The sequence below is a fragment of the Aphelocoma coerulescens genome, chromosome 2 (assembly GCF_041296385.1).
Source record: "Aphelocoma coerulescens isolate FSJ_1873_10779 chromosome 2, UR_Acoe_1.0, whole genome shotgun sequence".
In the NCBI taxonomy this organism is placed as follows: Eukaryota; Metazoa; Chordata; class Aves; order Passeriformes; family Corvidae; genus Aphelocoma; species Aphelocoma coerulescens.
In genome coordinates this window covers 133833843-133953492 of record NC_091015.1, presented here as the reverse complement: position 1 = coordinate 133953492, position 119650 = coordinate 133833843, and the positions used below count along the sequence as shown (strand labels likewise).

General features: G+C 39.4%; 1 protein-coding gene across 1 annotated transcript; it reads right to left on the bottom strand.

Annotated features, from left to right (window-relative positions):
• Window positions 1-6683: 6683 nt before the first annotated feature.
• SULF1 (sulfatase 1) lies at window positions 6684-70412 on the bottom strand. The gene is made up of 18 exons (XM_069004914.1): window positions 70223-70412; window positions 64552-64791; window positions 52057-52208; window positions 49914-50083; window positions 40248-40398; window positions 39069-39244; window positions 38378-38506; window positions 38074-38130; window positions 36986-37115; window positions 23168-23384; window positions 19726-19972; window positions 17952-18048; window positions 17772-17866; window positions 17317-17382; window positions 16649-16821; window positions 15489-15631; window positions 15261-15384; window positions 6684-9050 (listed from the first exon to the last, which is right to left on the bottom strand). The coding sequence occupies exons 1-18, from the start codon at window positions 70392-70394 to the stop codon at window positions 8227-8229; spliced, it is 3363 nt and encodes a 1120-aa protein (XP_068861015.1). The 5' UTR covers window positions 70395-70412; the 3' UTR covers window positions 6684-8226.
• Window positions 70413-119650: the final 49238 nt, after the last annotated feature.

Sequence of the window (119650 nt, the reverse complement as noted above, 5' to 3'; positions counted from 1 at the left end):
TCTTTACTTTTCAAACAAATTTGTTCCTGTTTTTGAATATAGATAATTTTGGCAATGCGAATAAATTTCTATAAAATCAATTAAGTCAGTGTCCTCTGAAAGAAAGAAAATCCAAACTCTGGCCAGTTTTTGATTGATTCCTGAAGGAGGGTTTCTTGTGAGTAAGATGTAATAGTCTAAACTAAGCCAATAAAGGTATGCAGGGGAAACACATCACCTTCCTAGAAATGTCAGTTCCAGCATTGTCATTGACTGGTGGTGTGACCTGCTGAGCAAACACTGTGTTCTGAGGCTGTCACTGCTGGGGGAAACAGAATCTCTAGACATGGAGTGCATCCCTGGCAGTAGTCACACTCAACACTTGGTGCTAAACTGACTTCACAAGAACTAAAAAAGAACTTTGCCTGTCATCCAGTGGAGGGGCCCATGCTGTCTTCCTCCTGTGAAATCCTCTCACCACAGAACATAAAATTCTATTAGGCTGAAATTTTTGCCACCTTCCCTCTCTTTTTAAATATCGCTTCTTAATTTGTACTATTAGCTATGCATTCATTATGGCTCTGATCCAGCAGAACACTTAAATATGTGGGTAAATTTATATGCTTAAGTCATGCACTTAAAAATAATGCACATATGTAAGTATGGGACTGAATCCTGTCTGCATTGAAAAAGGAATTCCTTTATCCAAAGAGTATTTCTATTATGAGCTTTTCCTCGCATGGATTCAGTGATAATTGTAACCAGAATAGCACAAAGTAGCACTTGAGTACTTTCCTGTGGCATTCAGGTGTGTCTGCTTACATATCCAGCAATGGAGGAAGGCTGTCATTTTCAAGTAGAATTCAAATTCAAAATATTTTGTGGGAATTTGTCTAGATTAATTCTAGCTCTTCCTGCCATTCACTTATTTTATGAATTTCTGGCTGAACACCTGTGTGTTACATGGGGAGATAGTTTAAATAAAGGCATCTTTCTGACCTTAGAGCCAATGAAATTGCTCAAGTAATGCTGTAGACTCAAGTTGTGCCCTTTCACAGGATTTGGATCTAGAGGTTCAGATGACAAACTGTCAGTATTCCACACAAACAGAGCAGAGCACTGCTTCAGAGAGCATGTCTGGGATAGGGGTCAGCACCTTCTGCACTGTTCTTGTGGGTTTTCCCCCAAAATGCCTGAATAATTGCTGCCTTACTACATTTTTCTGTGCATGTGATACCACTTCATGGTGTTATATTGATATAAAACTGATGATAAATAGGTCCAAAGTGTCTTACTGCTATTTTGTAGCCAGATTCTTTGCCTCCTCAATCAATGTTGAGGCTGAAGAACTAGGCCACACCTTGGGCTGGAAGTTAACAAGCTGGTGCTTTAGCAAGTGTGTGTGAACTAGAGATTATCAAGTGCTTGTTTAGCTTTTATACTCTATTCACTGGTTATTGCTACTATTTTCAGAGATCAAAGACAAAAAACTTCCTAAACAAGTTTATCTTTTTCTGTTTTCTCAGTAATGTGTCTTCTACAATGGCTTAGGAGATGCCATGCTGCATGCTTCAGAATCTGGGTTCCACCAGCTGAAGCTATCCGGCTGTGGTTGCTTTCCAGGGCTTGAAACACCCAGTAGCAGAGATTTACCTGGACTGTGACTGTAATCATCATTGCTTTGGACAGTGTTTGCTACTTGGAGATTAAACCTGTAATCAACACATTTCAGGTTCTTCACATACTGGACTTGAATTTTTGGACACTTTCATCTCTTTAGAATGCTTAGAAAATGAGCAGTCAACGTCACAGTGGTAGATTTATTCTTTGGCAGGGAATTAGGGCTTTCTTCTTTTTTCTTTTAACATCTTGTTTGACAAATAACAGTTCAAAAAGATTGCACGTAAACACTGTCACAGAGTAGAGATGTGGAACCTTCAGTTGTGAGGACAGGGCATGGGCAGGGTTCACATGATTTGTCTTCTTTACCCTGAGTATCACTAATACATGTTACTGTGTGCCCAAAGGTTTGAAAGCCTACCTGATCCTCAGGAAGGAAATTTTTCCTGTATCTTCCTCATAATTTATTGTGTACATCAAGGAGGAAAGTTAACACTACCCATGTCCTGTGGCCATATTCATTACATTAAACTGCAGTTAATAACTAAAGTTAGTAACTTTAGCAGTCACCCTTCCAGTCCTTCAGTTAAGGTATTTTTTTATTAATACAGCCTGTTAAACACAGACATAACTGCAATTTCAAAGTAGCTCCAAAGTTTTCTTGACTTCAAGTGTTACAGAACAGATGCTTATTTATCCAGGTACCATTCTACTCTTTTAATTATTGCATTATCCGTTGTGTGTATTGTATTTTTTTTTATTTTTTCAACCTCAAAGCAGTTGTCACAATGTTATTCTGTAACAATGTTATGTTCATTGTATAGAATAGATGAAAAGCTGTGGAATTAATGAAGGGCTACAAAAACATCCAGAACATTGTTCACCTTGAGGAAGGGTGAGACAGCTTCATAATCTCTGGACAAATGACTAAACAACACTGTGGTGCTAATAGGTACTGAAGTATTTTATGATGTATCCACTATGACTTAAATGACATATTCAAGGCATGTCAATGATGCAAGTGCATGTGTTTCTGTTCCTGAAGTCTGGACTGCTCTGACAAAGACAGTGTTTGTAATTCCTGGTGGGCCAATTCCTGCCTAGCTCTTCTGTGGGAAAGTATTTTCAGGAGTCTGTGTAGGATCTGGCCCAGCACTAACAGGTAAAGTAAAAGCTACACAGACCACAGAAGTCTTGTGTAGAATGTATTCAGCCTGCTGTAGCATGCTACTTTATTTAGTTGCTTTGCTTAAGCAGGGGCTAAAAATAAATTCTATAGTAATGATAAGAAACACTGGGCTAAATTCTGGAACCACTTAACAAAGCAATGTTAGCAAGCGTTTGAATTAAAATGAGGATTGAGATCTGAAATATGAATGTTCATGGAATATTGGAAAGAGAGGGGTAGAATAAGAGCAAATTCTGTCTCTAGGAATGGAAAAAGGCCAAACCTGGTTGACTTTGAAGTGAGCTATGATTTACAACAGAGGGGTTTGGTTTTACAATCTTGAAGACAAAATTTTTTCCCTTCCATTTTGAATTCTGAATCATAATTTTTTTGTGTTACTGTACCTGGGCTGCTCATGCAGGACAGGTGTCTGTATTCTCAGTAGCACTGAAAGCACTAATAGCACTAATCACACTTCCAACCAACAAGCCAGAAATTTTACCTCTGTAGCAAACTCCATGTTTGAAAACTTGGAGGGAAATTTCAAAACAAAACAAAAAAATATGTACAAAATGATCCAAAGCTCAGTTTCAGAACAAAAAAGAAAATTTTGCATCAGTGAGATTGACGGTTGAGTGGAGGCTTTCCTGAAGGAAGGTTCCTGCTCTTTTCACCAGCTGAGCACATGGGAGTTTGGCCCCTGGCTGCAGTGCATACCTCTACCAAATGATTTGTACAGAATAGCAACAGTCTGGGTAGTATAGTAGGAGCATGGAGTGGGCACACTGCCTGTAACTGTTTAGTTTTTTAAAAACTCATTATTAAGCAAATGTGTAGAGTATTAAGGAAATTTGTAGAGTATGTCTGACTGTATGAATGTGTGGCTGCTGTGCTGTGGTAAAAAGAGAGTAATTGGTTTATGCTGGGTATTTTTGCATACTTTAGGCTCCTGTATGTTTTTTTTAATTGATATTTATTTCTCAGCAGAGCTTAGAATAACTTTAAAGTTGTATAACCCAGGATTTAATGACATCTACTGTCAGCATCTGTTGTAAACATGTGTTTACAAAACAAACTCTTGAATACTTGATACTTGGAAATAAAAAATAGCATATCATGTGTTGATTGGGTCCACATCCTCTTTCCCAGTTCAAAATAAGACTTAAGGTGTTTTCATTTCCAATACATAGAACCAGACAAAAAAAGCATCTTTCAGATCCCTCTGCACGTCACCAGTGTCCCAGACCAGAGCTGTTAAAGCAGGGAAGGTGGATGGCATTAGGGTTGTAGCACACCACGGTGCGGGTGCTGTTGCTGGCTGAGGCCGGCCGGACGCAGCGCTCGGCTCGCAGCCCGGGAGGATGCGGCTCCGGGAGAGGCGGCGGTGGCGCGGCTCTGCGCTGACCCTGCGGGGCAGGACGCGCTCCAGGCGGCCCCGGCGCTTCAGGCTGTGACTGCGTCCCCTCGGGTGTCATGCAGCGTTTCTGAAATGACTCTCTGGCTTGTACCCCGTTTACTGCACATCAGTTCTCACTGAAAAATTATATTAGAGCACGCAAACAGGATTGGGTTTTGCTGAAACTAAAGGAAGAAGTTTTGTTACAACATCACACGTACCAGGCACCCATGGCTGCTCCGGGCTCAAGTCTGGGCAGATCTTCTTTGGACAGGGCTGTTGCACCTCTTGGCTTCTTAGCCCTGACTGTTTTACACAGATCCTCACTGACTGTGCTTGTGTGACTTCCAATGTAGACAGCTGCAGGCATCTCAAGGGATTTTGGTTGGGAGAGTGGGGGTGGTCTGTGCTCAGACCTGCACTCTAAAATACCTTCTCTCAACTGTCACAAAAAACAACAGATGGCTGAACTTCAGAACAGTGCTCTGATTCAAATGTTTGTGTGTTTGTTTGTTTTTTTGCAAAGCTGCTAGTGTGCATTTACCTCAGGAATAACAAGATTCACCTGTTGATAACAGCTCTAAGTCACGTCCCTGCCCATGGTGGGGGTTGGAACTAGATGATTTTTAAGGCTGCTTCTGACCCAAGCCATTCTGTGATTCTATGTCTAGCTCTGGAAATGAAGCACTACACATCTTTGCTCTTCTGCAGTGCTTTCAGTCTAGGAGGTCTCAGAAAGTGTCTCACACTTTCCAAGGATGTGAGGGCAACACTGGCTGCCTTATTTTAAACTCCAGATGAAACTTTTCACATAACATTGCTACCTCCCAAAGATATGCAAGTTTTAAAGTTCTTCCTGTCCAGCTCCAGGGGCCCTTCAGAAAGTAATGAACTATGTACTGCCTTTCAGAATAGAACATCTGCCACTGCTCTGCACATCACAAAAAGCCATGAAGGTCATCCTCTTGGCCTTCCCCTGGTGTGAGGAGCACTTGCCAATGAAGTCAGATTTAGGCACTTGTTTTGTTCCTGAGCCTGCAACTGCCTGTAGAAGCTTCCTGACAGTCACACCATGGGCTGCTCATGGACTCAACTGCTTCAGCTATGGGACAAGAAGTACTGTGCAGGAAGAAGTGCAAAACATACTGGGACAGCAACAGACTGCTTAGGCTGCATACTTAGAGATATGACAGATTTTGGCCTTTTCAGCTGGGTTTGGTTTTATATTTCATGCATGTTTCCAAGAAAGCAAGGATCAGAGCTCACTGCTCCCTTTACCTCTTGCCTACATAATGAGTGTCCTTTATACTTTCTTTCCTCCACACTCCTATAAGAGACCTGTAAAAAAGGCTGCCACCTAGTTTAGAAGATAGGGCACTGTTCAGCTGATAGTTTAGATGAACGAGTACTGTCCTAGAAGGAAGGTAGACAACATTCAAGATGCTCTCTCTTCCATTTCCTGAATGAGTACTTCAAGCTCTCAGGTAAGGAGGAAGGACAAGTGGGGTGAATGGATGGACCACACTGTTGCACCATTCTCTTCTCTGCTCTACCCAAGCATTAAGAGAGAAACTTTCAAAGAATGGAGGGCACACTGTTGGTGCTGGATAATTCCCTGCACAAAGACACAAGACAGTTGTGTGGGACCTTGCTTCAATTTGCCTTTGCCCTTCAACTCCTCCCAAACTTGCTGGCTCAGCCTGCTCTGCACCCTGCTTTGAAATACATCCTGTGCTTGCTACTGTGCTTTCAGGGTAGATTTCTCTCAAGGCTCTATCTGACATTGCAACGACTGCTTTTTGAACACTTAGATTCACCCCCTTTCCTGATCCCCACAAACATCACCTGAAACTTCATGTCTGCAGGAGCATCAGAGTCCAAGGACTATGTAAAAGAAAGAAGAGTTCAAGAAGCACAGATTTAGAGGCTGAGTTTAGGTATGAAGGTAATCTTATTCACAGGCCATCGAACAAACATAGAGTTCATGTAACACAGAGTTTACCTTGAAGGCTTAATTCTTTTTCATGCTGACTCTTGTACAAGGAGACACAACTCCTGGCTAGAGATCTGTGGTTCACTCGTGGTGAGCCCTGCATGTCTGGTCTGTAGTGCTCTGCTGTCCCAGGGACGGCTGTGCAGTGAGGAGAGAAAGCAGCAAAGCAAGGCATGGCTCCATGAAACACTGCGTTACTTCTGGGAACTGCTGGTTGTGCAGCTTGGTGCATGGAGTTCAAGCAAGAAAGGATTTGATGAATTTGGAATTAAAAAAACTAAAATCACAGCATGCCTTAAACAACAACAACAAAAATATACATTACTCACATCTCCAGGAATAATTTATAACTAACAGAATGTTGTGTGTTATTTTGTTACCTGTTTTTAATGTGGATGGATTCTTAAAGCTGAAACTGTTAACATATTTTTGAAATAAAACTTACTCAGGAAGGAAACTGGATTATCTGGACTTCTCTGAAGCAGGTAAAGTAAAACACTTTTTATTTCAAGAAATATTGCTTCTAGACTTTCCCGAAGCCAGAATTGTACTATAAAAGTATCACAGAAATATTATACAAGATTTAAAAACACAGTTTGTATCCTAGTAACTTAAAACCTATGTACAAATAGCATCATTCAGGACCATAAATACGTTTTTCTATCAATCCGCCCATGACAAATACATCAGATAAGGAACTAGTAATTTTAACATATTTACAGAGTCCATCAAAAAGACTGTTTCTTAAAATTATTAAAATCCTACTAAAAGAATCTGCTTTTAAAAAAGTTTCCACTTAAAATACAATGTAATGAATGTAAGTTTAACCTGCAGTGCTTGCAATAGCCAAAAAATATTCACTACACAAAATAACATGTAACAGGTAGGAAACACACCCATGAGTCGGACACTGTGGAATTACATCTGTTTGAGGTAATTCTCTTTAGTTGCTGTTGTCATAATTATTTAAAAATTTATAAAAAAAAAACAAGGGACAATGTTAAGTTTTGAGTAATACAGATTTTCTGAGTCATTTTCATATAATACTTCATACAATTTAATGTTTGGTAAAGTTCAAGAAAAAATTTAGAATACAACAACAAAAATTATTACTAAACTACTATTGTTTACTCTCATGTGCCTTTTCTGTCTAAAATAATGGAAATCTAACATGATTTTATCATTCCCTTTAATGCCTGTTCAAAACAAAAAAGGAATTTAAGACTCAAAATTATAATAATGCTTTCAAGATACTGTTGAGAATAATAAAAATCAGGCGGGGTGACAAAAACACTTATGTGTTGATGTAAACCTTTCTACCAGTATCAGAAAAAAAAAAAAAAGGTCAAAAAAATTAATGGAATTTTAATTCTGCAATATCAACATATAGGGAAACAATCCAATTTAAACAAATCCTTCTACAGTTAATCATTAGCCATACCTTTCTGAGAGTAAATTTAATAAAGCAACAAAAACATGCAATATTTTTCCTAAAATAATATTTGAAGAATCTTTTTCCACAATCCATGGTGTTTACCTCTTTCAGGTCAGTCTGTTTATTGGTTTCACAATTTCACAAGACAACGAGCAAACTAAGAAACTGTAAGGTATTAGATGCATGAATGGTATGGCATACAGATTTTAAAAGTGCATTTTACTTGAAAGCGTGGCATTAAGAATTGCCAGTGGTTAAAATAATTGATGAAAAAGACATTATACAGGCATATTGGGTGAACTGAAACACTCACTCGTGGTGGGATCATTTGGAAATAGCGAAAGTAACTTGAGTGTCCTCTTCAAAGAAATAGCTTTTAGCTTTCAGATAGGGTGCTACTGCATTTGAAAGTTAACACTGTTTCTTTTAATGGAAAACTGGAAATCTTGCTTCCCAGTGTGGAGAATTACAGTGAGAGCAGTGCATGTGAATAAAAAAATGCACAAATACTGAACTGGGCTCAATTTAGCTGCAAAACATATCTACAATAAATGTGGAATGTCAGTTGTCATGATTACCTTTGTTAGTTTGCTAATAAGAAAAGGAAGAACTTACTTAATGGTTTACAACTTGATCTAATCCAAGGACAGTGGAGCTGAGGCACTGCCCTCTGCATTTAGGATTTGTGAACTTTCTCCTGCGAGACTCTGTTTGGTTTTTTTTAAGAAAGTTCCCGCTCCCTGGGTACTGACAGGTGAATCCCTAATGGATATGTTCACAGTCTGATGAACAAAGGGTTCATCAGACCTCATGGGAAGATACATTTGATCTTCAAATATATCTTCCACAGTGTCACTGTCCTGATGAGTGTCTTTTTGAGGAATGCTGATGGACTGTAGCATGAAGCTATGCCGGGACTCCAACTCTACCAAGCCATTTCCACTGAAATCCATATCCAAACGGTCCGATTCTTTATCCTCCATCCATTTTTCAGCTGGATGACTATTTCTCCAGTGTGCATCATTCAAACTACTTTTCTCAGGAATATCATTGTTTAATTCAAGTTTCCTCTCCTGACTTAAATTCACTGTGCTCAAAGCAAGGGCTGCAAAGTCTGTTGGCACAATAAGCTGCAACTCTTCTGCAGTCAGGCCGCTGGACTCCTCAGCAGAAGTCATTTCCACCAGGGTGAACGGCGTGGATGATTCGTCCCCGTCCCCGTTGCTTCGAGCACTGTTATTCTTGTCTGTTTTATTTTGCTGGTAGTAACTGTTCAGCAGTGCAAACATTCTATCTACATCCTTCAAGTAATTAGTCCAGTCAGCCAGACTAAGTCTAAAGTTGTGTCTGTATTCATATACACTTTCATTCACACTGTACAAGTCTTCCAGTCCTTGCCAGTCAATGTCGCCAGTGAAATTGGGCAGCTTAGCCTTCCCATCCATCCCATAACTGTCCTCTGTTGAAAGAAAGAATAAAGCCTACTGGTGAACACTATTAAAGGTGCAGGCAAATCTCCCACGTGTCTCTACTTCAATTGGCTTGAAAGCACCACTGCTCACAAAGTAGGTAGCTCAAAGTGTAAGATGCTCCACCTCTTCTGTCATCAGATGAATGGTTCTGGCCTAGGATACGCTCACAGCTCCAAAAACCCCCCCTGTCTCCTGCTACAGCCTTGGGCTGAGTAAAAAAAGAACAGAATCTGGTCTAATGGGGCTTTGTGATGGCATTCAGAGATAAGTCCTTCCTCTGATATTTCCAGGTAGGAAAAATGTTTCAATACACAAATAATCCATGTGCCTCTTGAGCACTCGAGCAAAGTATGCAATAACCAAGCAATGGTTAAATATAAAAGATGGGACCAATCTGAAAGCCACTGGTGACCTGAACTTCAATACTCACATGAATTTTGTTTCTGGGTAGCTTAAAAAATACGATCTACAAACTAACCAGACACATTTGATTTAGTAAATGATAGCCAAAGGGGGTTTTAATCTGTTTTGTTAACATTCATTTTTGTTTACATGGAGAAATTAAGGGAAATAAAAACTGTCAAAAATTGGTATGAATTAATTTATAGGACCGCACCATTTTGTGAAATAGTGTTAAAATATACACAGAGAACCTTCTTAAGGTTTTGTTTTTTAAAAAAAGCTCTCAAAAGTATCTAACAGCCTTTTCAAATAGTAAGTAAATAAAGGGCATATATATGAGTCTATAAGTAACAATGGAGCTGCACTTTTTATTGATCACAGCCAGAAAATGAGAAGACACAAAAGAATTCCATTTCTAAAATACTTAGAAGTTTTGCTACAGTAACTATAATGACTCAGATGATCAACTGTGGTGTGAAGCCATTTTATACTGAAAAGTCACACTGAATGGCATTATATTATTTAATTCACTGGGCAGACTGGATTCACTGATAAGATTTCATCAACAAGGTGGTCTACAAGGAAAGACAAATCAGGCAATGAAAATGTCTGTCAGGGAAAGTGACAATTTTGTCCTTATAAATGATATTGCATGCAATCTTTAGTAATTAATTCATTGATAATGATTTATTCTCTTCCTGAAAATTGTATAGGCATGTAGGCTAGTAGCAATTACTTTAGAAGTTCAAATGGCTATAGTCCAACTGTGTGAACTGAGCTCAAATCTTCATCTATATTGAGCCCTGCATCCCTACAGACGCTTCTTGGCATCTCCATTAATTTGTGTTTCAAGTTGCCCTTTCTCGCTACTTAAGTGGAACAGAAGATACAACTTGTCTCTATCACAGATTACATTCTTTGCTTCTTACTAGCTTGGGTTTTCACAGTAAAAGAATTTCTCCAATATTTAGTCCATCACATGGAAAGTCAGAAAAATACCATTATGGTCAGGAAAAACCCTTGAGATTTTTTTACAATGTGGGGCCTTACTCTGTTCTCACCAAAAGGAGACCACTTTCCTTATTTGAAAACACCTGAATCTTTGCTCTTAATTGGAAATATTTCACAACATAAAATCTAAGTATTTTATTTTTTAATATGAAATTCTAGAAATATTTTTTTTTGCAAACATTAGACAATCTTCCTGTTCCACGAAGAAACACAAGCTTTTTGGATTTGGTTGAACAACTATGACAGAGCATCTTCTTTCTTTCCTGAAGTAGACAAGAGAAATTAAATCATAGCATGGCCACATGAGAGCCATCTTCATAAGTCAAATTATGGATAATTTGTTTCCTGAAACAAAAGATAATTAAATACCACAGAGGTTTCAAGAAAGAAGATTTACTATTCCGGTGCTTAGAGGCATAAGGGGCCCTAGAAAACATCATGGCAGGGGGCTGCTTTTTCAAGGAATTTAGTCATTAAACCCTCTAAGATATTAACCACAATGCAAGTGCAAAAATATATACATTTTTCTGGTTTATTTCTGTTGGTAGGGGTTTTTTTCTTTTTTCTTTTTCTTTGCCACGTCAGAGCCTGTATAGGAAAACAAACTGTTGTAGGGACAGTCAAGTGGGTTGGTATACTATGGCAGGGAACTGAAAAAGAAGTGATGCTGTTTGACTGGTAACAGGTTTGGGGATACACCAGGGGAGTGGGGGGAAAAGCAGCAGCCAGAAAGGTGCTTTTGGGCTCAGAAGAGCCTCTGCTGCCCATCCCCAGCAGTGGGACAGAGGCTTGAGCTGCGGTGGCAGGTTGAGAAGTGGGAAAGTCTGGGGACCAGTGAAGAGGAACAGGGTTTCTGAGGAGCCTCAGCAGCAGGGCAATGGGGCTGTACTGCACAGGAGTAAGATCAGCAAGGAGTTTGCTGTATTTCTACAAAACAGCTGAAAGTCTGAGTCAGAGCTACATGGTCCTTCACTCTGGATCTATTTTTCCCCTCTAAACGTGGCACTGCTTCTGCAATGTCAGAGAAGTTTCACAGCTGGGAAGGCACTGGGAATTGTTCCATGATCTTTGCGTAAAGCAGAGAAAAATAGCTTGTTTGAAGACAGAGATAACTTGTATTCATACATGTTAAACAAATAGGGAAGCAAAGTCTTAAGGTCCTAGAGCTATTTTGGTTGACTGAGCAAGTTACCTCACAGTTTAATTCCACAACTTGCAGTAAGCATGGAAAGTTTCCCACTGAAATCAAAGCATACAGAGGGAAGGAGAAAGGAGAGATTTTTTTCCCTGTAAGAAATTTCGTTACAAATAGGTATGAAACGGGAAAGTGCAGATGAGTTACATTTGAGAAACAGCATGGCCGTGGTTTCCTTGATCAACATTTTGGAATTTCTCAGCTATGATATAGATCCAAAAGAGAAAAAAATTGTTGCTATCTGTTCAAAACAAAACTTACTAATTCTTTTTGCTGTTTGATTTTTCATTTTTAGATCAAGCTTTAGTTAAGCTTTACTCTCCATTTATCCTACCCTGGCATCCTCTATGATGCACTCTGTGCCTGTGTTGTCTCAAAACTACGAAGAGATTTGAATATGTCTCCTTTGAGACTAAAGAGAGGTGGGTACAATCATATCCTTGGTGGCTTTGAAAAATTTCAGACAAGTAGGAGAGGAGAGAGGAATGTGAAGTTGACACATCCTGTTATCAACCACGTCTGCAGAGCCAGTTTGTCCATCAAAGGACAGAGGTGACACCAGCTCTTCCCTGCTGAAGCTCTCTCTCCCTCTGTGTAAAGCAAACTGCATTATACTGGCTATTTCCACATGGGCCTGTTGTCCCAGTGTTTTACTGCAACACAGGCTGTGCTTTACTAACTCAGGGCATTTTGAACTGGAAACAGGTCAGAGTGGAGAATCTACATGATCTGAAGGAAGCCTAAGGGGCAGTTCAGATGACTTTCCATTGTTATTCCATTTGTTTCTCCGCAGAGAGCAAGAAAAGGATCCTCTAGTAGATTGTTTTAATGATTCCTGATAAATGCGGTTTGTTAATTTAATTTTTTGGTTTGTTTCTGTTTTGTTGGGGGGTTTTTTTGTTTGTTTGGTTGGTTTGGTTTGTTTGGTCGGTTGTTTTTTTTTTGTTTAAGAAAAGAAAAACACACTCCACCAAGATGGGGCTTGAACCAAAATGTTGAACCCAGGCATCCACGTAAATTAAATAACTGGATGTCTGGAATGTCATAGCACAGACAGAGCAATATTGCTTGTGTTGTATTACACCTGCTATTTATCACAGTAGCAAAATGTTTATCGTATGTTCTTTAGTACCAGAAGTTAAAATGTTTTTGTTACTAAACAGTGTAGGAAGATATAATTTAAAGATTAATCCTGTGTCCTCTACTATTTCATGCAATCCTACAATTCAAAAATGGCATTTCTGTTAGATCTGTAGTTAAAATGAGAAATGCTTACTTACAAGGATGCCTTCCAATGAAAGACTTAAAATTACAGGGATCACTTTTTATCATTGTAGTAACCAGTTCCCACTAGGCCGTAATGAGCAATGCAAACAGTGGGATATAAACCAAACGTAAGTTTATCATTTTCCTAGATCCCAAAACAACTCAGTTGAAAAAATACAAAATTGGCTGCAAAACAAAATTTTGTTGCTTAAACTGGAGATCTGTACATTGAATACATTAGTTTAATTGTTCTCTGACTGCTGGAAGCTAATGACAAGATTCCTTTCAGAAGACCCTGTGAAAAACATTTTATGTAGACTTGTACACCCCTTGGACTCCCTTGTTTACTTTTCAAGTAAGCAATGTGTATCAGGAGCTACTCCTCCACAGTGCATAGAGATGTAAATGTATAAAAATGATAAACTGTGAAAAGGAGCCCAATCTAAATATGACACTCACAGATGTTAATCTGTTTTTCACCCTGAGGACAAGTACGGCTCAATGAGCAGCAAGCGCAGTACTGTTAAGACCTGCAGTTTTTTTCAGTATCTTCAGGGTTTTATGTTATGTTTGACTGGTTTCTCCACCAGGAGACACAGGGTTCTGCATGATAAACATGTAGGTACAATAAGTATATTTTAAAAAAGAAAAATATACTTTTGAAGAGCTGTCTGTCATGTACTCCTCAGGTTCAGGCCTTTCACATATACTTTTTTAGGTATAAAAAACCTCACCTGTTGCCTTTCCTCAGTTCAAATAATACAACCTTTTTAGGAAATTTCATTTCATGCTTGTCTGATCTGGTCTCAGCCCAAAGGAGCCTCATTTTTCTGCCACACTTATATTGAACAGTCTCCTGCTGGCTTCTGAGCACAGGCTGCTCATATTGCGCACTGCTTTTGCTTAAAGCGGTATCTGCCAACATCTCCTAAAGCCAGTGAGAAGATTTTGCTTTGCTTCCATAGATTTGATTAGGTTCTTTGTACCCCAGAAAGCCTTGCATATTTGGTTTACATGTGAAAAACAGCTGTGAAGACTTACTAAATAAAACCAGAAAAACACCTCCAACCCATCCAAAATCAACAGGATAACATAAGAGCAACCCAAAAGAGGTGGTTCTTTCAGGGTAATTTTCCTTGGGCAAACATCTAAGAAGTACAGGCATGAAATATGAGCTGTATGAAGTCTTGCTATGACAATGAGCTACGTTAAATGCAGAATGGTAGATCTAAAAAACAATGGCCAAGTTCAGTGTAGAGTAGTTAGAAAGTGCATGCATCAAAAGCTATGCTGTGTGCAACATGGCAGGATACAGACATTAGTTGAAATGGACTGGAGTCATGCAATTATTTGGAAAGAAGCTGCTGAGGAGAATAAAAAAGTGTGGATACCTGTGTGGATCATAGCTTCCTCCATCTTTATTTCCTGATATAGGAAAATAGAAGAGTAACTTTTGTTAGTGTTTAGAACTTGTAAAACCATTCAAAATGTAGTTTTCCATGCACAGCATCTAATTCCTAAAAAGAAATGTACTGTGTTAAATAAAGACAGAGCTGCAGTCCAACAAAGATTTCCTGGAAGTTTTACATAAAAGAACTGAAAACCCACAGGTTTTCAAAAATAATAAAACCCCCAAACAATTAGATATTGTAAAAAGGAGAAACATTTGTAGATGTAGAAAGAGATACAAAGATGCAACACCACAAATTATGCAGAATGGAGTATTCCTGTGAAAAAAAAATAAATCACAATGTTCAATCAACCAAAGTTATGTGCAACGAATTCCAGAGACAAGAAGTAAAAAAACCAGCTTTTCTTTTACCCAGAGACTCTTGTAAAGAAATATTGCTTTCTTCAAAAATGAAGGAGACTACTGCTGATTAGAAGTTTGCAACGTTAAGTCTCAGTTTTGGTAGAGAACCTGTAGTTGTTCATATAGGCAGACAGCATTTGAAATAAACACTGGATTTAACACCTCACCCGATACTGGGAGGGAAAAGCTAATGAAATAAAGCCTGCAATGGAGAAAAGAGTTATGGCTGTGAAGATTTGCATGTGGCTGTTATAGCTCCAATAACGATTTCCCTTCTGCAGCATTTCTGTCAAATGATGGTTTTTGCCATCAGTATCTGTCAAGAGTAACCTGTGCAAACTTACAAAGAAGCTTCCTGGTCATGTGGATGTGCAGGATGGTGTATATGGATAATTCTAAATTTTTCAGAGCAACACTTAGGAGAGTGACACTTCATGGATACAATTAGAGCTTAAGTAGATTAAAAAAAAATTAATAAAATGGAAATAAACATTATTATTTCTCTTGTACCTGTTTCAAGTCCCTTTGGCCTCGGATTGCACTGCTTGTAACCTTGACAACTTCGCAGTTCCATCAGCTGGATGTGTAGTTGATTCAAAATGCCTCTTTCCACTGTGTGAACTGTATTGGTCAGCTGAGAAAGAGGGGAATGAAGGGAAATGATACTTGTTAACAAAAATTAAAAAAACCCTAGAGGAGCCTGGTGAATGACATTTTGTAACAGGAAAAGGGGTTTACCTGATAGGGATCAGTGTTCATATCAAAATATTCCAAGAAGCCAGTTGCAAACTCACAAAAGAGAAAATTGTGGGTGTCATTAACAGTTCGCAAACACCAGTAAGTGTTGTTATTGGAGCTTGTGCAAGCACAGAAAGAGCCCACTGTAATTAAAGAAACAAGTTATTAGTTTTCAGTGAAAAATAATATGCTTGTTTCTTCTACTAGTACCTTTAATCGCAATAATAAAATACCAGCCTTGCCTTAGATTTTTATTTAGATTTATTTAGATTTGGTTACTGTGACAAGCTGTGAACAGTATCAATGTTTTGAACAGACTTCATAAAAACAGTAACTGTAGTATAATACATTAGCTCTTCTTTAAGTTTTGGACTGTGTCAAAAGGATGTTTTTTACCCCATGACTCTTGCTGGAGCATTACCAGAATGCACAGCAATATGAGAATTTTTTTCATAAGTTTTTGTTACTCCACAGTTAACAAGTAATTAGCCAATATAATTGTTGTCTTTAAAACAAAAACCATGCATATGACTACTTTAGAAATATTTTAAAATGTAGAATACATATTAGCAGAAATCCCAGTGCAATCAGAACAGATTACCACTAGGAGACAATTTCATTCTCCAAATGAAAAGTTGTTCTTAGCAAATTTTCAGCTTCAGGTCAAATATATTGTAACTTAATTTTCACCTGATCTTGAAGTTTTTGAAAATAAAGTTTTCAATCACTTTTCTTTCTCCACCATCAAAAATGAGAAAAGTATTGTTTGTTAATGCCAAATACTGAGAAATGTTGAAGTATGTCTCAACAGAATAGTAATCTGTGTACCATGAAGTTTAAAGAGATTTAAAATATGCTTTACCTCTAATATTTTGTTCATATACACAAGTGCTATGCAGTTGTGATTTTGAAACTATTTTAGCATAAAAAAATGGAGTAATGGGAAGAATTCATAAGGGACAGTATCTGCATTTTGTTCACGATAAGTTGTTTATTATATACTTTGAAATAAAAATGTTAAAATTAAAGTAGACCTTTTATGTGCTGAAGTTTTTGACAGCATTAAAGGTCAGAATAATTCTTTGATTGCATGAAGTGGAAAACCAGTAATACAGCAGAGGATAGCCTGGATCACATCTGCATTTTGCCATAAGACTTACAGTTCCAGAATGGTGCTGTTTGCCAGTGGTTGTTGTCATGGGTAAAGCACGTCAGCCCAGGCAGGCTGCACTCATCTCCCTTCTTCTGGCGCCTTTTCCCCTTCCGCTCCTTCTTCCGTCTCCGGTTCTCTTTGAACAGCTGCAGTTTGCCATCCACCTCCTGTGCTGCTTCTCTGTTCAGAGAGAAAGTTGGGTATGTCTGACTAAGAACTTTGTTCTACCTGCTAAGAGCTAGCAGTTTTTACATCTTTCTGGATTCTATAAAGGTGGAAGGATGAGAAAGTGACCGTCTAGCTCAGCTTCCCCAGCTGTTAAGATAAGGTGTTCTCTTCAGCGAGCATGAGAAAAGATGCACTGCTGCATTTAGGTTTTACTGTATCTTTAAAAAATAATATTGATCTGGTTTTGATAATACTATTTTTATCCTTTTTCTATCAACAGGTTGAAGAAATATTGTCCGTAAACTTTCACAAATTGGTCAAAACTACTGAAGGTTTCTTGTGATAGCTTACCAAGTGTGACCTCTTCTTCCCCTCAGCTCGTCCCTTCTTCTCTCCACAAATAACCCAACAAAACCCAAACCAAAAAACTCCCCAAATCCCCAAAACTATATTTCTCTAGTCACCAAAAAACCAACTGTGAGAATGAGAGGTTAATAACAATCTTACTTGAAGGGATGAAGATGGCTCTTGAGTTTCTCTTGGGCCCTTACCCCTTTCTCTTTGTTGTAATAGCTACAGGAAAAAATTTAGGAATTATTAAGTCATGAAACTATTTTCAACACAAAACCAAAACAGAAATATACGATCATTGGCATTTTCTTAAGGAACTATACAGACTGACTCACAATTTTCCCTAACCAAAGTTACATCTGTGTGTTCCTATGCTAGGTTATAGCAGAACTACAACTGGACTCAAACATGTTAGTAGAATGCAAACATTTTTAATCTTAAAATGTTAAAATTTATCTTCTTGTGGTTCACAGTAGCTTTTACTCATATAGTACATTGGTTATAAATATCAATAAAGCTTTGGTTTTTTATTTTCCATCTCAAAACTCCTGGAAAATGCATAAGCCTTAGAAATCAGTGCAGCATTCAGTATTTAGTGTCATCTCTCATACCTCTGTTTACTACAATCACATTCATCTGGTTTTCTTCTTTTTAGGTGTCCTCTAACTTCCCTCAAATTCTTAATTTTATCTTGGAGAGCTTCGATCTGCAGAGAATATTTCTGACTTAGAATTATTCTTTGAAAAGGTAGCAGTGTAAAGACTTCACTGAGATTTTAAAATACCTCTTACCTCCTTATCAATGTAAGCCTTGTGGTCCTTCCAGGCTCTGGCAGATTGGTACAGCTCCCTCTCACAGTGAATAGTGTCATTTGGAAGAATGAAACATCTGTAGATGTGAGTTTAAGAAATAGGAAAAAGAAGGTCAGTCATTTCCCAGTTGCCCACCCATTTTTTCTTTCTTCCAACATTCTTAATCAATTATTTTTTATATTCTGCTAGTAAATAAAAAAAATCTACAAGTTCTTCCTGTGTTGACTTAATAATAACAATTGCTTTGATCTGGCTTCTCTGGAAAAAAACTTCATCATCCATGACAGATAGTCTGTGCCTGCTAAGCAAAAAATGAAATACATTCTTAATCAATCAGAAATGAAATTGAAACTGAAGTAAAAATCTGTTCAGAATTTAAAGCGTCCTGTTAATCAAATGTGTCATTGTTTATTTAACCACCAGCTGCTGAGAAATCTATTCTTCTTGCCACATGAGTGTAGCCCATCTTCCCAGCAGGCAAAACACTCAAGAAGAGAACATACAGCCAGAGAGCTGAAGATCAATATAATCAGTAAAGACCAACAAGAACCAAAGTTAGAGGAAGGAGTTCAAACAGGTGGTTAAACAAAAAGTCTACAGAGAACTTGAGTTAAAAGACATTGTAAGGACAAAACCATTCACAACAGTGTTTGAAAAAACAGCTCTACCAAAAGGAAAAAAAAGCACAAGAAAGACCCAGGCAGCGGACTGAGATAGAAAATCCAGCAGAGTGCAGGCTGGGCTTTCAAAGTCACCATGTTGACAAGCAGAAATGCCTTAGTTAGAAATATCTATTTATAGATAGAACTATTTTAGGGTCCTGCTTCATCAGAACCCTTCTTTTAATTTTTGAGAAGAATAACAGAAAAAAATATGTAGATATTTATGTCTCCCCATGTAATCCTATGCTGCTTTTTTGTTCACTCAAAGAATTCTGAAAGCAATAATGTTCTGTAAAGGTCAAAACAGTTTATGGAGAAATAATAACCTTTATTCTGGAAAATTATTTACAGCTTTATTAATTCCATGGTTGGAAATTATCAATGTAAGAAAGGATAATTTTTACTTTCTAAACTAACTTTTGTGTTTCCCTAAAAAAATGCAAAAAGAAGAAAAGAGAGAAAATATTTTTATGTTTTTAATATAATAAAAGAGATTAAACAAAGATTTTTGTTGCCTGCATCTTCCTGGCTTTTCAAACCAATCATATTAACATTTTTAAACTAAAAATTAATTTGAGATGTTTGCACCTTTTCATTCAGTTTTAGTGTATCTTGAATAAATAGGTCTAATGTGTCTTAGCTAATGTTAATGGCTGCAAACAACTAAGCATTAAGAAACATGATATAACTGACCTAATCTTCCTCGTGTAGAGTGGGACTTCAGTCATCTCAGATTTAGGCCTCTATGCTAAACTGGTAGTCTAGACTTTATAATGAACAGCAGGAGCATCAGTTTAACAGGGTGATTAATCCATCATAACATGCATATTTTGCTATGAAGAATGAATTTCCCTCTGCAGATGCCTACTCCTCCTCAGAAATAAAACCTGAACTAGAGACCTCCATTTAAAATACACATACTAAGTATAAATTATTTCACTTCCTAAAAATACAGCTCAGGTTTATCTGAAATCTGCGCTGACAGTTTCAAGTTCCTAAATATGACATGGAGGGAGAAGGAGAAAAATGAGAAAATGAAGATTTTGTTCAAAGAAACAACAAAAAAAGCCATATAGAGAAAGCAATCATACTTGTGTGTCACTCTGACAGAGCTGGGTTGACCTATAGCATCAGTGCCATCAGCTACCATTGTGTCATGAGCAGCACGAGCAGTTTCCTCTGCTTCTTCCTCATTTTCAGCATTGTGACGCTTGGTGATACTTCTGGTCTTTAACACCTGTAGCTCTTCTTCTTCTAGATTTATGTCATATATTTCACCTTCAAATTCCACAGACAAGGACCGGGTTTGGCGAGTGTGAACAAATCGAGGTTTGTATTCTGAAGCAGAAGAAACATTCACAGTTAAATATAATATATATACAGGTACATACATAACCTGTGCCATGAACACAAAACATATTCCAAAGAGAAGAATGCTGTTCAGTAAAACCAGTTTAATTTTTCTGTGACTTTAGAGAAACTTATTTAATGATGTTTTGATACATTGTGGCCCACACTTCCATGAGTAGCATGAAATTTCGATTGCTTCAAGGTTTACATTTCATGTTAGTCTGACCTTATGCCACAGCTGGCATCTGTATCTTCACATAGAAAACATTATCTCAGAAATCAGGTATCTAGAAAGAGACACTAAAAAAAAAATCAGAGACCACAGGATTAGAAACCACTTTAGAAAATTAAATCATTCAGTACTGTGAAACAAGGTCACCACCTGTAAATTGGCATGTGACATATTTAATGTATGCTTTAGAATAAAAAGTAATTTTAAAAGATTAACACCTTTTCCTTTTAAGGGTAAGAATTTAAAGGGTAAGAGTCCATCAGATATCAGTATCTGTATGTATCTATATGTATATATGTATATACTTTGACACACATGTCACCTGTATTTATGTGTACGAGTCACAGACCATCAAAACGTTGCTGCATTGCAGAGCTACAGTAAGATTTATTATACCATTTTTACCCCTGACCTTAGTAGGATTACAGCTCTTTTGGTTACTGTGTATGTGAGTAAGACTAACTAAGAAAATTAACTCTTTCGAGGGGTCTTTAATTTTATGTACAAGAAAACCTGTGTTTGGGCTCAGTCTGAAAGATCTCGCTCACACTTTTTACTTCTTTTGCTAAATGCACTTGACCCAAACCAAGCTGATAAAACCAACAGTCAATACCACACCAAAATACGTCCTGTCCAGCAAAACCACACAGAGAGAGCTCTAGACATACAAAATTAACCTTGCAAATGTCAGTTGTAGGGCATTTCCATCAGTTGCATCTATGCTGAGCACACTCATGTCACCTAACACTAATTTATGCAATAGAAAACAGTAGCTGTAGGAAAGTACTGCCTTTGGCAGGCAATGTCAGTTCTAGTGAAGTTTTTATGTGTCTTTGAGAGACTCACATGGAACCTTTCCTGCAAGAATCTTTTAAAATATCATAAAGGTATCATTGAACTTTTCATTCAAACCACTGTGTTCTAAACCATTTCAGCAATTGCCTGCTGTCAGGTGGAAAAAGTCTCAATCAAAGCAATGAGAACATTCATTTTTATGAACAGAAAAACTAGTTTCAAAGCACCTTCCTGATCTGTAACCATATTACTCTTTAATAAAATTATGTAGAAAGATTCATAAGCTCAGATGGGACAATTTCTTGCATTTAACAGCCTCTGATTATACTACTTAATAAACAAGTGACTGAAAGGGTGGAATGTATAAGCATCTCATGAACGTGTCATCTGAAGACAGGCCTGAGCTAGTAATTCCCTTAAAAATATGTCATCATTATGAATCTTTCCCTGCTCCACTCAGAGGAGTGTTAAGGCTGGTTTGGAGGAGGCAGAGAAGGGAAGAGATATAAAAGTGTTGTAAAGATTTAAAGCATAAAAAACCAACTTTTCTGATGCCTCCTTCAGATGTTTTCCATCCTTTCCCTATTTCCTCTCCCCAAGTAACTTGCTCCAGTTGGAATCCCCTTTAAGCCCTTGCTGGTGACTGACCTCTTTCCAAGGTACACAGAAGTTATTGCCCTATGAAAATATCACTTGAGGGAACTATTCCCCAGTTTGAGAATCACCCTGGCAGTCCGTGGCATGTACACTTTCCAGCAGAGGTCTGCCTGTACACACTGTGAGGCTCCTTAGACCACACTAAACAAATGGAAGAAATTAGATCAAGATAGTATTTAGGCTGAACAATGAGACAACTTAAGACAGACAATATTGTGGTTGAATGCACAAAGAATACCAGGGATTCTTGTTCACATCCAGAGTGGGGAGGCTTTAAATCAGGAAATATTTTGAATGATACTGACATTATTTTCTTATTTGCCAGACATGTGTGTAGCACCTTCTAACTTTTCTGTTTCTCATATGACTTCACTATCATCTTGTTTTAAAGACCCATTTTATTTTATTCCCCAGTCTAGTACTCTAGTTAAAGAGCAGGAAAATACAGCCTGCTCTTCAACAAATTCTAAAATCCAGCTCTGCTTCTATCGCTACAGCTACAGAAATTCACTTGCATTGCTGGGCAGAGAAAAGAAAAATCGTGCTCCATTTAAAATAATAGCTTCTTCAAACAGGCTTCTTTTGTAGAAATCATTAGCAGAAACAAACCCAAGTGCTACAGTTCCCAAACCCTCTTGTACTACGCCTTCAGCACACGCTCCGCTAGAGGACACTGTGATCTCACGCGTGTCCCTGCGGGGATCCCGCTCCGGAGGCGCGGGGAAGGGAGAAGGGAAGCGAGGGCCGAGCAGTATTTCAGCCCGAGAGCAGCCCCGCAGTGCCTCGGGGGGCAAATGTGCGCAGGGCATTACCAAACAGCGAGAATTCAGCCTTAACCACGCAACAAAACACTTGCACTGGCCGCCTGGGCAAGCAGCGGCCCGGCTGGCGGCGGAGGCCCCCGGGCTGCCATGTCTGAGCTGCGCGGGAGGTGGCACCAGAGCATCACCGCCACCCGCAGCCCAAAGGCTGGTCCCCAGTGGGATCCAAAGGACAAATATTGCTATTACTGATGCGATTGGAATCACAGAACGGTTTGCGTTGGAAAGGACCTAAAAGAAAAACCCAGTTCCAACTCCCTGCCGTGAGAGGGACACCAGCCACTACACCAGGTTGCTCAAAGCTCCACCTGCCTAACCTGGCCTTGAACACGTCCAGGGATGGGGCATCCACAATTCCTCTGGACAACGTGTTCCAGGGCCTCAACATCCACACAGTACTGAATTTCTTCCTAATATCTAACCCAAACCTGCTCTGTCCCAGTTTAAAGCAATTTCCCCTTGTCCTGCCTCTACGTGCCCTTGTAAAAAGTCCCTCTCCATCTTTAGGCCCACTTTAGGTACTCATTACAGAGGCAATTACGTAGAACCTGACTACCAATTATGGACATCTTCATTAGACACGAAGGTGAAAGCAAGAGCACTCCGGTAGGAAAATGCTCTGCTAGCCATTTTCCCCTGCTCTCTGCCTCAGAGTCCAAGAGATCAAATAACACTCACTTTGCACATTAGGGTTTCTCAAGAACTGTCTTTGATTTTTCCTTTGGGCCCTGCTGTTCCGGTAATCAGTGTCTCCACAGTTGCAGTCTTTGTCTTTACCACTGTATCCCCGGGAGTGGATGCTGCGGGTTCTCTTCCTGATGGCCAGGATGTCGCTGGACACCTTGCACTTGTGAATTCGGAGTTTGCCAGAAGCATCCTCTGTACACTGCCATTTCTGTGAGAGAGAGAGAGATGAAGATGATTTCCCAGCAGCCTTCCAAACCCCTGTTGCTTTCAGGTGGATAGTAAAAGCAGAAAGGTAAATTTCTTTTAAAATTTAAGCTGTCCCCGAAAGAGCAAACTGAGAAGGGAAATGTTTTAGGGCACAAATTCAGTCACATTCTTCCCAATGTCTTTCTCATGCTAGGTAAACATAAGCTTGAATGAAATCACTTCAAATCTGCATTAAAAAAAATACAACCTAGATTAAAAAAACCAAACAAACATATATATATATATATATAAATTGAGAGTATCTAGACTACACACATCTCTGAAAAGAGCAAGTAAAAAGCCTTAATTTACTGAGTCAAGGAGTACTGGCAGGGCAGTTTTCACCAACTTTTTTTCTTTGAAAAAAATTTTTTTTTTCTTTGTTCTGTGACTTGGATTTTCTAGCATGATTTGGGGAAAATAAAAAAAACCCCAACCCACAGATAAAGAAGAACTGATTCAGTTGTAGAGTTTTTTGGAAAGAAAAGGACAAATTGTGGATGTAATCTATAGAAAAATACATAAACCACTCCCTACAGCCAGCAGGTGCAAGCAAGGGGAAGAACCTTAGGGACAGTAAACAAGAAATTATCTTGGATAAACTCCTTTGGATTTATAAATCAGGAGATTTGTATGAGACTTGGGAGGAAAAGGTCTGGAAGGAGTACCTGTAAAAAGCATTGTATGTGTGCTGAATATCAGAGCAAGTGTGGGAGAATGAGAGGAAACAGAGTTTTTTTCTGTTTGTCTGCACAGTATCTGTCTGACTTAATTATCAACATCACTGAACCAGATGGAAGATTCCAGGTGGATTTTTCCAGTGGATCCCATTGCCTTCACATTTCAAATTAAAAAGCAACTGGGACTTTAATTTCCTTTCCACATCACACTGTCTTAAAAAACCTAAATGTCGTTAAAAAAACCCATAGGTAGGTGCTGAGAGATCAGAGCTCCTTTGCCCATACCCAAGGCTTGCCATACATGGCACTCATGATACACTACATAAAATAAGAAGTCCGTGAAGATTTTAAGTCAGTGGTAGTCTGAATAACAATAGGGAGAGCTAGAAATCCCTATGTTTATTTGTAATTTTAATACAACCATGAATGACTATTACTCAGTGAGTTTCGTTCACTTTTGCATCTTAAGCCACAATGACCAGAGTTTGCATACAAAGCAATTAAGCTTGGCTGGATATTGCAAAGAACAAAACAATAATGCTATTGGTAACTGGAACCTTTTAGCTGCAGTTGCAGTAAAGTTTCTCTGTAACGTGTCCTTTTTTTGGTTCCCATGACTGAATAGAATAAGTAGCTTTCTCTTGCCTCATTAATAATAAGAAGACAGATGGATGCTGGTCCTAATGGAGTCTCCAACTTAATTTTTGAAATGGACACTAATATCAGAGCATACATATTTTGGTAAGTTCCATTAACTAATGGCTGTTCTGGCCTGTTTTGGGGATGCTGTCATGCTGAATGAAGAACGGAGAAAGAAAATAAAGCCTCAGGTAGATTTGCTGACCTGATAACCTGAGGAAGGAGCTGATGTGAGTCTGAACCACAGCACCATGAGAGCATTCTCTGGCCTAACATGTGGGCTGAGTTAAAGATGGATTCCATGCTGACATCCTCCTGTGGATTGGCATGACTCTGATCTCAGAACAGTAAGCCATGTGTAAAAGGACATTAATTTGACCAAGTCTGATGGCTGGCAGAGAAATTACACTCGTGCCCAGACTTTCAGTGTAAAGGTATATCTACAGGTGACAATGTAACTTTCTATAAGAAAAGGTGTCCAAGAGCTGTAAAGTTTTGCAGATTATGTTCTGCAATAGCATGTGCACTCTTCCTCCCTTAGCAAGAGATGATTGTTATAGGGTAAGAGCTGACTGCACCACTATAGTTCCTGTGTTTATTGGGTATGTGTTACAGTTATAAACATATGGCACTAGTTTTTAAAGAGTCTCAAAAGCAGCATTTTAAAGTAGAATAAGTATTCTCTTTGTCTAGCATTAATTATAGCAAGAGGTTGTAGGAGTGGCTTCAATAACCTTTTAGATCATTTTTAACAGTATTATGACTAACATTGAAACAAAACGCTCTGTGTCTAGTACAAGCCAATAATAGTTCCCTATTTAAAACAGGGATTAGATGTGACTCATTTCCTCTTTTATTTTTCCTTTTTTAATTTTACTTTAAAAAGTGTCATTATAAAGATGTTTTAGAGTTCTAAGATGGAATTTTCAGTCTAACTTTCCTGAATCCCTGCCCATGCCAGTGTAATCAGGCACTGAGCATGCATTATACAGTTGTTGTATGGTCCTTCTGCTCATCTTTAGATCTATAAAATGTATTAATGCACATAAAAGAAGATTCTGACTGAATGCACTGCCCCTCCCCTTCCCCTGTTTTCTACCTTCTTTCCCACTATGAATACCAAACTATTCTTTTAAGTTCAAGACTCTTAGTTTTGGTTTCTGGACCGTCATTTCTCCATCAATTAAATAATGCTATTAGCATATACACAAACTAAACATGCCTTCATTAAATTTTAATTTGTATATGTTTTCTTATTTTCCCCATGTTTATATTTTTTCTTATGGTGATATTTCACAAGACACCTAAGCCAATCTAACAATTCACTGTTGCCATAGGAATATAGGACAGTTCTTGCTTCTGTCTTCATGCTGTTTTAGGGACCCCTGCACTGATTTATTCTCACCTCAGTAGGAGAAAGGAGAACTAACTCAGAATTAAAAATTCTAAACCAATAGTAGAGAAAAACCCAAGACCCTGACATTTGGCTGCAACAAGCTGTTACATCATTTCAGTCATGTTGTGAAACTTCGTCTGTGTCAGCCTTTTTCCTCATCACTGACTCACCTTTTCCTTCTTTCATCTCATTTCATCACCTACCCTCCAGCAACTATTTCCCCTCTCACCTCAGCTCCCCACCTTCAGTTCACATTCCTCCCCAGTTTAGGTTCAGAGGGGAAGCAAAAGTGAGAGAGGATCTTTAATGCTTCCACATCTGAAACCCCACACCTGAAAGCTGATGGAACTTACCCCACACCTGAAAGCTGATGGAACTTACCCCACTGGGAGGAGCTTTGCTAGACACCCTGAACCAAGCAGGGTTTGTTCTGCACATGCACTTGGAGCCTTGGCTGGGTCTGTGTGTGCTGGCTGCCAGCTCTTCCCAGTGCCTTCCCTGCCCCAGGCAGCAAATTGCAGAGGAGCTTAGGAGTGGTAAAACTGTAAAAGGACTGGCAGCTAAGGACATAGGGTTTGTCCAGTTTGAAAGAAGCAGGCTGAGGGGCAATGTCACTGCTCTTCACAGCTCTCCAAGGAGGGAAAGCAGAGAGGGAGATGTGGGTCCAGTGATAGGACACATGGGAATGGTTCAAAGCTGTGCCAGGGGAGGTTCACACTAGACATAAGGATGCATTTCTTTACCAAAACAGTGGTCAAACACTGTACAGGCTTCCTGGAGATGAGGTTGTTGCCCCAAGCCTGTCAATGTTCAAGAGGCATCTGGACACTACTGTTAACAACACGCCATGGAAATGGCCAGGCAGTTGGACTCAGTGATCATTGTAGGTCCCTTCCAACAGAAATAGTTCTGTCCTATCCTATTGTGCTGATTTTGGCTGTGGAAGAGTTAATTTTCTTCACAGTGGCTGTATGAGGCTGTGTTTTGGATTTGTGCTGAATACAGGATTGATAATATAGAGATGTTTTTGTTATGGCTGAGCAGGGCTTACAGAGCCAAGGCCTTTTCTGCTTTTCGTGCTGCCATGCTGGTGAGGGGACTGGGGGTGCCTGGGAGGGTGGGAGGAGACACAGCTGGGACAGGTGACCCCAGCTGACCAAAGGGATATGGTATATCTATACCATATGACATCATACTCAGTACATAAAGTTGGGGAAGAAGGAAGAAGGAAGAAGAAGAGAACATTTGGAGTGATGGCATTTGTCTTCCCAAATCATTGTTACATGTGATGGAGCCCCACTCTCCCAGAGATGGCTGAACACCTGCCTGCTCCTGGGAAAGTCTGAACTAATTCACTCTTGCTTTCTTTGCATGCACTGCTTTTGCTTTCCCTAATAAACTCTACCTCTACCCATGAGTTTTCCAGCTTTTACTCGTCTGATTCTCTTTCTGATCCCACCAGTGGGGGAGAGACTGAGCAGCTGCATGGGCTTAGTTGCTAGCTGAAATTAAACAACTATACCTATCCTATCCTATCCTATCCTATCCTATCCTATCCTATCCTATCCTATCCTATCCTATCCTATCCTATCCTATCCTATCCTATCCTATCCTATCCTATCCTTCAGAAGTTAAGCTGCTTTACTCTCTGCCAAACCTGAAGTTAAAACATGTAAGTACCTGTGCCTGTTCCTCAGAGTTGAGGCAAGCACTGCAACAGTACTGCAGCAGGAGCTTTTCCTTGGATAATGGCACTAGCATGATGAATTTTCTTCTGGGGGTAGAAGTTTGTCCCCATAAAAATATTTCAAAGAAAAAGGGTAGAACATGGGCTGGATTGTTTGTACTTGGTGGCTTTGTTTTGCCTTGCTACTGGCATGGCTCCAGTTGTGACTTAGAGCTACATAAGGAAGACAACACCAATTGACTTCATAACTACCTGGGGTCTCAATTTCCTGGTATTAATCAGCTGTGCCACAGCCTTAAAATTAAGTCTATTTCATTACTGATTATAATTAAGGCATAAAACTATACATTCAGAATGAATCATTGTGACGTGCTCCACTGTAAATAGCTACTTAGACAGGACTTCAAATCAGCTTTGTGCAGTTAAGAGACTGTGATGGATTTGAGACAGTTGCTGCCCCCTTATATAGAGGGGAAATGAATTAGACAAGTCATGAAAAGTGTCCCAACAGTAGGCAAGCTAAAGGTTTCTATGAAATGTAAACATCTAGTATTTGCAGTAGACACATCAGTGTTAAATACCTTGTCAGATTTCATCACAAAGTTATGAAACCCCAAAAAACACACAACCGGAAATATAACATAGCAGCAATATTTTTACAGGTGCTTTTTCAATTTTGTAATGTATGACTGAATTTGAGTATTATTGCTCAGCCTAGGGAATGCTAAGATAAGACCTTAAAAATGAAGACCTCATGAATTTAAACATGTCCTCAAGATCTCATTTCCCTTTTTTCCTGTTTCGAAAGGTATGCTCTAAATTTGAAAACAGTTTAGATGGAAATACCATCACGGGCTGGATACGTGCGTACCATTTTCCTCCACTAGCAGTAACCAGATCTGGGGCAGTGCCAGGGGACTTGATGTGATAATGCTGGAAAAGGAGTCTGGTTCAGGGCTGCACTACTGCTATCAGAACTGTCTTGCTTTTGCTTTCTCTGGGCTATTAAAAGAGGCCATGTCACACAACATATTGAAAAGTGCCCTGTAATTAGTTGTCTGTGGTAAACAGTGCAGAGCAGCAGCAGTTCATTTCTGCTGAACTGGACCTGAATACTGAGAAATGTTTACTGGCTAAGGTCATCTCCTCTACACATTCCTGTAGAGCAGAACTGAACCCTGGTCCTGACCAAGGCTCCTAAATGCCCCTGGAAATACTGATCTGTGTTGTTTCATCTCAGCAGTACTTGAACATTGCACATGAATGCAGCTGTTTAACAGGGATAGTTTGCCAGGTTTACTCAGGGAATTTGGAATTGCTGCATTTTTGTGGAAAAAAAATCTCCTCCTCCATTTTAGAACTGAGTTGACACTTCCTGTAATGGCAGATCCCAATTTTTGAACCACTCTCTCATAACTAAACAACTTTCTGTTGAATCATGCTCCGGAGTCTGACAACATGAATACATTCAAAGATGGTTATTTATGTGCAGGCTTAGCCCCTGAGAAGTGTTCCTCAAAAATGCATTGGTCAGTGGTTCAACAGATAGGGAAGAAGTTTGTCCTGTAAGATCTGACAGGCTTTAGAAATACATTCAGATAAATGCACAGGGACAGAACTGGTGGGAAAAAGGAATGAAGGAATTAATCACTGGATAACAGGAATAACTATATAAAAATTGGCAATTTTGAGCTACTTCACAAGTTTTTGAAAAGAAAATTGCCTAGGAATTTTACAGACTACACAATTTTGCATTCTTGCTGTATAGAGAAGATTGATTTTAAGTGTCACAGTTCTAGCAGTTCTCTAGTTATAAAAAATGCATGACCTGCCTTGTCAGCTCTAGAAATGTAGGCACCTAGGTCAAGACAGCAAATATTTCACCTGTATAGCATTCTCTACCAAATCTATTAACTTGCCTGTAGTTACAGCTCAATGTCAAGAGACTTCTGTTGTTATCCAATAAATATCCACTCTCAGGTGCAAACAAATAGGAGCCAATGAAAAGGATAAATTTAATCCTTTAGCTATAAATAGTAATACCAATAATAATCTGTTAGTATTGAGTCATATACATTTAACTTGCAGAGGACTTAGCTGACACTCTATTTCACTGGATACTTTAAAATGGAAACTGTGCAAAAAAAGAACCTTAAAGGAGTACTACAGAAAGCATTAAAAATAATTCTTGCATAAACTATGTTTTCTGTCTAGACATTTTTGGTACACAGAATTACTTTAAGAAATGTTTAAAGAATTTGCTTTTTTAAAAAAGGTGCCATTCTACCAAAAAGTCTTTCTTGTTAGAGAACACCAGTAAGATGATAGTGAAAATGCTGAACACAGTCATGCATTGAAAGAGATGAAACCAGTGAATCCAGTGATCTTCCTGGAACATCTCTGGATTTTATCCAGAATAGACTTGATACTTCCAATTAAGAACTGCTTGAATTTAAAGAATTGTCAAATCTGGGAAGAGCTGCTCTCTGTTTGATAAAAACTTAAATATTTAGGCTGAAATGTGAACTATTTAGGCTGAAATATGAAATACCATGCCTTGAAAGATTATTTTTAGAGATAAAGGAACTTATCTTCATATTTGGTTTCAACTCATAAACAGACTGGTATTTTAACTAGAAGTATCATAATTTCTGGAAATTCCTACGAATTCTTGAGCAACTAAGTTGCAGGCATGATTCTGTCAGCTATGAGGGATGACTCTGCAGGGTCTAAAGTGAGGAATAGCTACAAGACCTGTTTCACAAAAGCACTGAAGCACACACTTAGTTTTAAGCACATAACTGGTCCCAAACACATATGCTTCCAGTTAAGTCAGTGTACAGATGCTCCACTGAATTATTACTAAGAAAAGATGGTATCAATGGGGAGATGGCAAAGAAGAGACAGCTCTGAATCAATGCTCTGGTAAAACAGGTTGATCACCAGTGCCTTTTGACTCCTGCAAGTATCAGGAGGTTATTCTGGAATCTGGAGAATCCATGAGTGATGTTTATATGCCATAGCATAATTTTAGTTGAGTTTTAGTGGGTGCTCAGGGTCTGGCTGTCAGTGGCTGCCCAGCCATCTGACACTTCTGGCCAGTTCTTACCAGTGTATGTGTTTTTATTCATACTCTGCAGCTGGTCATAAAGCTGACCTATACAAATGTATGGTCTGTGATATTTATTTTATGAGAGCATAGATACTTGAGCCAAACCAGACTACACCTAATAAGCCCCATTCTAATTTCCTTTACAATATTATCTGTAAGCTGATTGATGGCAAGTGTTCTTTTATTATGACAAATAGACGTGCTTTCAACTGAATGCTGATATGATAATTTGATAAATATGAATATCAATAATAAAATTAAATTCTTATGCTAGGTTTTTAGAGGGTGAAGAATACGTGAGAAATAGGAGTACAGGCTACATAACATGCTTTTTGGAGCAGAGCCAGAAGAATCTTGCACATTTACCGCAGAGCTGATGTTTGGATTCAGCAACATGTCTCCAGTGACTACCCATAAAGCCTTAGATCACTGTAAAATACTCTGAGACCTAATCTAACTAAAATCTCACTGTACAGTCTTCAGGCATTTTCTCCAAATAAACCTTATTTCCTCAGGGTAGTGTTGGGACACAGTTCCTCAGGAGGAAACACAATATTATGCCTCTCTAAAGCGGAGATGCATGAAAAGAGAGCACATGGAAGGTGTGGCTAAAATGTTATACCTGTCTAGCACAGAGTGAGTTCATGTGCGTGCATGTCATACCAAAAAGGCAGCACGATGCATTTTTCTGTTCTGCCCACTGTCAGTGTTCATTGGAGCTGGCAGAAGACCATGGATCTTTACAAGTTTCAGACCTTTGCTGTTCAAAAACTGGCAGGTTGTGCCGAGCAGATGGTAGGAGATGTATGCCCATAAAATAAACAGACCCATGTCTGGGTTTCACTGCTGAGTCATCCAATCTAAAAGCTGAAATTTAAAACACAGTGCTTCACAGTCCTTATTTTGGGAGGGTGGTTCTTTTTTTTACCCTATTGGGAAAATTAAAAAAAAGTGAGGTTTGTGTAATTTTTCTAAGAGGACAAAAATGTGTGTTTGGCTATGGATTTGATACTGATTATAAATAATGGATTGAGCAGTACACTGGGGACACCCAGCCTACCAGTCACCAGACCTCATAAGGTAACTGTGATCTGGGAAAGAGTGTTAGGTCCCAGAAGTCAAAATTATGCCTTAGGAAAATTCCTATGACTCAGACTGGAGAGAAAAAGAATAAATACTTATGAATTAACTCAACTCCTTAATTACATGTTTAGGTAAGGGAAGAGAGAAAGAAAAAGTATAAATGAAAACACAGTTAACATGGTTTTATTTGATATTTGCTAAGTATCCAGAAGAATTTCATGAGTGAGAAGATGGAAGGAGTTCAAGAAAAATAACCTGCTGGAGGATTTAAGAGCAGCTTGCCTCTAAACCTCCTGAACGAACATACATTCTTGTCTCAGGTTATTCCAGTGGAAAGCTGAAAAGAGATTTGTGTCATGATAAGGTTGTATTAATCCAAAGAAACATTTGTTCACGTGTTATTATTTCTGCTCTATTGGAAAATTAACAAAGCTTTGTTACAAGTTGACACCAACTATTTCTCATTAAAAAAAAAAAGCAGGGATAGCAATGCTGCAGATGAATCAATATTTCTGTACTGTGTAACTTATTACCAAAAGGGTAAATATATATCAGTAAAATATAAAAATACCCTGCAAACCATTTAAGCATTAAAACCCATCAGTATCCACTGCTAAACCAACAGGGCTCAATCAGGTGACCTCAGTAAGCTACACCATGTAAACTGGTGACAAATTTGGCACGGAAACTATGAAAGAAACCTCCTGTTCCCATCATAATTTCTTGATCATTCTGTCATGTGGAGATGTGGAGGGACCACAAAGGAAACTTCCACTCTGCTCCAAGCCCCAAAGCTGATCAGGGAGCCCACCACTCCTGCTCCCTTTGCCAGGGGAGTGAACCTGGCCTGGTGTGATGGGACTGCCTTTGCTTTGGGTGAGCACAGATCAACAGCTGGGGCAGGGCAGGAGATGAAATCTGGCCTATATCCAAATATGACATGGGCAGGTGACCCATAACGCACAAGTTCATAAAATTAACAGCACTTCCCAAGTTACGAAGTTGAGGAGGAAGAAGAAAACATGAAATCCTCAAGTCCAGGTACTAAGCAAGCAAAAAATTAAGAGCATGTACTGGAAGGAACATCTGGAGGTCATTTAGTTCATCCTCCTCCTCCTCAAAGTAGCAAACTTATTAGGTTTTGGAAGTATCCCAGGATGGACTTTCCATAGCCTCTTTGGGCTCCAGTTCTTAATCACGTTTATGGTAACATTTTTTCCATGGATCTATTTAGAATTTCCCTTGCTGCAGCTTGTCTCTTACCGGTAGCCCTTTTGCTGTGCACCTCCAAGACATACCTGGGTCTGTTTTCTCCCTAATTAGCCATTAGTTAATCAAAGGAAACAATTAGCTTCCTCATTTTCCTTCTGCTCCCCTGGCTAAACAAACCTCTGCCCCTCCTCAGTACTTCCACCCCATCTCTGGGGTCCTCCACTGGACTTGCTCCAGCGCACCGAAGTTCCGCTGCTCAGAGATCCCAACCCGGACGCAGCATTCCAGCTGCAGCCCACAGGCACCAGGGAGAGGTGAGCACTCACTTCCCATGACCTGTTAGCAGTGCTCTTGCTAATGCAGCTCAGCAGGAGCGCTCCCCTCGCTGGCATGGGCTCACTGCTGACCCACGTCAACGACTGCCGGAACATAACTCAGGAGGGAACACATCCGATGCACATCTCATTTCTGAGATGTTCTCAGGGAGGTGGGTGATCTCTTGGAACCTGTCCTCCCATAAAGGGGATTATGAAAAAATGGCAAGGGGACAGGGATCTACAATGGGATCTACAATGAAAGTGATGCAACCTGCCAATGGTGCTAGAAAATTTAAATGCATTAAAAAATAACAGTGAAAGTATTTTATATTTATATTTTACAGATGTTTAGTCTTCTTCCTCCCCCCTTTTTATGTTTATCTATTTTCAGACACATATTGCACATGGAAAAAATAGGAATTTTGAAACTTTTAATTAAAAAATGATCTTTACTCTGCCTCGTTTTTTAAGAGAAAATAAGCTGAAGCCATTATTATCCTGAGTACCACATCCTTGGAGATTTTGCAGCTAGTGGGTCTCAGGATCACACCTCGTTTTAATACAGGAAAATTTTTTTTTTCCTTTTTCAGTTTCCTGGTGTTCTCCTTTTCAAATAAACTACATATTGACTAGAATAAATTTAAATTGAGAACAAGCTTTTAATAGTGTATTAATTCCCCAAATACTTATTCTTAGCTTCAGACATTTAGCAGCAGCTTCCCATAGACCAGTAATTTCACTATTTAAAAGTCTGTCAGCAATCACTCATTCTGTGAAAGTAATTTTAATTCAATTGATGTTAACTGCAACTGATTAGAGTAAACATAGGAAGTATTACAAACCATCATAATTTAAAGGAAGATTTTATTTCTATATATGCACCTATGTAACTGAAATCAAATATACTAATCTCAAAAGATAAAACAAAGTTAAGTCACACACAGCAATATTTTCTCTTTTCTAAGAGGTGCAAAATGACTAGAGCAAATCTCCTGCAGGAACCTCATATTAAACTATGATGGCTCAGAAATACATATTTGGAACTCAGAAGGAACATACTTGGACTAAAGTATATTTATTTGACCTACTAACTTTTTTTTAAGAACTTCTCTACATGGAAAAAAATCCTGCAGACACTTATTTCACATTGCAGTGCCTCACTGAAGTCCATATTATTCCAATGTTGGTCTTCAAATTCACACCTTATCTATTCTATGCTGGCTTTCCTGGGAGCACCACATGTAGTCTGTCCTTGAGAGAGAAGCTAGCCTTGCTTCCTAGGGCTGGCATGAGGGTGAAAGGAGTGGGAGGAGTGGGTCTGTGCCCCACAGGCTGAACAAGCGCAGAGAGAGGATGCTCCACCCCTCATGATGCCCTGCCTAACAGAAGCTTTCCATAGGCACATTTAATTCAGCATCCCTGAAGGAAGCCTTCAGGACGTTAGAATTACCAGGGACAACTTTGATCTATTTGTTTAAGAAAATAACGTGTACACACCAATGGCTGTGTCTGAAAATTGGTCTTAAAGAGGTCAGTTCAGCCCTGTCCTTCATCCATCTGTGAGGGATGGCTGCTGGGCTTTGTGCAGCCAACATATCTTCTGCATTGAAAAGACCTCCATGAGAGTTTTTAGGTGGGAGACCCACTATCAAACACTATTGCTCTTGTAGCCTCCTTACTGACTGAAGCCCTTCTTCCTTCACTGTTTTATCAAACTGGATTCACCAATATGGGATGATCTACTTCCCTGGGCTGAGAACAGGGCTGTGAGCAGTGTTTCCTACTGCTTCAGGTGTGGTATCTGGTCAGGACACTTAACCTTTTCTATTCATATGTGGAGAAGTAGTTACTCCAAACCCGGATTTTGGCATAAGAGGTAGTAAATATAAGGAATAATTGCAAAGAAAATATGTTGTTACTTTAAAATGAAACATCTTAGCATCTAACAGTCTAAATGACTTCAATGATCTCTTTTAGTTTTTATAAAGCATCCCGATTTTCAAATTTAATTTCTGTTTACAATGGCAGTGTTTGAACTCCTGGAAACTTTGCCCTTGGGTGAGACCGCGACATTGTGTATATCCCTTCAAAAGTGGCTGCATTTAAGGAGCACGTGTGAGGCGAGAGCTGTGACAGAGGACCTGACCAAGGATGTGACAGCCAAAACATTAATCCAGCCCAATCTGTGCTTAACCAAGATTTACCGCAACACTCTGCAGGATGAGAAGGGGACGGAGCCTTTCTCTAGGCGAGCTCTCCCCAGCTCCCTCGGGCTGGCGGGCAGAGTGCGACCTGCTCTGGGAGAGGCACCATGGGTGGCAGCCGAGGGGAGCAGAGCACAGAGAAGGCTTTGTGCCCTCGTTCAAACCAGCCCACCGAGATCTCAGTGCCAGGCCCACGGCTGGCTGCAGTGCTCTGAGCAAACATCTGAGGGGAAAGCGCCAGTGCCTGCCTGGGAGAAATCACCTCACACTTCTCCGGGGAGGTGTGTGAGGATGGGGATGGAGCACAAGGACAGCAAAGCAGGCACAAGCCACTGCCTGGGGCCCCCAGCATGTGCCTCAGCATGGTTGGAGGTGGTGTCAATGAGAAGGCACACAGCTTGCTAACACATCTCTCCAGGAAATCCATCTTCATATGTTACCATAGGTATAGCATTAATTCAGGATGGATTGAAGAGAATTCGGAGTTTGAATCACTTTTCTTAATTTATTTCTTCTCCTGTGCATGCACTGCTGAGATGCAGGTATAAGCATAATAGCCAGGGGTGCAGTAATTTTTGGTTTTACGAGCAGACAATTTGTATCAGAGTCAGGCATTATACTGAAATCATTAAGGCTGCAAGAAGAAAAAGTAATGCTTGGGTGTGGTTATCACTGCCTGAATCCTTACAGTGACCTGAAATAGGGAGTGTTTCTGGGCAAGGGGAGCCTTCTATTTAAGGTGTTTCAATAAATAATATAGGATGATGATTACTAAGTGTGCTGTTCAGTTGTTCATCCCAGCAAATGAAATAATGTATAACCTTAGGACTAACCAGCTTGCTTTGGTAATCCTGGACTAGACCATTGAGTACAAGATTTCACTGCTCAAAAAGATTCTCTCTCTTATTAACAATTATGACTGAACTATCTTGCATATTTATCAATACACATGATCAAAGAAAAAGTAGTCATTTCATATTATGTTTAAGCATGGGAGTTTTACAATAAGCTCTGTACTAAGCAAATGAAGGACTGGGTCTTCAACACCTTAAATTGGACCACTGCTTAGAGAAATTTTTCTGGTCCTTTTTGCTCAGAAGATATTAACAAAAGTGATCTTTTAGTTACCTTCCAAATTCCATATTTAGTTACCTTCTTCAAATTCTTTTAACCCATAGTATAAAAATGTATTTCCCTGTGACACCTAGAAAACTGCAGTTACTTATGGCTTACCTGTCCTGGTTGTTCACAGGCTGTCTGGTATCTTGCTTGTTGGCATAATTCTTTTACTCTCTCATACTTTGGTAGTTGATTAGACTGCTGAGTGTTTTTGCTGGATTCCTCCTTCTTACGTAGAAATTTGCTTATTAAAAAAATAAAGTTGAATGTTTTAGATATATTGTTCTAAGCTCTAAGGATGAATGTAACTTGAACAATGAAGCTACTTGAAGGTTTAATGTCTTCTCAGGGAAAAAAAAATCCCCACATTTCTGTTATTGACCTTCGGTGTAGGTCACATACTGAAAAAAGGCTCAGGTAATTGGCTGAAAATTGCCAGAAGATAAGCAAGTGCTGCTAAAATATGACTAACTGGAACAGTGTAGGTTCTTTCACAAAGCAAAACTCTTTGAAGCAGTACTTTCTTGGCTGAAAAACCCAGCTGAAGACACAACAGGACTTTCATACTCAGCACAAGCCTGGCTGTATCTTACACATTACAATGTGTCTTGTATACACTGCTGTGTAATACATCAGACAAGGTTTTCATAATCTGTAAAGTCATAAAGTGCCAAAAGAAAATTGCTGTAAAATTTTTACGCAGAGAAGATTTTCACAGCAACAACTGGCAAGGTGAGAGGGTATAAGGAGTTATCAGTGAAGAGAGGAGCAGTTATAGTCATGAATCTCAATTACACATAAGTCTTAGCTGGAACAAAAATGAAGAATGCTTCTAATATGTGATGGGAAATACAAAATCATTTGATAGGAAGATTCTGCACAGCTGGATTTGAAACAGAGATTTGGTAAGAAAATTATTCAGATGATGAGAAAACTGGGCACAGTGTTAGAGGAAGAGGCTAGGAGAATCACCAGAAAAGCATGCTTTCAATTTTCTTCAGAGAAAGGGATTTGGGAGCACAGTAGCTTACAAAGGCAGTGGTGGGAAACTAGGAAAAAAGTCATGCCTGTCAGTTTGCTTGCAAAACTTACTGCTTCTCTGACCATAAAAAAGAAGAGGAGGAAGCAGAAAGGAAAGCGTGTACAAGGGAGTGCTCCCAGCAGGCAGGCTCTCCCAAAAATCTCTAACCCCTAATAATTACCCTCTTTCGACTAGAAATGTGTCACGCCAAATTTTGGTCTTCTTGTTTGTTCGAAACCTGAAAGAAAAATAAAAATATTTACTGCTGGCACTGAAGTATACCACTGTAAGTGTTAAGAAATTATTTCTGAAAACAACAACTCTCTACTTATATATACGTGCAATTTTATAGATCTACTACTTAAAAGACTCTTCAAATGGGAAAGCTGCGGTCATCATTTTCACAGAAGCTGTTTTTCTACTCAGTTGTTGATTTACTAAGGTATTTGCTTCTGAATTGACCAAAAAAGGATCTTGGGACCCACCTGTTTCCTGGTCTCTCCAAGTCCAGAAGCTTTAGGACAGATTTGCCATCCATATCTGGAGGTGTGTCAAGGCCTGCTATATCCAGAATTGTTGGAGCAAGATCAATATTCAGAACTATCTGAGGCACTCTGCAAGTCAACAGGAAAGGTCATAGTTGTCATGTGTTCAATGTGTAAGTCTTCACATTCTCTTGGAAATAGAATGATAATTAATGCTTATCAGGGCTTTGAAGATGTAAAGCTTTACAGAAGTGCTAGGTTTAGAAAACTCCCTTTGAAGTCTTCAGCTCAGAACGATAGGCCAGTACTGCAGACTGACATCACAAAGAAAAAGTTAAGCACAATAAAACAAGGAGGTGCAGCAGCAACACTGCTCTTATCTCACTGACAATGAGGGCATGATGCCACCCATTCTGCTAAACCTCAGAGTGAGCAGTAAAGATGAGCACATCGTTTTTAAAAGCAAAAACCAAGTCTAACCCTACAGGAATATGCATTACACAATTTTCTCATCTATATATAACTTATTCATAATATGCAAAGTGGAAGAACTGCCTCTTCATGAGACTCACTGCTCTGCAATAATAGGGCATCCTTTATGAAATGAAACTAGACAGAGTGATAATTACATGCTCTCAGAAACATTATACATTAGGCTCAACAGCTGTGCTAGAGAAATAAGGGAACATACACTGATCCCGGCTCCACGCTTGGACCACGAATAAAGAAAGGAACTCGAATATCAAAGTCATATGGCATTGACTTCCCCTTGACCAGTCCGAACTGCCCAATATGGTATCCATGGTCAGCAGTGTAAATAATGTAGGTATTCTCCAGTTCTCCCATCTCTGCAAGCATTTGGTGTAACTGCAAGCCAGCACAGAAAGAACTCTGAGTTAAGTGTAGCAAAACATGTTTTGTGCATAATCATGTATAACCACCATTTACAACTCTTAAATATACAGGACCAAACACGGCATCAATGAGGTTGTTGACACAGATTCTGGGGATTGGCATTTTTATGTCTTGCTTTCACCGTGCTGCTAAAAAATCAACATATAGGTTCAATTTCACACTTGACAGAGGGGACAATTAAACAAGTCCAGAAAATTAGACTAGAAAAAATATGGTAATGATGGGATAGTTGCATTAGTATGTCCAAAATTCATTATGTACTCAAACACAGTTTGTGAAAAAAGTCTGCTACAGCTTTAGGGGAAAAGGTACTCATATTTGATTTACTGTGCTAGTCTACAACTTTCTCATTTCTTACAGTTGTGGGCTTGGGAAAAAGCTGTAAATTTTTATTAAAGTTTAAAGAAATCTCTCTGGGGGAAGATCTTTGGTCATGGTGCTTGATTTTGGAACAAAAAGTCATACAAAGTACACCTAATAGTTCATGTATCATGTTACCTATAATTAGCTGTACACTACATTGCCTAACTTCTGCAAACACTCGTAGACTGACACCTGAGTTGCTGTGATTTGCCAGTTCCCAGATTTCAGCTGAAGGACAAACTGTGAAGGGAGCGTGTGAAATGAATAGAAGTTGTCATGTGTGCACCTGTGTCTATCCATGTGTACACACAGGTGATGCATCTTCTGTTAATACCAGGCTTTATATTAGGCCCAATTACTTTTCCCTTCAAAAAAGTAGTTTTTTAACCCAGCAATTGAAAGAAGAAAGCCAGGAGCTTGGCATCATGTTGCAGAGAACCAGAATTCAGTTCTACTGGGAAAAAGTGGAGTAATTCCTCATAGCACAATGACTTTCCCCAGAATGCTGTTGGTGAAGGTAAAGAAAGAAGTAATTAATTAAATGTTGTTACCAACTAAAAACATTGTATTCACAGCAGTTTCTTGCACTCACTCTTTCCATAGAGTCGTCAACAGACATCAGGGTCTGAAGTCTTTTGCGCTGCAAGACATTTGTAAACTCCATGTGGATTGGCAGCATAGGCCCTGTGTACTGCATAATCCAGTGCTTATCCATGTTTGGTGCATAGTTATAGCTGGGAGTGCTGGAGGAAAAGAATGGATCTGAAAAGTTGTGCAGTATGACAGGCATCAGAGGGAGGTGGGAACTCCTCCAACACAGAAATAGACAGCAAACAGTTAAATCACAAATTCCATGTGGTATCTGACAAATACCAACAAACATCACTTCAGTGGCTTTCAAGCTTCATTTGGTCCTGTATCACCTCCTAAAAATATTTTAACTGCTTGCTTTCCAAGCTTTCTTTCACACTCAAAGACCACTACAGGTTCCATGTTAGTATTTGGGATTTGCTAAAATCTGTTTCTCAAACAAAACTGTAGTCATCAAAAAAGCTTATCTGAATGATGCATCCCATATAGATAAGCAGAAAAATTAAGGAAGTCAGAGATCAAAAATGACTGCTTCCTCTTAATATTAGGGAATATTGCCCTGATGCTCCCAGTAGAAAAATTACCTTTAAATAAAAGTCAAAGAAAGGTGTTTTCCAGTGGGATAGAGAAATTGAGTAGTCAGTATTAAGAACAGCACCAGTGTTACAGCTGGTTCTACACTAAATACTGTTGAGGTGGTTTTATTTATTTAATGTGAATGCAAAGCACAGTGCATTACAAGTATAAAATGAACCATGACAACAAAACTGAGCTAACAGCACTCTCAATATTAGTTCTAAAAAGAAGTATGGAACAGAGTCCTATCTAAAGCAAAGAATGATGCTTTAGGAGTTTGTACAAACATCAAAAGAAATATTTAAGAGTGGTGTTCTATCCACAGCCAGTGTATTATGAAAGATGTCCTATAAGAAACAAGAATATTTTCCCAGAGATATCACCTTGGAAGAAAAGGTGTGGCAAAAAATGTGTCAAGTAAATTTTCTCTACAGAGAAGCACATTACAAAAGCTCTCCATCAGTCTTGTTTTTATACCTAGCATACATGGCAACTACAAGGTGAAGAGAAACCAAGCAAAACTGATGTCCCATAATGGTTTCACCTACATATGAACAATTTCCTTCTCTAGAAAGAAGGAATCTAGGCTTTGTCATTCTGATTAGGTTCTTTGGGTTTTATTTTTCCTGTTTCTATTACACTGCAGTACATGATGCACGAATTGCAGCATTACATTTGAAAATTAAACATAGAGAGAAAGCGAAGAAAATACTGTTGTGTGATTAGATTAATTTGATTCTTATTATTCTCTTCTCAGTTTAGAATAAAAATTCAATTCAATATTAATTTGCTGCTTAGGTACAGAAAATTATAACGTGTTAACAAAAAGTACATTTTTCCCACTGAAATATTTATGTGTAGTTGTCTTTTCTTAAAATGAACCATTTCAGAATACTGTATAACTTGAAATCATACCTTTGACCAGTCCTTCCCTTAGCTTTCATTTTTCTTTACATGGTTGTATGTGATCACAGGAATCAAGTTGATTTTGTATCAGATATTGTATGTATGACCTTTAGCTACATATTCTGAAGATAAAAATCAGCTGAAAGAATAAAGTAGTAAACTGATAGTCATCTTCAATAAATTAGTGGAGTACACATTTTAACTGGAGACCATTATTTGAGAAGCTAGGTAGAATTTGAGAACTATGCCTCTAATAATGCAGCAAGTTTTGACTAACCTACTTAATCATTAGTCTCAAGGGAAAAGAGAAGTAAAGCAACAGTATCACAGGACTTTGATAAAGATTAAGGAGTATGAAAAGGTTAACTCCCTACTGAGCAAAGACAAGCATAAACTAGAATTCCTCTTCTGCTGAAAAATCTTTTATTTCATATTGAAAAGTCAAAGCTTTTGTAATTTCCCATGGTTGAAGTCTGACTTTTAAAATTAATACTGTCATAAAATTAATAAGATTTATCCCAGGAGCACAGCCCTCTGTTTTACTGGCTAGCCAGCAGTACTAGCAGAGGGAGACCCAGACCTTGAAGAAGCAAGTCTTAGGAACTTATCAGTTATCAGACAGAAAAGAAGGATATTTCCAGGGCAAATTTTTCTCTGTTTCCTTGGAAGTTCATCAGACAAGATGTTTTCCCATGAAAGAGCTCAGTTTTGATTGATCAGCCTTTCCTAGTAAAACCCTGGATTTTTTTCAGTGGGGTCCTGAGTGCCCCAGCCACAGAGGGATGAGGTGGCTGTGAGCTGAGCTCAGTCGGCAGCGCGGTGACAGCCTGCTGCTGTGCCAGGAAGGAGAGCCAGCTGCTGAAGGAGGCTCAGGTCTTATGTTCCCAGGCTATTGTGAGAAGCCTCCTCCACATAATGGATAGTTTTTAAAAGCAGCACTCAAGGGTTTAGCAGGGTGGTTAAAACCTTTCACAGACACTTTCCAAATGCATTTTGAATTTTCTGGGTGAGAAATGCAGCAGGCAGGGAGTGTGCAGAATTTTCCTCCCAGACAATTCAAGGAACAGGAACCTTCTGTGAAATATTCAGTGTCACTGGCTGATGGATAAATGTGAAACAGGGGTCCATAATGCTGGAGAAAGAGTACTAAGGAAGAGACAGAAAGGAATTCCAAAACCCCACTTCTTGTGGTGTTTTGTGTCCAAGTGTTCAAAACCCCACTTCTGTATGTTCCCTGTGTACCCCAGTTTGTTGGGCCTTTCAGAAATCCACCAGAATGGCACTGGTTGCCAGTCACGAGATCTGACACTGCTCTCAAATCTACCTACCTTTTTTTTTTGGTGTAAACCAACCAACCAACCAGCCAACCAACCAACCAGCCAACCAACCAACAAACCACTGCAGAGGTAAATCCTAGGCAGAATATTGCTGATTTCTGAAAACTTTTCCATGTAGACAGACCTCTTCCTGGTCAGAGATAATATTTTATCACAACTTTTTTTCTTGAAGCAGCTGGAGATACCAATTAAATGCTCAGCTGTTATAAGCCCTTGAAAGTCATTATGGCATGGTCTGTCACTTCCATTTTGGAACAGCTTTGCTCTGTACTGACAAGTACTGCTATAAAGTAACACTGACATCTATATTTCCTTGATTCCTCTTTGCACTGGAAGGATAAAGCTGAAGACAGGTACCATGTTTTCCATGGACTCCTCTGAGTCATGAGTCCATCTTGTGTTGAGTATATCAGTTCACCCATGATCAGCACACAGTACCAGGTAGCCCATTATTTTCAGGTTGTCTATGGCCTCTAAGTCTGGCAAGTTGCTATAGTAGTACTTGTCATTCTTGTAGAATATACTAACTTGGGCAAATCTAGATTGCTCTGCTGCTCACTTTTATTTGTCCAACACATACTGTGAAGAACTTAATACACAGAGACCACTTGGCACTCCATAACAGATCTGTTCTGACACTGGAAGGTGTCAGGTTCACAAAATCCTGAGTTGATACCCTCAGCTAAACTAACAAAAAAATTCAAAATACTTAACAATAACAAATGCTGAACATAGTCAGGTACTTTCCTATAAATGCATACTCACAATGAGAACATTTCACCCTGAGATTTTGTTATCAATTACCTACATGAATAAGTTTACAGAGAAATTTACAGTGATAATCAAATGATCTATAGACTATGGAAGCAATAAATATTTATAAGCATTACTGCATTTTTAAAGAAAGATTCTTCACAAAATTTATAATTTATTTGTCTGTAAACATCAGTTCAAATAGATACTTATAGTTATGTTGAGAGAAAAGGAGTAGTATTAGCAGTCACTGTTGTAATCAAAAGGCCTCAGTAACTCTGACAACATATTTACTATATTTATATATTTAAATTTGAACTTCAAAATTAAGAACGCATCTTATTTGGCTTTTAAGGTACCACAATAACTTTAAGTTAGACAAGAAATAATTAAAAAAACCCAACAACCCAAAAAATGGATGCTTGTACTTGAGGATCTATTAAAATGGAGTCTCCAAACAAATAATTAAGAAATGACTAGCTTCTACTAGTAACTGAACTGAATAGTGATAATGAAATAAGGGAATATAGCCCTTTTGCAAATCACTGTTACTAAAAGATATTTTTCAGTTTAAGAAGGGATTGCGAGAGTTCAGCATGTTTTAAGAGCTTCAAGAATTTAGTACAACTTTAAATTAACATTTGCTTTCTAAAAAATTGATCTAAATATATACATGTCTCCAACAGATGGGATAATGTGAAAGAAACAAGTATGTTTCCAAACATTTGTTCAATTGCTCATAGTAAAAAATCTGTGTTTGCTCCTATTTACAATCTCCTAATTCCCTCCTGTTTCTACTCAACAAAAGAAATTATGTTCACAAAAATACTGTCTAAAAATGTTGGGCTTGAATAATTCCATAGAGTTCCCAGGGGGTTTTATCCCAAAAGTGTTTGGCTAATCTTCTGTTTGGATTGGGATTCCTCCAGTTAGTGAAAATAATACAGTACTTAGATGGCCCAAGAACATTTTTGTTTCATAAAAATAAAAGTCAACAACATTTTAAAATAATACCTCTGGTAAAACTGATTGAAAAAAATGAATAGTTTCTGTACAGAATTAGCACCTCTATTATTCTTTGAAATATGATTAGCAAACATGGCATAAGTGGTCATGTTTCTTCAAGTGTAAATAAACAAAGGAAGCAAATTCTTTGTTTCCAGGGAAAGTAGACTTCCAGGTTTAGACACTGTTCTTGGAAAGCAGGAAGCCTAGGTTCTGGCCAAAATTAGACGTCAAAAAAACCCCCACAGCCAGTGGCCATGATCAGTATTAAAGTGAAGTTGAATTTCACCATTCTGGATCTGCTTTTGCTGCCTTTTAAAAGGGGAATCTTTTAAACCCAGTGATATTTATTGATCTAGGTATGTGGGGTATGAAAGTTTCCAAGCTTAGATTCCAAAGTGTAACGCAACCGCTGTATTTCAGAACAAAGAAGTAAAACAGTTGTTGCCTGTTAAGTATAACACATTTTTCATTTAGGAAACATAATTTGTTGCTTCTGCAGAAGTTAATTGTGCAACTAGGAACATTACATTTCTATTTCACACCATTTCTTCTTGTCTTGTTTAAAATCACATCCACAGTGACGAGTGTTACGATTTTGATAATTTATATCTAAGTCAGGGGTCCAAGACTACACACTGACATGTCAAGATTTATTGCTGATGCAAATGTGTGATCCCACTCTAATGGCCCCGTGTCCACATTACAAGAAATACCATTGTTACTGACAGATGTTTGAGACTTGGCCTCAGTGACTCCAGTTGCAGCCACCTCACACCCTAAACTCACACTGAAGACTACTCTGGGGATCCAGAGCTGTAACAGCATTTCTTTTGACACTTCCCTACTGCAGACACGCTGACCTACACACCTGGTATATCAGCACCTTTCATACGATCTTTAAACGGAAATATAAAGTTCTGCCTTTCATATCTGCCACCTTTTCTTAGCTTGTGAAGGTTTCTGATCTATTCCAAGACATCATTTCTATCTGCTCCTCCTAATGTTCCTCGCTTGGCAATAGGATTGCTTCCAGGTAGTCATAAAATCTGGCTGTCAGTTCTCCTGCCAGCCCCAGGATTTTAACTCAGCAAAGCCAGTAGTGGTTCAGATTTTCATTTTTTACATTCTTCAGTAAACCTGTCTCCTGCAGATTTTTGCTTCTAATGTTTGTTTATTTCACAGCTTATAAACAGCTTAAGTCTGATTCACAGTTCCCCTAAGACTGGTTCACACTGGAAGGTAAAGGGAAGTTAAAGTGCCAGAGGCCCTGCAAATAACAGATAATTCAGGCTTTCATTAGAGCATCCTTTGAGTCAGAGCTTTCCTGCTCAGCTGTCTGATGAAACAAGATTGTCCTGTAACATAACTTCATACTTAACAACAACATTTCCAAAGGCCTAACAACCCTGCTCCTTGACAGATGATGCTCATTACCACAGCAAAAATCTCTGTATTGCCTTCATCTAGTACGTCTTCTACAGCCCCATTTTCTTTCACAGAAATAATGTATGGGGATAGTTAGAGTACATGCATTAGTATGATTTATTGTCAGAAAATGTATCACTCATTATGGTGATAGCAGCCAGAATAAACCTTCAGAAATATTTTTAGATGTCAGAAATAGGACATATTTTATGGAGAGGAGAAGTGGGAGAGTGGGAGGGAGAGTGGATGCTTAAAAACAATAGAGTCTGCTGTTTCCAGTGTGATATAGTTTGTGTTTAACTTTAAACTGGAATTAATAAGAATTAACAGGAATCACTTAAGTAGACAGTGTACACATCATTACTGTTCATGTCTTTGTAAGACTTTCCATGCGACTGAGCCTGTTTGTGCTGAGGAGGACAGGACTGTAACATAATGATGGTAATTCTTCACTTTCTTTTTGTCTTTGATGTACTTTTCATAAATCTTATGGACTTTGCTGCTGCATTCATTTGATTTTATTCTTGCCATGTTGATAAGTGAGGAAATGAGACCAATAGACGCCCACACTTGAGGGCAGAGCTCTCCCTGAACTGGAGTATTTCCTGCCATTGCCACTCCCATCTTTATATGTGCCAGTGGAAAACTTCTTCAAAACAAACTTCTGAGTTGTTTTTTTGATGCTGTTTTGTTTTGTTTTAATATATAGTGGCAGTATTTCAATCTTTAGCAGGCACTTTACCAGCAAAGAGACATCACATAATTTAAGGGTCTGCTTCAGCTACTGTTCTTTTAAGCAAAACTTCTCACATGTGGTTGACAGGCTATCTTAATCCTTGGTTTGTAGGTATAACCTTCCATCTCAGTTTGTTAAGCCAGCAAGCAGCTTTTGACCTGGTTTCCCTTCTTTGTTGGAGGTAGGCGTTACAGTAACATGATACAGCAACTACATTTTTAAAAACAAAATCCAAGGTCAGATGGCTGTCACCCAAGGTCAGAACGAAAGAGATTCAAATGGTGCTTGACCACCAAGGAAGAAAACCTAAGGGTTAAATGTTCAAATTACACAAACCTTGGCAGGAGAGATTTTATTGTTCTTGTGCTGTTTTCATAGGGAGCACTGAATATTTCTGTGAGAACTGAACTTCTCATATCTTTTAGAGCACATTGCTTGTATTTTTGATAGAGAAATCAGTAGGAATCTTCAGCCACCAAAACCCAAGTCAGGAGTTTATCTTCAATTTGTCTCATTTCTCAGTCTGCAGACTGAACTTTAACACATGCAGTTCAAGAAGAAACAAGACAAGCCAGCAAGGATCTCTTGAGGTCATTGGAGAAAAAACTCTTTGCAAGAAGGTTGCCAAGAAATAAACAACACCAGAAGGCAAGAAGCACAGCTGAGTGCTCTCACAAGCAGCCTAGCAGAGCAAGGTATTTAGACCCCAGGAGTCCACACAAATAAAAATTAAATTTAGCTAAGATTTTGCTTAATCTTTGCAGGTAACATATAACCTGTATAAGGTGCAGAGGCAGCTAAAAATTTGGAGACTAACTAAAGCTGTTTGTTCTACCAGCACAAGTTAGAAAACAAGCAGGCTGAAAACACCAAGCAGTAGAAAGTGTCAACAGCATGATAAACCAAAGCAAGTTCCTACAAGCACTTCTCAGAAGACAGGGAGCAAGGAGCCTAAAATGAGTTGCTTTGGCCTGGGGAGAGGTAGGGTGAGATACAATGATTCAGTGCTTTTCTTCCAGACACTGTCCCCACAGCTAAGCGGAAACAGTTTGAATCCTGCCCTCCTGTATGATGGATAGTCCCCCAGGAGACAGGATGGCTTGCCTGAGGCCAGGCAGTCTGTGCTACTAAATGGGAAGCAATCTGTTGAATGGGGTGAGAACAAATAGATATAACACTCTTGCTATGAAAAGTGGCAATTGAAAGGAGACATGGGAGAAATCCACTCGATTTGATATAGTGACTATTCATTACTCTTCACAGAATGGGAAGTAGGGGACACAGGTAGCATAACCAAGATCCAGGTCTAGAAGGAAACAAAAAGCAGCCCTTTGTCCCCTGTGCAGAGAGTGACACCGTGGAACTTGTTGCCACAAGATGGTGAGGCTGCCACCAGAGTTCCAAAAGAGATCAAATCAGTGCAAAGAGAATGTGCACACTGACCTGGATGCTTCACCTAAACTGGTGATTTGCAGAAGCTAGAAAAACACAGGGAAAAAGTTTGTGGTTTTACTTTCCCCTCGCCCCACCATCATTCCCTGCTACTTTCTGCTGGAGCGCATAATTCAGGATACTGACTGAGGAAGTTCTTCCATAGAACCCAATAATAACAGGTATTTGTGTCTACCTTATTTATCAACTAAAATCTTCATTAGCTACCTATACAGGCAGAAATTACTCTGAATATATAAATAACTACAAAACATTGCTGACTGGTTTGCATTACTTGCAGTCTAGTTCCAGGAATGTGGGATCATGGAGAATGTAAGATTATAAGGTCAGGGAAACTGGCATATCTAGAAAGTAGCAGCCAGTAAGAGGATAAAAAGATGCAAAACAACAAAAATGTTACCATGTGCCATGAACAGCAAATCTCTTTCTGGCTCCAACTAGTGATCAGTTTATGCATTCTGTTTATGCAGTAACTACAACTCCTTGAAATATTAAAGTATCTGATGTAAGTAGAAAAACCATCCTTGTGTGTGAACTATTGCAGCATGTCCAAAATACAACTTTTAGACCAAGAAGCTTTCCCATCGTCTAATGAAATTGATTTCTCCTCATTTTGAGAGGACAAATAAATGCACAATCTAGCTGAAATATTTAACTAAGGTGTTTTTTGTGATTGGTGGGGTTTGGTTTGGGTTGTTTATTTTTTTTTTTTCTTTTTGAAGGTGTGCAAAGACACTGTTTTAGAACAAATGGAAGACTGGTCTACAAACCCATGGTAGGCACAAGTGCAGTGGAAATCTTCCATTGCCTCTCACTATAAGGAAAAGGACCCAGAATATTCAAGCTACAAAGCAATATGTGGAATCCACAGATGTGGACAATCCACAGATTTTTACCTGAAGTTGCTTTTGGTTCTAGAAACAAAATGAAGAGTTGGGGTTTTTCTGTTATATTTTATTCACCAGAAAAGATTAAGCATGTTATTTAAAAATGCAGTCTGATAGGCTATTTTGGGAATCTGCCAGTATCTAGTCTCTAAACAAATCTGGTACACTCAAAAGCTTCAAAAGGGTGTTTTTACTCTCAATGCATTCAGTTAGTTAGAGCCCAGGAAGTGCATATCTTAGAGGGAAACGAAGGAAGTAATATCTTTCCAACAGATCCTGACCTGTGTCTACATATTTTCAGGGTATTGTAAGAAGCTGCCCTTACAAAGCCAAATACTGACCTTTTAATCTCCCACAACTTCCCAGGAGGAAAAGGGCTTCTCTCTGCTTTAATAATGGTCAGAGCTGTCACTCTCCCCCGCGAAAGGAGCAAGCACAGCAAAAGAAACAAGCAAACATTCTCTGCTTACAGGAGTGTCTCATATTTGAATTCCCTGTTCCTGCGATGTCTCCATAAACAAAGCCCACAAACCCCTCACAGCAGCAGACACAAGGAGCGGGTCTGGCAGTGTGTGGTTTTGACTTACATATGCTGGGAAGCGTTGGGGTAGAGCTCTGAGAACTGCGGTGCAGAATCCTCGGGGCCATGGGGTGCAGCGTGGCTGATGACCATCATTATGGGCCTATGGGGATATATCCTCTTAGACATTCTGAAGTAATTAATGCTCTCATTAGTGATTAGGTCTGTGAAGTAGTCCTGGAACATACGATTAACAAAAAGCAAAAGTTACAAAGTGCATGATTAATTAGATCACATACTATCATGTTATTACGTTATTTTTCAAGTCCTCATTAAAGCTCAGATCAGGAAGTAAAAACATACCATCAAAGAGATGTATGATTTAAGGGAGCATAGAGGAGACTGAGCAGTAATTACTTTCTTAAGCAGGCAATGCCACATAAATGAGACAGTATTTTGCAAATCAGATACAACAGAAAGTTGTAAGTAAATTTGATTACTAGATTTGGTAAGATAATGCTAAGTAACATTTAAAATGACAGACTGTACTGACAAGGATGTGTTTCTTAAATTTCATTGATAAAACATTTCACAGGGTAATGGCTCCCAAATAACATTGAATCTTAATCTGGTTTTATGTTTACATAAACCTTTGTTGCACATTCTTTGTTCAGACTGTACTTTTGCATGTGGAAGACAGTGGAAGACAGCTACAACAGGCAACAGATTGCAAAAAATCTTAATCAAAGAAATTGCAAATGAGAATGCAGGGAGCAGTTGAATTCCTGTGGGCTCTGTTCATTTAATTGTGCAAATTTAAGCAGTGCAGCTGCTGAGATTAAGGTTGTGACTTGCTAATAAACTGGCTTAACCCACAGCTAAGGTGGCAAATGGAAGCCTACAAGGAAAAGGGAGGAAATGGAACTAAGAAAAAAAGATGAAAACTTAAATTAAACCACCTGCCACCTTGGAGTATTCACTGTTGGCCTGGAGGTCTAGCTCGAGCTTCATTGAGAAAGTGCTGAGACAATGTTTGTAATTTCAAGCACTTCCAGGCATGACTAATCTTATGTTGTGGATTCGAGGCCCTGAACAGCTGCAAAAGCAGAGCCTGAGGGACAAGGTCTGTGTCGCATGTCAGTGCTAGGACAAGCCAACCAGCTGTGACCTCCTCGCTCACCCGCTCCCTGTCCCCCTGCCCCTTCCCCTTTCCTGCAGCCCACTTGGAGCACACACGGCAGCCCTGGCTGCTACAAATCCTGCAAACTTATGGATGAGACAGTGAGTGATCCTTTAGTTTCCAAAATGGATAATGAGTGCAAGGCACCAGGGTTGTGATAATTTCTGGGTTTGTGGCCTGTTTAAGTGAAATGCCTGTATGATTGCTCTCCCAAAGCATCTATTCCTCTCATGTTTTCCTATTCTAGCTACATATACAGAGTGTGTAAGGAATGTATGACTAACCAATATTCTATATTTTCTATTTTTTTCTCTATAAATAATCAGTGTAATGCAATTTCTGTGGATGGGAAAATCAGAAACAGGCATCACTAGCTTCCAATAAAAACTCATTACATGGGTCAGAAAGCACAGCTGCAACATCTGTATCATCTTCCTTGAGCTACAATCTGAGGAAATTCCAGATTGCTTTCTGCAGTCTGCGATCTGTGCTCCTAAGCCTTTCCAAGAAACTTCATGGCAGTGGGCAGGTCACTTTGGCATACTTTCCACACTTTGTCAAGAGCACAAACAATCTCTGAACCTTTCCAATGGCTGTGTTCTTTCCCTTATCTATTCTCATAGTCATATCCGGAGTCTGACACCACAGGCGTGTTCACTCTATAATGGAAAACAACATTAACCAAGGTTCTTCTGTGGGTAGTAACTGACAACACTCAGCAAACTTTAAAGCTCAGTAGAGCAGGGGGCACAGTTCTTTTGGGGAAAGGCTTTTATTTACTGTTTGCTTCTGCCACCAAAACATGACTTTCTATCAGGGAGAGGGAGGGAAGAATCACCAGGCTCCACTGAAGAGCCCTGGGAACTTTCTTCTGTTGAGTGATTAATATTCTCACATGGAAATTCATCTGCAATGCCCTGGAGAGAAAATGACATCTCAATTTCATGGTTGTAGTTGGTTAATTAATTAATTATCTGAAAGTTATTTTTATATGGATTAATCATGTGGCATTTATGCATCTGGAAAATACCTTTGCATAATCAAATCCATGCTTCTCTTTGTTACCATTGCGAGAAATGGTGTAATTATAGAAGCGAGAGTTCTTCACTAATCCAACCCACTCTCTCCACCCAGGAGGGATGTAGCTGCCATTGTATTCATTGAGGTATTTCCCAAAAAAAGCTGTGAAGTAAATAAAAAAAAGAACACACACGCATGAGGCTTTGCAATCCAAGTCTTTTAGTCTTTGAGTCAAAAGAATGTATGAATGAAACAAGAATGTGTTAGAATGAGTCAGAGCTGCTTTACCAAAAATCTTCCTTTTATAGCTTAGAGGGTTTTGAAATTAAAATAAGTTATTTCCAGAGTTTTATGGGAGTTGAAAGCCTTTGTGACTCTATGTTTTTTTCTTAATCTTTTGGAATCTAGTGTTCATGTGAAATATTTTCAGGGTTTTTTTTTAGAAAGAGTATGTTCCTCTTGGTTTCCACTTGAATATGAAATAAAAACTCAGTGCCCACAGGAAACATCTGAGAAACACCTTGTGGTTTTAAGTAAGTCCTGTGATGTTTTGGAGCTTGGCTTCTGACTTTTGAAAGTTCAGGCTTGCTACCCTGCCTACATTTGCTGGTTTGATAAAAGGTCTGAGAAGTACAGATCTCCATCCCATTAGGACATATTCAGGTAGAGCAAGAAGGAATCCCCACCCTGCTTGGCTGCCACATCTTTTCTAAGGCAAAACTTGCCAAAAAGAGACAAAGGCTTGGAGGTCCATCTCCTCTACCTGGCCTGCCAAACTCCATGCATGTTTTTCCATTAGCTCAAGGTGACAAGTAAGAACCCACTCAGACTGAAAATTTCAGCCTTTACCAAAGGTTTATAGGTGCTCCTGCCAATTCCTCTGGAAGGAAGTAGGAAGAAAAGCAGTCTCACAATGCAGCAGGCTCCCAGCTATCTGGGAGTTGTGGATTGCCTATGGCAAAGATACACAGACACCAGAAGCCAGCCAGCTGGCCTTGGAAAGGAGCATTAATGCTGGCATGGCACCCTGGCAAATGCAGCCACATTGCTTCTAGGGAGGGAGGGGTGTGGGAGATCTTTAGCTGCTTGTATATGGTCTGTGACCTGGATAGAATAGTCAGTTTGGATGGCTCTATCCTGCTCTTCCACTGCCTGGGAAGTGCAGTGACAAAACACTTGATTAGGTCTGCAGTGTGGGGTTTTTGGGATTTATTACATCCAGTTCAGTCCCAGCAAGTTAATGGGGAGTCTCAGTATCTTCACTCTTTTCCTTTTTAGTTTTCTTCGGGTTCACAAGACCCTGGAGGGTCACCTGTGCCAGTAGTTCTGCTGCCTGTGTCCCCAGCAGTCTGCACACAGGTACCCCTGGTGCTCACAAAATCAGACACCACTGAAGAGGAGAGACTGACAGAGACCTCTCCCTTTCCAGGGACAGAGCTCTTCTGGGTGATAGCTGTCCCCCTCCCTGCCCCCCTCACAGTGCCCAGTCCCTGCCCTTGCTGCCAGCCTCAACCCAGCAGTCAGGCCTGTCTGCAAAAAGCTGCTGTCCAGAGATGCTGTCCCTCAGTTGGGCAGTGGGACATACCTTGGATCCCTGTACTTGTTTCCTACTAGGAAATGAAGTCACATTGGAAAACCTCACATCCAACCTAGACACATTCAATCTAACCAAAAAAGCACATTTGTGGAAAGGCTCAAATAATTCAGATCTGATTGATGTGGGCATGGTGAACTTCTTGGGAAAACTGGTAGAAAAATCAAAGTGTTCATAATTAAGACTTGTCTGAGGCAACATAAATATGATGCAATTCAGTCAGGGAGCTGCCAAATGTCACTAACCAGAGATTACAGTCATATATAGTGTTACTTTCCTATACCACATGGAATGTGACATATAAACAAGTCCTACAGACACTAGACCAGGCTTCCAGCTCTTCTTCCCACAGCCACCAAGAAAGCAATCCAACCTGTCTCCTTTTTTATCCTGAGGCCTACCAGAAATCAAGAACTGTGAGGTGAAGAGGGTGACAGTGGGCAGGGAATACATGGCCAGCACTGTTGTCTCCCGGAATGGAAACCATACCTCTCATCTCAGGCAGCCAAACTGGTTTAAACTCTCAGTTAGATGTCATGGGAAAGTATATGGGTAAAGGCTGAAATACTGTGAGAAGGGAAGCCAGGGAAAGAGGAGAAGGGGAAGAGAAGTCAGAGAGAGACAACAGTGAAGAAAACTATGGGAGAGGGATGTAACTGAGAGAGAAGAAGCATTGTTGAGCCAAGCAAAACCAAGGATGGTCTGTGGTTACAAGGGAAATATGAGGTCAGCCCCTCTGAGTGTCATCCCAAGTCTAACAGCAGCTGCCTCATGATTTTGGGGAACCTCTGCATGCTGTGCTGATCACTAAAGGGCTCTACTGACAACCTGCCTCCCACAAACATCAGAGGCTTTCAAACTGAAATGGAAGTTATAACAATTTATCACATAGGATGGTTTGACTGCCCCATCTATTATTAAGATTGACTCACTCAGAGACTCTGCTATTTACAGTCTTGCCAAACTTCAATCATTAGTGGTGATAGTTTCCATGCTATCTGACTCAGGCTGTATTTTGCTCAATGGAACCTTTTAGCCAAACAGTTCAGTAATTTCCAAGAAAAAGACTATGGAAAAGAAATGGGTTCACCCATTTAAAAATAATAGACAAATTTTTCTCTAAGAAGTTCTAGTGTCTGTAGGTTTTGATGTAGGGCCTTTGTAAATAACAGAGGCAGCTATGAAAATCTGTCTCAAAATGACCAAGCTCAGAAAAACTGTAGCACACAGATGATTACTCCAGCTTCTCACTTCAACGTCACAATGGAGTGTTCCTTTACAGACCAGGGAATTTTCCCAGAATTTAATTCTGGACATTAAAACAAAAAGCCATCAGCTTCTCTCACTCCTTCTCTACTCTCTCTTTTGATATTCATTACCTGAGAGAAAACCACCAGCATAAAATGAAGAGATGAAATGACCTGGGGCACCAATATGAGAATAGATAAACTGAATTTGGAAAAGAAAGGATGGCTTGGAGCTGGGGAGGGCCAAATCATCTTGGAATTTCCTTCCTTTAGATTACTTAATTTTCTAACTTTAATAATGCATTGTTAGATACCTTTTGGCCCCCCGAACCCCCTATTTCAGTGCATATTATGAGACTTCAGACTGACAGCCTGGACCATTCACCTTTGCATTGGCAATGATTTAGTATTTTATCATAAAAATAATCTCAGTGCTGTTAAGTTTTAAGCAGCTCCCTGAGTGACAGCTTTCAGAAATAGATGCTTACCCTTGTTGCTGTGTAAGGCAGTTCCCATGTCAAACGTGTAGCAAAGCCCTGAATACTAGTAGAAGAAACAGTGGCTGTGATAATGGATCATATTTGCCAAAATACTTTAACCAAAAATGGTTTGTTGGTCAAAAGCCCAAGAGGATACGAGTAAATAGACAGATGAAGGGAAAAGCCAGGCTTTTACTGAAATACAAGCGTTCAAGTCCCTGCACTGTGTGGTTTTTTGAGTACTACTGAGAATAGGATAGGGCAAGTGAGTCAGAACTGGGGCCCAGCACCAGCAGTTAGTGTCTGGCTCTTCAGGCTCTGAGTGAAGACAAGTGCCAGAGTAAAAGGAAAGCACAGGAGAGTCCATGGGACCAAATAACAATCAGCAAGTAATCATGATGGGTGTCCCATTTGTTTTTTGTTTAACCAGAGGATTGTTAACAAAAAAGCACTATGGAATATGTCCCAGAATTGCCCAGGAACTGACACTGTGATGTGCAGATGTCTTTGCTGGGTCTTCACATGCTTGGCTTGTAGAGTCAACCCCCGTCTTTAACTTAGCTGTAGCCCAACACTTTCTGAATTGCCCAAGTCTGAAAAGCGACTGGGAAGCCTCATCTTTAGAAGCCACTTGTACTCAGCAGTTGGAGGGTTTAGGAAGCCATTTCTGCTTGTAATTAGTAAAATGAAGATTATGACTCAATGGGTAAAAGCCTCATTAAAAAGTAAGGCCATTGCAAGGGACATCTTTTCATTACTATGTGTAATGGCCCCCATAGGGATAACAGGAAAGATAAATGCTTACTTTTGCATTTTAATAAGACAATTTTTATCTGCATTCTGGCAGTTTTGCCAACTGTTCCCAGGACACATTGTTATTTTTTAATCACATGTAGTGTAGTTTAGTATATCAGAATAATGGTATTCTGTATTAGCATGTTCAATTATGTTTATGCAAACAACAACACGTGGCATGGTGAACAGTTATACAGACATCTATGTGTCTCTGGAGAGACTGCAGAATATACATGTCTGGTTCCTGACATGAACAGATGCCTTAAGACAGGGTTTTGTTTTCCCTTTTACAATGAGCTAATGATTTCTGTACTGGACTGAGAGGTCCAGGCGGTTGCAATGGGTGCAAGACAAATATAATTTGATCCAGGGGATCTCTAATACTTACAGCTGAGTGTGATTCAAATTCTCATAATTCCCAAGACTTCTTTTCCCTGCATGTTTTACAAGCAATTATGACATGTTTACAGTATTACACAATAGAGTTAGTCCTCTAACTCCTGTCAGCATTAGTGGATTAGTGTACAGGTGAACTGGGCTGCGTCTACCAGTGAGACATCTCTGCACTTCCACAGATCAAAGGACGTATATTGTGTTCTACACCCTTGTTATTTGTTGAGGCTTATGGGAACATTTCCGAGTTAAAACAAATGCAAACTTTTAAAAAGCCAAGCTGCAGAAAGGTTTAGTCACCGTGACCTAGACAAGAGCTTTAAGTAGACAGCCCACTTCCTTTAACAAAGTCAGGAAACCATTTACAGGAGTTGCAAAGCACTGTTTATATGACATTTCAGGACTCAAACACTGTGATTCTATGCTTCTGTGGACAGAACCCAACATAACTTGAGCTTCTGAATCATTCCAGTAAATTCCTCCTTACTTTCTTCCCATTACGCAAGCCATAGATTCAAACCCGAGAAGTTTGATTTTTCCCTTCTGTTGAAAAATTGCAGAGGATTAGTGTATCACAGCATTGAAGTGTAGAAAGCCAGCTCAGTATGCCAGCATGCCTAGGAAATGAAATAAGCATTGTCCCAAAAAATATGGTGAGGAAACTGAGGCACCAGGAGGTTAACCTTGAGCTAGACCTAAGTCACGCAGGAAGCCTGTGACATTGCCAAGAATATAATTCAGATTTCACAGTTCCCAGTCTTGTAACTTAAACACAGTAGAAAACCTCAGGTTTTCTTCATTTTCTCCAGCTTTGTGGGTCTATCCCAGTCGCTGCCAGGTTTACCATTGCAACCAAAAAGATCATTAAGGATTTTATAACTCAGCAGTTGCAAAAGGCATTAGCCTATAACTTGATATAGCAATTGTTAGCCTGGGTGATGTCTTTAACAAAGCCTTTATTATGGGCCAAGCTGGTAGCACTTTCCAATATTGATGTTGTCTGACACTTCTCATTATAAGACCCTGTTTTCAGCTGCTTATAACTCTCTTATACTTGGATTTAAATTTTCCACACTGGATGTCTGCCTCAGGCTGAATTTTTGAAACTTTTTAGCCCAAACAGTAGCCATCTTTGAGAACCACAGTAATGGAAAAGGAATTATGCTTAACATCTGAAAAAAATTATGTGAGATTTCATTTGATAGCACTTCCATGCTCTGCACTGAGAGCAGGAACTCTGTCAAAGGCATGATGGACTTCCTGTCAAGGAGGCATCTATTAGAATCCTTTGAAAAAACCGTGCAATTTTCATGTGCTAGAGATCTGGGCACCTCAGGACATTTATTCCCTGTCCACCTGTGAGTGGTGTCAGTAGGTGGGAGAAAGTTGATTGAAATGCAGAGGGCAGGAGGTGACCCGATAAGGACAAGCAGTCTGGGGAACAGCAGGAAATCCAGCAAAGAAGGTAAGGGGGGGGGAAGAAGCAGTGGGGGCTTGGGGGCCCAGGACTGGCAATGTCAACCAAGAAACGGGACAATGAGTGGAGAAAGGAGAAAGAAGCTGATTGACAAGGGGGGTGGGAGAAGCAGGTCTGCTGATCAGGCTGGAAAAAGAGATCGTTAATGGTAAGCAGGGGGAACAGGACATGTCTGTCAAGAACTGACTGGACCTGAGAGAGGAGGGAGGGCAAGAGGGAGAAAGGGAATGACTTGAGGACAGACAAGCAGGGGAACAAGGCTTAGAGCAGAGGCCAAAGTGAGGTCTTGCAGGGCCAGAAAAGTGGGATGAGAAAACCGAGGAGTGGACACTGCACTGCCTAATGGGGTAGGATGAAGGGAGTCAGAAGTGCTTTTGGTCACAGTGGAGGACCCAACAATGTCTGAAAGGACTCCTGAATCTCACTGGTACCTGCCTTTCATAAGACATCTGAAAACCTATAGCAGTGTGCCCAGCCCCATGCATGTGATAAAACCCCACTTTGCTTGGTTTCTCAGCAAGTGAGCAGTGGAGTGTGGCAGATGGGATATGAGACCCCCCCCAGCCTTGCTGATCTGGAAGCCAGCACTGTCTTTGGATAGAACTGGTCTATCTTTTCAAACTGAGGAAATCTCACCCTCCATAAAGTGGTATGTTGTTACGTAGTTAAAGACTATAATTTAGCCATGTGAACAAGAGATGAAACGGTTGCATAGACAATATTCTACCCAGATTTTCCTAAATGAAGCACTTGAATACATAAACTTGCTAAAAGTCTTTTAGTGTATGGTTTTCTGTGTGATATTTAATAGCATAGAATTCTGCTTTAAGCATAAGTAGGCAGATATGCTGTGGTTTTTGATGAGGTCCTGGACAGAAACCAAAATGTTTCACTTCACATGATGGCATAGAACTAGAAAATCCTGCATGTTATCCTTTTGGCCTTTTTCCTCTTCTACATTTCACTTTTTGTGCACTATGTGCATACATTCAGCATATTTCACTTTCATTTATACATTTTTATCATTGTCAGAAAGTTCAAATTATTCTGAAAAGTGAGACTTTAAAAAATTATTTAAAATATTTACAGATTAAATTATGTTTGATGCTTCCCAGAATATTTCACACCAATTAAGAAAGAATCTGAAAACTCAGAGTTCTCTCTCTCTCTTTATTTTCACTTTAGAAATAATCTGAAAACCAGGACTCATTCTCTGCTCACTCATTCCCAGCCCTGTATCATATTGTGCCATTCTCTCTGCTTTGAAAGGGTGCATGAGACAGGATACAAATTAGGTCACTGCAATGATGCAGATTAAAAATAGCATGTGCTGGCAGTGATTTGTACTGCAAGGCTGTGAACAGGAAACACACTGGCTTTGCCTCTAGAGGAAACTGATTGTCTGCCCACACCTTCAAGAGACATAGCTTTTGCTCGCTTTAGGAAAGATTAACATGTCCCTGTGTGTCAGAGGGGAATGGTGCACAGTTTAAACACTCCTTAGCTTTCAGCTTCCTGTCATCTCAGTGTTTTATGAGTTCTTTGTTCACTACACTAAGAAATGTACCCATAAGTGACAGATGTCAATGGACACACTGACGTGTGCTGTTGAACACATTACCCAGTTGTCAACCAAGTGACCATTTCTGTTCATCACTGCACAGAAGTCTGTGACTAATGTCAAAACACACCAGATAGGGGCATCTTGGTGTCCCTTCTTGAGCCCGGAGTTTCACAAATGAAGCCATTTAGGAACTAACATTTGAGCTGATTAACTTTGCTATGTTACCATTTTTGTCCCACAAATGACATCAGAACACTCGCCTGCATGAATCTTGAATGTTATCCTAGTCAGTTGATACATGTGAGCAAGAAATAAAATACTGGGAAATCATTTTCCCAAAGACAGTTCTAAAAAGTGCAAGCAAACAATTGCCTAATCTGGTGATCCCTGTTCTTTCAGGTGGGATTCCATGAAGGGAGAGACTGGTCCTGTGTTTGGCATCGTGCTGTGAGGCTGTCAGCAGCTGCTGAGCCAAGGCAGAGTCCAGCTCTCACCTGCACAGTTACACTGGCTGTGTGGGGCTAAGAGGAGTGAGGATTAGAGAGTAGTAGTTCTACAAAGTAACAGTAAGCAGAGAGGGTTTAGAATATGTAGATATGTTAAGTCAGGGCAAGAATTTTAAGCTTGTTTTCATATTTGCAAAGGGATGAAACTTCAGCTGGTAAAAATGTAAAACCCTGCAGAATGCAAAGTATGACCCATTATTTAAAAAGAAAATGTTTATCTTTTTTATATCTTCTGGATGTTGGCTGTTCTCATGTGATGGCTTTCTCTTCTAAAATACCAAGATTATGCTTGGCTGCTGCTCAATTATTAAGATGCAGCACAATTCCCCTTTCCTATTGAGGAAGCCAAGGTTGCACTTCTGGGGTTTTCTTTTGTCTTTGTGTAGGTGAATGGCAAAGGCAACCAGCAACAGCAAAGGGCACATCTGAGAGGCAAGACTATGTGCTGTAGGACTGGGACAGAGCAGTAGAAGGTAAAGAAATTATGAGACTGAAAGAACAGCAAATGACCAGCCAATACCTTGGAAAGCACAAAACAAAATTTCTAACTCCTGAAGTTAATAAATTTATGAATTAAACTTCTAAACCTAAATAGCTGAAGGAATATCTGCTGATGCTAAAAACTATGAGATCAAAGAAAACTTCTCAAGCTTTTCTCACAATTTCCACAAAATTTGGAAGTAAGGGACCCTTTTTCCTCTCTAGTATGAATGCCTGGATCCTATGTAATTAAAACAAATGTCATCTCTGAAACTCTCCATAGCTGCATTGTTTTCTCTTTCTACCTATTTACTGTGTACCTTCCCTGCTATGTCCTATAAATTTGAATTTAATATTACCAATTTTGTGAACAATCAAGAAGCTTTGCAGTTGGTTCATTGCCGCATTAACATACAGCTTGTGAATAAGGGAAACTGTAAACATTGAAACATCCTTAATAGCTTTTAGAAAATTATAATTAGAAGGAAAAGCGATTTTGGTTTGGCAGTGTTATTTCTGAATATTTTCTGCCCTGCTACTGCCCAGTATGGCTTCTGAATGTTGCCTGCCCTGCTAGAGTCCAGCACAGTCTCTGCCTATGATTTAGCACAGACATACAATCTTCAAAAAGGGATGTTTCCATGAAATGCAACATCACCCTTAGGTCATATCAGAGTAGAAGAATAAAACAGAAAAAAGAAAGAAGAACCCATTCGGTCCCTTGCCAGGTTTTCCCAGTGGGCTCTAATTATAACCACAGTTTATTAGAGCACGTTTCAGACCTCTCTTTAAAGGGCCTGCTGTGCTTGTGTGGAGTCCTCGTGGCTTCAGCAGAACTCCCCTCATAACAGTCTGCCCACATGTGATCAATTGCAATACAGAGGGTTTAGTTAAGGCTGCTGCAGGTTTAGACAATGGATGCTTCATAGATATTGAAAACTATTTGGAGTGAACAGAAGTGAGGACATCATATAAACACTCTCCCACCCTTTTATTTCCACTGACATATAATAATTTGATCCTATGCAAAAAGGGTGAGTTAAATTCTCATAATTTCAGAGTACCAGGTTGGAGATATTGTACATTGTCTCATCCAGATGGGAGCTCTCTGGTCAAATGCCTTATCAGGACTGTCACCAAACTGTGACTGGCCTGAGTCATTCACTTCTCTTTCTGTGTTTCAGTTTCCCAATGAGGAGGCTACTGATTTACTGTCAAAACATGTAGAAATTCACAGGGTAAGTATCCATAACATCTGCAAACTCTCTATCCCCAGTTCCCTCATTTTTCTCCCAATTATTTTTGACTCCCAGGTATTTTTGAGTCACTATAATTTTACTAAACTTTCTAGCTGTGAAGTGTAGATTATTTCTTGGTGAGCAGACTTTGGGTGACTTTTTAATAAGGCAACACTATCCTTGAAAAATGTATTATAAGATCTGCTGTTAATTAAGCTACCACCTCAAAAAATAATTGTGGCTAAATTAGAAGGTAGGATCATCTTACAAGGAGTAAAAAGATCAGTGTTTGTAGCCATAGTATTGCAGGCTTGAACAATGTACCTCAGTCAGAATTGGAGATTCATGCAGAAATTTTCATTTGTTTCCATTTTCTTTTACTCTTTTCTGCCCTTTGTTAAAACTCACCTATCCTGACAGTTTTAGGACTGATGTTCTCTCTGCCTGCCTTTGAAATAGCACTTTTTTCCTGTTCCTTTCCTTTTGACCCCTTTTTCCTTTCCATGTAATAGGCTCAAGTCTGCTTTTAGTAAGCATCTCCACATGCCTTCATAATAACAAGGCAGTGGAGCAGATATGCTCAAAGCAGTGTTTACCCCCAGAAGGGCAGAGGGCTAGTGACAAAGCTGTCTAGTTTATGTGTGAAGCATTTAGTTGTGCAAAGCATAGATGACAAACCAATAAGATACTAATTTTTTAAGAACACTAAAGCCAGGTCCCTCATGAAGCACCCATATATCAAGCAGAAAGGATTTCTGATATGTAAGTCATGAGATAAACCTCATTTTAGGGCAAATTCAGCACCTTTTCTAACAGTGATGGTCAATTCTCCCTTCCTTTTCTCCTCCAAAACCTTGATGCTAACCCCTACTCAGGCTTAGGAGTGCTGTACTCAGATAGCAACTTCACTGAGACCAACTTAATAGAGACTGAAGTACAATTCAGCTCGTGTCAGAGCCCACACCAGGTCCAAAAAAGTTAAAGATTTGTCTGGTTTTGTTTTTAATACAGGAAGCAGAAGCTCTCCAGAGCTAGAGATGCAGAGAGGCAGAAGAAAAAAGAGTGAACTGCCTGTGTGGTGAAGAAAGAGGCAGATAAACTTGAGGCATTGGAGGTAGGAGCTTTAAGAGATTTAGGACTAGCAGACAGCATGGAGACATTTGCCAGCTTTATGCTTTGAAAGCAATCTCTTCTTGTGCCTAAAGTGCCGATAGAGACAAGTTTCTTTGCTGCCAGTTACATTGTAAGGAAGGCAGCTGGCAGGAGATCTGTGCCTCGTTGCTCTGTGAAGGGGAGTCTTTGTAGCTGAACGACACTTCTGGACAAATTGCACTCTGACGACCTCGCACAACTCCGGTACCTTGCAAAGGGGAAGTCAGGCTGGAGCCTAACATGTCTACAGATTCAATCTTAGGGGATAGGTGATACAGAAATGAATTGAGTTTTACATCAAGCTGAAGCACAGACGAGAGGAATAAGAAGAGTTCTTTGTAGACAGGAAAAGGATCTCCTGACTACGGAAAACCACCAGGAATTTACAAGAAAACGATCAAATCTTATTGGTGCACAGTAGAACAATCCTTCTTAAAGGCATGTTTCTATTCCTTTTCAGAAAATGCAAATGAAATATCGCCCCATGGCAAAGTTTAAATTATACCATTCACCTTGTTTTGCTCCCACTACAGTCCCTCCACTCCTGTGAGGTCTTTGGCACCAGTTCCCAGCCTGGCCCTGACATCTTCTTCCATAACTGCTAGCAGCTGTCCACAAGCAGGCCGTAATACTGACCATAATCACGTCTGGAACTGCCAGGTCAGACCCACAATGCCACTAAAATGCACCTCTTTCACAGTAGGTGCAACTGCCCAACAGCTTATTTCCCACCTGGGACATCCAAATGTGAAAATATGCTGCTTCACTACCAGTGAGTTTCTTTACCTGGCTGTTACTGCAGATGTGGAGCAGCAGGCAGTACTACCCTCCCTCTCCATGACATTCAACCTCTGCCCTGCACAGCCAGTTTGGGACAACAGTTGCTCCTGTCGTGGTTTAACCCCAGCCAGCAACTAAGTGCCACTCAGTTGCTCTCTCACTCCCCACCTCCTGCCACAGTGGAATGGGGAGGAGAATAGGAAAGAAGGTAAAATCCATGGACTGAGATAAGAACAGCTTAGCAATTTAAATGAAATATAATAATAATAATAATAATAATAATAATAATAATAATAATGATAATAATGGGAGACACCAAAAAGAGAGATAAATAAACCCCACAAAGAACTCCCAAACCCCCAAGTAATGCTCAATAGAATTGTTCACCACTCATTTACCAATACCCAACCAGTTTCCAAGCAGCACCATCTGGCCAGCTTTCCCTCAGTTTACGTCCTGAGCATGATGCTGTATGGTATGGAATATCCCACTGGCTGGTTTGGATCAGCTGTGTCCCCTCCCAAATCCTTGTGCCTCTCAAGCTTTCTTGCTGTCAGGGCATGAGACACTAAAAATTCTTGACTTAATATATGTACTACTTAGCAACAACTTAAAACTTCAGTGTGTTATCAAGATTTTTCTCATGCTAAATCCAAACCACAACACTATAGCATCTACTAGGAAAGAAATAAACTCTATCACAGAGAAGAATAGTTTCATTTTAGGCAGTGATTTAAGACCAATTGCTGAATATGTCATCTTCACTTCAAACAAAGAACTGCTGTTGCTTTGTCTCTTACCTGTTCTGTACCCAGTGTTATTGAGATACACAGCGAAGGTCCGAGGCTCATGAGTAGCCTGCCATGAGGGAGAAGAGCAGTTTTCATTGTTGGTGTAAATGTTGTGGTTGTGCACATACTTCCCAGTCAGCATCGAGGAACGCGATGGGCAGCACATCGGGGTAGTTACAAAGGCATTGATGAAAGAGGCCCCTCCATTCTCCATAATCCTCCTGGTTTTATTCATCACTTGCATGGACCCTGTAATAAGAGGTACTGATCATCACTGTGCTGCAAAAGATAGTTTGAATATATTGGCTGTTATTATGCTATTAAAAGTAAAGTATCAGTGATTAGCTTGTCTCTGAACATCAGTGTGCTTCACTCTGCAGCTTTCATAATTTTAGGCAAAAGGTCACATTTTTATTATACCAATAAAAATATTTTTCAGGATTCCAGAAAGACTGAATTCTTTTTTTTTCTCAGACTTCAAAATTAAGTTAAAATATGGACTAATCTAGAAATAGCGTCCAAGCTGTATCAAATTCCCAGATCAATAGTTCTTCAAATGCAGCTGTAGAAAAGCAGTATGTTACACAGACTGAATTATTAGTCAATATGCCAGTAAAATATGTAGCATGCTGAGACTACCAATGAAAATGCTAATACTCTTTCTGTTTTATCAGGTGACAGAAGAAAGAGAAAAATAGAGAGAGGAAGGGAGTAAAGGAGGGAGAGAGACAGAGAAAGGAAGGAGAGAATTCAGTAGCAATTCTTCTAAAGGAAAGTTTCTGTGGACACAAGATCAGCATGTCTGGTTCTGAAGCTAAAGCACTGTGCTCAAAATCAGTTTTTGGGGCTAAAAAAGTATGCAAAAAAAAAAAAAGGTAAAATGCAGCACCTTTTTCAAGAAATTGCATTGATGATGTTTAAAGAACAAAGACATTTTTTTGCATCCTTCAAATCATCTTCATGAACTGCAAGGTGAGAGAGGCAGGGCTTGCAGATTTCTGATTGCAGAAAGGCTAAGCAGCCCTGGATAGAGTCTGTCAGTATTTGCTGACAGCTGTCAAAGTTTGTTCTTTATGTTATCCAACAGAGCAGAGATTGAAGGGTGAGGGTGAACTGTGGATATGTCAGTATGAGCCCAGGAAACAAGTTTGTGAATTGTAGTATTTGCACAATTTTGGTGTTAAAAAGAGGTTTCTGGAATTTTTTCTTTTTTTTTTTCCTTTGGTTTTTGCATAGTTGACTGTCCTTATTTTACATTTAAATCTGTTGATTCCACTGATACAACAAGATTTTTTCTTGATGGTTTTGTTTATGTTGCTTGAAAATCAAATTTTAAAAAGTTCTAAAGCAATTGCAAACCTGCCTGTAAAACCATAGAACTCCCAAGGAGACTCAACTTTAGGTTATAGCCATAAAAATCTCACAAATTATCTTACTAGCTAAAGTTAAGCATCCTCTGTCTTGGTTTTGGGCTACAGAGTAAGTGTTGAATGTGAAGTCTTTTGTATTAAAAAAAATGTTAAAAAAAGGGAAGAGGCAGTAGGGTCTTCAGCATTTCATTTAAAATGTCAGGGTCTCTGTCTTTAAAGATACATTTAATACTGTGTATGAAAATCACCATCACTTTAGACTCTTTGTCTTTATAGTCCTTATTTTCTAAATGAACATCTGCAGTTGTGCTTTCCTAAACCCCTTGTGCTTAGGGATATAGAAAAGTAGAAGAGTAACTGAGAGGTACCTGAACACAAAAGGTCTCCATTTGCATGAGTAGGAGCATTTCACTCAATTGTTAAGTAAAGGACAAATCAGAGATCATCCTCCTTCTACATGCCTTTATGTTGGACCCCAGGCTGACTTTTTAGGTTTTGTTTTGTTTTCACCAGAGCTCTTCCATTTTTGAAAAGTCACTGTTTATTCCTGAGAACTCAGCTGTAAAGTGTGCTGAGGTGCTCAGATAGAAAGTGGGCTATTCAGGTACCCTAATGCATAGTAACTGCAGCAGAGCTGATCTGCACCTTCCTGCCTTCATGTATTATATATGAGTAGCTGTTAGAGTGCTTCCTCATTCCTCCAGCTGGTCAGCCCTCTGCTCTTGCAAACCTGCTGTTTATGACTAAGTTTTCCCTCTAGGTATGCACTTACTGACACTGATAATAGATTAAGCCCCTCTGGAAATTCTGGAATAGGCACTTCAAAGCAGGTGAGACTTCCTCATTTGGAAAACAAAACACAAGCAGGAGATAAAACTTGCTGATATAAGTTATAATCCTTTGCTGTCTGTAGTTCTCCTCACAGCTTGTATTTTTTACCATCTGGCCTGCAGTCTTCAGGGCACATGTACTCAGGCGCTGTCTGTCAGCAGGACACTCGTGCTCTACATGACTGATTGGGGAGCACCTGAGGGCAACCAGATAACAGGGAATGGCCACTTTGGACACAGAAGTTAGTAAGTTTTGTCAGACAAGACATTCAGTGTCACTTCTCAGTCTATTATCATACCTCAAGAAATATGTTTGGCAACCAAGGTTTCGTATCAAGTCTTAAAGTTGCTATGGATTTTCATCATGGGTGGGCATCTCTATAAAGGCATAGCTGGGAGCCACTTTGTCTTTATATGGGTTGTATGCAAGTCCCCAGGAAGGTAATGGATTTTTTCAGTTCTCAGCACATATCCCCATTTTTTCAGCTTATGTTTTTTAGTGCTTTAGTTTTAGTGAAGATGGAAAGCACACCATGCAAATTATGCCTGATATGATGTGTCTAGATGATGCTGTGATCTCTTTACCCAGTGTTCTCTTCAGTGGATGGTTTATATAGATTTCACTGGGTGGTGCATTAGGCTGTAAAAAAGGGTCAGAAACACTAGAACTACCAACATATTCATTAGTTTTTACTCCTTTCTGACATTATGCAAGATATTTTCTACAGTGAGGACAATAAGAGTGGTTGGGGTGTCATATTTTGAGGTACTGATGTATGCAAATAATAGAGAATTGGGACGACAGCAGAAGACACCAAAAAAGCAAGCAAAATGTTGGACTGAAGAGAATACAGGCCTGATCCCAGTGGGAGCCCTGAAGAGCCACAGCATGCTGCCTCCAGGAGGGGAGAAGTTCCAGGTTCTGGCATCTTGCCTTGAGCAAGATACCACTGGCCTCTTTGCTGGGCAGTGAGTCCTTTACCCTCAGGATCTTGGTAGGGGAAAGAAAGTGCACAGTGGCACAATTCAAGAAGTAATTTCCCAGCTTTTGAGATCAAGTATTTGCTGAGTTTCTTCAAGAACTGTGGGCCAGGCTCCTTCACACAGCTTAATTTGCAATCCGCCAGCTGATCTATAATATCCTTCCTCCTTGCACAGACAGGAAGTGACTGGAGTTGTGGGGCAATTTGTTAGTTTTATCTAATAAGGTGAATGAGACAGCAACTCTGCTGAATTTCTATGCACTCAGAATGCAAAACTCAGGGGGATGGTGCAGATCAATAGGAAGATGTGCACACTCCTATGGTCTGAGCACTAACTAAATGCAAACTCCCTGTCCCTTGCAAATTTTACTTTGGATGACTCCTCTGTATATCATTTGCCCTCAGGCAGGTGAATATTTTGGTTCAATGCTTATACATGCTCTGGAGACAAATCCTTCCTGATTGAAGTCTATAATGTACCTTATGTGCTTTTATGTTAAAGCATTCATTTATAATAGCTTTTAGAAATGTTCGTGCTGGGAATACAATAGCAAATAATCCATATTGAGTGACTTTCAGTCTTGTGATTTTTGGATACCAATGCCTAAGTTTTATGCTCTTTGTGGCAGAAAGTGTTACTTCCCACTGACCTTTGAGAAATTTAAGACTTTTCTCAGGAATCAATGAAGAGCAAGAGGAAAATCCACACATGGAAAACAGTTTGGCTTTATTTTTCAAATAAGCATAATGATTTATTAGCAGAAGTGTGAATAATGCAGTACAGTAAATCGTGGGGCTGAATCCTGTTTCCTGTGAAATGATCTATGAAAAGGGGAAACCTGTGTGTTCATTCAAGGCACTGGGAATGCATACACACCCAGGCTATTGCTCAGCTGCCTGCTAATAGGAGCCAGAGTGCCCTGTGAACACTCAGAGCAGCTTTCAAAGAGTAGAGCTCCACAATATGAACAAAGTGACTTGCCACATCATTCCTCCTTTTTCACCACTCGCAAACCTTCTTGCAAGACTGAAGGCAGCAAGTTGGTAACACTGTTTTCAGAGATGTGTGTCTGCTGACCTACCTTCCCCAGTGCCCTGGAGAGAGTAGGCTCTTTCAGACCACAAAAAGGAAGACTTGACTTGACCCTTTTAACAAAATTTTTCAGAACGACTCTATCAAGAAGAAATGCACTCCTATTGTAAGAGCTGTATTTTAGACCAAAAATAGAGCTGGGAACAGCTATTCATTATGCAGCATGGCTAAACAGAGCAGAGGTTTGAAAGAATGAAAAATAAAAAAGATAAGAATCGTTCAGATCTAAAGGCCTGTGTTTGGAGCTCTGCTGCATAAAAGCACCAACCCATAGTCACGAAATATAGCTTATTAATTATTTTCTCAGAACCCTGAAGGACTATGAAGTGATTATTGCATCATGGTAAATACAAAAATTCAAGCAACCAAAGAATTGCTTGCAGATACAGACCATATTTTGTCTACAAATCTTCTGTCTGAAAGTATGTGATTTTAGAACAGAATGAAGTTTTCTGGAATGAAGCATTTTTATTTTTCAGTGTCATATGGCATTTTGTCTATATACTTCTATTAAAAATATGTCTCTCATTAAAAAAAAAAAGCAAAGAATTCAAGATTTCATTTCAACTTAATTTGCCATTTTTTCACCTTTTTGATCTCACAACCCAAAATATTTGCTTGGGGGTAACCTAAAATGATCCTCTTTCTCTCCCTGATTTTTCGTTTTGGGCAGTGAACCAAAAAATCAGTTATATGCATAACTACCATTAATATCTTTCTAACTTACTTAATGGAAAACATTCAAAGGCCTCCTGGAACATCATCCAAGTGTTTTAACTTTTTCCACCCTAAGAAAAATATGTGAAAATCACTTCTGACTGGTATGTGCTCAGATATTTAGTATACTTATGAAAGCAAAACTACCATGTTTTTATACATATAGCATAGTTTTTAAAGCAGATGGATTTAAACACTTCAGTAATTCATACAAATATTAAGGTTACTAAGTCCTGTAACTAGACCAGTTTTTCTGTGTGCATAAACATGTCAGATGACACACATCCCTGTGACAAATATGTAGAGATAGAGACACCTATACAGCACTGAGGGAAAGGCTGGCCTCATAAGGCACAAATTTTTAAATGCTACAAAAAGTCACAGAGTGAGAAAAGGCTTTTGATACAAGTTTTTTATCTGTATGTCCTTGCACGCATTATTAAGTCTTTCTGTTGTGTTGATTAAAGCCTCCTATGGTGGATTTTGATAAGCATATATTTCCTAAAGTCTATAATTAAGTGCAATGAATGCTATTAAATAATATTTGTTAACTCATTTTCCAAACTTGTCCCACATTCCGATACTGTTCCAGGACCAGCACCTTCTCTGAATTTAAAGTTCTTTCTGCTTGACATAAACTACTGAAAGACACATGACCAAATGTAGTAGCAAACAATTATTTCTCACCTAGCTCCACATCTTGATCATCTGTGAGTACAAGGATAATATTTGGTCTGATATTTTTTCGCTCCTGTTGCACACGTCCTCTGAACCTCGGGGACTTGATGGTGGAACAGTGACTTGTTAGCAATTCAGTACTGAGCACTGCCAAGATGACTGCAAACCAAGAAGGCTTCATAGTAGTTCCAGTATTTCAATGAAAAGGCTAATCCAGAAGTTCCTGAACTCTAGTTTTCAAGACCTGTAGGGAGGAAAGAGATTCTGTTCAAGCAATAGAAAAAACTTCCAGTCATACATTAAAATGATGACACTTAGGGAAGTCAAGCCTGACACATACCATTTAACATGATTATAAGCCATATTGTTGAATGAGAGCTTTATTCTATCATTTTCTAAGAATAAACTCGGTCATTCTGCAACTATGCTCTCTCAAATAATTTTTGTTTGAAGTCATGCTTGCATTTTGTATAGACATGACTTCTGGTATACTCCTCACAGTGCTCCTTCTCCTACACCCCATGCTTCTTTCTATGCAGCTTGGTTCCTTACATTCAGTACCTGGGCGCAGTAAAAAATGGCTGGGATGCAGACTCATTCAGAACATCTGTAGGAGGAGCCCGGAGAGAAGGAGAAAGCAGAAGCCTTGTCAATCAGAGACCTCAGTACTGTGGCTGTGCTTCAAAGTCTCCAGAACTGTTTGTTACAGCTTCTTTCTCTGTCCTGAAAGAAAAGCATAGAAAAAAATTGCATTCCCCCTGGCTCCCCTACTGAATTTAATACCATACCTACGCAGGGGTTGGTTGGCACCTTGGCTTCTAGAGATAAAGGACATGTATCTCACATCATCAGACACAGCTGCTTTTCCAATATTTATAGTCAGATTTACAGTGAGATTCTGAGAATAAGCATTAATTCCAGCGTATGACACCTGGCAAGCACTAACGCTGTTTTAGGTTAACTCACCTGCATGAGAGACTAAACCCTTAAAAAGCAGAGGTGAGAGCATGGCTGTCATTTGCAATCTGCATGGGGTCACTGTGTGAAAAGTCATCTTCCCACTGACAAGAAAGCTCATATTAAATGACAGTCCATATGATCTTACCCAGCATTGTGAAAGAGCACAACCATCCCTCAATCAATCAACGACAGAGCTGAGCGCCTCATCCATAATGCACAGTACCTCTGCCACAGCCTCGTCCTTGATACTCCGCTTCCAGACTTGTCTCAGTGCGTTAGCAGAACCCTCTCTCTGTGCCTGTCAGTCACACAGCCTTGCTTTTGTAAGACCTGCTGCAAGCACAGAGGCTTGGCTTTGCTGCAGCAGATTGAAACCTGTGACTGAAAATGACTGATTGGTCTGGAGAGGAAGGGGTAGCCACTTACACTTTAACATTTTTGGCAGTACTGACTGAAGCTCTGCAAAACCCGTCTGTAACACAAGGGAAGGGAGGGAATATCTGGGGGCAAAAAGGAAGGGGGTGGGAAAGAAACCACGGAGTCATGCCTGTTCCCTCCAGGGTACTGACCTGCCACATACGTTTCTTCTGTTTTTATTCTGGGACTGTGGATAAAGGCACGGTGATATCGGTCAATTAAAAAAAACCTCACAAAGCCACCCAAGCCCAAGAACAATCAAAAAGTCTGCCCAAGGGGAAGACTGCATGGGAACTGGGGTGCGCCTTATATAATTAGACTGGAGCATAAATCACAAGATCTGTGCACCCACACCTGAGACTTCAGACATGCAACATGAGCCACAAACAGATTAAGAAACAGAAATAATGAGAGAAACACAGAAGACAAAAGGGTCCCCCAATCACTCACCTAAAAATGCATTAATAGGGAGATGCTCTAAATTGCAGGGGAAGAAGCCACGGCAGAGGGAGGGGATAGGACTTGGTGCTGGACTGCTAGAAAAAGGATCGTGTTCTTGTTTCCACATACACCTTTTATTTTAAGCTTCGCAAGCTAAACAGTTTCATGCTCCTCACTCTGGCAGGCTGTAATTACACCAGAAGAGTGTGAACGTCTTTAAAAGGAAAATCCAAGTGTCTGTGGCAGAGAAATCTTGTCTTTCATTGTCTCTGCACCAACCAACACTCCAGCCTTCCACTAACATTACAGCACTGCAAAGTCAATACACGGGATCGCCATCGAACAGCAAATGCTATTTCAGTGATTACACAACATTCAGATAAGTAACTGGAAGTCTGTAATTAGTCTGGATGGACTTTTAAAAATAGTTCCATTTCCATGCATATGTTCTTAAGTCGCATAAAAGCTGACAAGAGCCCTGAAGACCAGGGTTACCAGTGAAGTCAGCTTTCTTCTGACAGACACCAGATACAGGCTCTTGGTGCAAAAGCAGAAATACAATGTCTCTAGATGTCTGATCTTTAAATAGCGAAACTTTGACTCAGATCACAAAGCACGAAAGGCTATGTGAAGTGAGACTCAATGTTTAGTTTCTTACCTCAGCTGTACAGCAAACTTTTTCAGACAATGTTGACCCAGAAAGTGCAGTCATCCTGACTGCGCTGAGCAAACATTGGCACCGACGTGTTTGAATAATCCCCCACCGTACGAAACTGCAAGTTCCTGACAATTACTCCTCAGTGCTAATAAAATTTACACTGATCCAAATGGACATCAACAAATATTCCTCATTTCAACCTCTCCGGTCTGTATTAGTTAGTTTTAATAAAGACCTTTTCTCTAGCATGTTCGAGGCACCTTAGGCAGGTGTTTTCTAGAAATAAGAGTATGAAAGTTTCTCTTCCAGCTCTAACTTTTTTCTCCTTGATGGATAAAGGAAAATATCAGGACAGATCTATACATATAAAATTAATTACCCAAGTTTCACTGAGTAGTTCTTATACAAGAGCACAGTAATGCCATGTTTTGTTGCTCATATTTCAGTTTTGCATATGGCAAATCTTTATTAAAAGGTGATCTTTGACAACTTGTCCTTTTACAGCCTGTTTCCCAGTCTTACAAGGAAATAAAGTAAAGAAAACTGTCAAAATACAGGCTTGATAGGGAAGACAAGGCTGCAATGTTTGTGTTGGATACTGGCTGGTAGCATATAAGTGACCCTGCAGATACTGCAATTTGTCTTGAGAAACAGACAAAAATAGGAGGAATTCTAAAAAAGACCTTTTCGAAGTTACATGGGGAACGAAACTGAAATTTTTTTTTGGCAGTGTTAAGAAATCAACACGGTACTACAAAATGCTTTTTTTCTAGCAAATAAACAAATGTTGATCTAACTTCTTTGTGGGAATTTTAGAGTATATTTCTTTTATAGAAGATACCTAGGATAACCAAATTGTAGTCAGTAAATAAATGAAACCAGAGAAATCCAAAGAAACTATTTTTTCCCCACAGGAGCAGAAATTCATAGTTTGCAATCACCTTTTAAGGGATAAAACCTGAAAACTTGTTTCTATGCAGCTAGTATTATAACATGCAGTTCAGGGACTTATTGGCATGGAGAATTAATTACCCATGAAACTTGAATTACACTGGTAGGGCACTGCAAAGAAAGGCTACAGTGCCACTTTGTGTGGTGTGGCATAAAAAACTATGAGGACTTTATTCTAGATCTCTTAAGAGAGTATCTTTCAGTGACTTAAATGAAAAGCAAAAGGCGTAACAGTACCTTTTGGAACTCTGTAGTTTTGTTACTCATTTTGATACAGATTTTTCAGGGCATCGACTGAAAGCACTTAGTTTGGAACACAAAAAAAGACAGCCAGTACTCAAAAAAGAGCATTTGCCACTTTGCTCTCATGTCCACATTTTCACTCAGTTCACTTAAAATGCCATTTTGTGTTTGGGCAATAAAAATCTGTTCAGAGCCATGGACTTCATTTATGAAACAGGGCACTGCATCTCCACATGAATACTCCATTGTAAGTTTTAAATATATATGAACTTATTCATATTAAATATTCTACAAATGTGGCTTCCACATATCCTTGCACAGGGAATCTGGCTTACATGAACACACTTCCTGTTTGTAAATCTGACATCAAATGTGGGGATAGTGAGTAATGATACTGGACATGTGTCCATCTCCAGTACCATGTGCTATGCAATGCCCCACATCAGTAATTCATGACTAAGAGGTAACAAAGGGCAAACAACTTTGTCTTTTCTGCACCACGGCATTAGTGTTTTCTTTTGAGATAACATTGAGGCATTATGTTATCAAAGTCATAGGTAAGGCCCACTGTCCTAGTGGCCTTTCCTTTGAAACAAAAATGGATCAGACAATAAATGAAACAGTAGTAATAATAACAATAACACCAGTGGACTGTAATTGTGGAGCTTAAGAATCTCAGAATCATTAGGGTTGGAAGGGAACTCTGGAGATCATCTAGTCCAAACCTCCTGCCATGGCAGCACAGCCCTCAGGTGTATCAGTCACTACCCCCAGTTTTGTCTCATCAGCGAACATGAGAATGAGAATTCTGGTTTCTGTTCCCCAGATATTAGTAATACATATGCCCAGTGAATTGAGAATGTAAGGTACCACAGGGTTCCTAAATCAATAAACTTCTAATGCAGCACCTATTTGCGTTGTGTTCCTCCTTACTATCCAGTATCCTACAGATTTTATCTCTGTAGTTAGATTTCCCTGCCTCCATAAATTCACAGTCGTATATAATTAAGACACAGTCCACAAACAAATGTTTTGCAACTTAGAACATTTTTAGATTCTCTGACAAGTGCAAGGAACTTGCACAAAAATACATCAAATGCATGGAAAAGAAGCAGAAGGCAAGTGTTTCCTTTATGAGTCCTTTCTGCAAAAAATAATCTCAGATAATTTTTTCTTATAGGCTTCTCTGATAAATAAATGGATAAAACCTCTCAAAGAAACAAGTCCTCAGATATCAATCACTACAAGAAAATGAGCTTTTCTTCATCTCAAGCAGAAGAGCATCTTCCTATGTATCTTACCTCTGACCTGCTGACTTGACAGTTTTGGCTTTAAGGAGCTTTTCTTACAGGAATATGATCCCAGTCTTCTCTGTTCCCTTAAAATCAGATTGTCAGAAGAAAAAGACACAGGCAAAGGACAACTAGAAAAACTCTCTTAATTCAGAGTTGGGATTCTGCTATTCTCAGTGTTTTGACCTTGGAGGTTGGTCCCATTGCTGGGCACCTGCTCAGCATAATTTCAAAAACCTGCCAGTCTGCCTGTAAGTGCCAGAAATCACTGTCAGTAACATCATGTAAATTGGAGATGTCTTCATCCACCCATGGCCCTACAAATGCCAGATTCAGGGTTTACACCTACCATTTTAAGTTCTATGCTTTAAATTGAAATGTGTCCACCTGGCAATGTTGCAGTATTTGAGAATATTTTGCATACACAGAAAGTCCAGGGTGTAAGGAGGTGAAAGGGGTTTTCTCAGCCACACAAATACAGCTTCTGTGAATCTTTGATGTTTGTGTCAAAGGGTGGATGGACCTCTCGAAGTCTCACATGGTCTATGCTGTGAATCATAAAAAGTGTGTGGTTTGAGACTCAACAAAAATTAGCACTTCATAAGATTAGTAATTACATGAAGATTGTGCAGACAGATTGAAACTACATAATAAAAGGTCAGAGAGGCGAGGTGTTCATCTGCACCCAGCAACCTAGTAGTTCAGAGGTCTTAAATCTCTCCCTTAAACCATACTGCCTTGATGACTAGAGGGTTGTAACACCCTACAACAATAACAACTCTCACTTTCATGAATACAGTGAAGCACTTCAGTGGAAAAAGCTGTTGACAGATGACTGTTTTAAGTTCAGTAATGTTAAAGCTCTTCTCACATCTTACTCTTCTATCTCGTATTTAAAGGCAAACACTGCATCTCAGACTACCAGGCACGACCGTGTAAATCTGCAGGTCAGTTTCCTGTGGGAATATTGAGCCTGCAGCCATGGGAAACACATTTACAGTACAGTAGAAGTCAGGAAAAAGCAAGATTTACCACCTCTTCTTAAAGGTTAATCCCCTAATCTAGGTTGTAAAGTACAGGATTTACAGTGAACACAAAGAATGTAGTTCCTATCTGGGTCTAATCTAATCATTATCTATTGGATTTCCAACACACTTAACTAATCAATCAGATATCTTCTCCCCTTTCAAATGAAATCTGTGTATTCTAATGATGTATCCTCAGTGCCTCAGGCTATATTAATTTAAAGTAACTATAATTTAAAGTAATTGCAGGTAGGGAGAATCATAACCTTGTATTACGTTTTTACATTGTAATTTTGCAAACAGTTACCGACAGGAAAGGAAAAAGCTTGCAGTGACTTGAAAGTATAATGCAGGTTTGCTAACCCACTTTTATAACTTTTTACAGGTTAAGGGATATTCTTAGTAGGTAGAAGTTCCCAACACTTCATCTGTTAGGGTGAAACAGCAAACTCCAGTACCATTTTAAAAATACACAACTGTAGGAGAAATGATCTGCCTTTGAGAAAAGAAAAATATGTATTTGATTGTAATGCTGCTGTTATAGCTGAAAAAAACATTAAAGAAAATTAAAATGAATGTTTTTATATTAAATTCAAATCTGTGGAAATTTCAAAAGAAAATTCCCACATATTTTTCCGTAAGAAGAATGTGCATTGCTAAGTTACAAACTTATAATATACAGTTACCTAAATTTATTTCTCACCATCTGATTTACTTTGTTTTAGAATTTCATATTTCAGCACAGGCAAGAAGTGCACTTGTCATACAAAAGAGCCTGGTATAATTGAGCCAGATGACGTGCCCCACAAGTAAAATCAGCCATTCATGAAAGCTGGTCACCAGAGGCCATTTCAAACAATGCACATTTCAAAGTAATCTAAAGTAATCCCTTTTTTCTACTGATTTGGTTTCCAGGCAGTCTTAAGCACATGTGTGCAGCAAACAGGAGGCTTATTAAAACCTGATGTTATATTGGAGGTTATAATGCCATTGCCTTGTGATTGAATTCCATGTCTGTTAGTCTTCAAAGAGAGGGAAAAAAATAAATTAAATTTATATGCTTATTACACATGAGTGTCATGATACGTGCAGTTTATTAGCACTTGCTAAATAATTAAGACTGAGAGATAATTAGATGTGCACTAGGCTCCAAGCAGGCTTCTGATATAAGATTTTTTTTTATCTTTAAAGGAGGTGGCTTTCCATCTAGAAGGTAATATAATTACTAAAAGACTCCGAGTATTTTTCAAATATAATGATTAAATTCTGTGTATGAGGGAATCTCAGGTAATTTTAAAATTCCATTTTAAGCTGACATATTTTTGCTATACTCTCGCTCACTTCAGCAATGTGGGGTATTGTGAAAATATACCACACAATACCACAGTGACAGTTCCGTGATTCAGAAAGTAGTCTTACATTGGGAGATCATATCACAGAGGTGAATAACAGGAACACAGTTTGCACATTTCTTTAAATTCCTGTTTAAGTTCACTGGCTTTAGAAACTGTGCAGGACCATAGCTTTCCACATCTCCTCTGGACAGAAAACTCGTCATTTAAAAACCTTCTAGGTATGTTTACTTCACCTCAAATGTCTGCTATCACAGGAGGGGTTAGGTAGGTTGTGCCATCACAGGGGTGTGTGGTCTTGAGCTGAGCCTAACGCGTAGCTGCTCTGGCCACTCTCTTGCTGACTGCCCAGAGGAAGCAACAGGAGCTCTCAGGGACCAGAGGAGTTCATGTAAGGACTGAAGGGGGAGGAACTGCCAGTATGAACCTACACAAGCGTGTGTACGTAAACAGACAACATCACCTGCATTTCTAGGAGGGGAGCTCAAATGTACTTTCAGTTGTATTGTCAAAGGATGGACTACTCAGAAACATCATAGGACTTTAGATAGGTGCCATCCCCTGGAGAGCCAGGCAGTTCTTCTAAGTGCTTTTGGAAAACTCACTCTATTATACTACAGTGCAGTAAGTAAATTTATTTGTAGCATCAGCACTTTGTGTGCTTACGGGCAGTGAACATGCTCATGGGCACCTAGGTCCACTACAGATTGCATGTGGTGCCTGTTGTCTCTGTCTTTCGCTTTCAGGTCTGAACTCCTAGCCTAATAATTTTTTTTTTTATATAATACCATTATATTCTAATGAGTTTTACTTTCATTCAGTTCAAACTGAATTTAGTAGGACTACTAAGATATGCACCAATGCATCAGGTCCTGAGTTCTCTTTTTAAAGCAAGATCTCTCTTACAACGCTACTTCTTTTTGTTAAGCAGTTTTTCCAGTCCTGGCACAGTATAAATTCTGCCTTCTCTGATATACATGTAAAAGCTTCTCAACCAAGAAATGTATTTTCAAATAAAGTCCTCCCTGACAAACCTGTACTATAGAGAAACCAGCCTACTATTAATAGTAAACAGACAGACCAAACCAACCAATCTGTTAAAAAAAAAAAACAAAAACAAACGATGCTTCATATCCTTTTCCATAAAGACTAGTCAGCAAGCACAATACACTGACTTGAGGCACTGCTGAGAACAACACCACCCTGCCATCAAACCCTTACTTTTGATCTCCTTTGTAATCAGGATGTCCCTGGTGTTCGCCAAGCTCCATTACCTGGTGGGGGACAAGGCAGAACCCCAGCTAATAAGAACATGGGGGAATTGTGTCTGCTATCACAGTAACCCTTCCAGTCCTCTTGCCTCCCCTCACCTCGCTGTCCCACAGTCCCCCCTGAAGAACACACCTGTGTATGCTCAGGGGGGATTTGCAGAGTGACTGTGACTAATCCACCACGGGGAAACTCAGAAAGTCATCTCCACATCACCCCGTCCTATCAGGTGAAAATGGTTTTGTACAGGAATGGCAGCAAATATGAGCAAGGAGTACAGCTAATGGATTTTACTGCCAAATCACGTGCCTAAGACTTACTTAACCTCTGATATAAGTTCTGCTGTGCAAATGAAGTAAGTACTCTTGTACTCAACAGGACTGCTCAGCTCCTTAAAACAACTTCCTGCAGGCTCTTCAATACATTCCTGGTGCAACAATGTTTTAAGATATTTGGTACCTTTATTTCAGAAAACATCTAAGCATCTAATGGTACATGAAGAAAGGCCAAAATGTACAAAGCATCTGAATACTGGCTTTCATCTGAAAACTCCTATCAAAAAAGCCTGAAATTAGAGTCACATTTGCCTGTTCAAGGACAGAATATACCATACACAGCTTATTTGTCTGAGGAATACCAATTCTTCCAGCCTGAATTCTGAAAATCCATTCTCAAAGGGCTGTTTGAAAATAATCTTCAATCTGAGATCTAAAAGACTCAAGAATGACTTGCAGAAATTATTCTGTGAACAACTTTATCTCAGAAGACATTTTGAAGGGACAGCACATATAAATGCACCTTCATTTTCCTAGTGAAAATGCCTGCAGAAACACTTTCTTCATCTTTCAAGTACACATACAGGTATTTCAATTTCACAGTACTGGCTTCTGTAGATGAGAGAGCAGTTTTAAAGCATGGAAGATGAGGCTGAATACATTGAGACAAACATTTTTTTTGTTTCCAATGCACTTCTTACTAAGCAAAATTTCTATCTAGCAATTAAGAGACATGATTTTATACCATCTTTATTTTTTATACATGTAGGTATCTGTGTATCTTCATATATATTTAATTGGAGGCCTGCTCATGAGCCAAGATTCTACTCAGGTGCTTGATACAGCACATACTGAATTATTTTTTCTAGGAGTGGTGGAGCAGGCAGTCAACCTTATGTTGCAACACTGGACTGTGCACTATGCACAGAGAAGGGAAGACAAGACAGGAACAGAAATTGGTAATTATTAGGTAGAAGCTTCTGAATAATGCAGCATGAATCAGGAATGGCAAGGACTAGGATGTATAGGAAATCATTCCCAGAAAATTGAGAGGAGATAGAAAGGCGAAGAACAGGACTGTAGTTTTTCTTCATTTTGTGTAAGAAGGAATTTGGGAGGCATCTCATTTTACAGTGATTATTGTGGGGAAACCATCAATGCTTGCTTTACTGGATGGTTGGGTTTTTTTTTCCCTAAATGCAGATGAGCTGCTCTTATATGAAAGGTGTCTCATAAACCGTGTCAATGACCTAATTCAGGAATGCTTAGACCAATACACAGAGAATCCACCTCTCTGTCATTAGCAGGCTCAGCTGTGAGGTCAGACCAGGCTGCTCAGGGCTTTACCAAGTCAGGTTTGAAAACCCTAAGGGTGGACACTGCCCAAATGCTTTGGGGCCCTGTTCCACTGCTTGACTGTTCTGAGGGTGAAATTTGTTTTTCTTTATACCCAGCCTGAATGTCTTACATTTCAAGTTATGCCCACTGCCTCCTGCCTTGTTCTCCTGCCATCCATGAGTGTCAAGAATGAGGCTCCGTCTAATCAGTGACCTCTTTCTAGGCACTGTGGGGCTTCTGTTGGACCCCCCAAAACTTCTCCTTTCTCCAGGCTGAACAACTCTTCTCCTATAACTTCTTCACATGGGACAAGGACTCCAGTCCCCAGACATCTTCATGGTCATCTGCCAAACACACTCCAGTTTATTGATGTCTTTCTCATATTGGCAATCTAGAGGTGGACATACAATTTTAGATAATCCTAGCATTTAGTATATAGTAGCATCATGGAGCAACATCTGTGTCTGTCATTGCCCACAAGTCTGAGACCCTTTCTATTGACTTTCTGTTCCACTTATTTCATCACTGTAAACAGTTTGTAAGAAATTACAATTAAGAAATTTGTTCCCCTATTTAAAATTCTTAAATGCAAAAGCTAAATTTTGTTTCTCAGTCAAAGGAACTAGCCAAAATTTCAGATTTTACAATTGTCCTTTGAAATGGGGAGAGGTCTTCCAATTATTTCAGTGGTCATTTGTTCAACAGAAATGAAAGCCGATTTAAAACCATTTTCTGTTTTTTTCTCTCTTCTTAATAAAAAAGTTAAAGCAGCTGGGACTTGCAAAAAAAGTACAACTTTATGTATTGAGAAAAGAGAGATTTTAAATACCCAAGCCCCGCATAAATGCAAAGAGCACAGCTGGAATGAAACAAATGATTTTACTGGTTTCTGATGAGCTGGGTGGTGTAAATGTTTCACACTAACCACACTGCATGCTCATAATATAGGAGCTAATTCATCTGCCATGAATACATTCCTGTGTATGTTGTCCTTTAAAATAAACAAGCAAAAATGAGTAATTTATTGAGTTAAACGAATAGTTTTCCAGAGGGACCCCTTGTGTCCCATATGACTGATTTTAAAGTCTAAATGAAGGCAGCTTAAATGCTACATCCCCTGTCTCACTATGTGAAACAGTTACTGCTTTAAAATATGGAATTTCAATTTTTAACACTGTCAACAAGTTCCAATTGTTCCTTAAAATATCATTTGGACTGCTTATTCATTTCTTAGAAGACTGCAAAACTCTAAACACAGGGCTGCAGATGGTGAATCATGATAATTTTCCAAAGTCTCTATTGCATTGCATTTGCAAAATGTATTTCTTTCTAGATTTAATGTAAGAATTTTTGATGGAAAATTTATAATTACAATAAAGCAGTTTTATAGGAAAAGTCTCCTAGAAAAGAAGTCAAATCATAACCAGCTCTGCATGCATTAAATTTTACAAATCCTTTTTGTATTTCGATATCTAAAAATTTATCAAAAAATGCATTATTCTTCAGACATCATTATGATCTGTTAACCACATAATGATTAATGTGTTTCCCGGAGTTTTTCTACTCTACAAATGAAGTTATTGCATTTGTTCTCATATAATCTTCCCAAAAGTACAGGTTACTCATGGAGGCAACCTCTGACCATAAGGTCTAAGTAGATAATCTGACACTGAGGGTCACAGGTTGCTTAGATTAACACAGACTCCAAACAACTTCCCTCCAAAATTAAAGGTGCTTTCCATGGCTTACAGTGAAGAGCAAACAACCCCTCTTGGACAGAAGTTTCAGAAAAAGTATACAAGGAGGCCATAGCATAATCCCCACTGTTTTCTGCACAAACATTTTCCTTTGTGGCAGAAAAATTCAGCACTGAACATTAACACAGAAAAATTTCCGGACTGAAAATGCTCTGTAATCGTGTTCAGTGTCCTGATGCGTATCTGGAGACTGTAATTTGCACATAAAAAAAAGCACTGACACTTTTTGGGAAAACCACTTACTGTGGTGGTGATGGGATGCAGACAGGCACTGCAAAGGACTTCACAGAAAGGAGGATGTCCAGATAATACAACATCTTCATATGTTTGTTCTTTTATTCAAGTTTATAATGTGTTTTTATAAAATTCTTGGCTCTCCATAGCATCTCCTTTAAAAGCAGGGTGGTTTTGAACAGACAACACACCTTAAATCCCCTGCCAACTTTCAGGATGTGGATGACAGCACCCACAGAGCAGAGAGCATAACCCACCACTTGGTCCCCTGCTTGCATTACCCCACCTTTTTGTTCTTCCATTTTATTGAAAGCTCCTAGAAATCTTTTCCCCAGACTGGTATAATATGGTCAGATTATAGACATGTTTCAATTTGGTAAAAAATATACCAAACATTTCAGGGTATGAAGAAGGAGAAAGAAACTGAAATGAAAAACGCATTGTGCTAAAGTATCATATGGCACCAGCTTATGTTTCCATTATCTCCTACATTTAAAAAGCTCTGTTGACCTCTGTCAGAGGCATTTATGTTAACATTGCAATGATTTGTTAAACTCTTGCACATTTCCTCACATGATTTTCTTTACCAAAACTAGGCCTTTATTACAATATTGAGTTACATATTCCACTTTTCACGAGTAGAGCTGGGAAAGAGATATGACAAAATGTCTGAGCGTTGGCATCTGTTTCCTACACCTGTTAATGTAATTTTTATGTATCTGCAAATGAAATCCTCCTGTGTTTCCAGTAACACCTTGGAGCACATTTTCAGGACACTGAGTTTGCCCTGTGGGCGATGGCTTGGAGCAGCCAGGCAGGATCTGGCAGCCTGTCCCATCCTAGCCCACAGCCAGCAGCAGGGCATGGGGAGGGCACAGGGGCAGCCCCAGCTCCATGGGGATGAGGACACGTACAGGCCAGGCTGGGAAATTCCTGGCAGTGCTGGGGGGAGCCTAGGGGGCTGAAATGGAGTCCTATACTGTGGGCAGATGTGGGGAGCCCTGGAGGGCTGAAAGGAGGTCCTGGGCCATAGGCAGGGAGGTGAAGGCCTTGGGGGGTGGGCAGGGGCAGGGAGAGCCAGTGGTGCTTCATGGCTGTGGCACACACAGACAGCAACAGGATCAGTTGTAAGTGACTGAACAAGGATCTATCTGGCTGAATGAGAATCAAAACCATTGTCTGTAACTGCAGGAAAGTTGCCCTAAAAGTTGTAGTGGGCAAATACATTTGATCAGGAAATTGTGACAGTTAAAACTGTAGAATTAGCTAGTGTGTGTGCAATGGTGTAAACAACAACAACCAAGACCTGTGATACAGTAAAATGTCACAAATCACCTTTACCAGCATGATAAAGAGGAGCCTATTTATTACAAATTATCCTATCTTCTATGGTCTAACATTCAGTTCAACAACTATGAAAAATATATATCCATTGTTAACAGTCGAATGATAGAGGTTTTAGCTTACAGGTGAGGACACAGTGGGAAGGCAATTTTAGGAAGCAAATAACCGTAACCAAATAGCAAAGAGCTATTGCTAATACATTTTCTTTTTAGCGTGAAATTGCTTAAAACCAAGGCAGCTGATTGACTGGTGTGAATCAGATGGATCTCCTAGACAGCATGATGAATGTCATAAGTTAGCATCTAATACCTGCCTAAGGCTTGAAAAACTACTCCTCATGCCATCTGTTATGGAAATACCCTGTTGAATAGGACTTTTGGACAAATTTTTAATCTGTCATTCTCTGTTTGTAAATGATATATGGAATACAACACTTCCACTATTTTTTCATGTTTTCTTGCATAATGTCTTTCATCCAAGTTCCCTGATTCACCATGCAAAGTACTAGTTAATTGATTATCTCTGGTATCAATGAAATATCACTGAAACTAAAACAAAGAAGGATCAGCTTGACTACTCTGACTCCAGACTAAGCTTTCTGCTTACTCCCAAATGTGAGACTCAGATGGAAAACCTTAACTTTTCAATCTGAAAATAAATTTCAATACAATTTCATGCTATGGAATGAAAAAAAAAACCCAAAAAAACACTGAACGTTTTTTGTTTCCATTGCAGTGTGAGATGAAAAAATCTGAATCCTTGAAAGCTAGACTGTCATACTCTGGCCATCTCTACCCTTAATGAAAGGCATAGTGCAGATCATACATCCCTATAATATTAAATTACAGGAGTCATCAGTACAAGGCCTGTCTTAAAACCCAGTGATATTATGAGTGAGGATGTTATACCAGACAGAACCAAAACCAACACCATTCATTAATCTATTATGGAAGATGACATGTCAAGCTAGACTGGACCATGAACTTGGATCCTTGATGATCATTCAGGTAAGACTCCTTGAAGATGTATTCTTGAACTCCCCATTCATCAACCTTTCATTTGAGCTAATACTGTCTTACACTTAATTCATCTCTTTACTTGTAAAATGATCACACACCATTCAGAAATTATTAAGAGAAATGATAAGCTGACAATGCCATATTTGAGTCAGTGTTCAAAGTAAAACCGTAATTTCACTTACTGCTCTATTCTGCGGTAATACGAGACAGAGTGTGTGTCCTGGTTTCTTCTGGGATAGAGTTAAATTTTCTTCCTAGTAGCTGGTATAGTGTTATGTTTTGGGATTAGTACCAGAGCAAAGTTGAGAGCACACTGCATGTTTTGAGTTACTGCTAAGCAATGTTTACACTAAGTCAAGGGCTTTTCAGCTTCTCATGCTGAAGACAGTGAGAAGGCTGGAGGGACATAAGAAGTTGGGAGGGGACGCAGCCTGGACAGCTGACCCCACTGATCAAAGGGATGTTCCATAACATACAGCATCATGCTCAGTATATAAGCTGGGGGGAAGCTGGCTGGAAGTGGCTGCTTTGGAACTGGCTGGATATTGATCATCAAGCGGTAAGCAACTGCATTCTCCATCTCTTGTTTTGCGTATTCTACTAGTATGAGTGTTAGTAGGATTATTATCCTCCTTTACAGACTCATTAACTCTCTTTATCTCAAACCACAGGTTTTCTCCCTTTTACTGTTTTTATTCTCTCCCCCATTCAGATGGGTGGGAGTGAGTGAGCAGCTCCATGGGGCTTAGTAACTGGCAGGAGTCAAACCATGATACTGCTTCAGTAATGTAAGGTGTGCATTACCTTAGGAGCTAAGTAAGGCAACTTGAAAAGATTTACGGATTATTTACCTATCTACTAATACAAAATTTTCAGACAAGTTTATTTTACAATCTTTGTCTGTGTTATGGTTCTCTGCCATATATAAATATGCAGCCAACAGACCTTCTACATTTAAATTCTCAACACTCTCTTTGAAGACAAAGGGAATTTAAATTGCATGATCTATAGGGCATTCAGACTTTAGTAATGACAATAACAGTGAAGACTAAAATATGCTTGCTGCTATGTTGTGGGCTATCTTGGTAAATGCAGCATGTTAACTGAGCATGACACCTGTTGCAGCAAATGCAGCACATCTTGGACAACTGTAAGTTAGCACAGTTATGCCAGATGAATTTGATGATCCCATAGCCAGGTTATTGGTATTACTTAGCTACTTTGTTCACAGGTCCCTATGCTACATGCTGCCACAGAGAAAAGTCCTCACAACATGCTTGTGCCTTAAGGAGAAACATTTGCTGGCATTTGAACAGTAGTCACCATCTGCTGGGTTTTTTGGTTCATTACTGGCACAGACACAGGTAAGATGTCCTCTTCCATTCCACCACTGTGTTTGAGCCTGTCTAACAATATCTAACTGACATCTAAAGCTAGTTTTTCTCAAGCACCTTTCTCCTGCCCTGGAGCAGGAAAGGAGCTTAAAATTACTGTCAGCATAGAGGCAAGGTTCCTTACCATAAAGAAAGATGCATCTCAGATGGGATGAACCAGGAATGGCTACCCTAGCGAAAATGTTTGCTAAGTATCATTTTTCCAAGTCTTTTCTGTACATGTAACACACCAAAACTTCAGTAAAAGGAAATTTTTGTGGTCAAGTAATCAAAGTTTTCTCCCCTTCCACAGCCAACTATTACTGATGTTGTCATCTGTGCTGACAGTGAAGTGTCTCCCTCTCAGTTTGCGAATTATTTTGTCTTGAACTAAACAGTGATTATGATTCTTCTAACTTTTCTTATTCTTTTTGTTAATCAGCCTTCTAGGAAATTACATTGGCAGCTGAAGATGGTATACACGCATTAGTAAACATGCAGCCTTCTTTATTTACAAAGGTTTCCTGAATTCTGCAATTTTCCTCTGATGCTAGGTGGTTATGTATTCAGTGAATAATTCCTGCCTTTTCCATCCCCCCAAGAAAATCACATAACGTAAGCACATCAAAGCCCTTGTCGATAAGGAATTAGCAAGGGATCACCCTGTGGAGGGTCTCTGAGTCTATGAATACTACTAATAAGGTAATAAGTATGAGAGTTTCCTCAATATGTAATTGCTTACTCTTCATCTCAGCAGGTTTTTCTTTACCTAATCATCAGCAAAATAACCTATGTAAATCACAGAATAGTCTAGTTGTTTGATCAGTCCCTTCCTTTGTGTTAGCCCTTTGATATTTAACCTCCCATTTCAGCCAGCTTTACAAGGATGTTTTCCAGAGAAACAGTATGTCTCATTTGATGCTATATTAATCATTTGGAGAGAAGGTGCATGTTGCTAGGCTGGCAGTAAGTGTATGCATATGAAAGCAGGGCCAGTCGTGAGTCACAATGAGTTTCTTCTGCAACAGACCAAGAGCCCTTCATCTTTATTGACCTAGGGAGCAGGTCAGATATGATGGCTGCTGTAACAAAGACATTTCTTCAAGGCAAAAATGCCTTTGCAGTCACACCAGCTAATCAGTCTGAAAATCTCAATTTTATTTGTCTTTAGAATACTTCAAGATAACAGCACAATATGACCAACATGCTAGAGGAAAGGCTAATACTCAGTCTTTTCCAAGCCATGACAGACATGCAAATTAACATCTGACTGGAGATCGTAAGCCTTTTGGCAAACTCCAAGTAACTTTTCACCTACTACCTAAAGCAAGCTCCAGAAGAAAGTAACTTCACCAGAAAAATAAAAGTTTGTCTCTATTACAAAAAGAAAACAAAACCCCCCAAAACAACTAGAAAATGTTGTTGTGGTAAGCAATGGGCTATGGTGTCATGTTTTTCTCTAAAAACATTTTTCTTTTCCCCCCGCTTGTGAGAGAGCAAGCAAACTGCATGCTGACTATAGCACATTTACCTGTTATTTGCTATGATCAAGTGAATTGTGTGCAAGTGGATGCTGAAAAGTAGTAACTTAGGATCCACTTGAATTCAGGCAAAGGACCAAAACTTTCATGTGAACCACAACAAAAGAAGGATACTACTTCCACCACATTCCTGTCCTGGGGCACTTTCTCCAGCCTTACCTGAAGAAGTAAACTTCTAAGGTCACCATAATGGAAAATCAATACGCTGACACTTAAGTATGTATTACATTGGAGGCAAAAAACTTAATACTTCAAAAAATTGAAATTTAATTTCATAGGACAATTTTAAAAGAAGAAAAATCTAAGATAATGAATGATCACTTCAACAACAGAATAAGCCTGTACCCACAGAGATACATGACACTGTAAAACTACTCAGAGATTAAGGTTTGTAAGTTGTGTGGCAAATATTCTAGGGATCTTGCTTTCTATCCTGCTTCATGGGATGAAAAGGAGCGTTTAACTGCTTGGCTCCTGCTGTTTTTGAATGAAAATCCAATGCTTCATTAATATTTATCCCTTTTTCTTCTAACATGCTCTCTTTTGGGAGTTTCAGGAAAACCAGCAATTATCACATCAAAGGTCATCAGTCCACCAGGGAAACTTCAATCCTTAACTGGTGGAGAATTGCTGCAGCTTTTGCAAACATCTCAGATCAGGCGAGCAAGTGTTTTCCCTCCTCCCTTCCCTCCTGTGACTCTTGTTGGTTTTATTTAATCAGCTTAGAAGACCTCCTTAGTTTTCCTTGATGCCATACACTATCCTAGACATCAAAAAGATTTCTATACTGCCGTTATATTTATACAGAGGGCATAAAAGAATAACAATGATTTAACTGTGCTGCACAAGAGGTCCAGTCTGAAACAGTCTGGAGGACTCTGCTTAGATTTCCCAAAATATACTTTTGTTAAGGTCCGTTCTGAAATTATTTGCAAGACTTTTGTTTACTACAATAGCAACTGTAGCATTAAAGAAAGGAGATGGTCCATGTGGATGAAAATGACAGAGATGTTCAATTTACTGCACAGAAGAAATCAGAAGAACCACTGAGAAATGAAGACTCTACTCCAGCCAACAGCAAGTGTTAATAAAAAAGGTGTCAGTCAAATGACCAAGATAAATCAAGAAACTGTTTTCAAAATAACATTCTTAAAAAAAATAATAAATTCTGTGTTCATGTTACTTATCTTTTGGCTTCCTAGCCTCTATGATTGTGCCTTTTGAAAGTATTTTTGGCAATCCTAGGTACTAAAATGTGTTTATTTCTTTCTTCCAAATGAGAGATAAGTTTTCCTAGAATCATATGATGCCAAAAAATGAGATGTCTGATAAAGGAGAGTGAGCTGGCAGTGCTAGAAATGTGCTTTCTTCAGGACTGAGGAAGACAGATCTGGTGACACACAATGGGAAGGGCACCACATTCATCTGTGTTTTCAACCTCACTGGAGAACAGATGACCAAACATCATTAATTCTTAGTATTACTTTTTTGGACTCTTGTATGTTTGCACAATGAATTGATTTAGGTATGTAGGAATCCTGATGCTAATCAAAACACGACTTCTGTTTCATGTAGCTTGCTAGCTTGGACAGCTTACCTCCACGAAAACAAAGTATCATTCAGTGCTTAAAAAAATAATAAAAATAAATTAAAAAATAATCAACGAAACTGTCAGGGAATACTGCTCCACTTTGTTGGAAGTATCATTTCTTTCTGAGTACTGCTTCTGCCTCTGATTCTTTGTACAAATCCTGTAGGCAAGTTGCATTAATCTTTTCTACTTTATATGTGAAGCTGTGCTGGGAATGTGCTTTCAAGATATTGTCAAGCAAATCTGAATAAATTTATCCAATTACTGCTTTAATGTAATTAGTTAATTGATTTAAGTTAACAATTTAATCCATGCTCCTCAGTGCCTCCTTTAATGACGGAGAATCGGAGGGAACACTCCTATGTACCAACCCAAACCAGCTGTATGTTTCTGAAGCATGGTTTTCACTTTGAGAGAATTTAAAGGTTTTAAATCCATGTTTCTTTTCTTTACAATAAACTAATTTCACATCTAAGAGAGTGGGAAGCCACAAAAGAAGCCACAGAACATATGAGTCTGAAATTTCAGCCCTTCTCTGTACTGCAGCCATCTTATCGAAATATGAGCTGGTAGGTACCTTCTGCATGAGAGAGTTCCCTCTTCATGAAACTGTTTTGGTGAGGATCCTGTCCTTGTACTCATTTTGATAGGTCAGAAGGAGAGTAGTGGGAAACAGGCAGAAGAATTGTTTCTTCTCCCAGACAGAAGAAAGCTGCTGTCTTACTGTGTACTGGCAAGGCTGGGAATAATGGCATTGCTACTACAGCTTTACATCACATGATTGCCTTATGTTCCTTGGACACCTTGCTAATGCAGGGCCTCCTCTAAATTAATTTACTTAAGGTGAATATAGTAATGTGTTTTTACAGTACTTTCATATTACTGCACCTACTCCTTGGATATTCAAGGGTTCAGTGTGGTTGGCCTAGCAAAGTAAACTCAAGAATTAGCTAGGAGCATTTTTTTGTGTATAAAATGGACTTTGTTAAAAAGTGACATGAAATGTTAAACAGTTGGTTTGTTCAAATATCTAAAGTGACTAAACATTTGAACTTGACTTCAGAACATGAATATTTTCACAGCAAAATATAGTGTGTTGAGGAATTTTGCCTATGGCTATGGTATAAATGAACTAAATAATCCCCTAAAAAGAGACATTTCTTTGATCTTTCACTGAGCATGTAAAATAAAAGAATTGTTAGAGGATAGCAAGCAAGCTTTCATTTGAGCAGTGAAATTGTATTGTGTTGTTTTATGAGTAGTACATTTGGCCACACTGGTATCATCATTTTCTTAATTCCTAGTTACTGCTCTGTTTTCAGTCCGATAACTTTGGTACAATTCAGACAGATTTGACAAACACAGTAGAAAGAAAATGGAGAAGCAACTGAAAGAGTTTCACTCCAGTAGACCTAAAGCTCACTCATGTGAGCTAAAAGGTAGGAAACCATTGGTGAGAGACATGGAACACACCACAGGTCTGTCATGTGAAAGCTAAATATGCTGAACTGCCCTTCAGTTAGATCCTTAAAGTTGAAAATGACAGCTGAAACCACAAAGACCTTTTTTAAAAGTTTCTGCTTTTCAGTGACATTATTCATCTTGGATAAAAATCCCCTAAAGATATAAAAACCCTTGTCCTATCAATGCTCGGCTGCAGCACTGTGTCATGTGTGACTATGAGTTGTTTAAAAACACACTGAGGCTCTGAAGCTGCTACAGAACATTCAGGTCCAGGAGAGTCACAGGACAGAAAGGATGTATTAACAGGAGCTGCTCTAGATGGTGTGATAAGCACTGAATTTCACCTACAAAGAAATGGTTCTGAGCATTGTACCCAACAGATTATCTGTTCTCCTGAATTACAGTTCGGCAACACAGACAACTTGAAGAAAGATTACGGCTTGTTACATACATACACTCAAAATTTCTTTAGGGAAGCTTTAGGGAAAGATGTGTTTCTATGAAAGAGGCTTTCTTTTTCCAACAGGCTGAGTAAATTCAATTGAAGGATATAGTATCTGGATTACATAGTACAGGTAAATGTTGTACTAAGTAGATTGTGTTTTGCATTTTAATTAAGTTACAGTGTGTCTATACACTACCACAATCACAGTGAAATTAAAACCTCATGAGAAATACAGCCTTTTCATTTGTTGGCCTCAGGTACTGCACATTGCAAGACTGCTGCTTGTCTAGACGCAAGGCCATGACTAACTGATGATTAATTACCTTAACTTATACTCTCATCAAATTCATTACTTTCCTAAGTAATTTCTTAAATGACTTAGCTCATGTAGGCAAACTTGGGCAATTATTGACATAGTTCAAATAATTAAACACTTGTAGCAGAAAGGCTCAAAGAAATACAATCAAACTGAAGTCTTACCAAATGTGAGGTTTTCTCTGGGGTCACAGGCAACAGATTTTTCTGGCTCCACAGAGCTTTCAGAATCTGTTCCACATGGTGTGTCTTTGGTCCTTGTTTTGACAAGAAAAGATTGAGGGACTTGCCCTGGCAATTAGCAAGGCATGGTTGGAACTACCTGTATTAATGGCAGTTCCCAATGCACTTCACAGACAATACTGACAGTAATTCCCTTCTCAGTTTAAGCAGTGTCTTAATTCTGTCACTGTTTACATTAAATGCTAGGAAGTTTGGATCAAAATCTTGACTACAGTTAGGATCTAGAAATACTTTCTGTATGTGATTGTTACCATCTGGGTCAACAGCTTTGTATTTTGTCAAATATCAATCACAACTGGATCAGACTGTACTCCAGTGATAAACAGGACTATCCCAATATAACTCTTACTGATCTTTCAAATTGTGAGGCTATTTTAATTCATATTTTTAGAAAGTTCTTGATGATAAGTTGCTGTAGAAATCAAAAATATTTGCAGCCCATAGAAACTTTTTCTTCAGCACAATTAAGATATTTTTCTTGTTACATTTTCTTTAGTTATGTCTCAGTCTTGTCCATGTTTAACAGAATGTTTGAGGTTTCTGGTCACTTATACACAAACTGACATTATAGTTTTAGAATTGCCACTACTTGAAATAGGACTTTTAAAGGAAAAATTAAAAATATAGAAATTAATACAGAGTCATAAAGAAGATTACTGAATGACCCAAAATTTTATTGTCCAGAATTCTCTGCTCTTGACAAAATAAAATCAAGAGCCTCTAAGAATAACTTTATTGGAAGTGTCTCCCATCAGATATGGAAACAGCATGCTTTAACTAAGCAGCTTTCACAGTCACCATAAACCACTAAGACTTTAATACATCTGAGGCTAGGCTTTCAAGTTTACTCTAGAACATATGTGTCTCATTGTCATATGAAGAAACTACATATGAATGAATGTTAAAAGTGTGGAGAAACCGAAAAATTAGTGCTGGAGTCCTATTTCATGCCAGAAGCTTTCAAGAGCAGTCCAGTCACAGTATCAGCCTAGGATTGATGCACTGAAGTCTCCTGACGTAAGTACATTTTAAAGATGAATAGACATCTTTAAAATGGTTTACTTGTTGACAACCTAAAAACATCTATCCTACTAAAACTAAATAAGCACTAAAGTCTCCTCAATCTATAGCTATCTAGAACTGACTTTTCTGATTGAACACAAGTCCTTGCAACTCCTCCTGTCACTTCAAAAAGATATTAGTTCAAATTTAAAAATTAAAATAAAATAATTTGAAAAACTTAGAAAAATTTTTTAAAAAGGACCAAACTTTTGAAATCTTGTAGCACTGTGCCTCCTCTAATAAACCTCAAACTCCTCTTCTAGAAAAATGGACTGTGGTTCAGAAGCAATTGCTTGACTCCCTCCACCCCTTGTCACCTGTCAGGTGGATTGCCACCAAAGCCAGCTCCACTATAGGTTTGGCAGAGCAACATTGAGCCAAAATTAATAAACCCCAGCTGGATACAGGTCAACACTACCAGTTTGTGTTTCCCAGGGACCTGGTTTACTATGGAGCCAGATAAGATTTATATGGGCTTATTATCTCCAGCTCTGTGTAACACAAAAGCAGCTGTAGTGATTACAGAGTTGAGATGCTCCTGGAAGGACTTTAGAAACATTCATGCAGCTCTCTGCTTCAGCTAGTGTAAGTGGCATGAATAATCTGCGACACATGGATAATTAAGTGCTGACTGTATCCTGCTTATGAATGGGTGCACAACCAATATACCTAGTGAGGCAGTGCTGAGACAGAAAAATTTAAGAGCTCTAAGCTGAAAAGAAATTCAATCCCTTCTTTTTCTAGGCTGTCAGCAACTTGTTTTGCACAGAAAAACAAGACTGAATCTTGTTATTTAAGGGAAGGTCAGAGAGTCAGATTCACCTTCATGCATGGGATCAAGCATGAAAATCTATGAATCACTTCAGGTCTGTTTTGACCACTTGTCAGTGCTCCACTGGTTTTGGGCTGAGCCTCTCTCGTGGTATGAACATGGCTCTGAGGCCTCCATCGTACTTAGTTCTAAACAACTTCTGAGTGTTCTTACTTTATGGTATTAATCATTATTTGGAATTGTTCAAACGCTACAGGATTAGCACTCTAACTTCTGGTTTTAATATTTCCATTGGAAATGAATAAGTGTAATTGACTTATGTAATGCCTAATGGGAGTTAGCATTACTAAATGCTTACTGACCACCCTGAATATCGTAAACATGAAAAAATAATCTAGAGTTACCTCTAGATAGAGCTGCCTCACAAATACAGCGTATCTATCCTTCCTGTGACAGGTAAATAAAAGTAAGGTAACCATACACTGGATTTTAGTAACACCTGAGGGCCACATAACAGAATAGGAATTTATTCATGTTAAAATCACAATAGTTTTAATTCAATCACTGTCTACTTTACACATACATCTGAATCTTCTTAAATGATTTCACTGGGTGAGATTCACCTCTACACCGCAGACATAAAAATTTAATTCTCAAAATGTTAGTAGGTGTTTAAGGTGACAGTCAGAGAGCAATCTAGCTAGGGGAACCTGGAAACTATCTGACTGTCCAGGTGCAGTTCTCCAAGCTCCACTGCCCGTATTGACTCAAATGCTATTGCCTGTAATGGGAGTCCAGATATTCACACCCTAGCACCCACATTTAAGTGTCTTGATCCAGCCCAGTAGGTGAGGTAATTGGTGTCATTTTTTGAGCTATTGCCCTACCTTTTTTACTGAAAAGATATTGAAAAGCACAAATTTGAAAGTTTTAGGATATACTCAACCTACTGTGCATACGTGAATTAAAATCTCCCTGATGATGCTCCTTCAAGTTGTATGCAATGGTACAACTATTGTACAAGAACAAAAGTTACAGAGGAAGAGGGTTAAATAGTGGCACAGTTTCATAAATTTTCATGATTTCTCAGCTTGTGTCAGGGAAGCAGTGATCAACACTGCAAAACAAGGCTAGAAATTACACCTATGTCTTCAACTACATCTACTTACAGGTGCACACACACTTATATGTATTATGTTCCTTTCTTATGCATGCATTTAAAACTTGGTACAATTACTTTCTCATAAATGGGAGAGAAAACATATCAATGTCTCGCAATCCACAGTTGGGTTGAAAAATACAGGCTTGTATTCAGAAGGAAAAATTGCAACCTGAATTTTATCAATACATGCAAATAACATACTGTTGCCTTTGGAAGAGTGACACTGACATAAGACTACACTTGAAGCACTAAAAATATTTATTTACTGCTTTTCCTTATGCTTTAGAGAAGTTGTGCCTGAGTACTCAATGCTACTGTGAGGGAAAGCATGGCCAGTTTTGTTCTCTAATATTTTTTTACCTTCTCCCGAAGCCTACTATATCAATATACTCGATGGTGCTCTGTTCCCCTTTCTCTGCTCAGCTGTTCAGGAAGATGTCTGTATCCCAAATTTTGCTATGAAAAGCTTGGGGGCAAACTAAATTGCATTTTCAGGTTGTATTTAGTCTCATCTTTTTGCTACTTATATTTCTTTTTGCCAGTTTTACACCTTCTGCAACTTTCTACAGAAATAAAAATGCAACTAGGAAGAGAATAAAAAGGAAAAGACTCAGTGAAGTGTTTAAAGTTATGGAAACTTTGTTAAGAAAAAATGTGACTAAAGAGAAGAGAGAAAGGAGGCAGTGAAACAAATGGCACAGATGTGAGAAAGGCATGTCCATGTACAAGTCTGTGCTGATTAAGCTAATCAGGTTCAGTTAAACCCTTGTACAGGCACTTCTAGGAACTGTGACATATACAAACAAATTAACAATCTCAGTCAGTACTTGGGTCACTATAGCATGAACCAATGTGCTTTTCAGCAAGTATGCAACAAATCACATCAGTGCCCTTTCAGAGAAACTTAGGGGCTTAACTTCATAAGACCAATTAAAATAATCCATACCTATCGTACTGCACAGCTTAAGATACCTCAAGTTCTTTGGAGACCTAATGCTGGGCTTCTGGGTCTGCTCAGTTGTCACCCTGTCTGTGTTGCACTAATTGCTTGAGATCCTGCCTTTTAGCTAAAGCTGTTTGGGAGATGCAAAACAGGCATAATTCTCCAAAGGAGTCCAATTTGTCAGGCACACATTATTCATGGAAAATTCATGGGATGCTGGGGATCCCACAGGAACTGGAAGTCTGAATTTCAAGGGATCCTGTTCATGATGATATCTGGAGATCCAGGAGCGTTCCTCAGTCACCAGGCAATGGTGACAAGAGGTTAAATATACTCTTCTAGGAAAGCTGGTCCAGGCAAGATCCATATGCTGGAGAGGAGCAGGAGGGGGGCTTAGTTCTGCAGGTCAGATCACTTGGTATGGTGATGGGCTGCTGGCATTCTTGAGACATTTCTGCTTCCTATCAAATGAAAATTTTGGGATAATGTAGAAACAGTCTAAGAGCAAGCTCTGAGACCGAGGACATGACTTCAGGCGCCAAGCATCTGTTTCTCAGAGAAGACTGACTGTATCTGTGTTTGTGTAAGAGAGAGCTATCTGGGGTATCCATCCCCTTGTCATCCACTATAAGCTGTTATCATTTCCCCTTGCTTAGATCTCATGCTGGGAGGAAAAAAACTTACCCCACAGACTGAAGGTGTCAGATAATACTTAGCAAATTCTATTCCCAAAGCATTCTAACCTAAACTCCCTTTATTGCCTTTTGCCTTAGAGAACAAAACTTTTCTCAAAGCACTATTTACCACTCCAGTGCCCAGGAGGTCATGTGTATTGTGTGACTGTTTGGGAAGTTTCAGGCTCCCATCTGAGTGGCTTAATGTATTTTCTGATTGCCTGTTAGAGATGACTCACAACATTGTGTAAATCTTGGTATTGTTTCATGACTTTGTCACTCAAGAACCCAGGAAGGAGCAAGGAAAGCAGCAGTTCAGCTCTGCTCCTGAGTTTCAGCTGTTTGATCAGGCTTCCTTCCTTAAGAATGGTACTTGCAAAGTTTCACAGAAGCTGTTGTTTTTTGTAACTGCAATTTTAAGTCTAGCTCAACCTACCATACCTAAACATATTTTAAAGAAAATGTTCTTAGGACTAAATATATAAATGATTCTTTCTCTTTCTGATCAAGAAGAAATTTTCTACCTATGTAAAGTCAGCTTCAAAATTGTTTGCTATTTAGCTAACGGCATAAACATTCCTTTGGGAGGTCTGAACTAAATGAAGCCATAGATTTCAGAGCTGGAGGTTTAATAATTCCCTCAGCTGCATGCTCAAAAAGCACAGGGCCCTCTTGGGCAGAGGCTACACTTTGCCAAATTCATTGAATGAAATCTAAAAAGACCCTGATCCACTCAAACACAGAAACAACTTGTCATTACTTGCACTGTCAATACCTGAAAACGTGACCTTTGCTGCGGGCAAAGTAACATCTCATAGCCCAGAGGTACATCAGATGCGCTTAACATAGAGTCAGTTTGACACTAACATTAATCTAGGGCTTGTGGACTTAGGAGAATCACAAATTTTCTTTTATAGCTTGAAGCAGGTCAAACATCTCCCTTAATTGAAACAGTTTTTGAGTTTTCTCTGCAGTTTTAACAGCATATATTATTCTACTGCTCACTAACCCCTTGTTTAGTTTGCTAGCATCCATAAAATTACACACCACTGAAAAGGCTGCATTTCAGTGATGGGTGAAATGATCCCTCTTGTTTTTTTTATATAGTGAAGTAACAGTGCTGCTTGAGAATGTTTTACTTTATTTATACTTACAGGACATGTCTACAAAAAGAAAAAAAAAGTCAATGAAACATTAGAGCAAGAAATCTCTTATGCTGTTTTTTAGACAGAAGGTGCACTCATTTCAAGTTTGCACTCTAAAACTGATCTATGGAAGTATTTTGCTGCTATTCCGTATACTGATCAAGAATGCACATAAACTATTACCCTACATGAAAATTCAACTTGCAAAGTGATGCTTTCTTATTCAGCAATATTTGCTTAGTGAAGAGCAAATTTAGAACCAATCCAAGAGCAAAAACAGAAGTCCTCCAAAGACAGATGTCTTTTTCAGCTGTTATAATGGTGATAACCTAATGAGTAACTCTATATAGGACATCTAAAGTTTGGAGCCAGCAAACTTTTTCTACAGGAATATGTCTAATGTAGCCTATACACCTTTAGTAATAATGATTTATAAGATAGATGTTTGTAAACTTGCTTGCAGAAGCTGTATAGCTTTAACAGGGTCGCTGTAACCACCATGAACCACGAAAGACATGGGACCCTTATGATACTGGTCATACGACAGAGTTGCACATTAATGAATATCCCTGCAAATTTTTCAGAAGTCAGTAGAACAGTAGAGCTGTTCTGCCTTTGATATATTCCTGGAGAGAGACAGATCCACTCAGCTCTCTCTTACCACCATTTTTTCCACCTGTAAGTATTGCTGTATTGCCTATTCCAGTTAATATCCTTTGAGTTAATAGTTAGATTTTTGTTAATGTTGTATTTCAGCATCATGCTTCACCTTAACCTCTGTTTATTTTAATCCCAGCCTGTGTTGTGTGTGATACAACATTTGGTTTGGAAGAAAAGTCTCAACAGAGAGCCAGCAGAAAATTGCCATACACCTGAGAATCAGACCATGCGTTCTGAAGTTGATAGGTTAGTTGTTGGTACTAAATAGAAGGAAAATCATGGGGAAAAATAAAAATCACCCCTTCTACCCCAAAATATTCTCAAAATATATATCTTCTTTTATAAGGTTAAAAATTCATCATGATCCTAATGAGTACTTTGAGGCATAAAATACATCCACTATTTTCTGAACACAACAGAATATAATCTGTCTGGAATTTTAAGTGTAACTAAGCATTAGGCTGTGCAAACACAGTTGACCACTTCCATGGCATTATGGCCATGGGGATATTTATGAATTTATCTAAATCACAACTGAAATTCAAAGTCTAAGTTTTCATAGAAAAACTTTTGTTGTCTTATAGTATTCTGGATTATTTAAATAGTTATGCAGAGTTTTAAATATTCAGGAACACACAATGTACATGATGGTTTAATTTGGTACCATTTAAACTACGAAGAGTTGTGGGGAAGGCCTGCTACCTAAAAGAAAAAGTTAATGTGTGTATAAGAATCTAAAAACATAGGTGAAGATTGTTTTCATTTCAGTTACAATTACTGTGTCATCATATCTTTATTTGCTTTCAATTTGTTGCATGGTTGAACATCGTCACTCAGTCATGTCCCTGGCTATTTATAAATTTAAAATTAATGACTATACAGACCTGTTTTGTTAATCAGTGTTTCTATTTTATTGTCTCAGTCATCTTAACTTACATCTCACAGGATTTCAAAATCCCATGGAAGCTCTGATCACTGAGGGGTCTAAGAATGCCTTCAGTGGGAACTGTCGTGGCCTGTGGCTTCCAGGATCAGCTCCTGGAGACAAATACGCTCACTGTGTGATACATGGCTGCTGTGCTATGAAGCCTGGGATTTCTCTGTGGCATTTATGAGCATCCCACTACTGCATTACCCAAGCACTTCACAGTCTTAAACATATCTGTCCTGTGAGTTGGTGAAGGAATGTTTTCCCTGTGGCATTGACTGTAGCACTGTCATACAGGAAGTCTTGCCCAGAACAAGAAGGTGGGACTAGGTTCCTTCAAACACCAGCTTAGCCAACTAACTAGGGCACCAGTTTTCTCACTGCAATGTAGCACCAAAGAAGCTGAGAACGGGATGACATTTTACTTAGTGAGTCTCGTACATACACCTCTCCCTCCTCTGTACACGCTCCTATATATTAAGAACTACAAAACTGGCTGGAAAGCCCTGAATTTTGATTCCACATGAGGAATAAAGTGTGAAACATGTTTGAATTCTTCCCCAGAAGTAAAATCTTCTTTAGGTGAGAGCCTGCACTTCACTTGTACCTGACCTGGTTGCATGTCATGACACAAACCTACTTCACCTACATGCGACACAGATAATAAGCCATTTTCTTCTTCCTTCTGGGAACAGATTGAGGAGGCAATAGGGAAAGTGATTACAACTTAAGGCAACAATGAGAAATGCTGCCTTATAGTTGTAAAACTGCAAGGCAACAACAAATGCTGGAAAGTTTTACCGTTAGTGTTTCTTGGCCCTGAGTCAGTAAGCTGCCTCATGGCTATGTCAATAGCACATACACTTCTATAAACACATGTCCAAGTACTGTTCTCACTGCAAGTAGATTTAAGCAGTAGCAGATACATAATTTCTTTCTAGATGTCCAAAAAAGTCCCCTGTGAAGAAATGGCTTACCCATATACCTCACTCAAAAAGCATTTACAGTTTTAATATTACTTTGTCTCACCAATTATGTGACATTAGGCAGTTCTGCCTGTTTGCATGGTTTTGCTTAAACTGTTTTCTTTTTTCATTTTGGTCTTAATATGTAAAGTCACAAAAGAGTTTTCCTTTCTAGTATTCTTTTCTTCCTTTCCCTGAATATATCATGTGATACACTTCCTATGTGAACCTCATGAAGATCAACAAGGCCATGTGCAAGGTCCTTCATGTGGGTCAAGCACAAATATCGTCTGGGAAGAGAAAGGACTGAGAGCAGCCCTGAGGTAAAGACTTGGGGTGTTGGTTGTCATAGGTTAGCAAGCATAGTCCCGGAAGAGATGTCCTTGCAAAGGGGTGCTTACAGCTTCCTCTGGGACCTGACAGAACCTATCAGCTGGCCAGTCTGAATATGGACAATTCTTTAAGCCACTTAAAGGTGTGACCACCTCTGTGATCCACACTTAAGAATAGACAAACTCCCCCCCCAGGCTCTCTCTCGTTTCCGGCGCTGGGACAGGTGGCTGCAGGGCCTGAGTGGGGCCCAGTGGGCCCGGCCCAGGCCCTGCTCGGGCCAGGCCGGGCCGGGCCACGGCTCCAGGATGACCCCCCCAGCAGGGCTGTGGGCAGCCAGAGCGGCTCGGAACCCCCTCCCTGCCTCCACTTTGGCCAAGATTTCAGCAAAGCGGCACCGCTGTCCGGCAGAGGTCAGGTGACCAACAGCGATAAGCCACAGAGCTGCAAGGCTGAGGTGAGATTAACGCTTTTATTGCTGTGAAGAGCTGAAAACCTGAGGGAAGAGAGAGAGGAGATGCTTAAAGCTGAAATTCTGTTGTGAAGCTATGATATATCAGAGTATCCCATTGTAATTTCATGAAGATGTGGGGGGTGGAGTGTTCAGCTCGTGAGCAAAAGCCCCTGTGCTGAGATAGGCAGATGCTGACACAGCTGTAATTTCATGAGAAGTTTGGACAGGGACAGATGGACCAGATGAGGACTTTTGCTCCACATGGGAAAGGAGAAAACCTCAGATCCTAGAGATGCTCCCAGAGATAGTCCTAAAGATGAAGATGAGGAGGATCCTTTGCTCCCAGGGAAGGAGGAGGGCCTCTGTTCTTAGAGATGAAATGCTCCCAGAGATGGGTGAAGAGAACTTTTGCTTCTGAATGGCTCAACCTTAAAATTGTACCCCAAAAACTTCAAGACTGGACCCTCGAAAGCAGTTGTGGGAAAAGCTGCAAGTCGGGGGAAGGGACTCACATGTGAGCAGAGAGACCTCTTCCTAAATGGACTGAACAAAGTTATTTGGAAGTGGGTGGCTGTCTTGTTGTGATAATGTTTTCATAGCACGAGCAAGCAGAGACTTCTCTTTCTAAATGGACTGAACAAGGTTATTATGGAAGTGATAAACAGACTGAACATCTCAAGCGTTGTCTTTTTATATTGTCAGTGGGAGAAGGGAGGAAGGTGGGGGGAGGAGGAGAGTTCTGAAGGTGGTATAATTTTTTTTTCTTCTTTTAGGTCTGTTAATAAACTTCTTTATATTCTTTCAAGGTTGGTGCCTGCTTTGCATTTCTCCTAATTCGTATCTCACAGAAGATAAACAGTAATGAGTATTTTGGACCAAACCACTACATGGTTGACAAGAAGCTCAGTGTAACGCAGCACTGTGCACTTACAGCCCAGAAAGCCAGCGGTACCCTGGGCTACCTCAGAGAGTGGCCAGCAGGTCGAGGGAGGTGATTTCACCCATCTACTCAGCTCTCATGAGACCCCACTTGGAGTGCTGCATCCAGCTCCTGGGGCTCTCAACACAGGAAGGACATGGAACTGTTGAAGGACATCCACAGGAGGGCTACCAGGATGATGAGAGGGCTGGAGCACCTCTCCTCTGAAGACAGACCAAGACACTTGTGGTTGTTCAACCTGGAGAAGGAAATGCTCCAGGGAGACCTTAGGGCAGCCTTTCAGTACTGAAGAGCAGGAGAGGGACATTTTATAAGGACATGTAGGGATAAGACAAGGGGGAATGGTTTTAAAAGGCAAAAGGATTGATTTAGAGTAGATATTAGGAAGAAATTCTTCCCTATGAGGGTGATGAGCCACTAGCACAGGTCACCCAGAGAAGCTGTGGATGCCCCATCCCTGAAAGAGTTCAAGGCTAGCTTGGATGGGGCATTGAGCAACCTGGTCTAGTGGAAGGTGCCCCTGCCCATGGTGGGGATTTGGATCTAGATGATCTTTAAGGTACCTTCCAATCCAAACCATTCTATGACTATGATTCTATAATAAGTAAAATACAAATAATTTTATAGGCCTAATTTGCATTTTTGCAAGAAAAACATTGAGATACTCCTGGATCAAGTTACTGGCAGTAGAAGTGTATGGCTGAAAAAAAAATCACAGTTCTTAAATGTTCATCTGAAGGGAAATATTTGGGAGGGCTGGAAATAATGACACATACAATTCTTCTACAAAATCCACCTTAAAAACATTTCTTACATGAAATATTAGAAGTATTTTTATCAGACGATGAATGTCTTATTTTGATGCCCTTGCATGGTTATATTCCTCCAGTAGGTAATGACTGATACTGGACAGGAAGGAAGTGACTTGGCTCTTACAGGAAAAAAAACCACCACCTAAATGTAGGAAAAGGTTCATAAATACTTCCAGAGACCAGTAATTTGACAGCTTGATCTTGAAATCCTAAGAGAGTAAACTTAGACACAGGTTCCTGCCTTCATTTTGGTGCAGGTTAGAAAGGAAGCTGTTTGGATCTCTTTTACTCTTGCCCGTGTCTCTTTTCCAGAGCACACTCTGAGCACACTGCCCACCAAACTGCTGACCGCCTGTTCCTCATTAAGGCATGCAGTGCAGGGAAACACGCCAGTAAGAAAACCAATGAAGCAACATAATCAGCAGCTGAGAACTCCTTCCCACTAAGTAGCAGGAGGAAACGAAGGAGAAAAATCTCATCCCTTCCCTTTGCAGCTCTACTGGTGTGAACTAATTTAATAGGGATGAGCAGCCACAAAGGCAAACAAGTTAAGTGACATGTGGTAGGTTACAGATCTACTAAAAGCGAAGCCAAGAATCTTCATTTTCACAGCTTCTAAAGGGAAAACTCTGAGATCATAGACTATCTACTGTATTGACAGTCTGTAAAAAAACACCCTCTAGATCTTAATCAACAGTGTATATAGAGCAACATGGAAAAGGCTTATGTGTGAGAGTGTGATGGGAAAGAAAACCAAATGGAAAAGGCACTTGTTTACCAGGTCAGATCAGAAATGTGATGTAGGCAAGAAAGTCACAAAACGGAGAGGAAATGAATGGGCAAATCTGTGTATTCTTCTAATACCTAATTTTATCAGCTATAACTATTGTCGATAGAAATAAATCACCCTAATGCCTTTAGGGGGAACCGCCCCCCTTATCTTTCAGCTAATAATCCCCCTTCCACATAACCCACTTTTCCTAACTTAGAAGCTTGACAACTTGAGAGGAAAAAGAGTTGAGAATGAATCAGCTTTCTTTGCAAAAGTGGAATATACTACTCAGAGAGCTACAGTTACTGATAGCAAAGATCACTCATGGGGGATGCAGAAGCAAATAACTTCCTGGCATGCTTGTTGGCAGATAATCTTTCTGTGGGTGCATGTCTTAACTTGTATATGCATGCAACATAGAGATGTACCACTGTGTTAGAGCACTTTACCTACGGAACTTCCCTACTTTTGATAGGTATTTCCTTGTGACCTTTTAGCAGAAGTGAAAGAAAAAGCCTCTAGACAAGGAGATGAAGACACTTGACAAGATCCTGGCTAGGGAAAAGCTGCCTGATTCAGATTCAGCACAACTTGGCTGCATCCTGTGTAGACAAATAACAACAATGAAATATCACAGCACAGAAGAAGGAACCCTACAAAAAGACTGTAGCTCTGCGGTATGCCTGCTAGCAGGACTCTCAGCAATACCTCGCTGATAGGCCAGTGACCGTGCCCTCAGTGTGCACACAGTAAAATGAAGGGTGGTGCAGTGAACTGCAAGAAAATGTTACATGCTCTAAAGCTCTGTGTGGCTGCTCCTCAGCTTCCCAGCCTCTCCTAACAAACTATTGACTGTTGGGATTTTTCTGAGTTATTCTGTGAGACCCCTCTGACCATCTACCCAAGTTTCTCTTGGAGACACCGCTGGTCAGAACAGTACTCTTGGCCTCAAGCAGACTCACTCTCCTAAGTCCTGTAACATGCAAGCCTCTCCAGCTCTCTTTTCAAGATCATACTCATTTCAGATGAACTGAAATGGGTTTTTCAACCTCTTACACTTCCCAAAAATAAACTGGGAGCCCTACACATATATTTGGAACTGGGACTGGGATACATGTGTGGGCAGTAATGAAAACACATTTCTAAAAGATCTGACCCTCAGGGTTCAGTTGTATTCAGCTTAACTGAAGTTGGCTCCTGGAATGTCAGCGGATAATGTGCCAGGAAAGTCTTTGCACTGAAAGTGTCATTAATATATTATATACATAAGAAACATGATTTTTAAGCTTCAGGTCAAAAAGTTGCCTTTGCATTTTTCTTGGAACTTTCCAACTACTTTATCCATGGTGCAAGTGATAACACTTTATTTCATAATAAATATTCTGAAGGCATTCCTAATACTGACAAATATGAATCACATTTATGTACATTCACAGTTATAGGTTCATTGTATGAGGTACTATGACCCCAAATCTGTAGAGAAAAGGTATGTTTATAAACTTTTCTTGTAAAATTTCTCTAGAACAGTAGATAACGTATGAACAGAGAACCGCTAAAGTTTCACATCAGATAAACAATGTTCAAGCTTTAAAAAAAATAAAAATTAACCTTTGGATCTGCAAAAATTGCTTGGAATTCTTCCAATATAATGTCCTTCTTAAGATTATTTGGGCTTCTTGCCTTTGGTAGACTGGGAACATGACCAAAATGATCACTTTTCATCTCACTGAGTAGGACTGAAAGGTATGGCAAATAATAATCTGATCCATTCTCTTCATCAGAATCAAGAGCACTCATCTATATCACATTATTTCATAACTTCCACTTCTGTGGAAATCTGTGGCATTCATTTTCTTGGCCCTAGTCTGGTTAACCTCTTCAAGAGCAACCTAGGACAATTATAGATAAACCTATAGATAAGCGTAGTAAAAATTTAGATAAAGCTGGGAGAGAAAATTAAGATGGAAATTAAGTTAATGACTGGATCACTGGTATAGGACAGGCAGGGTATCGTGGTATGCTGCATGCAAGAAAATAATATGTGCTTTATATGGGACCAATATGCAGCCACACATCTGGAGGGAAAATAAAGCGGATTGAATAATCTTATGTTAATTCTAGTAATTATGAACCATTATCTGAAGATCTGGAAATTTAGATATTTTGTTAATTAAAATAAACTATGAGCTAACATGTCAGAGAGTAACTGGTTCCAAGAAAATTCCATACAAAGACTTGCATGTGAAATAAACTTGATGTATACCAGCTGTCTTTCACTGCTAGTAATGTCTTAATTTTAAGTCCAAATTTACCTCTGCCACACATATACCTGCTATTAAATCACATGCATTTGCAAATTGTTTAACCAGAAATACTTTATGTAAATGAGGTGACAGAAAATAATACAGTTGAGGGAAAAAATGAATCTCAGAGCGCTTCAAACTTCCTGCTCTGCATTCTGTCATGTGGCTTTATATTTTTATTTGTTAAGCTGAGATGTATGATTTGCTACTCAATCTATTGCCATAATTCCCACATCACGAGGTCACCACACAACTTGCTGTGAGCCCCTAAAAGTCAGCCAGACTTTGAAAGCACATAACTACCACAGATATTTTGGAATTGCTTTGGCAGACAGCTTGCATAATGATTTTTCTTTACCATGACCAGCTGCATACAGCAAGATTAGGTTCCAGTTTTCATAACCGTCATGTTCACATAAACAAGGGAAAACTCCAAACCATTACTTTTCCCTTAATGTATATCTTTCCCTGCAGGAAAACTGCACTTTTATCTTGACATAACTGAAGCCTATTAAATATTCCTTTTCGTAAACTCAAGACAGGCATACATTTTTTCACAGGATATTATTCAATAACCATGAAACACAGAATTCCTGGATGTCTTAAAAAATAGAAAGTTAATAGTAGCAAACTTCAGATAGAAAAGCTATCTGTGTAATCATTTACTGGCTTCCTAAAATGTGAAGGGTGCTTGGGTTAGTCTTGAGCCTTTAAAGTTTGGCAGAATAGAACCTCCAAAAGATTTACTACAGCTTAATTATTGACCTGAATTATACTTAAACTATGTCACACAAGCTGATGGCTTATTTGGTTTAATTAATTACTGACTACACATTTTATTTTTATACCTTTGAAAATTTCCTGAAGTTAATGTGCCTTGGTTAATTTTCATAGCATTGGATAGAAGTCTGTATGTCTTGCTCAGTGGATTTATTATGGGCAAAACCTGCAAAAAGGGGAGAACACATTAATACTTACAATTACTAGGAATCACACAGTTGTAACACAAGCTCTGTTGATACTGGATTTAGAATTTTTTTGCAAAACTTAACTTATTAATTCCGATTTACTTTGCTGAATCACTCTGCAGAACCAAGTTTATCAACATGTAATTACCTTGCTTGCAAGTTAGCTTGTTGCTATAGCTAAAATAATTGAAACTTAGAGCCTTAATATACTCAGATTCTAATGAACAGTTCAAATATCTAGATGTCAATCAATAAGTTTTGTAACTTGTCGGGATGTTATCTGAGAGTATTTGTAATATTTTAATTGAAATTTCAGTTTTGGAGTTACTTGTTTTAGCTTTCATAATTGTTCACTTGTTCTTTACTAAAATGAGATAATATTAAAATCATATATAAATTAGCACAAACTATTCTATTTTGTCTTTAGGCATCTGAAAGGTAGCTACCAGTATCTGCTTTATTGATCTAAATTCCCTGCTCATCTTCCTTTGATAAAAACCAACTAGTTAATATCTACTTTCTCAGCTTCTGAACTGAGCTATTACTAAGATTCCAGATTTCATAGGTGATTCCAGATAGCAGAAGGTTTCCCTGACAGAAAAAAAGGGCTTTGCTTCATTTATTTTCATGAACACAGGAAATATTTTGTTGACATGAGCCATAGTTTCAGCCTCAGCTAGTCACAAGCTTCTGACCTTCCCCCACCGTCCTGGCCACAAGTTTCCCCTGCATATGTCAGCACACACACTCCTGGGCCTGAGGAGAGACAGGTGAAAGAACTAATCTGTCCAAGTACTAATTGTGCCAGCCAAAACCATTAGAGCAAACCAGCAAGTAAGATTAGTTTTCAGATGATCAGCTCTTTCACTTGGCTCCCTGTGTTGTCACACCAGTTCCAGTGCTGTCACAAGAAAGGAGGAGAACCAGGGGTCACCACACCAGAAGTCAACATGTGCAGCTTGAAGCCTCACCTTGAACACGTGGGCACTAAAACCACTAGACAGTGCTTTCCTGCCTAAAAGTCAGCCCATCTGTTAAAAGGGCATCTCTCTAGACTTTCGCTTCCTGTGTTGTGAAGTCTCTTTGTCTGTCAGTCTGTCTGCTCCCCTTCTCCAGGATCTCTCCATCTGGTGCACCACCCTTCTGGAAGAACAGCCAGACCCTGGCTGCCCAATGCTTGTGCACTCTTGAACAGCTCAGAAGGCTGGCTTTGGTTTTGTAACAGTCATTCTTTACTGTTTCTTACAGCTGTTTTTAAGGGCAGTGGCAGGGAAGTCTATCTCTTTTGAGGCTGATGAGTGCAGTTAGATTCTTCATTTGAGAACTCTGAAAGGTCAAACTGAACCTTATTAGGAAAGCTCTGGTGACTTGCACAGACACCAGCAATGCGAACAATGAACACAGATGGGGAGCATTATTTCATTCACAGCTGGGTACCTGGGACCAAAAAAAAAAAAACCAAACCCAGGAAAAACTGGGGCATTTATAGCTCCCAGGGAATGGAGGGGGAGGAAAAAAAGAGAATGAACTCTCCCTTCAATAAACCCAAACTGGAGATAGTATAAATCAAAACTGAGGAACCTGAAATACATACAAGCCTAATATGCTGCTAAATGAAATGTAACCTTTTCTTCTCTAAGGCAGAACAGGTTAATACAGTGGACTCATTGTCTCAGTTAATTGGAAAGTATTGTGAATCTTAAATCATCAGTTTTTAGGCAGCCAAGATTGTGAAGGTCTGAATAAGTTTAAATCAAAAGCTGCCAGTATTTGGGAACTTAACAAACTACCTCATGGTTATTAGTATGCCATAAATAAGTACCTGCAGTATTATGGTCCTCTAAATCTTACCTTTTTCTTATGCAAGAAAGAAATATTATCATTATTTTTCCACTCTCAGTTCAGTCTTTTTTTTCTGTAATAAATAAACCAATAGAAAATTATAACAATTTCTAAGCAACAAACATAATAACATCTTGCAAAAAAAAAACCCAAACAAATCACTTTACCAATACATTACTTCTAGGAGTAAATTCCAGCACAATAAGAAAAAAACATTGCATACAGTAATGTTTTTTTGAGCTGTCCCATAAACTTCACTGGGACCATTGTCTCAAATTACAGCAGGGAGCAGTTACAGCAAAGTACATTGGTACTGCAATTTTCTGCATTTATCAACAATTCTTTCTCTTATTTAATTATATTCTTGAGAAGATAATACTGACAGTATACAGTATCTACAGAGGGCAATAGCTCTCTAAAGCTGCTTCTGCAGGTGCAAAGCAGGAATCCAGCAAGACTTATTTAGATTCCAGCCAGTAAGTTCAGTTAAGCCTGCTTCCTAATAAATCAAAATACAAACCAGTGTGCTATTACGTTTTCAGTTTGGTAGTGGCCGTGAAAACCAATAGGTTTTCTGCAATTTCACCTTGAAAATTTAAGCTCAGAATCTATACTGAACACTCTTAATGTTTAAAAAATACATAGGCATGAAATAACTAGAGAAGTGAAAATTAATATTATTGTATTACCTAATATGTGGCTTTGGATCTCTTTATTGAAAGATTTGTTTGTCCAGCTTTTAATAATGTATTATTTCTGTTGTTTGATTTCCAATTTTCTTAGCAGGGCAGTCTAGGATAATCAGACCGATGGTTTCTTTGACATTGTCACTAGCTACTGTTGAACCTTTCTGCTCACCATTAATGTCTTACAAAGTTATGGGCAACTAACTTCTCTCTGGATATCCTCAGCACTCTTGGGCATGTATATTGCTTGGGCCAAGAGGTTAGGAATTAAAAAAAGACACTCTCATAGTGAATGATCCTCAACACAACTTGTTTGTCCCAATGGCCAGATAAGCTCTCCTCTGACCACACCATAGGAGCCAGCAATGCTCTGCCGACCTTCTGAGTGCCGCAACTATTAAGTGACCAGTGCTAGGGATGGGTGAGTGCACCAGGGCCCTCCCCACAGAAGCTGGGTGAATGAACAGTAGTATTAGAACAATTTTGTTCCCCTAGAAAAATCTGTGATATAATTAAAGGCCAAGAAGTCAAAAAAGACATGCTTTTCCCACTTACTGTATTAGCTAGATCAAGCCTCATGATGCAAGGAAATATCAGCCGTCAGCTACAGTACGAGAGAATGTGAAGGAAGGATAGGTATGCAAACACTACAAGATGATTAACCATGTTATTCCTTCAGTTTTAAAATTAATGAAGTCTCCTCTGTTTTGTTACTGTTGCTTGTTGTAGTTACGTGGAGGGGTGGGCTGTGATGCATAAGGCCAGATTTTTAGCCTTAGTAATGTGAGTGCAAATCCCACTGAAAGGGTGACTGCATGTAAGTACCAGAGGATGAATTTTGGCCCTTAAATTGCTATTAAAAGGAGTATTTTTTCCCTATTATTGTTGTTGTTATGGGAAACAAATTGGGCAAAGAATTTTTTGAAGGAAAGGGTTTTCTAATGGCCAGGAATGTAAAACAAAAACAATAAAGAAAACAAATTATTAAGATGAAACTAAGCTAATGAAGAAAACAATGGTTAGAATAGCAAATTAAACACAGGGAAGATGCTTAAAAAAACATCCTCACATCATTCGTGTTCACAGTCAGTAAGCTCACTGCATGTGGACAAGAAATTCTCTTTTTTTCACTTGTAAAAATATCTCCCTCTTTCACTGAAAGAGATAGATGATTTTTTTGTAATATTTTTATTTTGCTCACTACTGCACTGAAGATGCTAATTTCAAGGACATGATAAGACAAAAGCAAGAATCACCTAATTGCACCATCTGGGGTGAAACATTGACTTTAGGAATCTCTTTATCTACACGTACAAAAGAGTAAGAATATCAGAAGATGAAACAGAGTGATGATGAAATAAGGCCTTGAATGACATAGAGAAAACGAATCCAACAGCACTGGAACCAACAGGAATCTTTCCATTTACCTTAATAGGCACTGAACAAGTCCATACAGAGCAGAAAAATACGTATGGAGATGGTCAAAGTTTCCAGATCCCTGTTTTCCACATTCATGAGCATATGAAAATATAATGCTTTGCTGTAGGTGCACAAAAGAGATCATTATGACTTAACTTTGAGAGGATGTTATACCATAATTTTATTATATGGAAAAGGGATTCATTCTTTGCTTTAAAGTGCTGTGTTTCAAGAAATTGCATTAGAATTTTAATTTTTTATTTTCTTATTTTTCTTCCTCAAGTTTCTGTGCACCATTTACTACCAAAATTCTTAATACAGCCTTAGCCAGGAACCTTGTCACAATACACTTCCAAACTGTGGTACAGATGGAAACCTAACAGCATCCCAGGATGAGAAAGGCTTACAGCACACTATAATACATAAAATTATTATTTATTGTTTCTGCCTTGGAACAGCAGGAGTTTAGATACTGCCAGATGGCATATTGTTTGGGAATTTGGGGGAATGTAAATGCATGTGTGACACTGAGAGAAATCCTCCCTGTATAACATAGATAACCCACAAAACATAGGAGAGGTTACTGTGTGCAGGACTTTTTCCATACCTGGGACATATTGGTGATAAAAAGTTTTCCAAATCATTCCAGAAGTGGTAATACATGGTTGTTACCATCTCCTGGGGCTGCAATCGTCTCATTTAATTTCACAAAAGAAACACTGTCACAAAGCCTCCAAGGAAGACCTGAGGGACTGCAGAGAGTGGTGTGGGTGATTCACTTCATCTCAGACAGACCTAAATTTATGTACTCAGTTTCATGCCAGAAGGGAGGTCTTTCAGAAAACAGGAAAATACCAGACCTACATCTTCCTACAGACTCAGCCAGAGACATGTTCATTACTTCCTGAGACCTATGATGTACAAAGACGGTCCTTATGCAGCAGCTTCCTATTTCACTCAGAAACAACTTTATTCCAGTGGACAGCTTGGTGATTTCTGTGTGCATTTCCGTATGTATAAATATTCTATGCATAAGTTAGAAGAGCAAGATGATTGCAAATGCAACTCACTGAAAGCAGAATGAGCTGGAAAATATTTGGTGGCGGACGTCACAATTGCCAATAAATGGACAGCAGGATCCGATTCCAGTTATCCAATACTTTTTTGCTGGACCATCTACACGATTGCAGAGCAGCCTGAGGGACCACAATTTATGCAAGCATTGAATTTTTTTCTGGCTTTGTATTTCTCATTGTCTTCAGCAGGCAGCAGGAAGTATTTCTGGGTAAGGGTATACCCTAGTATTTCTCAGAACTGCAATCCATTATTGACATTTAAGGGACCTTCAGTGTACACAGAGCTCTTCCACTGCCTGGCACTGTTATCAGGCCATCTGCCTTGCTCGTAATAGATTGAGAAGATAGAGTAGTAAAAAGGCACCAAATGACAGCAACTTATGAACCTTACTGACTTCAGCACTTGTTCAGCAGTATTGCCATAACAATGGAAACATCTATTGTTTAAAAAAAATGGATCAGCCTATGAAGATCAGTATTCTATTTCTATGTGCAAAACTGTGACAGTTATAACTGATCTCACATGATTTTAGATATTCATAACTCAGTAGGGTTATCTCAGCAGACTAATTTATAAGCAGCTTTGATCACTTACTGCTAAAGATGACCTGCCATCAATATACCGGATATAAAAGGAGCAATTCAGCATCAGTCATTAAATGACCCCTGACCCCATTTCTAGGTGAGAAGGTGCAGAAGAAAACTACTTGCTGTCACCTTTCTGAAGAGTAAATACTGCTTTTAACAGTCATGAGCAGCCCCCTTAAATTAAATGAAATTAAGCTACATAAATATTTTTTTCTCCTGAAAGAAAAGACTCTGATAATTTAATTTTCATTATTTTGGTGGATATGACTAAAAATTACTGTAGCAGCTGAACGTCTGGAAAAACTTGGTAGCCTGATGCAGGAATCTATTTTGCTACACTGTGAAGAACTGCTGCCTACAGGATTTAAGCCTGTTTCCTAGTGCTTTGCTAGCTAGCTGGTGACAAAACTAGACACAACTCTTAACTTCAAAAGAACAAAGGAAAAATTCTGCGTTCTAGCATAAATGTAGAAAATTAAGCTAAAAATTTGAACACTAAGAGAATTAAAGTAAAAATACAATAAAGCCAGCATAGTAGGCAATAGAAATATAATAAACACTCTGAAATAATAGAAAAATATTCAATTCAATATCACTTTATTACTTTACACACAACTTGTGGTTTTTCCTACTTCAATATAATCCGAGGGGTTACGGTGTTGTTGGATAAGGGAAGAACAATTGATGTCATCTACCTGAATTTGTGCAAAGCATTTGACAATGTCTCCTTGTCTACAAACTGGAAATGTGTGGATTTGATAGATGGAAAACTTGGCTGGGTGGTCGTACTCAAAGGGTTGGGGTCAGTGGTTCATTGTCCAAGAGGAGAGTAGTGAAAAGTGGTGCCGCTCAGGGGTCGGTATTGAGACTGGCACAGTTTAACATCTTTGTTGGTGACACGGACAGTGGGATTGAGAGCACCCTCAGCAAGTTTGCCTAGAACACCAAGCTGTAGGGTGCAGCTGGCACCCTGAGGTGGGGATGCCATCCAGTGGCACCGTGACAAGCTTGAGAGGCGGGTCCATGCAAAACTCATGAAACTCAGCAAGGCCAAATAGAGAGTGCTGCTTCTCGACTGAGGCAATCCTGGGCACAAGCACAGGCTGAGCAGAGAATAAATTGAGCACAGCCCTGGGTAGAAGGAATTGGGGGTGTTGGTTGACAAGAAGCTCAACATGATCCAGGAATGTGTGCCTGCAGCCCAGAAAGCCAACTGTGTTGTGAGGAGCCAATTCAGTTTGAATTCAGTAATTTTACTTTGCTTCACCTCTGGTTTTCGGGGTTGTCAGAGGCATGTGGGGGGAGGGAGCCAGGAGTGGGGGAAGCCTCGTCTCTGGGGAGACTTCGCCTGGCAACACCCCCACGAGACAGGCAGCAGGAGACAATGCGGAGGGGCTGCTCCGATCAGGCCGTGAAAAGGTCTCCACCAATGGACGGCACAGGAAGGCTGGACGAGGCCAATGGTTCCCTGTTAGCGGGCGGACTTTGGGAGGGGCCACGGGGTATAAAAACTCCATCAGGACTTGCGGCAGCTTGCTGCGGTTTGCTGCTGCTGCTTGTTCCGTGCTTTGCTCTGGTCCCAGCCTGCCTTCTGGCTCTCCTGCCCTCACTGGTTCGGCCTCGCACCCGTCCTGCCTACCTGTGCCCGACTGCCGCCTTGCCACTTCGCCCCATGTCCTTGCTTGGGCTTGCCTGCTTCCAACCCTGCTGCACCGATCACTGCCCGTCATGCCGCCCCGATCCAGCCGGTCACCACGACCCTGCCCAGGGTCCCGGTCCTCCCATCCGAGCGCCCACTCACCGCGTGCCCGGTGCCGTCGCCGCGGGAGCCGCGCCCCTCCGGGAGCCGCACAGGCTCGGTCAGAGCCAGCCCGTCCCCAGGCAGAGAGTGAGCACACCCCCCTCCGCCTGGACACCGACAGCACTGCCCCGACTCGCTGGTGGCAACGCCGTCTTTTGCTTTCTGTCCCTTCTCCCTCTCTCTTTCCTCTCACCCCTCCCTTTTCCATTTTCCTTTCTTCTTTTCTGTCTCTTCTAGCCCTCTTTCACTCAGGAAACTCCTTTTCCTTCTCCTTTTTGTTATCAATAAACGGTTCTCAGCGACAGCGTTTGTCTTGTTTGGCTTAATTTTTGTTCCGGACCATCTGTTTTTAAAAAAGAACTCCTCACAGTTCCTCACAGTGGAACACAACACGTATCCTGGGCTGCATCAAAAGAAATGTGTCCAGCAGGTCAGGGGAGGTGATTCTTCCCCTCTACTTCCCCTTTGCTCTCATGAGAGCCCACCTGGAGTGCTCCACTGAGCTTTGGGACTCCCAACACAAGAAGGATTGAACTGTTGGAACACATCCAGAGAAGGGCCACCAAGATTAGTAGAGGGCTGGAGCACCTCTCCTCTGAAGACAGGCTGGGAGAGCTGTGGTTGTTCACCCTGTAGAAGAGAAGGTTCTGAAATGACCTTAGAGAAGCCATTCAATACCTAAAGGGGCCTACATAATGCTGGCAAGGGACAATTTAGAAGGGCATGTAGGGACAGGACAAGGAGTAGTGGCTTCAAGCTGAAAGAGGGCATGTTTAGATTAGGTATTAGAAAGAATTTCTGTATTGTGAGGGTGGTGAAGCCCTGGCACAGGCTGCTCAGAGAAGCTGTGGATGCCCCATCCCTGGCAGTGTTCAGTGCCAGGCTGGATGGGGGCCTAGGCAACCTGGTCTAGTGGAAGGTGTTCCCTGCCTGTGGCAGAGAGTTTGAAACTAGATGATCTATAAGGTCCCTTCCAACCCAAACCGTTCTATGCATCTATGACTGCTTTTATTTGGCAAGTGTGCTAATAATAGAACTGCAGATTTTGGGGATATTCCTGTTATCATCATTCCAGTAGGATCAATCGCTGAGGAAAGGGGAAACAAGTATGTGTCATCTTAGAAACACCAGAAAGGCAACAGAATCTCCTTGACATAGATTTCTACACAACTATTATAATTTTTCAGGGTGTAAAGCATTCACAGGTTTCTGGTATGCAATTTTGAGGGCAGAAAACTATTAATTTGCATTTGAAGGGATGTCTATCTCAGTTTAGGTATTTGGAAGACCTGGCAGCCACAAAATAGGCTTAAAATGTTAACTGATACTCAAAATACATGAAGGGGGAGGTGAAGCAGGAAATTTCTTAGATGATGAGGGTTTATGAGCCCCCAGTTATGTGTGTTCTTTTTTAGTTGATAAAATATCAGGATCTTCCTCTGTGTTACTGTCCTGGCAGATTTTTCAGCAACAAAAACCAACTTTTTGTTTAGCAAGAAACACAAACTACTGACAAGGCTGTTTCAGACAGAAAAGTAACTCGGGGGTCTAATAAGGCAGACTTTTCCTATATTTCAGTACTTAAAATGACAAAGTCAGTGTGACTTGAAACTTGACCACTTTTTATCACCTTCTGAACATAAAGAATAATGTCACTACAATCAATGAGTCAAAAATCAAGATGACCTTAATTTAAAAATTGAAGGAGCAATTTAGGAAAGTAGGAAAGTGAAACATGAAGGCAAGGAAGGAGGAAAATAAACCCACTTGCTGGAAATTTCCCTCTCTGATTTGGAGAACGCACAAGTTTGCTAGAAAAAGACAGAAAATAAAAGAAATATAAGTAATGAATCTTTTGTGTTAGCTTGTTAATGTCTGTGCTTTTTAAAAATTTTATTAGCTTTTTTTTTTTTTTTTAAAGAAATGTGGAACCATTCCATGGACACAACTGAGCTCTGCCTTCTGTTAAGGGTTGCAGCACCACTGAAGTTTGAAATAATTTAAGCAGTTCTGTTGTGCTTTCAATTCCCCCCACCTTCTTTCTTTCTTTCAGTGGATTGAAATGTGACCAAATAGCAGCATGACTGTGAATGGAAAAGATAATTCTCACACAGCATTCTTCTCAGTGCTTTGGGGAAAATGCACACATACAAACACATTTGCTCATGTCTGATTCAAGATGTGAAAGAAAAAAAAAAAGGGAAAAATCTATGAGTTTTTTTTCTGAAATTGGAAACACACTTTGAAACTCTCCTATGATTTGTTTTGTTTAGGCTAATTATGACTTCTGCTTTATGTTGCCACAATAGACACTGAACATTTGCAATATATTTACTGAGGTTAAAGGAATTATGGGATGAATTTGTATCTATTACACCCTTAGCCTTAAGCAACACTGCTCTAGTAATCAGAATGGGAATATATTTTTATAAGTCAAAAAGGTGACTTATCAGTGTAACCAGACATTTTGCATTCTCAATACATTACATAATAAAGAGTGCTAGCAAATTTTGTTCCTCAGGAAAAAAATACTCTTTTGTTGAAATGTTACTATATTGGCAGAGCTGGATTAAAGATGGAGGCAAAAGAATTCATGGATTGGCTGGGAAGTATAGTTTGCACTGCCTCTCTCATGTGTGTGCAATTTGTTTATTTTTGTGTCCTTATAATGAACTTAAAAATGGGAAATTCCTGAATTAAAGTATGTCCAAAAGAGTGAAAGCTACATTATATATTCTAACGCTAGAGATACAGGGATTTACTTCTGTTGCTTTGCCTCCCACGTGCGCACACACCGAAAAAACATTTGCTTTCTGTATTAAAACATGATGGTCAAACTAGTTCTTACTAAGACCATTTTTTCCACATCCTACTCAAAAAATCTAAATTAGATAAGAGTCAAGCTTCAGCTACATTGTCTCTTCTCCCAATAAGTAGTTTTTTCTTTAACGTCTATGTATCTTTTGAGTTTCTCCAGCAGTAGGAAGGGCTGTGAAAGCTCTTAGCTATAAAAGCTATTTTAGATCTTAAAAATTCACGTCTACTTTCTTTCATGCAGATTTTCTATTGTATATTGTTAACTTTTCCTGAGGCCTACAGCCAGAAAACTGGTATTAGCATTTTTCCCTTAATATCATGGTATACAGGATAACACAGTATCAATTCACCAGCGAAATTCAAGGCTCTGATGTATAATTTTGGAAATTTGTATGCTATTAAATGAATAAATTAGTTCTTTCAACTCTTCCATTTTCTATATCCCTATCTCTGGACAAGTTTACTAACCGTCTAACAGAGTCAGCGGAATAGGAGGTCTATCCCCGTGGGAGAGCTCCCCAGTGCTTCTTGTTCATAGTTTGGCGTATAAACTACCATTTTAAAATACTTCAATGTGCATCAAGATGCAGAGCAGCTGAGGAAGTGTCACGGAGCACATTCATCTTTGTTTACAATGGAACTTCTAATTTCCAGGACATTAATGGAGCAAGAGCTGGGAGGACAGATTCTGAAATCTCCCTGATGCATCAGAGATCATGGATCTGTGCAGAATTAAGATCTTTGTTGAGGCTCCAAGCTAGAAGTGAGGAGTCTAAGACAGTATTTCAGACCCATCATCTTGCTGAGCAAAGAGTAGACCTAACTTGCTAGTGAGAAGGACACTTTTGCCTTGTCAGAACTTGTTGCAAAATGATTAGAGGATTAGGGACATGGATTATTGATAAAGGGAACAAATCAATAACAGAACTGTGCAGGCAAAGGCCTGCAAGCAAAAACCTCCATGAGAAAATCCCTGTGTGAGAAACAGGCCTGAGAAACAAAAAGGGAGTTTTGAGGATGTGCAGCTCTGCAGATAAGATGTACTGACCAGGAGAAGGGAGGGTGAACTCTGAATTCTTTAATCATAACATAACTAGTAGAAGCTTGCCAATGTAGTCTAATTATGTAGAAGAAGAAATGTGCTTTGATAGGTTTAAGCCGCTTAAAGAGTTAACAAGCTGGTATGCTATATAAGTGCCTCTGGATTGCTAATAAATGGAGCTTGCTTTTATCAATCATATTGGTTGTTCTGCAATGTCTTCCCCCGCCAAAGTTGTCAAACTTTTTCAACAAGAACTTGTGTGTCTAAATTATTCTGCTCAGGATTAGACAACCAACTCTCTTCAGGAAGTTACAGGAGGAGCTCAACCCTTATATGGTCAAAGCTTTTGTGGTGCAAAGAACACTGCTAAAGAAATTAGAAACATCCTTCAGATGAGAGTGGTCACATGTGTCTCTTCTACAGGAGTACCCTTACCACATGCCCCTTACCTGACACACCTCCAGTGTCACATTTATTTGAGGAGTGCTGAGCCAGTTTCAATACATCTGTACGAGCGAGTTTGCACTGGTGCAAAAAGTCAACAAATGCCACTGTAGACAAGCTGTGAGTTTCAGAGACATTTACAGGTTTGTGGTGATGACTGCTATTACATTACAGTTACCTATGAGCAGTTACAAAAGAAAGGGTAGTGAAGAAGCATGGATAAAAACTGAGTAAGACCGTGCTTGCTAGCAACTCAATTCAGCAAAAAAGTCAAAAATAGCAGGACAGTAGCCAGGTTTTAAGAAGTAAATGTTGCTCAAGTTTAGGTTATTTTGAGTCTTTAATACTAAACCTCATAAACAAGTTTCATAAATAAGTATTCCCCTTTACCACAACCCTATACAGAACCATGGAATTTTCTTTCACTTTCCTCACACTGTGAAACTCTTGACAGAGTTGGCTCAGATGTGGACTGAACTTCAGGAAACATTTATTCCCCTGTAGATATTCAAGAAATGGATGAATGGTGCAGGTGGTCACATCACTTGCATAATGGATGAGTCAATAGTTGATCTTCTCTTATGCGCCAAACAAACTTCTTAATAAAAAAGTGTTTCAGATATTTTGTCTTATACCTGCAACAGGAGAAATTGAAATTGTGTTTCCTAGAATACTACCAGTAGTGTTCTAAATTAGATGCCTAGCATTGAATGAATTGAATGTTCAGTGATATTCACAAAGTAGTTAAGCTCAGGGAATAGGAAGGGGGCAGGTATGAGCAAACTCAGGTAGAAATCACACTAAAATGACACCAAATATTCTCTAAACTGGGGTGGCTTTAGATTTTGTATGTTTTAAGTTGATAAAATTCAGCTCTGTTGGTTAACTCTTTATCTGTCTACAAACAGAATTTTAAAATAACTTCATAGGGACAATACATGCATTAATAGGATATGCATATTGGACTGAGATTGTTATAATTGTCAGTTCTAAAGTTACAGAGACATATAAGAAGCACCACCATGGAGAATCAACAACGAAGTTATGGGAAGAAGCTCCAGCCACATGAAGATGAGGGAAGGCAACATTGCTGAAAAGCAACAAGATATTCAGGGGAAATAATATCACTGCTATCAATAATAATAAGGCCTTCAGACTGTGGGGTGCAGTTGTTTGAAATTGATCTCTTTCAGAACTCCAAAAGTTGATGTAAAGTGTTTCCCAACTTCTGTAGAAGGCAATAAAAAGCCATACTGAAAATAAAACCTAAACTTTTACTAAAAGT

Coding starts and splice junctions, on each gene's coding strand:
- SULF1 (XM_069004914.1), bottom strand. CDS start 70,394: ATGAAGCCTTCTTGGTTTGCAGTCATCTTGGCAGTGCTCAGTACTGAA. Junction 64,792..70,222: donor TGATCAAGATGTGGAGCTAG/GTGAGAAATAAT, acceptor CTCTTATTACAG/GGTCCATGCAAGTGATGAAT. Junction 17,867..17,951: donor AGGCTTACATTGATAAGGAG/GTAAGAGGTATT, acceptor TATTCTCTGCAG/ATCGAAGCTCTCCAAGATAA.